Raw genomic sequence first — 144,179 nt, forward strand, 5'->3', positions numbered from 1 at the left:
GGAAGAATAAAGGGTTTAATCAAGAAAAGGAGGAAGATGAAGGGTTTCATCATCTCCCAGACATATAAGAAGAACTGAGATCACCTCCCTTGATCCTGGTGAGGGGACTTCTGCTCTGGCATCGCAAGGGTCAGACAGGGAATATTCTGACCAGGAACAAGAATAGAAGGCACCTGCCTTCAGCCAGGAGGAGGAAAGGGATGACCGGGTATACTGGACTGTGTGGATTCGATGGCCTGGCACATTGGACCTAAAGGAGTGTAAGGCTTTGGTAGACACTGGTGCACAGTGTACACTGGTGCCATCAGGGTATAGGGACACAGAACCCATCTTGGATCCCTGGAGTGACAAGGGGATGCCAAGAGTTGTCTGTATTGGAGGCTGAGGTGAGCTTGACAGGGGACAAGTGGGAAAAGCATCCCATTGTGACCGGCCCAGAGGCCCCTTGTATATTTGGCATAGACTGCCTCAGGAGAGAGTACTTCAAGGACCCAAAGGGGTACCGATGGGCGTTTGGTGTAGCCACCGTGAACACAGAGAAGATCAAACATCCATCTACCCTGCCTGGCCTCTCGGAAGATCCCTTTGTTGTGGGATTGCAGCGAATCGAAGAACAGCAGGTGCCAATTGCTACCAGGACGGTGCACTGGCGGCAATATCGCACAAACCAAGACTCCCTGGCTCCCATCTATGAGCTGATTCACCAACTGGAGAGCCAAGGAGTGATCAGCAAGACTCACTCACCTTTTAATAGCCCCATATGGCCAGTGAAAAAGGCTGATGGAGGGTGGGGGTTAACAGTGGACTATTGTGACCTGAACGAAGTGACGCCACCACTGAGTGCTGCTGTACCAGACATGTTAGAGCCCCTATATGGACTGGAGTCAAAGGCAGCTCTGTGGAGAGGGACCTGGGAGTCCTGGTGGACGACAGGTTAACCATGAGCCAGCAGTGTGCCCTGGCTGCCAAGAAGGCCAATGGCATCCTGGGGTGCATTAGGAGGAGTGTGGCCAGTAGGTCAAGGGAGGTTCTCCTTCCCCTCTACACTGCCCTGGTGAGGCCTCATCTGGAGTACTGTGTCCAGTTCTGGGCTGCCCAGTTCAAGAAAGATGAGGAACTACTGGAGAGAGTCCAGTGGAGGGCTATGAGGATGACGAGGGGACTGGAGCATCTCTCCTACGAGGGGAGGCTGAGGGAGCTGGGCTTGTTTAGCCTGAAGAAGAGAAGGCTGCGAGGGGACCTTATAAATGCCTATAAATATCTGAAGGGTGGGTGTCAGGAGGATGGGGCCAAGCTCTTTTCAGTGGTGCCCAGCAACAGGACAAGGGGCAATGGGCACAAACTGAAGCACAGGAAGTTCCGTCTGAACATGAGGAAGAACTTCCCTCTGAGGGTGACGGAGCCCTGGAACAGGCTGCCCAGGGACGTTGTGGATTCTCCTTCTCTGGAGATATTCAAGACCCTCCTGGACAAGGTCCCCTGCGGCCTGCTGTAGGTGACCCTGTTTCGGCAGGAGGGTTGGACTAGATGACCCACAGAGGTCCCTTCCAACCCCTACCATTCTGTGATTCTGTGATTCTGTGATTCTGTGAAGTGGTGTGCTACAACTGACATTGCCAATGAGGGTTTTTTCAATTACTTTGGCAGCAGAGCTCAGGTCACAGTTTGCTTTCATGTGGTGGAGAGGTGTCCAATACACCTGGAACTGATTGCCACCAGGGGTGGAAGCACAGCCCTACCATCTGGCATGGACTAATCCAAACTGCACTGGAAAAGGCTGAAGCCGCTGAACATCTATCAGGACAAACATCTACAGGATGAAGTCATCTGAACATCATCATTGGTGCCCAAGTTATCTTTTCCTCCATTTCACCAGTTGGAGGGAGGGGATCAGCTAGAAACAGGCGCATTATGGGTATCAACTCCTGGCTTTGTGGCTGGTGCTGCCGTGAGTGTTTTGGTTTTTATGACAATGGGACTTTCTTCAGTGATTGTAACCTGTTAGAGAAGGATGGGGCCCACCTGTCTACAAAAGGCAAGGGGATCTTTGGCAACAGGCTAGCCAACCTGCTGTGGAGGGCTTTAAACTGAAGGACTCAGGGGGTGGGGGGCAAAGTCACAATGCTCAAGCTATCCCATCTGGCTGGGGATTAAGAGTGGCCAATCAGAGCAGGGAAAAATATTCCTCATCTGCATCCCAAACTGAGAAGCAGAAGTCCAGTGACCTTAAGGATGGGCATGGACATGGCAGATCCTCTTGCACCCCTCCAGGGAAACCAGCATGCTCGAGTTCCTCCCTGAAATGTCTGTACACCAATGCACACAGCATGGGCAACAAGCAGGAAGAATTAGAGATCTGTGTGTGGTCACAGGGCCACGATCTCATTGCAATTACAGAGACATGGTGGGACAGCTCGCATGACTGGCATGCTGTCATGGATGGCTACACACTGTTTAGGAAAGACAGGCCAACAAGGAGAGGTGGTGGAGTTGCTCTGTATGTGAGGGAGCAACTGGAATGCATTGAGCTTTGCCTGAAGAACGGACGGAGAGCTTATGGGTAAGAATTAAGAGACAGGCTCATAGGGGTGATGTTATTGTGGGTGTGTACTACAGGCCACCTGACCAGGAGGACAAAGTTGATGAGGCCTTCTACAGGCAGCTGAAAGTAGCCTCACAGTCACAGGCCCTGGTTCTCATGGGGGACTTCAACCACCCTGACATCAGCTGGGAAGACCACACAGCCAGGCACATGCAATCCAGGAGGTTCCTACAGAGCATCGATGATAACTTTCTGACGCAGGTGGTAGAGGAGCCAATGAGGAGAGGCATGCTACTGGACCTTGTAATGACAAACAAAGAGGGACTGGCTGAGGATGTGAAGGCTGGGGGCAGCCTCGGCTACAGTGACCATGAAATGGTGGAGTTCAGGATCCTGCGTGGAGGAAGTAGGGTGATAAGTAGGATCAAAACCTTGGCCTTCAGGAGAGCTAACTTTGGCCTCTTCAAGGAGCTACTTGGAGGAATCCCGTGGGCCAGGACTCTCGAAGGCAGGGTGGTCCAAGAGAGCTGGTCGCTGTTTAAGCATCACTTCCTCCATGCTCAGGATCAGTGCATCCCCCTGAGCAAGAAATCTAGCAAAGGAGGCAGGAGACATGGATGGATGAGGAAGGAGCTAGTAGCGGAACTCGGATGGAAGAGAAAGGTCCACAGAATGTGGAAAGAAGGACAGGCCACTAACCTGATGAGGTTCAACAAGAGCAAGTGCAGGGTCCTGCACCTGGGGAGGAACAACCCCATGCACCAGTACAGGCTTGGGGTGGACCTGCTGGAGAGCAGCTCTGCAGAGAGGGACCTGGGTGTCCTGGTGGACGACAGGTTAACCATGAGCCAGCAGTGTGCCCTGGCTGCCAAGAAAGCCAATGGGATCCTGGGGTGCATCAAGAAGAGTGTTGCCAGCAGGACGAGGGAGGTTCTCCTTCCCCTCTACTCTGCCCTGCTGAGGCCTCATCTGGAGTACTGTGTCCAGTTCTGGGCTCCCCAGTTCAAGAAAGATGAAGAGCTACTGGAGAGAGTCCAGCGGAGGGCTACCAAGATGATGAGGGGGCTGGAACATCTCTCCTACGAGGAGAGGCTGAGGGAACTGGGCTTGTTTAGCCTGAAAAGAGAAGGCTGAGAGAGGACCTTATAAATGCCTATAAATATCTGAAGGGTGGGTGTCAGGAGGATGGGGCCAGACTCTTTTCAGTAGTGCCTAGTGACAGGACAAGGGGCAACGGGCACAAACTGAGGCACAGGAAGTTCCAGCTGAACATGAGGAAGAACTTCTTTTCTTTGAGGGTAATGGAGCACTGGAACAGGCTGCCCAGAGGGGTTGTGGATTCTCCTTCTCTGGAAATATTCAGGACCCGCCTGGACAAGGTCCTGTGCAGCCTCCTCTAAGTGACCCTGCTTTGGCTGGGGGGTTGGACTACAGATGATCCCCAGAGGTCCCTCCCAACCCATATGATTCTGTGATTCTGTGATCTGCAATACATCAATGGTATCATTATGTGGGGCAACAAAGCAGAGGAAGTGTTTGAGAAGGGGAAAAAGAGTGATTTGGATCCTTCTGAATGCTGGTTTCACCATAAAAAGAAGCAAGGTCAAAAGACCTGCACAGGAAATCCAGATCTTGGGAGTAAATTGGAAGGATGGGCATTGTCATGCCCCTCTGGATATGATGAATAAGACAACAGCCATGTCCCCACCAGCTAACAAGAAGGAAACCCAAGCTTTCCTAGGTGTTGTGGGATTCTGGAGAATTAATATTCCTTGTTATAGTCAGCTTCTGAGTCCTCTCTATTGAGTGACCTAAGAGAAGAACTATTTTGAGTGAGGTCTTGAGCAAGAGCAAGCCTTTGAGCAGTTCAAACATGAAATAGCTTGTGCTGTAGCCCCTGGGCCAGTCTGGGCAGGATCAGCTGTGCAAAATGTACTCTACACTGTCTACACTGCAGCCAGGGAGCATGGTCTCACCTGGAGCCTCTGGCAGAAAACATCAGGAGAAACCTGAGGTTGACCATTAGGATTTTGGAGCCGGGGGTATCGAGGATCAGAAGCCCATTACATCCTGACTGAAAAAGAGATACTAGCAGAATATGAGGGAGTTCGAGCCGCTTCAGAAGTTGTTGGTACAGAAGCACAGCAACTCTTGGCACTGCTATTGTCCATGCTACACTGGATGTTCAAAGGAAACACCCTCTCTACACATCATGGAACTGACTCTATATAGAGTAAGTGGGTAGCACTGATAATGCAGTGGGCTCAAATGGGGAATCCCAACCACCCAGGAATCCTGGAAGAGATCATGGACTGGCCAGAAGGCAGAGATTTTGGAGCATTGTCTGAGGAGGTGGCTTGTGCCCAAGAGGCACCATCATATGATGAGTTATCAGAAGATGAAAGGCATTATGCTTTGTTGACTGATGGATCCTGTCGTGTGGTAGGAAACCATCGGAAGTGGAAAGCTGCTGTGTGGAGTCCTACATGCTAAGTTGTAGAAACTGTCAAAAGAGAAGGCAAGTTGAGTCAGTTTGCAGAAGTGAAAACCATCCAGCTGTCCCTAGAGATTACTGAAGGAGAAAAGTGGCCAGTACTCTGTCTCTATGCTGACTCCTGGATGGCAGCTAATGCCCTATGGGGGTGGCTACAGCAGTGGAAGAAGACCAATTGGCAGTGCAGGGGTAAACCCATTTGGGATGCTGCATTGTGGCAGGACATCACTGCCCAGGTAGAAAACATGGCTCTAAAGGTACGTCATGTCGAGGCTCACATGCTCATGCACCACATTGCAGAAGAACATCAAAATAACAAGCAGGTAGACCAGGCTGCCAGAACTGAAGTGGCTCAAATGGACCTGGACTGGGAATGTAAGGGTTAGTTCAGTGGGACCATGAAACATTGGGACATCTAGGGAGAGATGCAACGTACTTATGGGCTCGTGGTTGAGGGGTGGATGTGACCATTGACACCATCACGTAAGTCACCCATGAATGTGAAACGTGTCACAATCATGTGAGCCACACAAGCATTCCTTAGAATAGAGGGCAGTAGTGAGGATATCAATATGGACAATATAGTATACTGGACCACTGCCACAAACCTGCCAAGCCTTGCGCTACATGCTTACCATGGTGGAAGCGATTACTGGGCAGCTGGAAATATACCCTGCATCCCATGCCACTGCCTGGAACACCATCCTGAGTCTTGAAAGGCTAGTTCTTTGGTGACACAGCACCCCAGAAAGAACTGAGTCAGACAATGGGTCTCATTTCTGAAATAATCTCATAGATTCCCGAGTCTAAAAACATGGCATTGATTAGGTGTATTACATTCCCTGTTACTTGTAAGCATCTGTGTACTGGGTCTGGCTGGGATGGAGTTAATTTTCTTCATAGCAGTCCGTATGGTGCTGTGCTTTGGATTTGTGGCTAAATCAGTGTTGATAACACACCAGTGTTTTAGCTATTGCTGAAGAGTGCTTGCACAGTGTCAGGGCCTTCTCTGTTTCTTGCTCTGAGGGGTGGGCAAGAGGTTGGGAGGGGACACAGCTGGGGCAGCTGACTCAAACTGACCAAAGGGATACCCCATGCCATATGATATCTTGCTAAGCAATAAAACGTTTGGGTAGTCTTTCCAAAGTAGCTGGGCATCAGTCTGCTGGTGGGAGATGGCAAGGCCACTGCATAAATTGCTTTTTTGAAGCTGTCTTCAGCTTCAACTGACCCATGCGTTTTTCTTGCTTTGCTTGCACGCACATTTTTTGCTTTCTCAAACTGTCATTATCTCGATCCATGTGTCTTCTCACCTTCTTTCTATTTTCTCCCTGTCTCATGGGAGAGGGGAGCGAGTAAACTGTGTGGGTGTTTGGCTATTGGCTGAGTAAACCCACCACAATTTCCTACTGAATGTCATTGTAGGTCCCTTCCAACTGAAATACTCTATAAGATTACAAAGCTCTGCTCTGGCTCTCAGTGATCTTTGCTTCATGTTATCTCACTTAGGGTTGAAAAGTCTACTGGACAGCAGCACAGCCCAAATATTTGCACGCTCCATAACATTGCAGTTCTTAAACAGTAGGTCCAGTATATGATTTAAGTAGTTTTTAAAAGACAGCTTGACATTGAAATCATTGCAGATGCCTATAACATTTTCATTATAAATAACTCGGCACATAGGTTACACCTATATCTGATAATAATGATTTAAGATTGCCTTTATGTACATTAAAGGGATGAATAAATATTCTCAATAGGAAATCAGATGTAGATATGCCTCAGGTGAAAAATAATTTCAGGTGCATCTACTTCTGTGGCAATCACATCCCCTTCCACCCCCCAACTATTTTAAGCTCCTCATTCAATACATATGAAATCCTTCAGTAATGACCTTCCACGTTTTGAATCTTTGAAAGCTTTCTACAAGTAGACATGCATGTTCACTGACAAACGAAATAAGAGTTTCTTCTCTGTCAGCAGAGATTCAACTAACCCTCGTAAATTTGTAGATTAGTGTTTAGCTGCTTCTACTTGCTTTACTTTTTTATTGTTGATCTATTTAGATAACCCGATAATCTTGATGTGACTGTTTCACCAAAAAAAAAAAAAAAAGGAGCCTTGCAAATGGAAACACTTTCTACTTCTGGGTTTAAATTCTGGGTTTAAATTCCATGGTAAAATGTCTAATTTCACAATTACAAAACATGAGACAAATAATGGAGTGACTTATGTTCAGAAAAAGTATTAGGATGTTGCTCCTATGTGGCCCAATGGGAGCAGAAATGTAGAGTGAAATCTTTGGTTCTGAAGATCTAGTGCCCACCCCTGCACATTTTGGAGGATTTTGCTTTGGATAAGCTCTACTCTGGTTCAAAAAGACCAAACACTCATCAGCCATTGGAATGAATTATATCCTCTTCTTCCAATTTAGTTTCATCTGAAAGGAGCCATTTTATGCAGTCCAAGATGTTAACCAAAGCATGGTGAGTGGGGACAATAAGGAGATTCACTTCACTTCAAAAGTGAAAATCTCTTTCAGTACTGGGAAAAGATCACCTGCCTGGTAGTGCTGAAAATTTTCATACAAGTCCTTAAAATCAATATGCAATGTTATAGCTCTCTGGGTAAAAATACCAGCAATAACGAAAATCAACCCCATAGCCTCATATCATTCACAAGTGAACTGATTAGTCAAATTACAAGAAGTAAAAAAAGAAGAAAATGCTCAACATAGCACAAAAGCAGATGACCCAGATCTAGCTCTGCTGTTGCAGAGAGTACACTGTGTAATCTTAGGCAAATCACTTTCCCCTTACTGCACCTGGTTTCTATTCTAATTTTTATGTTTGTGGTAATCTTTCATTTTATCTTTGGACAAGGCTAACATGCTAATAGCCAGGCCCAAATGGTCCTTCATCTCTGAAGAGGCTTTGTTTCAGTTTTAATGCTTCCATATAAACCTGGTTAATTGGAAAAAAATGCTCAACACACTACAAGATGAGAAAAATTGGAGCAACATATTAGCTCCAACCACATAATGCCAGGGTGGACATTTGTCTTCCCTAATTATGCTGTGTATTAAAATTTAGTACTTAGATTTTAATATTTTTATGGTTAAATGAGAAAGATACGCTGTAGAAAAACACCAGCAGAAAACAAGAGCCCACATATCCTTTTAAATTTAATTTGTCATACAGAAGTTATCTATGTACAATCAGTGTGCATTGTAATAATTCTATTAATAGAAATCCATTCAAATCTAAACTATTAACTGGCTGTGTAGCACACAACATTACTGCCCATTTTAAGAGGGAAAACAAATACATTTCCAATAAATTTTGGCTGATTTGGATTCAGAAGTGTCCAGATATTGAACACTCCTTCTTTAATACTAATGGACTGGAAAAAACTTTGCAGATCACAGTTTAGCTGAATATTTCCCAACATTTCATTACAACAAATCACAATATTGACAGTTTAATAGAAAAACAAAAACAAAACATGTATCTGAAGCATTCAATAAAAAGGGGGCACTAAATGGAATAAAAATGTTCCCTTTCTCCATTTTTGCATTCTGAACAGTGATTTCATAAAGATATTTTATTTAAAAAGTGTTAGTATACTGACTTTGTTTCATACTTGTGACAAGAAGGCCTGATTGGTGGGGAAAGGAACAAGCAAAAAAAATAGAAAGCTCATTTAATTATTTGCAATAATTTTCAGCCATTTATTTTATTTTGTAAAAAGGCATTATTACAACTGATCACAAACAGGAGAAATCCTGGCTATTTTACAGTTATAGGTACAGAATTTAAATATTCAAGCTTGTGATGAAAAGCGGCAAGGTGGTTGCAGTGTACAGTGTAAACTAATAGCTTTGGAAACTGAACAATAGTCCTTGAGACTTCTTTATTAAGAAAACAAAACAAACTCCTCATTCCTTCCTGAAACATGATCACAGGTCGGTGTTTAAAAATTCATTTGCAAACATAATTTAAACTGTGTTCAGCCTAAAAACAGTTTTATGAGATCCAGTCTGAATGGGGCAGTGTTGAGGTCCCTGTAAAAATAAACATTTTCCATTTCTTAAGGGGGAGGGCATGGGGGAAGTGCCACAACATTTGCAGCACAGTGCAGCATAAACTTTAAATACAAAAATATTTTTCTGTTGTTGGGATAATAGACCTTGCATCCTGGAAAGAAGTAACAATACTGCTACTGACAGAATATCCAGTCCATATCTTTCAAGTCACATAAGGCAATTACTGTGTTAGCTTACTGTATATGGCTAAAAGGTGGTCCAGAAAATGTCAGTCTTTGTTATGTTTTCCGGTTACTCCATGTATGTTCAGGTGTACTTTTGTGATCTGATGAGTGTTCAAATGGAGATCTGTGTCCTAAAGGAGATCTTGAACCATAAGGAGACTTCTGATCTAATGGTGACCTTGGACCACTACAGGAAGCTCTATGGTCCATTTGCCAGTCTGAATGGTACTTATAATCTCTGGAAGATTTATGATGGCTGTACTCTGAAGTGGAACGATGATCTGAATGTATCCTGTGGTCTGAATAGGAACGGTGATCTGAATGAGGCCGACTGTCTTTTAAACTTCCTTCCAGGTTTGACCTGTGATCTCTGCTCCTGTGGTCATCCAACTTCCTGTGTTTACTATCACTATAGTATCTGCAAAGATTTACTTATATTAGTATTAGTGAACACAGTAAGAACCACAATTATGTCAATTCAACAGAACTCGATTAGAGAAATTTCTTTGCAATTCTGCATTACTCAGAAAAGACAGTTTGGTGCTTACTACAAGCATACTGCAAAACCAGGAAGGGAATTCTTAACAGATTTCGTAACTGCTGAAGCAATTTACCTGCTGTCTTGTTTATAGTGATCCCACTCTCTGTGGTCTTTTCCATTGCTGAAGGCTGAATAGGACCTTTTCCTAGAGTCACTTTTCTTATAAGCATCTCCCTGATGCCTGTCCTTATGATGATCATGGTATTGTGACAAATGTCTATCAGAAGAATAACTGTCCCTGCTACTGTCATCATGGTTTGTATTCTCTTTCAGTCTTTCAACATCTGTTTAATAAAGCAGAGGTTATAAGGAAGTCACTTACAAAGTACATTTTTTTCTTCACCAATTCAAACAGCATCTCTACCTGTCAGATTTAAAGCAATGTGAAAGTGGCATTATAATTTGAGAGAAACAAGATCTAAATAATTGAAAGACAAATGCACTAATGTGAATGAACTGAGAGAAACCTCAGAAGTAAATAGAAGGCAAGCAAGCTAGAAATTTAGTTTCTCAGTCCTACATATCTACAGTTTTTCATCTTATAGACTGAATAGAGAGGATCAGTGTGGTCCAGATGAGCAGTAAGTAGGGACCAGATACCTTTAGTAGAGCAATTTTAAACTGAATGGTAGAAAGTTCCTCTCTAAGGAGACTCAGCCCTAGCATGAACATCAGTTTTAGAGGTACACCTTGTTAATGAAAGGTTTTTAGTGGTATTCCTAAAATACATTATACTCATTTTAAACCCATGATATCATACTCAAGGTTTTATACAACATGATATAAAAACTTCACTGGATAAAGAACTGGCTGAATGGCCGAGCACAGAGTGGTGGTGAATGGAGTTAAATCCAGCTGACAGACAGTCACAAGTGGTGTTCCCCAGGGCTCAGTTCTGGGGCCGGTCTTGTTTAATCATTTTATCAATGATCTGGATGAGAGGATTAAGTGCTCCCTCAGTAAGTGTGCAGATGACACCAAGTTGGGCGAGAGTGTCGATCTGCTCAAGGGTAGGAAGGCTCTGCAGAGGGATCTGGACAGACTGGATCGATGGGCTGAGGCCAACTGTATGAGGTTCAACAAGGCCAAGTGCCGGGTCCTGCACTTGGGTCGCAACAACCCCATGCAACGCTATAGGCTTGGGGAGGAGTGGCTGGAAAGCTGCCCGGCGGAAAACGATCTTGGGGTGTTGGTCGACAGCCGGCTGAACATGAGCCAGCAGTGTGCCCAGGTGGCCAAGGCCAACAGCATCCTGGCTTGTGTCAGGAATAGTATGGCCAGCAGGAGTAGGGAGGTGATCATGCTCCTGTACTCGGCACTGGTGAGGCCGCACCTGGAGTACTGTGTTCAGTTCTGGGCCCCTCTCTGCAAGAAAGACAATGAGGTGCTGGAGCGTGTCCAGAGAAGGGCAACAAGGCTGGTGAGGGGTCTAGAGCACAAGTCTTTATGAGGAGCAGCTGAGGGAGCTGGGGCTGTTTAGTCTGGAGAAGAGGAGGCTGAGGGGGGACCTTATTGCTCTCTACAACTACCTGAAAGGAGGTTGTAGTGAGGCAGGTGTTGGTCTCTTCTCCCAGGTAACTAGCGACAGGACGAGAGGCAACGGCTGCAAGTTGCATCAGGGGAGGTTTAGATTGGATATTAGGAAAAATTTCTTTACTGAAAGAGTGGTCAGGCATTGGACCAGGCTGCCCAGGGAGGTGGTGGAGTCCCCATCCGTGGAGGTGTTCAAAAAATATGTAGATGTGGCACTTCAGGATATGGTTTAGTAGGCATGGTGGTGTTGGAGTGATGGTTGGACTCGATGATCTTAGAGGTCTTTTCCAACCTATGATGATTCTATGATTCTATTCTATGATTCTGTGATTACAAGAAGGCAAGTGTGCATAGAAAAACAGTATTACTGTCAATAATAAATGACACCCCATATAACTGATTGCTGACTATGACTTCAGGGAATATCTTTCTTATGATATGATGACATTACAACTGCTACAAACAGGTATAGAGCCTCCAAGAAGTTTACAAGTGTTGAGTTGGCCTCTCTCCCTCCTCAAAATTAAATACAACAAAATGTTTGTTTGTTTTAAAATTTATTTATTTATTTAAAACAATGGCCAAATAACTTGTTACTAAAATCAGTAAGTTCCAAGTTCAGTCTGTGCTCATTTGAATTTCATCAGCAAACTAGTGAAGTTACACTAAGTCAGCCTATCCCTATGATATCCAGCAGTATGGGAGTTCTAGGAGACAGTTTTAAGCTTATTTCATTTTACATAACGTCATTTAAGATATCCAGCACAATAATATGCTCAAGATTTCTTACCTGGATTTCTAATTACATGTGTATTCACGTTGCTGCTAATATTCTGGTCACTGTGTTGCTAAAAGAGACAAGTACAAAAATTGTCATTGATAAATCCCAAAGTTGCACCTGAATTCTTCAGAAAATATCCTAAGAAAACAGACTAGTTTACTATGAACAGTAAAATATACTTCAAATGTATTGAGTGTACTCAACTGATACTTAATAAAACAGTTATAAAACTTAGAATATATATTTGTATATTTAGAGAGTCTGAAAGTATTACCTGAGATTCTTGGCGTTTTTTGATTGCATGTTTATACAGCTTGTGCAGCTTTCTGGCATCAAATTCAGTAAACTTAGAGACAAAAATCCACAAGTTTCTGAGGAAAAAGAAAGAGAGATTATAATTCTTTCATATATTAGTTTTTATTGTATCATACAACAGAACATGGACTTAAACGAAATTATTTCAACGGTACTTCAGTAAACTGAAATCGTCGTAGTCTGTTACACCGAATATTACCTAGCTGCACAGCAAACATTACTTAGCTGCATTTCAAACATTTGAGAAATTAATTCCTTTAATAATTTGTAATTTTGTAACATTTATCATGACTGCAGAATGCAAAGTGCATGAAAAGTAGTATTGATGACAATTCTGTTAATAGAATGATTTCTGCAATTGCATAAAAATGTAGCTTTCAATTTGTTGTGCAAGTCTTCTGAAAGATTGTTTGAAATATGTCAGAAAACTGGAGTATTTACTACTCAGTAAAGATTCTTCCAAACTTGAAATCTCTTGCAGTGTAAGAAATTTGACCTACATGCCTCATTTCCTACAGATATCAGGGACAGGATTTTTCCACAGAATTCTAAAGCCTGGTCAAAGCTTTTGAAACTAAATGAGAAATTTGAAAAGAGGATGGAAGTAGCATGGCAAAAACATTGATCCTAATCTATGCTATGAAAGATGAAAGGAAAACAAATCAACTCTTTTGGTGTAAAGAAGCCAAAACCCTAAAGACAACATTTGCTTCTGTGATCACAGACACCAGATCTGAAGTCTAGAATTCTTTTAGCAAAGTTTACAGGTGGAGTGCTTAAAAGACTATAGAATACTACTGTTCTAATTAGTGTTTAGTTCAAAACCATCTCAAGTGTGTAGGCTCAAGAAGCATCTATCTGCTCTTTCACTGTGATGATTTAAACATTATAGTTTTGGCGTAGAGGTTTGCAAAAGTACATGCAACCAGCCAATGGTGTGCTCAATGACATCTATATAAGAAATACAGAATGAATACCTTTACTAAATTCTGTCTTATTAAAGACAGATGAAATACATATTTTAATAATCTATGTATGGTACTGTAGCATTACTATGAATTAATATTATAGTAGCTCTACTATGAATTTCCACTTAAAGAAATATAACATTTACCAAGGTATCTTTAAGACATGGATATTGTTTTTGTATTTCAGTTCACCCTAATATTTTGAAGTAAAGCAAGTACAAACAGCAGAAATATTCTATGTTAACAACAGTCTGCAAGGAAATTAAACACTTGACTGAGTGTCGCATATGGAAGTGCAGAATAGATTTGCAACCATAAAGGATTAAAGTGCACATTACGATAAAACTAAAATTGTATTAAGAACTTAACAACAAAATGTAACAAGTTTATAAGCCAACATTTTTCTTATTTTTTCCGGTTATCACCTCACAGATGTATAAGAGCACTTAAAACTCTTCTTTCATTTTGAAATACATCTCTGAGTATGTTATGATAAATGTTTTTTATAAATTCATAGCTGATATCTGATTTCATTTTAGAGTATCTTTTTAAAAAGAATAAAGGATTCTGCAACTCAAAAATCATTCAAATTTCAACACACAAATTTGTAATGACCTATTTTTAGCATGAATAAAAAAGACCCCCAAAACAAAGTTCAAAGTTGAAAAAGCCAGATTCTTTAATGATAAGAACTCTTTTCCACTAAACATTAAATATACTCTAAATACAGTTGTTTTGTTTGCTTTTAGATTTAAGAAGTAAGATGACTTCACCTACTGGACAAAATGCATTGCTATGCAAGTACAAAAAAGTGAATCCATTAAAACTTGGAGCCATTTATAATCATCTTTTTATAAGTCCTTATTCAATACAGCAGAAAAATACAAGAAAGGGAGAATAAGAAACAAGAGAAATAATTAAAAACTATTCTGCTTAACAGAAGCTGTTATGGATTTTCCTTTTTCAAGAAAAATCATGCAGAATAACTTACTTTCTCCACTGTTTGATTTGTTCAGGATTTGTATACTCCTTTAGACATTCAGTAATGTGGTCCCCAATTTTGATTAGGCACTGTCTAGTATGCTCCAGCTGTTCCCTTTCAGAAAGGCCTTTCTCTGGTCTATCCAGTTGTTTCAATGCTGCTTTGACAGGCCTCATTCTTTCTTTGCACTATAAAATTTAAAAAAGGAATACATTAATTCAAAGGAAAATAAAAAGATAACAAAAATTGTAAAACGTGACCCACCCTTACTATGCTATTTATATAGACAAAGACAGTACTGTTGTAAGCCAAATGAAAAACAAGTCTTTGCTCACAGCTTTTAGTTTTACTACAAGGTTTCATTTGGAAAAAGTAGTATTTTAAATCCAGCTGAAAATTTACTCCTATATGAAAGCATTAAATTGTATGTAACAAATATTAAAGATTTAATAAAGCACCAATTTAATATAAAAGTTTTTCTGAGGGAAAGGAATTATTATAACTAGGTTTTACAATCATGGGTTTAACTTTCAGCACAAGTATATAGGACAAGACTTATTTTACTTTTTAGGACCTTGAAAGCTATACAAACTCAGTGTGAAGATTAAGTATGAGAATGTTTGATATATTTTAAGTAGATACTTTCTGCAACAATTAAACTTGGCATTCAACAGAGGATCAGCATTCCTTCTCTGAGCAGTTTTTAGCCTGAGTTCTATGCAGACACTGACAGAAACTGAGATATCTAGGATAAAGCTAGTTTAGGTGTGCCTAAATTAGTGATGACAACACAAATGTACCCACAGATATATTTCATATATGCATTCTTGAATTTTCACATTAATTCAAACGTGTTAATAGTAAATGCAGATAAACCAGTTAGCATGTTTTAAATTATTGACACTTGCTTGGAAAAACCATTCAATCACAATGGCAAGGTAGACAGATGAAATGCATATTTTTACCTGTCACAAGGCAGACAAGAAGTCAAATGAGTTAGCCTCAACAACCCACAGCAGTAATTTCCATTTGAAAAGGTAAACATGCTAATTAGATTGCATCTGACCATGGCATAATGATGAATATACCTTCCAGAACAGAGTGCCTGGCCAAAAATATGTTCTATGCGCAAACCCAACCTAGAATTGCTCCCACTAAGGAAGAGAAGCAAGTCTGTATATCCAGAATCAAAAATATGAGGGGTTTTGGAGAACATCACCATCACTGTGTCAACATTGAGGGACAACTCAAAAATCAGTGAAGCTGTTCCATTATCAGTTTATGCCATTAAGTAATTAAGCAGCTACATTATATACTTCACTAACCACAGCTTAAAGCAACCTTTAAAAAGACAGCACCAGTGTAGACCCAGTAAACCTGTCAGTAACATACAACTGCTGAGACCTGAATGATAGAACTCCCACAGTAGAAAAGTAGCTGCTCAAAGTAACTCCTTAGAATCTTTCCAAAGGCCCCAATCAACCTATAAAGCTTTACATGGATTGAGTTTACCTAACTTTTTATCTTCCAATATTGATTCTGTTGTGGTTAAAAGTAGTGATATAACTGAAATTCTTTTGGTATCAGAGATATTACTCTGGCAAGATATTTCTAAGGACTTCAGGATTTGTTCCTTCCTCTGGTCTAACACAGGAAGTCTGTAATACTTCAAGAGCAACTTTGAAACTTAATTCCTCTTGTTAGCTTACAAAGAACAAAGGAGTATTTAATAAGACCAAGCCAGAGACTACAGCAGCTGCATCAAAATTCATTTGTTTCTGTCCTTTATGAAGCAGTATCCACGAATTATTCTTGAGGATGGATCTTCACAGTCTGTATTTTAAAACTATTCAGCGCACAGACAACTAGACAAATACTCTTCACTATACTGCATAAATGCAATAAAATAAAACTGCTGGCCTGAAAATAAAACTGACTTCAGTATGGTGTTGATAACCCTTCACTGATCTAAGATTTTACTGGCAATAGATATCTGTGTTATAATGCCTAACAGTAGAATTAAGAACATCAGAAATCGTGTTCATTTAGAATATCAAGTGTAAACACTAAGTTATCAACAAGGGGCTTACCACACTGAATGTCTTCTGATCCAGTTCTTCAGATTCTTCAGATATAGGAACTGGCTCACTAGTTGCAGTAATATGAACTGGAATATCCAACAATGAACCTTTTTTATTTTTTTCTTTATTTTCAGATTTGATTTCATTTACCTAAGAACAAAATATGAAAATGTATCTGATAAGCAAACCTTATTTTGGAGCTGGAATTATACTGTAATTAGGCAATTACTGTAATTACTGCATTCTCTTCAATAATAACAAAAAAACCCCACAAACCTCTGACATTCAGTGACAATACCTTTTATTTTCTCTCTCCAAGGGATGGAGGAGAATGGACAAGTTTCTTGCACCACTTGCACTGTCAGTCCCACTAAGCTATGCATCTTTAAAGAGGTAATTTCCCATTAAAGAGGTAATTTCCCATTTCGTTTGCCTGTCCTTATAGTTACAAGTGGTAAAAATAAAACTTCAAATGATGCAAAAGATTTCAATGAAATGACAACTCAAAATTGTTCACAAAAATCTGGTGGCCTTTTCTAGTGTTATATAAGAAAAATAAACCTAGTTACCTTTTCTTCCTTTACTTCTTTGTCTTTCTGTGTGGATTCTTTTACTCTGTTTTCTCTCTTTTCTTTAATATTTTTTAATTCTTTCTTATCCTCTTTTTCTTTTTTCTCCCTTTTCAAATCCCTCTTATTTTCTTTTGTCTCTCTTTGTTCTTCAGCTTCCTTTATACCAATATCTGGCTCAGGCTTTTCTTCATTTTCTTCTTCTGCTTTTAATTTTTTATGTGCATCTTTCTCTGAAACAATGTCATCCTAAAATACACAAGCATATATGTCACATCAAATTGAGTTCCTAACTACACAAGTTTTGTAACAATCAGATTACAATGTACTTTATATCTGTGTGTGATTTCTTTAGACTTAGGTTTAACACCTATCAAATGGAGCTGGATGCAGTTGCGAAACAAAATGAGGACTATTCACTCATTTCCTTGATGTGACACAAAACAAGTACTGATTGGGCAAGGGTAATGAGGGAAGGTGAGAGATTAAGTCCATTTAACTTTCATATCCCCAAAGAAATCTGTCCCTGTAAAAGGTAGTTAAGCTGCAAAGAGGTAAAAATAATAAGGAAGTAGGCATCGCAAGACTGAGCTTATTTTTCAGGGCATGGTGATGATAAAAGACCTCTGTTCTGGTTAGCTTTGTTCTAGTAACTTTTTACTGACCACAAATTAAACACTCACAGTCACAGGAGAAGGGAACAGAGTTGCAATTTTCTCTTTTCCAGAGGTGTTCTAAAGAATCTGGTGTTCTTTCAGCTACCTTCAAAGTCACAAAATTAGGTGCAACATGGCCCCTAAACGTCATCTGTGTGTTTTGTCCTGAGTCCCCCCCCAGTGGTTTCTGCTGTGTGATAAATTTAAATAAATGATCCAACAAAAACAGAGGCCTAAAGGAATACATCAGAAGTAACAAAAACATAACAAAGTTGAGTAGTCTATTAGAATAATGAAAGCCCTGACATGCAAGTGAATGCTTCTGTGTATGTCTCAAAACATCATTTATTCATGCTGTTCTTTCTAATCAAGCTTGATTTTTTTTCCTGAGTGTGAACAAAAGTTGCTACCTGAAGAATCATTGTCAGTAGTAATAATGGATTAGTCAGAAACATTAGTTATATATTCAGATGTTACATTAAAATTGCATTTCTAGCAGATACAATGCTCAAGTCTTTAAAGAACAATGAAATTGCACAATATCACTTGTAATTGAGTGACAAAATTATTTTATGATATTATAATTTGGAAAACTAATCATAATGTCTGAGCTACAGGCTTATCATTCCACATGATTATACTGATGTAATATTAACTGCCACAGAAGGAGTATGCCATTCAAGTGCTTCAATTTTATTGTCAAACAGAAGATCAAATAGAAAGCGTTACTAATGGAAACAACTGAATAGCCATCTTTACCATATAAATGATGTTTACCTCATTATCCTCATCATCTTCATCAGATTTTTCTGAGGGTGGTGATGAGGAGACACTTTTTATTTCTTCTTTAATTTTTGCAGCCTTTGTTGCTCTATTCTTCTTAGTTCTTGTTTTCCTTCTCTTTGAATTGCCCTGAATGCAAATTAGTGCCTTTATTATGTCAACTGACAAGTGTATTTGCACCACAGTTGCAGAAAAAAGATTTGTTTTTTATGTTAAAGAAAGCATTCATTTTATTTATTGCCACTAATGACCACCACTTTTCTTAGGACTGGAGTCCGAGTCTAATGCAACAGTAGAGAATATATACAAATAAGAATATATACAAATAATATATACAAACAATATTAAACTTGCAATTCATTCCTTGAGTTAGTCTCACATAATATGATTAGCAATACAGAGAAAAATTACACAAAGCAAAGAGTGGAACTAAGAATAAAACAAGTATCTGCTGACATGCCTGTAAGCATATTATGTTATCTCACTACTGAATATCAAGCTTTACTTACTGCACTAGTAAGTCTTTGTGCTTCTTTTCTTGCAAGGTCTTTATTCAGCAATTTAATGAGGTAATCCGCACGGGTCTGTAACTGCTTGGCCTGTGGTTTCTTATCTGGATCATCAGGTAAAATCTGAGGAGAGCAATGGCAGTATCCACTATGAGTACACATTATAAAATTAGGAAGCTGCTAGTCTGGAGCACTGGGAACAGAAAAAGCTGAATTAAAAAAAAGGTAAAAAAAAATCCACTCCAACTATACCTGACCAATATACCAGCACGCTTCAAGGAATGGAGAATTTGTTAAACATTTTTTTTTTCCCCAAACACACAACTAAGGTAGTCTTGGAAATGGTCTCACAAAGTTTACAGTAAACTCAAGAAACTAGCCTCAGATTTTTGTTTCCACTCTCATAGTTTATCTAAAAAATTCAGAGCTCCTGTACGACTGTCATCCACAGATCTCCTAGTTGTTCCTTGTGCTTTTAAATGCATTAACTCATTACCACAGGATATTTCAGAAGCCAAAAATATAAATGAGTGGTTTCATAAAACAAACAAATCAATGGAAAGCAGGGGCATAGAATCAAAGAATTAGAATGCTTTGGGTTGGAAAGGACCTTTAGAGGTCAGCTAGCCCAACCCCCCTGCAGTGACCAGAGACATCTTCAACCAGACCAGGTTGCTCAGAGCCCCGTCCAACCTGGCCTTGAATGTTTCCAGGGATGGGGCCTCCACTACCTCTCTGGGCAACCTGTATGAATGTTTCACCACCCTCATCACAAAAAATTTCTTCCTTGTATCTAGTCTAAATCTACCCTCTCTTAGTTCAAAGCCATTGCTCCTTGCCCTATCACAACAGGTCCTTGTAAAAAGTCTCCAGCTTTCTTGTAGGCCCCTTCAGGTACTGGAAGGCTGCTATAAGGTCACCTCAGAGCCTTCTCTTCTGCAGGCTGAACAACTCAGCCTTTATTCATAGGAGAGGTGCTCCAGCCCTCTGATCATCTTTGTGTCCCTCCTCTGGACCCACTCCAACAGCTCCATGTCTTTCCTGTGCTGAGGGCTCCAGAGCTGGACGCAGTACTGCAGGTGGGGTCTCACCAGAGCAGAGGGGCAGAATCACCTCCCTCGACCTGCTGGCCACACTTCTCTTGATGCAGCCCTGGATACGGTTGGCCTTCTGGTCTGCGAGCGCATATTGGTGGCTCATGTCCAGCTTTTCATCCACCAGTCCCCCCAAGTCCTTCTTGGCAGGGCTGCTCTCAATCCCTTCATCCCCCAGCCTGTATTGATAGCGGGGGTTGCCCCAACCCATGTGCACGACCCTGCACTTGGCCTTGTTGAACCTCATGAGGTTCACACAGGCCCACTTCCTGAGCTTGTCCAGGTCCCTCAGAATGGCATCCCGTCCCTCAGGTGTGTCAACTGCACCACTCAGCTTGGTGTCCTCTGCAAACTTGCTGAGGGTGCACTCGATCTCACTATGTCATTGATGAAAATATTAAAAAGTACTGGTCCCAGTACGGACTGAGGGATGCCACTTGTCACGAGTTCCCATGTGGACATTGAGCCATTGACCACTACCCTCTGGTTGTGACCTTCCAACCAATTCCTCAACCATTGAACAGTCCACCCATCAAATCCATGTATCTTCAATTTAGAGAGAAGGATGTCGTGGGGGACGAGGGCTCTTCCCTTGTCCACTGATGTAGTCACTCCATCATAGAAGGCCACTAGGTTGGTCAGGCAGGACTTGCCCTTGGTGAAGCCATGCTGGCTGTCTCCAATCACCTCCCTGTCCTCCATGTGCCTTAGCATAGCTTCTAGGAGGATCTGTTCCATGATCTTCCCAGGCACAGAGGTGAGGCTGACAGGTTGGTAGTTCCCAGGGTCCTCCTTTCTACCCTTTTTAAAAATGGGCACAATGTTTCCCTTCTTCCAGTCACCAGGGACTTCACCTGACTGCCATGACCTTTCAAATATCATGGAGAGTGGCTTGGTAATGACATCAGCCAATTCCCTCAGGACTCTGGGATGCCTCTCGTCAGGTCCCATAGACTTATGTATGTTCAGGTTCCTCAGGTGGTCCCGAACCTGGTCTTCCCTTACAGTGGGAGAAGCTTTACCCCTCTGGTCCCCATCTTGCAGTCCATCAACTGGGGAGGGGCAAGGAGAGAGGTTGCCAGTGAAGACTGAGGCAAAAAAGTTGTGGAGTACCTCAGCCTTCTCCTCATCTGTTGATACGAGGTCGCCATTCCTGTTCATCGGGGGGGGTACGCTTTCTTTAACCTTCCTTTTCTGGCTGACATACCTGTAGAAGCCCTTCTTGTTATTTTTCATATCCCTTGCCAAGTTCAGCTCCAGCTGTGCCTTGGCCCTCCTAACCCCATCCCTACACAACCGGGCAGCATCCCTATACTTTCCCAGGATACCTGTCCCTGCTTCCACTGCCTGTGCAGTTCCCTCTTGCCCTTTAGTTTGACCAGCAGGTCTTGACTCAGCCATGCTGGTCTCTTCCCTTTCTTGCCTGATTTCTTACACCTGGGGATTGAGAGCTCTTGTGTGTGATACCATTAAACAGATTTGTATACAACACTGGCTCCTCAAATCCCAAAGCTACAGGTTGTTGGCAACGTCACTGAGTTTGCTTCAGTCTAGTCTTTCCCTAAATGTTCCTCACTACTTCTAAGCAGCCATTGCACTACTTCTAATCTGAAAAGTATAGTTATTCTCATGTTGTGAATGAAAGACAGTTTCAAGCAAAGAAATCAGGGATAGGAAAACCAAAACAAAACCCCAAAACAACCTTCCCTCCAAAAGGTCAAGAATGAAATTAACAGAACTAGAGCATTTAAACTAGGGAAGGAAAAGATGGAAGAGAAAGAATTCAAGTGACAGAGATCCAAACACATAGAAATACAAAAACATAACAGACTAAGAAGGTATACTTCAACTGAATACACAAAATCTTGAAATCTAATAATTTACCAGAAGGATACAAAGGAGAACAACTGACCTAACTTCTGTGCAATTTCAGTTATCATAAAAAAAGCTCTGTCAGTAACTGTTCTTATTAGCATTATTACCTAAACAAAAAAAGCACTTGATGAAATTTTTTAGATGACATACCTTCTGTGTCAAACTGAGATCAGGATCCATTTTTATCATTTCCCAGCTGCCATAGCCATATTCATAGATACCTATTAACAGATTGGAATCGTCTTCCTTACCCCAATCTATATCAAAATGAGCTGCCTTGGTGTGGCATGGGATGACATATCTAGTAGAAATAAATTAGAAACATAAATAAGCGATCTTCTCAAATTTAGCAAGGGAGAGGGAACATGCCACACATCACTAAGATCCTGGTATATTTAGGTAAGTAATCCAGGTATCTATCAGGTTTTCTTATAATTTCTATAAAATATTTATTGAAATCAGTACCAAAACATGTTTTAAAGCAGATCAAGATTAAGATATAAAGAACAACAGACATCTATCTGTGGCCACGGATTGAATCAGAACTGGCTAACCATGAAGATAAGCTTAAAATATTACTCAGATGTAACTGGTAACTGAATAAGCAGATAGTCTAGGGACTATGATACACAAGGTAGCAAGCTAAAAAGTTCAGAGGGCTACACAACTACCAACAATTACCATCTGCTCCACTTTGACAAATATTGCTTTCTCTCAGGCAGAGGTGACACAAAGCAGCTCCTCAACAAGCCTAATTTCTAGTCTGGAATAATTAAGACTAACTGAACCCAGTCCCCAATGAATACAGTTCAGAAGCCAAAGAAAATACTGGCTTCTAAGGAGAGAGAAGAAAGAATAAAGAAAGGATGTGAAGCAGATTTCTGCTGCCAGTTCTTAGAGGGAATGGAGCAACACTGGTGTCCCAGTGTGTTTAGAGTCTGGATTGCTTAAATATATGCCTAAATGCCTTGAATACCTTTCTACATTATGGCTTTCTTTAGTAAAAGAAAAAAATACCTTTTCCTTTCTTCTGGATCTGAAGGAATGGATTTGTGCAATGGTGCTAACTCTTCTTCGTGAGAGATGACTAGCTTTGCATTCACCTGCACTCCTGATATTCGGAATGTTGGGCCTTTAACTTTCCCAAGTCTACCTCCTTAAAATAAAGGACCAAATTATTAAAATACTTAGCCTTTGTGCGTATCTTATAGACAAATATAAAGAAAAATGAAAGCTTGATGCTATAGCAGCAGACATTCAATTATAACAAATTACTTTTTCTTAACTAAACGCTTTAATTAAACTCCAGAATCTCAGTGTCTTCCAGATAATAATAGCAGATTAATTTTAAATTTCACAGTAAAGCAAAAACATGCTGCATTCTACTGCGACAACTCACTCAGGGAAAGGAGGGGAAAAACCAAACCCAAGAGGTCTTCTTAGGATAATCATTTTTTCTAAATCACCTAGCATGCTAACATTTTGTTAACATTTTCCACCAACGCAATTGTTTTGTTAGAATCGGAGCGCAAGAATTATTCACATATCTTGACACTTTTTATTCCTCTCCTCCATCCCCAAACACACTTTACCTGCTCTTTCTTGTCCAAAGGAATTGTCCTTTAAAGCCTTAATGCATCCATTATGTACAAGTTCTCCCAGATGTCTAAGGTCCGTCTCAGATTTATCAACTAGCTCAGCATCTCTAGCTATAGCATCTAACCTGTAAGAAAACAAATGTTTTTACAGCTCTAAAACTCTAGTATTATGAATGATTCCTTCAGGTTTTGAAACTAGAGAAGTGATCATGTAAGTTATCGTTCACCCACACTTGCTATGGTGTGCACAGTTTTGATCCATGCAGTTAAAGGCAGCTATAGAAAAGAATACAGAAACTATAAAAAAGGATGTTTCACATAGAAGACAATACAACAGGACTATAAAGGACCCTAACTATACAGTTTTGAGTTACATTACTACGCATTCTTTTATATAGAAAAGGAACTATTATATATAATAAAATCATATAGACTATAAATACTACTACAAAAAATGAAGGTGGGAAATTATTCTCAAAATACAGAGTAATATAGAAAGCTTAAAATAAGAACTGACAATGAGAAAAATGCAAAACTGGCAGTTAGTCTGTTGAAAATCTATGTCTTTATCCACTCTATCAAACAAGAAAACTGAACGATTGTCACTAATGCAGATTAAACATGACAGTAGGTAAAGTATAAAGAAAAACAAGCAGTCTTGCAAAATTTAAAGATTTGTTGAACTGACTGTCTATATACATATCATATATGAAGAAAGGGAAAAAAATTCATTTAAGTTCATGTTATGGTCAAAGAAAAAGATTTGGCACACTATTTTCTCTTCAACCTAAGTTTTCTTGGTGCATTGTTCTAATTTTAATGAAAACAAGGTTCCAAGTTGCTATACAAATATAATCAAATAAGTTTACCTTTCAAGCGGGCCACCAAATTTCTTGTAACTCTTGATAAACCTAGTAACAGAAAATAATTTTGCAGTTAAAAAATGTATGCTTAACTACAGTGGTTTCAAAAATGTATTTATAAAGTCTTAGTACAAGTCTATGTGGACAATGCAAAGAAAATAAGAACTAGAAAGACTAGGACAGCTTAGTATATCAAGATAACCCACACTTAAAGCCAGAGATCTATTTGGTTTAATAACTGATGTAAATAAAACAACAGAAGATACAATTTATTTCAAAAATTACTAATTAGTTTCATAAGCCAAAGGATTCAGCAATGTGATGTGTCTAATCATAAAAATCAAAGGTGGATTTATAGTAAATAGAGAATTCAGACATTATGTTAGGCCTCTCATAATAAAAGAGGAGCTAGCTGAAATTTTAAGGTGATTTTAAGACTTAGGGAAAGGTAACATGAAAGATAAAGGAATGCAAGCTCAAGAATACCCCTGACAAAAGCAGCAAACCATTATATGTTAGATGAAATGAAAAGGAAACAAGGCTCTTTAAGGTTATTCATATAATCAAAAATATTTTATAAGTTTTACAGTATTTTAGAGAAACATGAATACTTAAATTACAGAAGCAAAATAGCATTTCACAAAACAATCAAAGTAAAGCAAAACAATTTCTCCTCCTTCTACCAAAGAAGTATTTTTAGCACCAAATATTGATGGGACCAGCTGTACAGGTTCACTTATGTACTGGTTTTCACTGAGATAAAGTTAATTTTCTTCAGAGCACCATACCTGCTTAGATTTGTGCTGGAAACAGCGTTGATAACACAGGGATGTTTTAGCTACTGCTGAGAAGTGCTTACACAGTGTCAAGGTCTTTTCTGCTCCTCACACTGCCCTGCCAGGGAGCTGGCTGGGGATACACAAGAAGTTGGGAGGGGACACAGCTGGGACAGCTGACCCCAACTGACCAAAGGGATATTCCATACCATATGACATCATGCTCAGCAATAAAAAGCTGGGGGAAGAAGGAGGGAGAGGGGATGTTTGGTGTTATGGCATCTGTCTTACCAAGTAACTGTTATGCATGATGAAGTCCTGCTTTCCGGGAAATGTATAAACACCTGCCTGCTGATGGGAAGTAGTGAATGAATTCCTTGTTTTGCTTTGCTTGTGCATCCAGCTTTTGCTTTGCTAGTTGAACTGTCTTTATCTCAACCCACAAATTTTCTCATTTTTACTCTTCTGACTCTCTCCCCAGTTCATCTGGGGAAGACTGAGTGAGCAGCTGTGTGGTGCTTAGCTGCCTACTGAGGTTAAACCACAATAACTTATCAAAATAGATTTTGTATTTTTTTGTTTGTTTGTTTCAAAAAGCACCATACGACGTTAATTCAATTGCAATGGCAAGAAATTTAAAATAAAACAAACCTCACTGAATCTTCTGTAGTTATTTCCACAAAAATGTGCATATTGTTTCTTCAACTACAGTTTTTAGGTTAAATGATGGGAAGTAGAATTTTTTTTTGTGGGGTTAAAACAAAAAGCTCACCCATTTTAGAAAGTGGGTTTTGAAATCTCTGTCTTCAGGGGATGCAGGAAGAATAATACATATCAAAAGACTGTAAAACAATTGAGAACATTTTTCAAACCCAGTGTTATCCCTCACCAAAATAGGTTCAAATTCTGGACATAACAGTTCCTTATGTCAGCACCAACTACACAGAGTAAAGCCTCAAATGCCTAGAATAAATGTTTTCAACTAAATTCAGGAAAAATAGACTGTTTTCCATATTTTCAAACTCTAAAATGATGAAATAATGTTTTGTCCCTTTAAACATGCATGTCCCCCCACATCTTACCGCCTAATCTCTGTATCGCTAAATCCTTTAATATTTTCTCGAGGAATAGTTCGTGGTCGACCACGCTTTTTTGGGCGTTTTCTTTCTGAGATGGAGTCACTATCAGATCCAGAATATCTTCTGCTCCTATTGCGTTTCCTTTCACCTCCATTAAAGCTGATCTGGAATTTCAGATTAAATAGTTCAAAGCTACGTGACTAAAACATTTTATTAATGTGTTATCTAGCCTGTCAGAAACTGGGGGGGAGGGGGTGTGCCACGCATGAAAACCACCCAACTCAAAACTACAAGCCAAAACAACAGCAATGAAAAAACAAACATCATCATCATCAAAGTTAGTCGGTCAAAACCCAGAGATACCTGTTTTGCACAGTTTCTCATCCTTGGGAGCATATATATTTCTTCAAGCTCTTTTTGTCTTTCCTCCTCTTCTATTCGACGCCGCTGGACTTCCGGAATGATTTCTTCCCAGTTTCTTAAATTTTGTTCTGGTTCCAACCCAATGTCACCTTCATCCATATTGGAAAAGTTAGCCACCTTATGTATTGGAACATAAGTATTTTAACCAAATCAATACATGATTTTATTTAAACAAACAGACAGTAATTAATATTTCAGGAAAACCTAGTTCAGAATGGCATATTTTATTTATCAATATATACACAAAATGTACACATATAAAATGCTTCATGAAGCACTGTCTCTAATGAAAGTATTTTCATATAGGAAATGCACACACTTCATGTAACATGGCTGAATATAAAGATGAGAATCTTTTTCTTTTACAAGTTGAGTAATATCGAAACACTATGAAATGCCTCCCCAACAGCTGTGATTGTTTAATTTCCTTCAAAGCAGAAAGCAAGTCTAACAATGCCTGAGTTAATATGAAACTATAATAATGTAGAACTAACTAAACGTTAATAAACTGTAGAATTCACAATATGTTGCAAATAAATGATTAGCGGGAAAGCGATTTAGTACTCTACTGACCTCAAAAGAGTCCTGCCCTGTTTTAAACAAAAAACAAGTAAAAACACACCACACACACCAAACCTAAAAACGAATAAGATCCACAAAAAAGCCCCAAAATCACCACAAGCAATTTGGACCCACTTAATATTTTAAATGTTATCCAGTTAAGCATATCTGGCATTAATGTTTACATGGGGGCTGAAAGGAATTTCTAAAAGTCATCAACTAAGAAATCCAAAATTCATTTTCTATTTTCAGAAGTACCACAGGTGCTTAACAGCATAAAACATTACATGAAAAACAGACCTCCCCAGTGTTTTAATAATTAAATCAAAGACTAATATATTTGTAAATCTCTTTCTTATTAGCAAAATACATTATGTATTTTTAAATATTTGCACTGGCAGTAATTACCCTGTATAGGTGAAAAGACATTCTATGCCAAACAGTTGACTTAATGTTGCACCTGTTTCATAAGAATGAAGAAAAGATGAAACGGTGCACAAAAGAAGAAGAAAAAGTAGCATTTATAAAGGAAAGTATAATTAAGGGAAGAGGGAGGAAACAGAGCAATACCTTGAACTGTGAAAGCAACTCATCTCCTACAGTTACTGGGCCTGGCTCATTTTCTCGAGTTTCAGCCCTCTTCAGGATTTCATCTATATCCATTTCCTGAAACAGAAGTTTCTCTTTACAACAAAACAATTCATATGTATTTTAAGTTTCTCTGTCCATCGAGTGTAGATGCACTGTTCCATTTACCTGAGGCTCCTCTTCTTCCCCTTCAGGTTCTTTGAAAAGTTCCTCAGCACCGAACTTCAAAATTGCTGATAACTCTTCCTTATTAAAAGGTGTTGAGCTGAAATACAGAAAGTTTCAGATAAACACTTCATAAATAAAAAAGAAATTCTTCCCTGTGAGGGTGGTGAGGCCCTGGCCCAGGCTGCCCAGAGAAGCTGTGGCTGCCCCCTCCCTGGCAGGGCTCAAGGCCAGGTTGGACAGGGCTCTGAGCACCCTGGGCTGGTGGAAGGGGTCCCTGCCCATGGCAGGGGGGTTGGAACCAGATGATCTCTGAGGTCCCTTCCAACCCAAACCATTCTATGATAATTCTATGACTTACCTTAGTGAATTTTTTCAAATTACTGTAACCATGAGTCAACCAAATTTCCTTTTACCTTAAATAAAAGCTATATTAAATATGTAAAAAAAAAAATGTACAAAGACAATATACTTTGCAGTCTTTACTTACATAACTCCTTATCACATATTTTTTTCCTTTTATTAACCAAGTGAAATGACTTGTATTTTTACTCAAATAGTCAGGTATACTTAAGCATAAGTTAATATGAAAGAATAAACAAATATACCTGGAAGGAGTAGAGCCTGTATGTAGTACAGTTTTCCCTGTAGTGTCCATTCTCTGAATTACTAAGTGATCTAACACCATCTTTTTCTTGGCTCTTTCAAGAATATCTTCTTCTACTGATCCTTTTGTGACTAGCCGATAAATATTAACCTACGCATATTATAAAAAAGGCTTTATTTACATGCTCACAAATGACACATGGAAACAATATTCAGATGAAGTTAATAGAAAACCCATAAGCGACAACAGGGAGAAATGTTAGTCGCGACTACAAATCTTTAAATCTTATTGAACTATTATTTCATATATGAAACTAGTCAATCATGTTATCATAGTCTCTACATAAATTATTTAAAAAAATAAAAGAAAGAAATTCTTAGACCTCTCCTCTTTAGACTTCTGTGATTAGGCACAAGTATGGCCACAAGGAAAAGTGTTATATGTGATTACTATTTGAAGTCTTCTGCAAGAAAGAAACTCAAAGAGAACTACAAAGTATTTAAATAAAACGGATGCGCCTGAAATATAGCAGTTATTTTCTACAATGACATGATGCCAATGAAAGTGGGACAAGTCCACAACTCTTCTCCCTACTCATCCATATACTACAGCTGCCATGCAATCTCTCCGTATAGGGAGATTTAAATTTTTTTAAGGCAAATTAGCATTATTAACATTTTTAGACATTCTTGGCAAGTAGTAGTTATTCTCAAAATACATGAGGACTGTGATGGCCCACACAGACAGCTTATGGCTACCATATGAAATTCCCCCTCAGGTTTGGAGCTTAAAAGACAAGTGTGGGTACCTGTTTCTTCTGTCCAATCCTATGAGCTCTAGCCTGAGCTTGCAGATCATTCTGTGGATTCCAGTCAGAATCAAATATAACTACAGTGTCAGCAGATGCCAAGTTTATACCTAATCCTCCAGCTCTGGTAGACAGCAAAAAGCAGAAGTCCTGAAATTATAAAATAATAAATAGCTTCATATATATTAGCTACAGTATTCTTCAAGGAACCAATATCACACTTCTTTATAGGCTCTGTGGAGCAGACTATGAACTCATACACTTCTTTAAGTATATCATAAACATATGTTAGACTTGTAATGCAAAAAGGTGCTTGTCATAGCTAGAGCCAGTAGATCACTATTAGACTAGACTAGACTATTTCAGTTGGAAGGGACCTGCAACGATCATCCAGTCCAACTACCTGACCTCTTCAGGGTTGACCAAATGCTAAAGCATGTTTTTAAGGGCATTGTCCAAAGGCCTCTTAAACACTGACAGGCTTGGGACATCGACCACCTCTCTAGGAAGCCTGTTCCAGTGTCTGACCACCCTCTCGGTAAAGAAATGCTTCCTGACGTCCAGGCTGAACCTTCCCTGGAGCAGCTTTGAACCATTCCCATGCGTCCTGTCCCTAGATCCGAGGGAGAAGAGCTCAGCACCTCCCTCTCCACTTCCCCTCTGCAGGAAGCTGTAGAGAGCAATGAGGTCGCCCCTCAGCCTCCTTTTCTCCAAACTAGACAAACCCAGAGTCCTCAGCCACTCCTCATAGGACATGCCTTCCACCCCTTCCACCAGCTTTGTTGCCCTCCTCTGGACGCATTCAAGGACCTTCACATCCCTTTTAAATTGTCAGGGTCAGAACTGCACACAGGATTCAAGGTGAGGCCGCACCAACGCTAAATACAGCGGGATAATTCCCTCTCTTGACCGGCAGGTTATGCTGTGTCTGATGAACCCCAGAATGCGGTTTGCCCTCTTGGCTGCCAGGGCACACTGCTGGCTCATGTTGAGCCTGCTGTCAACCAGAATCCTCAGATGCCTTTTTACGGGGCTGCTCTCCAGCCACTCCTCTCCCAATTTATACTTGTTCCTGGCGTTACTCCTTCCCAGGTGCAGAATCTGGCCTTTGGACTTGTCAAATTTAATGTCACTGATGATTGTTCAATGCTCTGATCTATCCAGATCCCTCTACATGGCCTCTTGTCCCTCGAGAGAGTCAACAGCACCTCCCAGTTTGGCATCATCAGCAAACTTGCTAATGGTTCATTCAACTCCTGCACTCAGATCATTGATAAAAATATTGAAGAGACCTGTCCCTAGAATTGAACCCTGAGGAACTCCGCTGGTGACTGGTCACCAGCCAGATGTAGCCCCATTCACTACAACCCTTTGAGTTCTGCCCTTCAGTCAGTTCTCCACCCAGCACACTGTGTACCTGCACAACTCACAGTTGGACAACTTCTCTAGAAGGATGCTGTGAGGGACAGTATCAAAAGCCTTACTAAAATCCAGAAAAACTACATCCACCACCTTCCCTCCATCCACTAGGCAGATGACCTTATCATGGAAGGGTATCAAATTAGTTAGACAGGACTTTCCCTTTGTGAACCCATGTTGACTGTGCCTGAGGATTGCATTGTTTTTTAAATGCCTTTCAGTAGTACCCACTATGATCTTCTCCATAATTTTTCCAGGTACTGAGGTTAGACTAACAGGTCTGTAGTTCCCTGGGTCTTCCCTCTTGACCTTTTTGTAGATTGGAATAACATTGGCTAGCTTCCAGTCTGCAAGGACCTCCCCAGACTCCCAAGACCTTTGGTAGATGATTGAGAGGGGTCCTGCTACAAAATCCGCTAGCTCCTTCAGTACTCTGGGATGAATCCCATCAGGCCCTGTGGACTTGTGAACATTCAGCTGATACAGCTGGTCCCTTACAATTTCAGTGTCCACAAAAGGAAAGTCACTGTTCCCGCACTCATGGTCCTCCATCTCAGGGGACCGGGCAGCCCAAGGTCTGTCAATATTATTAAAGACTGACGCAAAAAACACAGTGAATGCCTCTGCTTTTTCTTCATCCCCATTAGTCAGGTGACCATCTTCAACAAGTATCAGTCCAATGTTTTCTTTAGACCTCCTGTTGCTAGTAGCATACTTAAAAAAGCCCTTCTTGTTGTCTGACACAACACTGGCCGGTTTCAACTGTAGTTGAGCTTTGGCCTTTCGTGTCTTCTCCCTGCATTTGCGAACCACAGCTCTGTAATCTTCCCGCAAAGCCTGACCTCGCTTCCAGACATCATGCGATTTCTTTTTCCTCTTGAGCTCCACGAGGAGTTCCCTGTTCAGCCAAGCTGGTCTTCTGCCCCAGTTGCTTGACTGATAACACAATGGGATTGCCTTTTCCTCTGCTTCTAGAAGGTGGTTCTTAAAAACTGACCAGCACTCATGGAATCCTAAGCCCTCAAAAGCAGACTCCCAGGGGACAGTGCTAAACAGCTCCCCGAAGAGCTTAAAGTTTGCTCCCCTGAAGCCCAGGGTAGCAACTCTGCTGACCTTTTTTCTTATTACACTGAAAATTTTAAACTCAACCATTTCATGATCGCTGTGGCCAAGACACCCACCTACCATCACATCTCCCATGAGTCCTTCTCTATTCACAAAGAGCAAGTCTAGGAGGGCATCTTTCCTAGTTGGCTCAGTCAGTACCTGTGACAAGAAGTTCTCTCCTACAAACTTCAGGAATTTCCAATACCTGCTCGTCACAGCAGTATGGCATTCCCAGTTGATGGCTGGGAAGTTGAAGTCTCCCATAAGGACAAGAGCTAACGATCCAGAGATTTCTCCTAATTGCCTACAGAATAACTCAACAGTGCTTACATCCTGGCTGGGTGATCAGTAGTAGATACCCACTACATCATCTCCTTTGTTTTCCATCCCCCTAATCCTCACCCAGAGGCTCTCAACCACACCATCGCTAACTGTAAGGGCCGTACAATCAAACCTCTCCCTTATGTATAGTGCGACACCTCCACCTTGCCTGCCCTGCCTATCCTTCTGGAACAGCCTGTAGCCCTCCACCCCAGCACTCCAGTGGTGAGTGGGACTCATTCCACCAAGTCTCACTAATACCAATGACATCATAGCTCTGGGAGCTGACCAATGCTTCCAGTTCATCCTGTTTATTTCTCATACTGTTTGCGTTCGTGTACAAGCATTTCAGATATGCTCCTGAGCCTTCCATGCTCCCAGGAGCAGCGTAAATGTTCCCACTAGCATTGCCACCCTCAGGTGACGCCCTTGTCTTACCTACTGCAGTCCTGTTGGTATCTCCTTCCCCCATCGATTCTAGTTTAAAAATCTCTCAATCATGTTGTGGGTTAACCTCGGTAGGCAGCTAAGCACCACGCAGCCACTCGATCATTTCTCCCCCACACCCCCAGCAGGATAGGGGAAAAGGAAAGGAAGACTAAAAGCAAGGAAAATTGAGGGTTGAGGTAAAAATTGTTTAATAAGCAAAGAAGAAGTGGAAGAAGAGAGAAAGAAAACAAAACAAAACAAGCAATGCAAAGGCAATCATTCACCACCTCCCATGGGTAGGACTGATGCCCAGTCAGTTCCCAAGTAAAAGATGGCTAACCTCCCTAAACCCCCTCCTCTCCCTTTTTGTTGCTGAGCATGACGTTATATGGCATGGAATATCTCTGGTTAGTCCAGGTCATCTGCCTGGTTATGTCCCCTCCCAACCTCTTGCGCACCCCCAAATCTATTCACTGGGAGGACAGAGTGAGAAACAGAGAAGGCCTTGACACTATGCAAACACTGTTCAGCAACAGCTAACACATTGGTGTGTTGTTAGTATTGTTTTTGTCACAAATCTAAAACACAGCACCATACGAGCTATTATGAAGACAACGAACTCCAGCTCCGCTAGACCCAGTATAAGTATAAAGCAAACTGATATAAACTTCTTTTGTGAACAGTTTTCTACTTCTCCGTGGTTTAAAGGAAGCAACATCCTAGAAGATGAGAAAAAGCCACTTGGGGAGAAAAAAACCAAGCAAAACACTGGCCAAAAATACAACCCCCTTGTTGTTAAAGCCTCATGTGTGCCCAAGTCCCTCTGTTTTTTTGTTAAGAAAACTTAAGTGTTCTGCCAGGGTCAATGCTCTTCAACATATTCATAAACAATATGAAAATGAGATGAGCAATGAGGTGACAAAGTTTGTAGATGATACGGAGTTATTCAGGGACAACTACAAAGGACCACAGAAGGATCTTAGGAGACAGGCAATAAAAAAAGCATATGAAATTAAAGATAAAGTGAAATAGGAAGTAAATTTGAGTTTTAAATACAGCAAAAGGTAAAGCAAACCATTACTGCTCAGGAATGAGTCCTTGGAGTTGTCGATATTTCCATGAATACCTTAGCTCAGTAATAGCAAAAAAACCTCAAACAAACAAAAAGAATGAAGTTTTATTGATTGTTAGGAAACAGAATAAAACAGGAAACAATTTTGTTGCTGCACATCTCCACATGGTATTCAAGAATGAAGGCAAACTATGGAGTTTGGATCCCCCTTCATCTTAAAAACTGTACAGTACAACTACAAGGATTCCAGAAAAAGGTAATGATGGCGATGCTAGAAATTTAAAACAGGACTAACTTCTGTATTTAACAAATATCTGAAGTTTATCTAATGAAATTAAGTCCTTCCTCCTCAACCACAGCAGAAACAAACTCAGCAGCAACTGACAAATGCTATGCTTCTATTACTGAAAAACCCTGGCAGTATAGGACAAGAGACCCAAGATTATTGAAGATATGGAATGGCTTCCATAGTAGGAAACCCAAATAAACTAGGAATCTTAAGTGGTACACAAATAATCAGTTTCAAACAATCAGTTCTTCAGTTTCTTTCAGGGCAAAGATAGAAGAGGCAAAAAATGAAGACAACAGAAGCCAGATTTAAAGCTATTAAAGATAGTTTTACTTCATGCAAGGATATACGCAACTCAGTTCTGCCCATTGCCTAAGAAGGTTTCCAATATCAAAAGCTTGTGTAGGAGTTCAGTGCTCCTGTAAAAATTGAAGGATTAAGTCCTACACAACAAAATAAATTAAATTCCTCAGTTTTTTTACAGTACTTAAAATTGCTTTGATAAAGAGCACTGGCAAAAGTCTAAAACTATAGCTATGTAGTTATATTAGTTAAACACCATTTTCATAAATTCTGCACTTCCTATTTAACCTTCTCTTAGTTTTCTGGGATTTTTTTGTGTTTGGCTGGTTTTGAGGGGGTTTTTTTTTGGTTGTGGGGTTTTTTTGGTTGTTTGTTTGTTGAGAGTTGTAAACCTTATAGTCTAGGCAATAGCAACAGAATTTCAACATAATACATCCCTCACTTTATCTTCAGTTTTTGTGTAATATTTGTTATATTTCGGGGGGGGGAATAAAGCTGAATAGATTAAAAAAACAACCACCCACTAATACCATACCTCTGATCCTTCTGCATTAAAATGATCCAGTGCTTGCTTCCTCAGTTCCCCTTTTATTGATCCATCAAGTCTCTAAAGAGATTGAATAATACAGTTAAAAAGGAACTCCTACTATATTCTAATCAGAGCAACTTGAATTCTCAATTGCCGAAACAATTGGGGGAGGGGGGGTAAGAGTAATGTAACACTTCATCTTTCTAATTCATCAGTTTAATTTCAAAGTACTATTTAGTATATAGTAATTGCCAGTCTTTTCCTGTACATAAAATTAAACTTTCATAAATCTTTCTGCAAAAAGGACACTTTTCTTAAGATAAAGTGGTAAAGATCAAGGCTTCTTGGCTACTACCAGCAAAATTCTTACCTGAAAGGGAAACTGACGATACTTCAAATACTCTGCTAGGATGTCTAGCATCCTCACCATCTGAGAGAAAATCAGCACTCTGTTGCCACGTTCTCGTAGACGAATCAGTAGCTTGTCAAGAAGGATTAGTTTCCCACTGCTACGTATTAAATGCTACAAGACAAGAAAACATGTATTGCAAAAAAGTTCACCTCAACACTAATATACACTGCAGATGGTTAGACATTCATTAACTGAACATGAAAGTTTAATAAGTATTTAGTCAGTCCTGATCTTGTAAAAACTCATTATAAAAGCATTAAGCATTCTAACTGAAATCAACAGGAGTACTGACTAGCATGTTTTGTAAATAAATGCATTTCTCAGCTTTGGCTCACAAAACAGCATCTTAACGTTTCATTAAAATGTTAAGTAAATATACTGTGCTATGAGTTAGAGCAATTATAGCGTAGACTCAAGTAATTTCTACCAAATAAACAACAACGACAAGACTACCTGACTACCTTAGTATTACTTGCTGCTTACTTTCTGTCTTTTGAACAGAAATAAACATTGCTACTTGATCCTCTAAGTATTTTTAAACATTGCCTAATTAGTCAAGTTTCTCAGGCAAGATAAAAGTAAGAGGAATCTTGTTTATAGAGGTCAACAGGCTTTAGAGCTAGGTTGCAATGTTAAGCCTTCTCAGCTCCAGTTGGAACAACTAGAACAGAAACTTAGGTGCATGCCAAATTTAATGTTGAAAACATTAGGTCTCTTTAGCTGAAGAGGCTCAGGATAGAATTTTGGGGAATAAAAAATTTGGAGTTCGGTGCTTTTATTCTTTATGCCAGAAATGAGAAAGATGCATCATTCATAATTAGAGCTAACAAAGCTTATTCAGATGAGCCAAGGAAATCGTTGTTACAAGTATGCAATTATCAACAATAATGGCTGAACAGTTATGATGAGTTTAATTATAAATTTAAGTAGTTAGAGAGTGCCAACTTGCAAATGAAACATCCTTTAGCTTTGATAAGCACTTATATTATAAAATATATTATATTATAAAATAGCTTGTGCAGTGGCAGCTTGTGATTTCAGTCTAGTAGTTTTGGGAAAGTATTTAAATTACGAATTTCAAAGCTTACAGAAAAAGAAACCCTGATCTTTAGAAACATTTATGTTGTTATAAATTGCATCAATTATAACAGTGCTTCTATTTGTTGCTGTGGTTCTCAACAGTTTTAGTACAAAGATTAGGTAACCTTTACAAAAAAACAAACTGTAAACCCACAGTGCAATCACAGACCATCTTTGGTAGTGATGCTATAATTGCTTTCATTTATAACAACAAAACCACCAGCCTAAGCTTTGGACGTTTATTACTTTTATTTCCTTTCACTTTGGTTGTTTGAAGGAATGCAAAGAACAGTATTTGATTACAAAAAAGCTTAAAGAGATTCTGCAGATTATTTTCTGCTATCCCATGGACTGTTGGTGTACCTCTGCCAGTCGCATGCATTTGCATTTATATTCAATTTACCTATTTAACTGCTTTATTTTAATCTGGGTTTAAAATAGTTCTTAAGTTCATTTAGTTTGAAAATACACAGACTATTTCAAACTATTTCCTTTTTATTTTGATCATAATTCAAGCCAGGGATGTTTTATTTAGTATTGATTTCTCTATTATTCAGTTCTAGTTAAGAAACAAACAACAAAATCAATTCACTTACCTGTGAAACCCAGGATGCACATTTAATAGAGAACTTGTTCTTTCTTAATATACTTTAAGAAGAACTAATAAATTGCCAGAACACTATAAAATTACTGCGTGCATATTAAAGATGCAAAAACACTTAAAAAATAATTTTAAAAAAAAGGTATTACCTGTAAGGCCTCCTGTTTATTGTAGAATTCATTATCATCTGGTGGTTTAATGAGGTAGCAGTGATTACAACACTTCTTGAGTTCCATCATGATGTTCAAAAAGCCTGAGGTACTGCCTTTTGAACCTTTACTCAGGGCTTTATAATTCCTGGTTAAAATCCACCTATGATATAGAATGTGCAATGGAAGTAATTTCTAACCATTTGTGGAAATATGCAGGATGCAAGCTCTCAAAATATCAGTTGAAATTGCATTACGAGAACTATTACACTTCAGTAATTTTCATATAGATATATCACTAAAATAGCAGGAATTAAAAAGTGTCATTACTTACTTGTAATATTGCTTCTGCAATGCACTCATTTCCATCCTCAAAATTTGTTCAACCTTAGCAGGTAAAGACTTTTCTACATCTTTTTTAACTCTTCTGAGTAGAAATGGTTCAAGTTCTTTGTGAAGACTTGCATAACCAAACTCTCTCCCTTTGCCATGCTCCTCTTCAAAATCTTCCCAGGAAGAAAACCTTCAACATAAGAAAGAATAAAAGGTAAAATAGTGGCATGACATGAACACAGAAACACAAAGACCATAAGTATACTACATGCGCACAAACACATATGGACTTCTTCCCCACTCCCCTCTGTTTTATTCAATAAGTTTCTGAATTTGCATCTCACAGGAACTTCCAAATATTTGGCCTGCAAATAGGAGAATGGAAATTTCCAAACAAACTACTGCATTTTAATTTCTCCAGTGAAACCCCAACATTTTACTTTTTGGCATGGAAACCCAGGTAGAAGGTTGAAGAAATTCCATTGCGTTTCTCAAGAGCGGCATGAAAAAATAGTTGTATAGCTGGAGGAAGTGCAAGAGAACAGACCACTTCATATACCTTTTGCAGCTTGTATGGACTAGCTGAAATGTGATTATCCTCTGGCACGTGCTAACAGACTAAGAGAATGGACTTTGTGATCATATGAAGAATAGGTGCCAGACAACAATCTTAGTGGCTTTGCTCGTAAGGTTCTGAAGAAGTCAATGCAATGCATAGCTCCAAAACTAATTGGAGCTACAGTGCTTTGTATTTACAAGATATCCAAAAGGAACATGTGCTCTTATTTATCCCATATATAAACAAAGGTCAGTATAGAATAACATCAATACAGTAAGCCTATTCCATGCAAATCATAAGGGCAAATTGGCTTCCTGACTGTACCACTGGATATCAGGCATTGTGGTACAATCATGTTTTCATTCATGGTACTAACACAGAAAAGACGACATCCTCAGCCCCATTCTATTTCCCTAGTGTAAATCCATGTGATTTTCCTTTTAGATTAAGATGAAGTGTCTTTTCAAGGTTCTGAGCAATACATCAGTCCATTTTTTTGTGGACTGCTAAAACAGAAAAAATGACAACTGCTACCAAAACAATTTATTAAGAGCAACATGAAAAATATGTGCATTTATTTCATATAAAATATTTAAACTATTTCACAATGCAACTCTATCTCTATTGATTCTCCAATTACTACAATATTCTGCTGTAAGTAACTTGCCGACAAAAAAAAAATCACGTTCCTTACTTTTCTGGCATGATGAAGTGCAGCAAAGACCAAAGCTCTTTGAGGGAGTTTTGCAGAGGGGTTCCAGTAATAAGAAGGCGATGATTAGACTTAAAGTCTATTAAAGTCTTGTACAGAAGGGAATCATCATTTTTTAAACGATGAGCTTCATCAACTCCTATAAATACCCAATTCAGACCACCAAGGAATGACTTAAAGAAATAGGGGGGGGGGGGGGGGGAGACATTATACAAGTTAATATATTATGCAATTTCTGACATTATATATGAGGTTATATATACACCATCACTCCTTTTATTTTAATAACAAATGGACACATATGTTTTCAGTATTAATTATGTTTTTTATGTTTGCTAGATTCGACAAAAGGCTATGGAGGCATCCCAAGTTTAAAAGGAAATTATAAACCAAGTTTATATTTGGGGGGGGACACACATGGGAGGAGGAAGGCAAAAAGCTGATCTATAACATTTCAATTGACAAAAAAAAAAAAAATCCACTATTGACTCTCTTCTTTCCAGCATGTACAAATGAAATAGAAAGCCAACAAGCAGAACTTCTTTAATTAAAATGTTTATATACTGTTAGGATTAACAATAACTCTATGTGCTACCATCATGAAGAGAGTAGTAATATACGTATACATAATACTGTGCACACAAATAGAAAGATAAAACATGGGATTTCAGAGTTGTGAATCACAGGTGTTTGGGGCTAGGGATTGGTTTGTGTTTTCAGTTCCTGGATGATGGTCTAAAAGGAAAGTAGAGATTTTGAGATGTGAAGAAATTACTACAGTAACGTGAAGCTCAATCAAACAGAAGAAAAAGAAATTTCACCCACTCGATATGATGGGGGGGGAAGGGAGGGGGCAGAAAGCCTCACCACACATACATAAAATCTAAAAGTGCTTAAAGAAAATTTCACTGCCATACTTCCAAGAGTAAAGCTGTCATACTCCCCATCCGTTTAACGGCCCAGAACCCAAATATGTGCCAACTCTAAAGGAGTTTTACATTCTGCAAATGATTTTATCTCCCTGAAGAAGTAAGTGTGATTACCTTATCCTTCAGTAAAATTTCATAAGTTGTTAGAAGTATATTAAATTTCAATCGCTTGGTCTGTGGATGCATCCATTCATGAGTTCTTATCTACAAGAAGAATTAAGTGAATTATAAGCTAGAGAAAAATGGTCTTATTGATCGGGATGACTTCAGGTACAACAGCAATATAGATGTTAAGTGACATACAAGAATCTGATCACGAAAAAGGAACATAACATGTGAAGGGTTTTTTTTAAAGTTATTAAACAGTGGTGGTGGTGGGGGTGTTGTTTTTTGTTTGGTTGGGTTTTTTGTGCATGTGTTTTTGGGGTTTTTGGGGGTTTGTTGTTGGGGGGGTTTTGTTATTTTGGGTTTTTTTTTAAACTTTAATGGATAAGGTTACTTACATTCCTCCTTTCAGAAAAGGAATTAAGATTATGTTGGGCTGTCTTAAATATTTATCTTATGCACCAAAATAATCACATGACAAATGACAATTTATTTTCAAATGCAAGGCTGCATTTTTAATCCTTTTTATTATTAAGCAGGAATTAAATCTTTCACATACATTTAGATCAGATCAAAATTTATGCTTTTAATTTGCATTTTAAGCACATACAATGTTTCAGGTAAGTATTTGCTCATTCCTAATCATAATATTAGAGATTAGCATAAGACAGGAACATGAAGCGAGTCTTGTTTACCATTAATCTTTTTCAATGATACAAAGAAATACTCACCATATTTCTGCTAGTTATATCTCCTAAGTAAACTACAGCATTCATCTGAGGAGCCCAAGTTTGAATCTCTCTTTGCCAAGATGTCAAGGTAGAAAGTGGCACGACTAGCAAGAAAGGCCCATACAGTTGATGTTCATGAAACAAGTAGTTCAGAAAAGAAATTGTTTGTATTGTTTTACCCAGACCCATTTCATCTGCAAGAATACAGCTATTCCCTCTAAAACAAAAAACAAACAAAAATTATAAATACTTTCAAATTAAAAACAGCAAGAGTAATTTAAGACTATACTTACTTGCACCATGAGTGAGCAAGCCAGTTCAGTCCATTTAATTGATAATCTCTTAACTCTAAACTCTCATGTCCTCCAATATAAGATGGTTGCTTCTTTAGCGCAACAAACCTCGGCCTCTGTTTTAGAATCTGTCAAAATCAAATTGAGCATCAGTCCTACTACTAAGTGAAGTTACTAAAATGTCTTCTTATAGAAACAAAGCAGCAGTAGGAATCTGTTTGGTCACCAAGTCTAGTCTTTATTCATCACAGACAACTAGGACATATAACAGTATCAACCCATTTGCAAGCTAAAATTAGTTTGACTGCTGATCTAAATTCCACAACAGAAGTGTCATGAACTCATTCGAAAAGGTTACTTTTAAAACAAATTAAAGTACTAAACAATTACATCTTTAAATGGCAATAAAATAACTAGGGAATAAATATTTTAAAAGGCTATTCTTAACAGTGATATTTGCTACATATATAAATATATGTATCATAATTACTGATCTGGACAACATTCAAAAAATATTTTAAAATATGCATCTTATTTTTGGATTCGTAAAATACATCAACTTTTTTTTATTATCGCAACCGTATAAATCCATTGAAATTACACACTCACCTTGCACTCCTTAAATGGAGTGGTCTTGGATTGATTTCTGCTAAAATACTCATCAATACACACTTGAAATTTTTTTGCAATGAGAGCACCATCTTCCCAGCTACATTCTGAGTAAGGCAGACCCTGCCATTTGCAATAGTAATCTGGATAACCAGCTGCTGATTTCTGATTTGAATGAGCTGCAGAAATGCATCAGAAATACCAGATCAATATTTTCCTTCCGTATTTTAAGAAAGCACTCATTTTAGGTGATAAGACAGCATGAACTAGTTTCACAGCAAAGACAGCATGACAATTTTTCATCATAGATTTTGTTTTGCCTTAAGTTGTTAGGGATATTAAAACCTAAATTTCTTAACTATAAATTCAACATGCAAGCAATAAACTTGTAATATTCTCAACACTCTTTTCCATCTGGAAGTTTGTCACGTACCAATTATCCTTTCCACTATTTGATACTGTTTATGTAGATCATCTGTAAGTTCCTGCTGGCAGTTATAATATTCGACATCTTCTGGAGAAGCATTTTTCAGCCTGAAATGGGAATTTATTTGCAGCACGTATTACATTGTGAAGTTCTAAAACTAAAGAAAAAAATCTGGCAATTTTAAAGCTCTGAATGTAAGCACTGTAGGAATGCTGCTTAGAGAGCTTCTTTGAAGAAGCTACAACTCTGAAATTCCTGCTATAAAAGTGTTGCATCTGGCCTAAATACCTCATCACTGATGACTGAGAAAGCTTATCAAGAGACATTACTATCAGCTACAGCTTGTACTAGTCATGCAGATCATTTACAATATCTGTTCTCGACACTGAGTAGTGTACTTCACATGGTATTTTCACAGAACAGCACTGATGGCTCACTACAAGAATCTATCTTAGGAGTAGGAGTGTCCTGGGTTCAGCTGGGATAGGGTTAATTTTCACAAGAAGCTGGAAGGGCTGACCCAAACCAGCCAATCAAATGGGATATTCTATACCATGTGACGTCATGCTTGGTATTTAGGTCGAGGAGCTGGCTGGAGCAGGGTGATTTGCTACTCAGGAGCAAGCTGAACATCGGGCAGTAAAAAAATAGCACTCTGTGTATTCTTTTTAATCAGTATTATTGTTGTTATTGTTCTCTTCTTTTGCTGTTCTGTTAAACTGTCTTTATCCCAACCCACGAGTTTTGCCTTTTCCTTCCAATACTCCTCCCCATCCCACCGGGGTGAAGGAGTGAGAGAGCAACCGCGTGGCTCTTTGTTGCCGGCTGGGGCTAAACCACGACAAGGAGTCACTAAAAATCATAGCACTATTCACAAATTATATTAAACATACTAATAAAATGGAATACCAAAACATAGTACTAAAATGTAAGGATTTTTTTTCACTTCTTGATTCTGAGGCTTTAACAGAAGTTTGACCCAAGAAAATTAAATGCTGTAATGTTTTGAGTGCTTTAGTCATTTCTGACATTTTTTTTAATCTCTGCAGCAATTCCTGAAGAACTCTGATCAAAATACAATCAATGACAAAATTAGTAAAAGGTAAGATTTAAAACAAAACCAGAAAACCCATCACCCATCTTGTTAAAACTTCATTTATAACAGACACATTAAAATCTAGGTGCAGAAGCTGCTTCCTTAAAGACCTGATTTTACAAGATGTGTGAGTATTCTCACTTGCCCAAGTAAAGTCAGCATGCTCAGAATCTTACAAGATCATAAAGTGTTACGGAAGCTTCAACTTTAAAGCTTTTGTCTTCCTGTTGCATAGGCACTTGAAACTATGCCTTCACAGAGGCAACAGAATTCACAGAAACACAATAAAATGTCCATATTGTTACAAAAAATATGCAATGTGGAAGTAGTTATGAAAATACTCACCAGCGTTTTGTTTCCTGATACTTTTTCTTATAGTTGTCCAGTTTTTTCATTCCTTTAACATTTTGTTGCTTCAGCGTTTCCTCAGTTTCCCAAGTATTATGGATATGTGACCAGCCTTTCCACTTAATAAGATACTGTACTTCTCCTAGCTCTTTTGACTTTTCAAACCCAGTATTTGGGTCACCATCTGCCTCAACTGCATAGATGGTAGTTGCAGCACCAGTGGCTGATAAAGAAACCACACCATAAGGCTTGATTAAGCATGCACTGCCATAAATTAACCAGTAAAAAACATACTGCAGAAAGCAATTTGTGATGCTCTTATATGAGCAAGTAACTTGACTAATTATATCTACAACTTTTATATCACTCCTCTTATTTGAAGAATTATGATGTAGCTATATTAACACACGCACAAGTATACCAAGATACAAAAAAGCAACCAAAAAATTCTGCATCTAAACAACAGTATCTCATCTCATGACAATTTTCTAAGCATTCCTAGTTTTTCTATTGATCCCCAGAGAATGCTCTACTAACACTGCTTGCTGTCATCTTTCCTATATCCTTCTCATTTCTGACAATATAAGAGATATTTGACATTGTGCTTAATCAGCCTTGAGACTTGAATAGCTTACTATTCAATTATTGCTACGGATGCTATAAATCCAATTCACAGAATCAAAGAATGGTTGAGGTTGGACAGGACCTCTGGAGGTCATCTGGTCCAACGCTCATGCTCAAACAAGGTCACCTAGAGCCAGTTGCTCAAGACCACGTCCCAGATGGCTCTTTAATATGTCCAAGGAGGAAAACTCCACCACCTCTCTGGATAACCTGTTCCAATGCTCAGTCACCCTCACGGTCAAAAAAAGTCTTTCCTTGTGTTCAGATGGAACCTCCTGTGTTTCACTTTGTGCCCACTGCCTCTTGTCCTGTCACTGGGCACCACAGAAAAGAGCCTGGCTCTGTCCTCTTTGCACCCTCCCTTCAGGTATTTATATACATTAATGAGATCCCCCCTGAGCCTTCTCTTCTCCGTCCCAGCTCTCTCAGATTTTCCTTGTAGGAGAGATGCTCCAGTCCCTTCATCTTAAGTGGCCCTTTGTTGAACTCTCTCCAGTAGTGCCATCAGTCTCTTATACTGGGGAACCCAGAACTAGACACAGCACTCCAGATACGGCTTCACCACTGCTGAGCAGAGGGGAATGATCACCTCCCTCAACCTTGCTGGCAATACTTTGCCTAATGCAGCCCAAGATACTGTTAGCCTTATTTGCAGTAAGGGCACATTGCTGGCTCCTGTTGAACTTGGTGTCCACCAGGACCCCCCAGGGCCTCTTCTGCAAAGCTGCTTTCCAGTTGGGCAACCCCCCAGCATGTACTGCATGGGGTTGTTCCTCCCCAGGTGCAGGACTTGGCACTTCCCATTGTTGAACTTCAGGAGGTTCCTGTCAGCCCATTTTCCCAGCCTGTCAAGGTCCCTCTGGATGGCAGTACAACCCTCTGGCGTACCAGCCACTCCTCCCAGTTCTATATCATCAGCAAACATGCTGAGGGTACACTCTGCCCCATCATCCAGGTCATTAATGAACACGTTTGTTATGGGTTTGTGTGGCAAGGTTTTGGTAGCGGGGGGGGGAATATAGGGGTGGCTTCTGTGAGAAGCTGCAAGAAGCTTCCCCCATGTCTGATAAAGCCAGTGCTAGCTGGCTCTAAGACGGACCCACCGCTGGCCAAGGCCAATCCAATCAGCGACAGTGGTAGCACCTCTGGGATAACGTATTTAAGAAAGGGAAGGAAAAAAAAAAACTGGGAGGAGAAATGGCAGGGTAGAGGGAGGAGTGAGATGAATGAGAGAACCAACTCTGCAGACACCAAGGTCAGTGAAGAAGGAGGGGGGGAGGAGGTACCCGAAATGTCGGAGCAGAGAGCCTTCCCTTGCAACTCGTGATGAAGACCATGGTGAGGCAGGTTGTCCCCCTGCAGCCCATGGAGGTCCACGGTGGAGCAGATATCCACCTGTAGCCTGTGGAAGGGACCCCACGCAGGAGCAGGTGGAGGCCTGAAGGAGGCTGTGACCCTGTGGGGAGCCCACGCTGGAGCAGGCTCCTGCCAGGACCTGCGGACCCATGGAGAGAGGAGCCCATGCCGGAGCAGGTTTGCTGGCAGGGCTTGTGACCCTGTGGGAAGGACCCACGCTGGGGCAGTTTGTGAAGAGTTGCACCCCATAGGAAGGACCCACGCTGGGGCAGTTCGTGAAGAGCTGCAGCCCGGGGGAAGGACTCACATTGGAGAAGTTTGTGGAGAACTGTCTCCCATGAGAGGAACCTTCATGCTGGAGCAGGGGAAGAGTGTGAGGAGTCTTCCCCTGAGGGACAAGGAGCGGCAGAGACAATGTGTGATGAACTGACCATAACCCCCATTCCCCATCCTCCTGCGCCGCTCGAGGGGAGGAGGTAGAGAAATGGGAGTGAAGTTGAGCCTGGGAAGGAGGGAGGGGTGGGGGGAAGGTGTTTTAAGATCTGGATTTATTTCTCACTCTCCTACTCTGATTTGATTGGTGATGAATTAACTCCCTTTTCTCCCCATATTCAGTCTGTTTTGTCCGTGACAGTAATTGGTGAGTGATCTCTCCCTGTCCTTGTCTCGACCCATGAGCCTTTCATCATATTTCCTCTCCCCTGTCCAGTTGAGGAGGGGGAGTGATAGAGTGGTTTTGGTGGGCACCTGGAATTTATCCAGGCCAAACCAAAACAACGTTGAACAAAACTGCACCCAGTATTGACCCCTGCGGTACACCACTAGTTACTGACCTTCAGCTAGACTTCGCACCACTGATCACCACCCTCTTGGCCCAGCCATTCAGTGAGTTTTTGATCCACCTCACTGTCTGCTCATCCAGCCTGTACATCAACAGCTTGTCCATGAGGGTCTTCTGGGAGACGGTGTCAAAGGATTTCTTTAAGTCTAGTTAGACTATATCCACTGCTCTCCCTTTGTCTACCAAGCCAGTCACTTCATCACAGAAGGTTACCAAGTTGATCAAGCACGACTTCCCTTTGGTGAAGCCATGCTGACTACTCCTGAGGATCTTCTTGTCTTTCATGTGCCTGGAAATGGTTTCCAGGATTAGCTGTTCCATCACGTTCATGGGGATTGAGATGAGGCTGACCAGCCTGTAGTTCCCTGGGTCCTACTTCTTGCAGATAGGAGCGACGTGCAAAGCGGTAACAACAGACAAGGAGAAGGCTGAGGTATTCAACTTTTTTGCCCCAGTGTTCTCTAGCAACCTCTCTTTCCACACCTCTCGAGTGGATGGACCACAACATGGAGACCAGGGGGGTAAAGCTCCTCCCACTGTAAGGGAAGACCAGATTCACCTGAGGAACCTGAACATACATAAGTCTATGGGACCTGACGAGAGGCATCCCAGAGTCCTGAGGGAATTGGCTGACGTAGTTGCCAAGCCACTCTCCATCATATTTGAAAGGTCATAGCAGTCAGGCAAAGTCCCTAGAGACTGGAAGAAGGGAAACATTGTGCCCATTTTTAAAAAGGGTAGAAAGGAGGACCCTGGGAACTACCAACCTGTCAGCCTCACCTCTGTACCTGGGAAGATCATGGAACAGATCCTCCTAGAAGCTATGCTAAGGCACATGGAGGACAGGGAGGAGATTCGAGACATCCAGCAGGGTAGATTTAGACTGGATATAAGGAAGAAACTTTTTACAGTGAGGGTGGTGAAACACTGGAACGGATTGCCCAGAGAGGTGGTAGATGCCCCATCCTTAGAAACATTCAAGGTCAGGCTGGACGGGGCTCTGAGCAACCTGATCTAGTTGAAGATGTCCCCGCTCATTGCAGAGGGGTTTGACTAGATAACCTTTAAAGGTCCCTTCCAATCCAAACCATTCTGTGATTCTATGACATTTGCTTTCCTCCAGTCCTCGGGCACTTATCCCAGTTGCCATGTTCAATCAAAGATTATTGAGAGTGGCCTTGCAATGACATCTGCCAGCTCCCTCAGCACTTGTGGGTCCATCCCATCAGGGCCCATGGACTTGTGTATGTCCAGTTTGCTTAAGTATTTCCTGACCTGATCCTCTTCCACCAAGGGTATGTCTTCCTTGCTCCAGACTTTCCCCCAGTCTCTGGGGCCAGGGATTCCTGAAGGTCAGTCTTGCTAGTAAAGACTGAGGTGAAGGCGGCATTCAGTACCTCAGCCTTTTCCATATCCTGTGTTACCAGGACCCTGCCCCATTCAGCAGCATGCCCATGTTTTCCCTAGTCTTCCTTTTGTCACCTCTGTACTTATACAGGCCCTTCTTGTTGCCTTTGACAACCCTCATCAGATTCAATTCCAAGTAGGCTTTGGCTTTCCTAACTGCGTCTCTGCACGCTTGGAGAGTCTCTGTATTCCTCCCAGGTTACTGGTCCCTGCTTCCACCTTCCATATACCTCCTTTTTGGAGGGCTAGAGTAAGAATACACTGGAATTTAGGAGAGCATGGGAAAAGAAAGCTGAAGGGAAAGAGAGTGCAAGCTCTGAGATAGGTCAGAAACTCTAGAGATCAGGTATAGCTAATGCAGAAAGGCAGTTCGGAAGTGTGAGTAGGCCCAAACTTTCTATAATCAGAACCCTAATTCGCAGGCTAAAAAAGAAAACCACATAAGCAGGACACTGCATCCCATCAGTTGCTGGAAATATGAAACCCCTACCATCACTCATAAAATTACTTTTAGAAGTGCATATGCAAGCTTTCGGTGGAATTTTGGTTTCTTTGATCATGGGGAGGTTTACACGGCACCGGGCCTGCTGGCAACACATGGAGTCCGGCTGTCTCAAAGGGGGAAAAGGATTCTCGCACATGAGCTGTCAGGGCTCATCGAGAGGGCTTTAAACCAGGTTTGAAAGAGGAAGAGGATTTAACCTGGCTCACTAAAGATGAGCCCAGGCGTGGCATGCCGGGGTTGGGGGTGAGATCGACAGCCCAGCTCAAGTGCATCTACAGCAGTGCGCGCAACATGGGCAATAAACAGGGGGAGCTGGAAGCCATTGTACAGCAGGACAGCTATTACTTAGTCACCATCACAGAAACATGGTGAGTTGACTCTCATGACTGGAGTGCTGCAATGGATGGCCATAAGCTCTTCAGAAGCTACAGGCAAAAAAAGAGAGGCGGTGGGTTGGCGCTGTATGTTAGGGACTGCTTTGATTGTATAGGGCTCGATGATTGTGATGACAAGGTCGAGTGCTTATGGGTAAAGATGAGGGGGAAAGCCAACAAGGCAGACATCCTGCTGGGAGTCTGTTATAGACCACCCAACCAGGATGAAGAGGTAGATGAAGTTTTCTACAAGCGGCTGGCAGACGTCTCACAATCGCTAGCCCTTGCTCTCGTGGGGGACTTCAGCTTCCCGGACATCTGCTGGAAATACAACACAGAAGAGAGGAAACGGTCTAGGAGGTCCCTGGAGTGTGTGGAAGATAACTTCCTGATGCAGCTGGTAAGTGAGCCTACCAGGGGAGGTGCCTCGCTTGACCTGCTGTTTAGTAACAGAGAAAGACTGGGGGGAGATGTGGTGGGCGGAGGCCGTCTTGGGCTAAGCGATCATGAAATCTGGACAGACTGGATCGATGGGCTGAGGCCAACTGTATGAGGTTCAACAAGGCCAAGTGCCGGGTCCTGCACTTGGGTCACAACAACCCCATCCAATGCTACAGGCTTGGGGAAGAGTGGCTGGAAAGCTGCCCGGCGGAAAAGGACCTTGGGGTGTTGGACGACAGCCGGCTGAACATGAGCCAGCAGTGTGCCCAGGTGGCCAAGAAGGCCAATGGCATCCTGGCTTGTATCAGGAATAGTGTGGCCAGCAGGAGTAGGGTGGTGATTGTGCCCCTGTACTCGGCACTGGTGAGGCCACACCTGGAATACTGTGATCAGTTTTGGGCCCCTCACTACAAGAAGGACATTGAGGGGCTGGAGAGTGTCCAGAGAAGGGCAACGAGGGTGGTGAGGGGTCTAGAGAACAAGTCTTATGAGGAGCAGCTGAGGGAGCTGGGGCTGTTTAGTCTGGAGAAGAGGGGGCTGAGGGGGGACCTTATTGCTCTCTACAACTACCTGAAAGGAGGTTGCAGTGAGGCAGGTGTTGGTCTCTTCTCCCAGGTAACTAGCGACAGGACGAGAGGCAAAGGCCCCAAGTTGCATCAGGGGAAGTTTAGATTGGATATTAGGAAAAATTTCTTTACTGAAAGAGTGGTCAGGCATTGGACCAGGCTGCCCAGGGAGGTGGTGGAGTCCCCATCCCTGGAGGTGTTTAAAAAACGTGTAGATGTGCCACTTCGGGATTTGGTTTAGTAGGCATGGTGGTGTTGGACGGACGGTTGGACTTGATGATCTTAGAGGTCTTTTCCAACCTTAATGATTGTATGATAAGCACACCATTGAAATTTTAGATTCTACCATCCATTGCATTGTATTGGGACTATTATATACAGGAATAACTGAAAGCACAATCTCAAAGTTTCAGCCTTCCCAAGATCGTCCTCCAGCATTCAGGCTACTGATTAGCCATCCTATCCAGTCCACTTTTTCTCCACCTCATTGTATACAGTTTATACCTATCAGGTATCAATAAACTGTACAAGTAGTGATGTAATAGTATGGTATGCATTTATGCAATATAAAGCTATATTCCACTTCATTTTTTCTTTTTGCATTAATTATTTACTTAAGTTTTTCTGTGTTTTACTTTATAAGGTTTTCAAAAGAAACATCCTTATGAGTATGAGAAACAAAATACGATTACTTTCTGGTATTTTTAAACTTATTCTTTACAAACATCCCCGGTTACCTAAAGCTGAGAACAATTTCTGTTTACATTTCACCACAATGCACTGCAGCATCTTAAGAACACTGACAGAAAAATACCTCCTTTTCGGCCAATTCGACTATCCATAAACTTCTCTATAGTTTCAAATTCATCTTCTTCAGTCTGTGGGACATCTTCTCCACAAACTTCCAACAAGTCATCAGAATCTGTCTTGGTTTCTTCACTTTCTTTGTAACTAACATTGACTGTTGCCTGGCGACGAGATGCTCTCTTGTCATAGTCATCATCATCTGATGAATCAAGCTGCCTCTTTTTCTGTCCTGCAATCTTTTTATTGCTTTTTGGTTCAATTCTTGAAGACAATAAGATACAACACAACAGTGAGGTTTCCACACGGACAACTACAAGCCTTCTGTATTTGTTTCTGAATACATTATTTCATGACTGCTCAGTTACACCACTTTCAGTTGGAGCAGACAAGGAAGAGGTATTCAACACAAACCACTGGTAGGATAACATCTTTTGTGTCTTAAAAAAAAGTCTTCAAGTTCTGTAATAAATATTAATGTTTTCATTTGCCTGTACAGTAGTACAATACTTGATTACGAATTAGAAATAGTACCAGAGTATCTAAAATGCAAGATTTCTTACCTGCTTGGAGGTTTCCGGCTTTTTACCTTGTTTTTTGGCTCATAGTCAGATTCACTATCTTCACAACTGCTTTTCTCTCTGTCTTCCTCTGATTCAGAATCAGAGCCAGTTCCTGATACTGACTCAGACATTTGCCAGTCTTCACTGTACGTATTGAGAGACAAAACAGTAACTCACATTAGTTTTTTGGGGTATTTTGTTTTGTTTTTTTAAATTGGGTATTCACCACAGGTTTGCTGCTTTAATTTCAACATTCTTCACAGAAATAAAAATGTTATAATAGTCATTTCAGCTGGAAGGACAGAAACTTATCATGAATGGATAACAGGTAAAAATACCCAATGGCTTCAAAGGGAGTTGAATTAAGTTTTCTGTTATCAAGAGGTAGATGTAAAAAACAAATCAAAAAAACACCTCAGCACAAGAACCAAAAATAATGCAGAATCAGATTTGAGAAACACACAGAAGGACTTGAACCATGGCAATCTGAGAGGCATTGGCTCCCAAAAGCCCCCACTGAGCTTCCATATCAGTGCTTCACACCCACGCAAGATACTATGAGTAAGCCACTTGTGACTCCCAGTGGCAGTATCTCTGTGCTCCTGCTTAGCTGAGATCTACTTTGCAACAGGAAAGATGTACCCACTGATCAATAGTATCTTACATCAGACTCTGTTTGTACAGAGAAATTTAATCTTAATAGCTTGGGGGGGTGGGCAGAGAAAAGTCTGGCATGCATTCTTGAAAGGTTGCTAAATCTTTATACTACCATCTATTATCAGGTTTAGGGGTCTTTGGCCAAGATGCTCAAACAGTACTAATGACCTTCAAAGATGGAATATTACTCAAAGACCTTTTCATCAAATTTCAGACCAGGAAGTCTAAGAATCCGTGCTTTGACACTTCTTTCACTTAAATATGCGTTGGTCCTAGAAGTTACGTTGTCATTGTGGTCAATACATCTGTGTGTCTTGGAAATACTATAGAATCATCTGTCTCCTTAAAAGAGTTTTTTTTCTGCAAGCAGTAAATTAAAACACACCCAAACATACACCCCCCCCAAATAAAAATACCCCCCCACCCCAAACCAACTCCCCCACCCTATGCAAATCTACAACCTGTATTTATTTGGAGATATAGAACACCATACTCTAGGGCTCAGATCCTGTACTAAGTTATATAGAGAGAAATCTGATCTGCATGTCAGATAACAACTGCAAACATATTTGTTCAAAATAGGTATAAATCAAAACTGAAGCACTGGATATATGAGGTTATTTGGTTACTAGTTTCTAAACCTAAATATCTTTTCTGTAACAGCGTATGATATTAGGTGCAATCACATTCTGAAGTAACAGAAGACTGAATAAAAATTCATCACTAGAGAAGTACTATTTTGCATAGCAAACTTTTTTGCTCCCCCTCCATTTCTTGAAGGTATTATATTAGCAACCCTGAATAGTGAGATGATTCAATTAACTGGATAAGAGGAATGAGAGAATGATTCAATTTCTATACAGTGTTCATAAAAAATCACCAAACCAAAAACCACAAAACCCAAAACAAAACACAAACAAAACCACACATGCATGCACAGAGGTCACTACCAATGAGAAGGTATAACCTTTCTCACAAACTTTTTGATCTGCAGCTTAAAACCAGCTCAATTTCAACTTAGCTTTATTGACTAGCCAAGACAGTTTATTACTGTCAAACCTGTAATAATTTGGGGGGTTTTTGCCTCTAAATTGTTTAAAAATTTGTCATGAACTACGGGATTCCAACTTTTATCTGAGACAACATGCTTAAGTAGCTTCCTATTTCTTCAATAATTTTCAGGGAGGACCTTCAGCTCAAATATATGCCACAAATAATACTACTTTAAAAATAAGAAATGCTGATGAATGTTTTTCAGTAACACTGTAGGTAATACAGTCTCTTTTACTCAGAAATGAATAGTGATATATATGTTCCTTTGAGAGTACTTATTTTAAAATATTCCAAAATGTTAATCAAAATTGAAAAGCACAAGATTATGTATTTCAAGTGCAGAGAAGTGAAGCCTGGGTAATTATAAGCATTATGTTGCCATGACAAAAATTTATATTATTTGTGAAAAACATCTTACTCTCTATGTTTATTCTTCTTGGTGTCAAAGGAAGAGTCATCTGCAGAATCTTCACTGCTCGATGAATCCTGCAGATGAAGTAAAGAATATATACGATTCATTACCACAAAAAGAATGAAGTATTTTTAGTATTAAAAAGATAATTCAGCTCCCACTTTCAAACTGAAATCATATTCTTCAGGTCTTATGCTCTTCATCCCCCTCAGTGTACCCCTGATCTTGAATAAGATCAGGATTGCTATTGATTTCATATTTCTCCATCTATGAATATACCATGTCAGCAGAACTCTAGAAAACACTGAAAAAAACCTGTCCTAAAATATAATCATTATGCCTAAATATAGTCATAGTTCAGGCTGCTGCAAGTTAATAAATCAAGATGAAGGTTCTATCAAAAGCCTAATAAAATCTCCTGCCCTTTGAGAGCTCTCTCACCTTTCATATCCTCTGACATTTAAACACTACTAAGAAAATTTTGAGACTAGCATGTATGTTTCTTCTCTCTCCACTCCTAAACAAAAAATAATAAATAAATCAACGAACCCTCTTAAAACTATTTTCCTAAAGCCAATCTCATAGAGATTAAATTTAGATCATTTTTATCCTGAAAAAGAGTCTTAAGGAAGAGAGTACTTAGCAACAGCTATAAATTAATATTTTACCTATATATGATTAACTCCTTTGTTTAGTTTTAACGATAAGTAGCTAAACCTGACTAAAAAAAGACACCCAGAGTAACGATTAAAGACTTGTGATCACAATGCTTACTTTTGTGGGTTTTTTTATAATGAAGGAAATATGAAAGTCTGCTTTTAAATAAATTATAATTCACATTCACTAGTGTCCTTAAAAGATATTCCTACTGCACAAAGTCAACTTTTGTTTAGCCTATGGTTTAGGTTTTAAAAATCTCCAAAATAGAAGTTTGGCTCTTAAAATACAAGAATTCTTTTATAACTGTTGCAAAAGTTGTAAAAATCTAGCTTTTTACTCCATATAGTGTTTTTGAAAACTGCAGCAGCTACCTTTATATAGTAACAATAGGGGGAAAGTCTTTTAGTATTTTTAACTGTCTTTATGGAACTCAGAAGGCAAAAAATACAATGAAAGTTAATACTACACGACTTGAAAATTTTGTCCATACATCACAGAATATCTAGCTAAAAATATCAATCTAAATTGCTATCATTTTGGCACAACAACTGAAAACACGCAAATATTTCCCCCCCTCCCCATGTTTCCTTATAAATGTCAGTTATTTGAACATTACTTTTATAGACTAAAATCAGACCTTTTAAACACACACACACACACTTAAAAGAACAGAACTTGGCTCTACATAATTTTATTCTAACATATGGGGTAATGAGACATGCATGTTTACAATTTATTTACTAACTTATGTTATTCACCTCTTCTGAACCACTGTCTGATGAGGCTGCCTTCTGCTGTTGTTGCTTCTTGAGCACTGCTGATCTCTGCACAGCAAGTATACTTGGACTGGACTTCCAAAACTGAATTGGAATTCAGATACAAGAGTCATTTAAACCTACTAAAACTTTAAAGTTTACAACATACATACTTTTCTTAAGATGAGCAGCATCACTATTAAGATGGATTTAAATTTTATTAATAATAAAAAATGCACTATAAAATACCGCATGCATTAATAATATTGGATAGCTTTTTAAAGTAGTGAGACTTCTGCAGAAAGGAATATTATGTGAGAATTGCCGGCACAATTTTTACAGTAAGTATAATAGTACAGAGGCCTGCACAGCTATTGTTAAGATAACTTTTTTTTTAAAGTAAAATTTTAAACTGATCTAGATAAGTCCTTTCAGGCCACTTAGCTGATATATTTTTGCTTCATATGGGAATACCAAAGTACATAGAATATCTCAAGTTGGAAGGGACCCATAAGGATCATCGAGTCCAACTCCCTGCTCCTCGCAGGACTACCTAAAACTAAACCATATGACCAAGAACATCATCCGGATGCCCCTTGAACTCTGACAGGCCGGGTGCCATGACCACTTCCCTGGGAAGCCTGTTCCAGTGACCAACCACCCTCTCAGTGAAGAACCTTTTCCTCATGTCCAAGCTGAACTTCCCCTGATGCAGTTTCATTCCATTGCCTCATGTCCTATCGCTGGTCACCAGAGAGAGGAGATCAGCACCTCCCCCTCCACTGTCCCTCCTGAGGAAGTTGTAGATTGCAATGGGGTCACCTCTCAGCCTCCTCCAAGCTGAACAAACCAAGTGACCTCAGCCGCTCCTCCTAAGTCCTGCCCTCGAGACTCTTCACCATCTTGGTCACCCTCCTCTGGACACGCTCCAATAGTTTGATGCCCTTCGTGTATTGAGGCACCCAAAACTGCACCCAGAGCTCGAGGTGGGGCTGCACCAGTGCAGTGCAGAGTGGGACAATCCCCTGCCCCGACCGGCTGGCGATGTTTGGCTTGGTGCACACCAGGACACAGTTGGCCCCTTTGACTGCCAGGGGACACTGGGGACTCCTGTTCAACTGTCCATCAACCCAAACCCCCAGAGCTCTTTCTGCGGGGCTGCTCACCAGCCTCTCGTTCCCTAATTTGTACGTATAACCAGGATTATCCCATCCCAGGTGCAGAATCTGGCACTTGCTCTGGTTAAATTTCATACAGTCGAGGATTGCTCAGCTTTCTGGTCTCTCCAGATCTCTCTGCAAGGCCTCTCGACCCTCGAGGGAGTCCACAACTCCTCCTAGTTTAGTATTGTCGGCAAACTTAATGTACATTCAGTTCCTGCATCCAGATAATTTATAAAAACATTAAAAAGCGCTTGCCCTAAAATTGAGCCCTTGGGAACCCCATTGGAGACTGGCTGCCAACCTGATGTAACCCCATTTACTAGAACTCTTTGATATATCATATATCATCCAAATTAAGGCCATATTACACAGAGAAACAGAGGAGAGTTCAGGTAACTTTCATCCATTGCATTTAAGAGATTTCTAAACACCACTTTATTTTTTTTCCTAAATTTGGCAGACTTTTTCCCCATATAGAACACAAGCCATATCTAAGCCTGAAATTGTCATACAATCATTTATTGATATGAAGAAACTAAGCATTAGAGAGACAACTTGAAATTTTAGAAATAACAACATTATGTGTGGCTTTGTCTTCAAAAATATGCAATAAGTTAATAGATGCTTCTGTGTGATAAAATTTAGGTAATTATCTAACCATAGGTATTTACAGAGATGAGAATTTAAGAGCCCAATGTTTGTTATGAGAGCTAAGCATGTGCATTCACTAACCCAATCAAGTTAAAATTCTAAGTAAAAATTATGAGGGTTTTGTTTCTTTAAATTAAAACTGCTCTTGTAACTACTCTGCACAGAGTGGGGTTTTTTACCCCACAAAGGGTTAATTTATGTTTTGTTTTACCTCAGATCCATCAACTTTTGCTGGTGGTTGAGCTTGAACTTGTATCTTCTCTCTAGATGTGTCAGACTCTGATTCTGATTGACTGCCTGACTCTGAACCAGATTCAGAGTCACTGCTACCTGATTGACTGCTACTTCCATCACTACTGCTTCCAGAGCTTGAACCAGATCCAGAAGTTGATGCTGACCCAGAATCATCATCTGATTGGCTGCAATTAGAAGTTAACAGGATATTACACAATGGCTAACTAAATGGGATTTAAAAAAGCCACATTAAAAAGACCTTAGCTTCACCTATAAATTAATTGTTAGGTTAGCCCAGACACATGGTTAACATACAAATGAATGCACTGGATTAAATAAATCAGGAATGAAAATTAAGAGTTTAATCAGACACTTTTCACTAAACCCTAATAGGAGAGAGAGAGGCAAGAAAGGAGAACATTAATCATTAATACAGAGGAGTCAAACAAGGGTATTTCTCACTCACCCAAACCCTTACTTGGCTCTATCAAACCCCACATATATTTGTGTATACGCAGACACACACAATTGTTTTAAGTCTTTTTAGATCAGTATGCCACAGAAACAAAGAATGCTTTGGGTTGGAAGGGACCTTTAGAGGTCAGCTAGCCCAACCCCCCTGCAGTGAGCAGAGACGTCTTCAACCGGACCAGGTTGCTCAGAGCCCCGTCCAACCTGGCCTTGAATGTTTCCAGGGATGGGGCATCTACCGCCTCTCTGGGCAACCCATTTCAGTGTTTCACCACCCTCACTGTAAAAAATTTCTTCCTTGTATCCAGTCTAAATCTACCCTCCCTTAGTTTAAAACCACTGCCCCTTGTCCTGTCACAACAGGCCCTACTAAAAAGTCTGGCCTCATCAGGTACTGAAAGGCCACAGTAAGGTCTCCCTGCAGCCTTCACTTCTCCAGGCTGAACAGCCCCCAACTCTCTCAGCTTGTCCTCCATCCCTCTGATCATTTTTGCCGCCCTCTTCTGGACCTGCTCCAACAGGTCCATGTCCTTCTTGTGCTGAGGGCTCCAGAGCTGGATGCAGGACTCCAGGTGGGGTCTCACCAGAGCCAAGCAGAGGGGCAGAATCACCTCCCTCGACCTGCTGGCCATGCTTCTCTTGATGCAGCCCAGGATACGGTTGGCCTTCTGGGCTGCAAGCGCACATTGCAGGCTCAGGTCCAGATTTTCACCCACAAGTAGCCCCAAGTCCTTCTCGACAGGGCTGCTCTCAATCCCTTCATCCCCCAGCCTGTATTGATAGCGGGGGTTACCCCGACCCAGCTGCAGGACCTTGCACTTGGCCTTGTTGAACTTAATGATGTTCACACAGGCCCACCTCTCCAGCTTGTCCAGGTCCTTCTGGAAGGCATCCTGTCCTTCTGGTGTGTCAGCTGCACCACTCAGCTTGGTGTCATCTGCAAACTTGCTGAGGGTGCACTCGATCTCGCTGTCTATCTCATTGATGAAGATATTAAACAGTACTGGTCCCAGTACGGACTGAGGGATGCCACTTGTCACCGACCCCCATCTGGACATCGAGCTGTTGACGACTACCCTCTGGCTGCGACCATCCAACCAATTCCTCATCCCCCAAACAGTCCATCCATCAAATCCATATCTCCCCAATTCGGAGAGAAGGATGTTGTGTGGGACTGTGTCAAAGGCCTTACAGAAGTCCAGATAGACGACTTCCGTAGCTCTTTTCCAGTGATCTAGTCACTCCATCAAATTGTGTGTCCTCAATTTTTTATTTGAGCATGCCTTTCTTCAAAGCAAATATAAACTCTGTTTTGTTTCCTTAGTTTTACTTTTTTCGTAAAAACAATACAGGGAAAAAAGCATCTTTAAAGAAGTACTTGCAAACTACGTTTCATGTTGTGATTTGGACCAACTATATACAAAATACTACCAAACACTTGATTAAATGAAGTGTTTATAAAAGTAACTGGAAAACCAGAAGTGTGTTGTCACACATAACATAAATCCATGCAGACCATCTTATACTGTTAAAATAACAGCAGTAAAATTCCCCGCACAAACTCTGAATTTTTCACTGATTATAGGAATTGTGCCAAGTCATATAATTAGTGACCCTAGCATATTCTTGAGCTACTGGATTATTCCACCTGTACATTCATTTCACACTGGATTTAACATAATCAAATAGAATAATATTTAAAGTTAAACATTTCTTTCATGACTATTCAAAAACATAAAAACATTTGGTTTTCTAAAATAATTTTAGAGAGGAACCAAGTTAAAACTTTAATCAAACTCCTCATTAGGTTAAATACTACCACACTTTAGAGACATCATGAGGGAAAACATTGGAATTACAACACCACACAAGCAAAATAATTTTAAATTATGCACACTTGGGTTGCAAGCATTTAAAAAAAAAACCACAAACCCCCAGTAAAGATAATACCAAAATCCAAAACAATAAAACCGCAAAAGCTGATACCAAAGTCTAAACCTATCACTGCCAGCACAATTCATCTGATTGTCAGCCAGCAAGGGGGTGTGTATATGTGGGGGTGGGGGAAGCAGCAGGTTGATCATCTTCTGCACTGTAACACAGTGAATTGACAACATTTAAAGCCACAAAACAGAACCACTACTCTCCCTGTTGCTAACAACAATTAAACTGTACTTTTTCCCTCAAAAAAAAAAAAAAAAGAATGAAGCTATTCACAAACCGATTCCTGTAGACAGCACCTCAACCGACCATCTGCATCTGCTGACTTTGAAAGAAAGAAACAAAACATGAAAAAGCTTCCTTACTTTGAAGTGAGAGATATGAAGAAATACCACTGCTGGGTTTGCTTACACTTGCTGAGGAGAAAACTGGGGAGCAACAAGGCTGCTTCCAAGCTTCCCATTCCTGTTATCAAGGGCCTACTTCAGGCATGCTATAACACTAACATATTAACCTGACTTGAAAAATAAAAGCAAGGCACCCACTGTAGAATATGACTGGAATTTAAACTATTTACCAGAAATTAGGGCAACATCCACCACGATTCACCAAAGATATTTTAAATACAACAGTTACAACTGTTACCTTACCTTTAGTGTTGGTGTAGTAGTATACATTGTACTGTTAGGTTTTTCCTACCGGATCTTCGAATCAATTTGGCACCCCAGATGGGACTCTCTCTGTTCGGCTGTGGGACCCAGTAAGAAAAGGACCCCCTTGGGCCCTGGGGAGCCTTTTCCCGAAGGGGCTCCTCGCCTTATCTGGATCACCGCGGGAACAGACAAGGACCATCCGTGAGTAAAGTTATTCTTTTACTACTCTTTACTACCAACGGGGTTCAAGTCCCCTAAGTCGTAATTTAATTACGCAGGGAGAATATACCGGGCTGCTAGCGCCTTAGAGGTATACAGGGGTTCAAGTCCCCACTGTAGGGGTTCAAGTCCCCACTGTAGGGTTTGAGTCCCCACTGTACGCGGTCTTGACTGATATATGGATCATTATTCTGGAAATTGACTATGATTCTGGCAAACGGTTCGGACTGCAGTAACTCCGAGTTAAAATTGTGTGACTGTGTGTGAGGCCTCTGTGTGAATGAGACATATAAACAAGTGCGAGTGTGGAGTTTTGACCTGCGGTTCTGTTCTCCCGTGAGGGAAGCAGCCGGTGAAAAACGAAGCGTAAGAAAATAGTGAATGTTTATTTAAACGTAATTATCCCATTGTTGTTATCGACGGACTACTACTAGTGATAATCATAATAGTATGTTGTATTTGTTATAAATGTCGTACAACGTTCCGGTGTAAAATTGCGGTTCAGTAACTATTTCTCGTAGCTTAAAGTATGGAATTTTGGTTAAGTAATTAGAGCTATCGACGTTAGAAGGATATGTTTAGGTTTGTTTGTTAGGGTTTGCTGTACATTGATTAGGGAACAAAGAGGTGGACCTGCTGCATAATGGGAACTTCACAGAGCAAAGAGATTCTGAAGAAGAGCCCCTTGGGCTGTATTTTGCAACATTGGAAGGAGATAGGGGGACCCCCGGGAGGTAGTGTGAATAAAAGGACGTTAGTTAAGTATTGTAATCAATGGTGGCCATTGTACAAGTTAGATGATGAGGCAAAGTGGCCTGAGAATGGGACCCTGGATTATAATACTTTGCTACAGCTAATGTTGTTCTTGAGAAGAGAAGGAAAATGGGATGAGGTCTCATATGCCGATATGCTTTTCACTTTGCGAAATCACCCCGAGTGGCAAAAAGAAAGTGGTATAAATCTAGCCCCGCAGGGTCCCCTTGTGTTGGCATTGGAAAAGGATAGAAAGAAAGAGCCAGGAAAACTTAAGCAGTGTTGTTCTGCGTGCAGCATAGGGCAAAGGTGTCTAAAAACAAAAGGGAATCGGAAGAAATTGGAGGAGCGTATGGAGGATTTTGTGTCACACACACCCCCCCCACCCCACCCCCCCGATGCTGGGTCGGCTGCGGGAACCCCCGCCCGCGCAGACGGGGACGAGTCCTCTGATGAGGGCGGAACGCCATCTAGCGGATCAAGTCCCATCACTGCTCGAACTCGTAGTAAGGTAGGACCCATCATCCAAGCCCCTTTAAGACAGGCGATGGGGCCGGGGGCCGACCCTGATAAGAATACCCTTCCAAATGGAAGATATAGACAAATGGAGAGAAACTGTAAAGGAATACAGGGAAGATCCTAGCGGGGTAGCCAGGAAATTTGAATGGATAGTTAAGAATTTGGATCCGGATTGGAAAGATGTGGATTTGATGTTAGAGGCAATGACAGAGACTGAGAAAGGAATTGTGTTAAAAACAGCAAGGGATCATGTGAGGGCACAAATTACTGCAGGTACTTTACAAGGGACCGAGGAACAACATGTTCCACTCAGAGACCCGGGGTGGGACCCTAATGATCAAACCCAGTATCGACTGTTACAGCAATACCGTATTTGGATTCAGTATGGGCTGGAACACGGGATCCTGAAAGCAGTAAACCGGTCAGCCTTATATGAAGTAAAACAAGGTCCGACAGAGACCCCGACAGAATTCTTGGACAGATTACAAACAGCAGTGCGGAAATATACTACCATAGATCCGGCATCAGATGCAGCTAGACAGCAGCTGGTATCTCTATTTATAGGACAGGCTGCTAATGATATTAGAAAGAAGCTGCAGAAACTTAAAGAACCAGATGTAAGGAATTTAGAGAAACTAGTGGAAGAGGCGTGGCGAGTGTATCGTAACAGGGATGAGAACAACAGGAAGAAAATGGGTCGGGTATTAGGTTCAGCTACTGTGGCTGCACTGTCCCAATAGAATGAAGAAATATTAAGGGGGCAAGGACAGAGGAATTACGATCAAAGGAGACTAAAAATCAATCAGTGCGCTCATTGTAAGGGATTCGGACATTGGCAAAGGGAATGTCCACAGAACAGAAAGGCACCCTGCCCCAGAATAGTTGCTGACCTACAGGATACTGAATGACGGGGACCTGAGGAACCACCCTAGCAGATCCACTGGTTAACATAAAGCTAGGGAAACAGAATGTGGAATTTTTGGTAGACACTGGTGCATCCTTTTCTGTTTTAAATCAACAACTGATGCCTTTGGATAAAGATTTTATAACCGTTGTGGGCGCTACAGGCCAATCGGAAAAGGCATATTTTCTAAAACCATTAAAGTACAAATTACGTAAGCACATTGGAATACACAGATTTTTGTACATGCCTGGGGCCCCTAAGTCCCTTCTAGGACGAGACCTATTGGAACAACTGAATGCCACAATAATTTTCAGAAAGGGACAAATAGAATTTAAAATTGAGGATACTAAATTAACCGAAATTCTGAGCCTGGCATTGATTCAAATTACAGAAAAAGGAGAAATACCTCAGGATATACCGGACCAAGTGTATCCAGGGGTATGGGCTTCGGGAACCCCAGGCAGAGCCAAAAATGCAGACTCAATAGAGATAAAATTGAAGCCTGGAGCTCGACCAGTTAAGGTCAAACAATACCCCCTTAAGCTAGAGGACCGAAGAGGAATCAAGAAAATAATTGATAGTTTTATAAACTTTGGATTGTTAATAGAACGTGAATCTGAATACAACACCCCCATTTTGCCAGTGAAGAAGTCGGATGGGAGAAGTTACAGGTTAGTACATTAATTGAGGGCAATTAATAAAATCGTGGAAGATCTCTACCCAGTAGTAGCTAATCCCTATACCTTGTTGAATAAACTGGAAGATAGCCAGGGATGGTTTACCCTACTGGATTTAAAAGATGCCTTTTTCTGTTTACCTCTGGCCTCAAACAGTCAGAACCTATTCGCTTTTGAATGGGAAAATCCAGATTCTGGACGAAAAACCCAGTTAACCTGGACAGCGTTACCACAAGGTTTCAAAAATAGCCCTACCATCTTTGGAAATCAGCTAGCTCGGGATCTCGAAAAATGGAATCCTCCGACACAAAAGGGGACTTTGTTACAATATGTCGATGATGATCTCATCGCTGCAGAAACAGAGGGGGATTGCAATAAATGGACAGTGAGTCTTCTCAATTTTCTGGGACTTACCCAGAAATGGTACCAGAAATTACCCTCTTGGTAATGCAGGTTGGCGGGGACGAGATACCAGAAAGAAGTCCCAAGGCCATCAAAAGGGACTTCAGGGCACTGGGGCGATTGGTTGAGGGATCAGGGGCGCAGGTGGTGTTTTCCTCCATCCCATCAGTGGCAGGGAACAGCACTGAAAGGGGCAGGAAAACTCACCTGGTTAACAGATGGCTCAGGGACTGGTGCCATCGGTCAAATTTTGGCTTCTTTGATCATGGGGAGGTGTACACAGCACCGGGCCTGCTGGCAACAAGTGGAACTCAGCTATCACAAAGGGGAAAAAGAATTCTTGGCCACGAGCCGGCGGGGCTCATTGAGAGGGCTTTAATCTAGGTTCGAAGGGGGAAGGGGATATTGCCCAGCTCACTAGGGATGAGCCTAGGCTTGGAGTGCCAAGGCCAGGGGTGAGATTGACAGCCCAGCTCAAGTGTGTTTACACCAATGCACGTAGCATGGGCAATAAACAGGAGGAGCTGGAAGCCATTATACAGCAGGACGGCTACGACTTGGTCGCCATCACAGAAACGTGGTGGGACAACTCGCATGACTGGCATGCTGTCATAGATGGCTACAGACTCTTTAGGAAAGACAGACCAACAAGGAGAGGTGGGGGAGTTGCTCTGTATGTGAGGGAGCAACTGGAATGCATTGAGCTTGGCCTGGGGGCAAATGAGGAACAAGTTGAAAGCTTGTGGGTTAGAATTAAGGGACAGGCTCATAAGGGTGACATTAAGGTGGGTGTGTACTACAGGCCACCTGACCAGGAGGAGGAGGTTGATGAGGCCTTCTACAGGCAGCTGCAAGCAGCCTCACAGTCACAGGCCCTGGTTCTGGTGGGGGACTTCAACCACCCTGACATCAGCTGGGAAGACCATACAGCTAGGCAGGCGCAATTCAGGAGGTTCCTACAGAGCATCGATGATAACTTTCTGATGCAAGTGGTGGAGGAACCAACAAGGAAAGGCGCTCTGCTGGACCTTGTGTTAACAAACAAGGAGGGACTGGTGGAGGATGTGAAGGTTGGAGATAGACTCGGCTGCAGTGACCATGAAATGGTTGAGTTCAGGATCCTGCGTGGAGGAAGCAGGGCGATAAGCAGGATCAAAACCCTGGACCTCAGGAGGGCTGACTTTGCCCTCTTCAAGGAGCTACTGGGAGGAATCCCGTGGGCCAGGGCTCTCGAAGGCAGGGGGGTCCATGAGTGCTGGTCGCTCTTTAAACAACACTTCTTCCATGCACAGGAGCAATGCATCCCCCTGAGAAAGAAATCTAGCAAAGGAGGCAGGAGACCTGCATGGTTAAACAAGGAGCTTCTAGCGGAGATCAGGCAGAAGAGAAAGGTCCATGGAATGTGGAAAGAGGGACAGGCCACTTGGGAAGAGTACAGAAACGTGGTGAGAGCATGCAGGGATGCAACGAGGAAGGCCAAGGCTCACCTGGAATTGAAGCTGGCAAGGGATGTCAAAAACAACAAGAAGGGCTTCTTCAACTACATCAGCAGCAAAAGAAAGGCTAGGGACAATGTGGGGCTGCTGCTGAATGAGGCGGGTGTCCTGGTGACGGAGGATGCGGAGAAGGCAGAGCTACTGAATGCCTTCTTTGCTTCAGTCTTCAGTGCTAAGACTGGCCCTCAGGAATCCCAGGCCCCGGAGGTAAGAGAAGAAGCCTACAAAGAGGACGACTTTCCCTTGGTCGAGGAGGACTGTGTGAGGGATCGCTTAAGTGATCTGGATGTCCACAAATCCATGGGCCCCGATGGAATGCACCCACGAGTGCTGAGGGAGCTGGCGGATGTCATTGCTGAGCCACTCTCCATCATCTTTGAGAGGTCCTGGAGGACAGGAGAGGTGCCCGAGGACTGGAGAAAGGCCAATGTCACTCCAATCTTCAAAAAGGGCAAGAAGGAGGACCCAGGGAACTACAGGCCGGTCAGCCTCACCTCCATCCCGGGAAAGGTGATGGAGCAGCTTATCCTGGAGGCCATCATCAAGCAAGTGGAAGAAAAGAAGGTTATCAGGAGTAGTCAGCATGGATTCACCAAGGGGAAATCATGCCTGACCAATCTGATAGCTTTCTACAATGACATGACTGGCTGGGTAGACGAAGGGAGAGCCGTGGATGTTGTCTACCTTGACTTCATCAAGGCTTTCGACACAGTCTCCCATGATATCCTCCTAGGGAAGCTGAGGAAGTGTGGGCTGGATGAGTGGTCGGTGAAGTGGATAGAGAACTGGCTGAATGGCAGAACTCAGAGGGTTGTCATCAGCGGCACTGAGTCTAGTTTGAGGCTGGTAACAAGTGGTGTTCCCCAGGGGTCAGTACTGGGCCCAGTCTTGTTCAACTTCTTCATCAACGACCTGGATGAAGAGTTAGAATGTACCCTCAGCAAGTTTGCTGACGACACCAAACTGGGAGGTGTGGTAGATACACCAGAAGGCTGTGCTGCCATTCAGCGTGACCTGGATAGGCTGGAAAGCTGGGCAGAGAGGAACCTGATGAGGTTCAACAAGGGAAGTGCAGGGTCCTGCACCTGGGGAGGAACAACCCCATGCACCAGTACAGGCTTGGGACGGACCTGGTGGAGAGCAGCTCTGCAGAGAGGGACCTGGGTGTCCTGGTGGACGACAAGTTAACCATGAGCCAGCAGTGTGCCCTGGCTGCCAAGAAAGCCAATGGGATCCTGGGGTGCATCAAGAAGAGTGTGGCCAGCAGGACGAGGGAGGTTCTCCTTCCCCTCTACTCTGCCCTGCTGAGGCCTCATCTGGAGTACTGTGTCCAGTTCTGGGCTCCCCAGTTCAAGAAAGATGAAGAGCTACTGGAGAGAGTCCAGTGGAGGGCTACGAGGATGGTGAGGGGACTGGAGCATCTCCACTACGAGGAGAGGTTGAGGGAACTGGGCTTGTTCAGCCTGAAGAAGAGAAGGCTGCGAGGGGACCTTATAAATGCCTACAAATATCTGAAGGGTGGGTGTCAGGAGGATGGGGCCAAGCTCTTTTCAGTGGTGCCCAGTGACAGGACAAGGGGCAACGGGCACAAACTGAGGCACAGGAAGTTCCGTCTGAACATGAGGAAGAACTTCTTCCCTCTGAGGGTGACGGAGCACTGGAACAGGCTGCCCAGGTAGGTTGTGGAGTCTCCTTCTCTGGAGATATTCAAGACCCGCCTGGACAAGGTCCTGTGCAGCCTGCTGTAGGTGACCCTGCTTCTGCAGGGGGGTTGGACTAGATGACCCACAGAGGTCCCTTCCAACCCCTACTATTCTGTGATTCTGTGATTCTGTGACTTAATGGTTATCGAGTTTCTCAACAGAAAGCTCAGATGATTCAACAACAAGTGACTTACCTCGGACTCAAAATCTCAAGAGGACAACGAGAACTGCGAAGAGAGAGGAAAGAAGCAATCTGCCAGACTCCAGAACAACAAACGGTAAAAGAATTAAGAACCTTTTAGGAATGACAGGATGGTGTAGACTATGGATATATAATTATGGACTAATGGTAAAACCCTTGTATGAACTGTTGAAAAATAATCATAGAAATCATAGAAATCATAGAAAGTTTTGGGTCGGAAGGGACCCCTAGAGGTCATCTAGTCCAACCCCCCCGCAGTGAGCAGGGACACCACTAACTAGATCAGGTTGCTCAGAGCCCTGTCCAACCTGGTCTTGAATGTTTCCAGGGATGGGGCCTCCACTACCTCTCTGGGCAACCCGTTCCAGTGTTTCACCACCCTCATTGTAAAGAATTTCTTCCTTATATCCAGCCTAAACCTACCCTGTTTTAGTCTAAAACCATTACCCCTCGTCCTGTCACTGCTCTCTCTACTAAAAAGATTGTCCCCATCTTTCTTATAGGCTCCCTTTAAGTACTGAAATGCTGCAATCAGGTCTCCCCACAGCCTTCTCCAGGCTGAACAAGACCAACTCTCTCAGCCTGTCCTCATAGGAGAGGTGCTCCAGCCCTTGGATCATTTTTGTAGCCCTGCTTTGGACCCGCTCCAACAGTTCCATGTCCTTCTTGTGCTGAGGGCTCCAGAGCTGAACGCAGTACTCCAGGTGAGGTCTCACCAGAGCAGAGCAGAGGGGCAGAATCACCTCTCTCGACCTGCTGGCCACGCTTCTCTTGATGCAGCCCAGGACACGGTTGGCCCTCTGGGCTGCCAGTGCACATTGCCGGCTCATGTCCAGCCTTTCGTCTATCAGTACCCCCAAGTCCCTCTCAGCAGGGCTGCTCTCAATCCTTTCATCCCCCAGCCTGTATTGATACCGGGGATTATCCCGACCCAGGTGTAGGACCTTGCACTTGGCCGTGTTGAACCTCATGAGGTTCACACAGGCCCACCTCTCCAGCTTGTCCAGGTCCCTCTGGATGGCATCCCGTCCTTCTGGTGTCTCAACCGTACCACTCAGCTTGGTGTCATCTGCAAACTTGCTGAGGGTACACTCGATGTCGCTGTCCATGTCATTGATAAATATATTGAACAGCACCGGTCCCAGTACGGACTCCTGAGGGACTCCACTCGTCACTGGTCTCCATCCGGACACAGAGCCGTTGACCACTACCCTTTGGCTGCGACCATCCAACCAATTCCTTATCCACTGAACGGTCCACCCATCAAATCCATGGCTCTCCAATTTAGAGAGAAGGATGTTGTGGGGGACCATGTCAAAGGCTTTACAAAAATCCAGATAGATGACATCCATAGGTTTTCCCTTGTCCACCCTTGTTGTTACACCATCATAGAAAGCCACTAGGTTGGTCAGGCAGGACTTGCCCTTGGTGAAGACATGCTGGGTGTCTCGAATCACCTCCCTGGCCTCCATGTGCCTTAGCATAGCTTCTAGGAAGATCTGTTCCATGATCTTCCCAGGCACAGAGGTGAGGCTGACAGGTCGGTAGTTCCCAGGGTTTTCCTTTCTACCCTTTTTGAAAAGGGGCACAATGTTTTCCTTTTTCCAGTCACTGGGAACTTCCCCTGACTGCCATGACTTTTCAAATATGATGGAGAGTGGCTTGGCAACTACATCAGCCAGTTCCCTCAGGACTCTGGGATGCATCTCATCAGGTCCCATGGACTTCTGTACGTTTAGGTTCCTCAGGAGGTCCCGAACCTGGTCTTCACTTACAGCTGGAGGGATTTTACCCTCCTGGTCTCCTTCATGCCATTCATCGACTCGGGAGGGGTGAGGAGAGAGGTTGCCAGTGAAGAATGAGGAAAAAAATTTGTTGAGTACCTCAGCTTTCTCCTCATCTGCTGTTGCCAGTTCGCCAGTCTCGCTCATGAGCGGGGTAACGCTTTCTTTGACCATCTTTTTCCGGCTGACATACCTGTAGAAGCCCTTCTTGTTATTTTTCATATCCCTTGCCAAGTTCAGCTCCAGCTGTGCCTTGGCCTTCCTGACCCCATCCCTACACAACCGGGCAGCTTCCCTATACTCTTCCCAGGAAGCCAGTCCCTGCTTCCACTGCCTGTGCAGTTCCCTCTTCTTCCTTAGTTTGACCAGCATCTCTTGCCTCAGCCACGCCGGTCTCTTCCCTTCTCTGCCCGACTTCTTACACTTGGGGATCGAGAGCTCTTGCGCTCTCTGGAATACATCCTTAAAGACCTGCCAGCTCTGTTCTGTTCCCCTGTCCCTGAGGACCGTTTCCCAGGGAGTTCTTCTGACTATCTCCTTGAAGAGCTGGAAATTTGCCCTCCTAAAATTTAGGGTCCTGACTATGCTCTTCGTTATTCCCATTTCCCTCAGTAGCGTTAGTTCCACCAGCGCATGGTCACTGCAGCCCAGGCTACCTCCGATCTTGACATCCCCAACGAGCTCACTCGCATTGGTGACCACCGGGTCTAGTATCGCATCCCCTCGGGTAGGGGTGCTTATTACCTGGCTTAAGAAGCTGTCTTCAATGCATTCTAGGAACCTGCTGGATTGCCTACAGCTTGCCGTGTTGCTTTTCCAGCAGATGTCAGGGTGGTTGAAGTCCCCCAGTAGGACGAGAGCCTGCGAGCGCGAAGCCTCCTGGAGTTGGAGGAAGAACGCTTCGTCTGTCAGCTCCTCTTGATCTGGCGGCCTGTAGTAGACACCAACCACAAGGTTCCCTTTGTTGCCTCTCTCCGATTCTTACCCATAAGCTTTCGACCTGCTCGTGGTTATTCTTCAGGGACAGCTCTTCACTCTGTAGTGTTTTCTTGATGTAAAGGGCAACGCCCCCGCCCCTCCTTCCTCGCCTGTCCCTTCTGAACAGCCTGTAGCCATCAAGAGCTACATTCCAGTCGTGGGATTCATCCCACCAAGTTTCCGTGATGGCAATCAGGTCGTAGCTTTCCAGCATCACGACTGCTTCCAACTCCTCCTGTTTGTTTCCCATGCTGTGTGCGTTTGTATAGAGGCATTTCATCTGAGCTGTCGGCCTTGTTACCTTCATAGCAGAGCACTCCTTTTTTCCCTTGAGGTGCTTCATGGGTATTTTCTTGTTGGCACCTGATACCTCAGGTGCCTCCAGCTCCCCTCGGCAAGACTTCCACATTGCTGCAGTGTCCCTCACCTGCTGCTGGGCAACGGGTTGAGGGCTCCTACTAGCCCCCCATCCCTCTAACCATTGTGTATCCTCCCCTAGCCTGTCGCTTCCCCCTTCCCCCTTCACCTCTAGTTTAAAGCCCTGTCAATGAGCCCCGCAAGCTTTTGGGCAAAGATCCTCTTCCCCCTTTGAGAAAGCTGGCTCCCATTTGATGCCAGCAAGCTTGGTGCTGTGTATGTCGTCCCATGGTCAAAGAACCCAAAGTTGTGGCGGTGACACCAGTCACGGAGCCATGTGTTGATAGACTGAGTCTGCCTATGTCGCTCAATGTCTCTGCCCACCACTGGAAGGAGTGATGAAAAGATAACCTGTGCTCCAGATTCCTTTACTAATCATCCTAGGGCTTTGAATTCTTTTTTAATTGCCTTCGGGCTACTTACTGCAACTTCGTCTGCACCCACATGGAAGAGCAGTAGAGGATAATAGTCTGAGGGTCGGACCAGTCTAGGAAGTTTCCTAGCAATGCCAGATACCTGATTTGGACCGGAGACGCAAAAAGGGCTTTTGAACAATTAAAAAGGGAACTTATGACAGCCCCGGCTCTTGGACTTCCAAATGTTCTAAAACCCTTTTGGCTATTTTCTCACGAGAGACAAGGCATTGCCCTGGGAGTGCTCGCTCAACAGCTGGGGCCGCACAAGAGAGCAGTGGCATATTTCTCCAAGCGATTGGATGAGGTAAGCAAAGGATGGCCTGGGTGTCTGCGAGCTGTTGCAGCAGTTGTCCTTAACATTCAAGAAGCTCATAAGTTCACTATGGGCCAGAAAATGACAGTCATAGTCTCACATACAGTTTCTGCAGTATTGGAACAAAAGGGGGGCCATTGGCTCTCACCATCCCGATTCCTAAAGTACCAGGCTATTTTGGTGGAACAAGATGATGTTAATATTGTGACAGCTAACATTGTAAATCCAGCATCTTTTCTTAGTAAAGATTCCGCCACTATGGAACCTCTAACGCATGACTGCTTGGAGACTATTGAAACAGTCTATTCCAGCAGACCTGATTTAAAGGAGGAACCGTTGGAAAGTGCAGAGGACTCCTGGTTCACCGATGGAAGCAGCTTCATAAAAGACGGAGCTCGTAAAGCAGGGTATGCAGTAACCACCGCACACCAGGTAATCGAGGCAGAACCTTTACCTGCAGGTACGTCTGCTCAAAAAGCAGAGATAATCGCTTTAACTAGAGCCTTAGAATTGGCGAAAGGAAAGAAAATAAATATTTGGACAGACTCCAAATACGCCTTCGGGGTCGTCCATGCTCATGGAGCATTGTGGAAAGAACGAGGACTGCTTACAGCTCAAGGTAAACAGATCAAGCATGCAAAAGAAATCTTACAGCTTTTGGAAGCTATAAATCTACCAGAACAAGTGGCAAGAATGCATTGCAGAGGGCATCAAAAAGGTAACACTGAACAGGAACTGGGAAATAAACTAGCAGATCAAGAGGCTAAAAGGGCAGCAGAAAGAAATTCTGTAAAAACCTTGGCACTGGTACCAGACGGTAAACTCGTACATACAGAAATGGAATTTAAATATTCAAAAGAAGATATGAAATTAGCAAAAGATTTGGGAGCAAGTGAACAAGGTAAGATGTATTTAACACCAGATAATCGTATAGTTATACCTTCAAATCTATTATGGGAAGTAGTCAGAAAAGAACACAACAAAACTCACTGGGGAGCAGATGCACTATATAAGGATCTGAACAAGAGAATAGTAGGCAGAAACCTGTACACTACTGTGAAACAAGCAACCCAAATGTGTGAAATTTGTCTGAGAAATAATCCAAATACAACATGCAAAGTACACTTTGGGAAAATTGGAAAGGGGAACATACCAGGACAACATTGGCAAATAGATTTTTCAGAACTTCCAAGAAAAGGGGGGTATCGATACTTATTGGTTATAACAAACACGTTTTCCGGATGGCCTGAAGCATTTCCCTGTAGAACAAATAAGGCTCGGGAAGTGGTACGAATTTTGTTAAATGAAATCATACCACGGTTTGGGGTGCCAGCAATCACATCCTCAGATAGAGGGTCACATTTTTGCGCACAAGTAGTACAACACATCAGTAAAATTTTGGGTATTGATTGGCAGCTACACACCCCCTACAGACCACAGGCAAGTGGCCAAGTAGAAAAAATGAATCATTTGATCAAACAACAACTGGCAAAAATCGGTCAGGAGGCAAATTTGTCTTGGGACAAAGCTCTACCCTTAGCTTTACTGAGAATCAGAGTAAAACCCAGGAGCAAAGAGGGCATTAGTCCATTTGAAATTTTGTTTGGAAGGCCTTATCAATTGTCATATCAAGGGGAGGATATGGTGCAAATTGGGGAGGGGTACTTACAAGAATATCTGATAGCTTTGGGAAAGCAGATAAATAATGTTCAAAAATTAGTTCTAGAAGCACGGGGTAGGGGCCTAGACCAACCAATACACTTGATCAAACCTGGAGATTGGGTTTTTGTTAAGACTCTTTCAGGTGATCCCCTTGGAGAGAAGTGGAACGGACCTTATCAAGTGCTGCTAACCACTTTTACTGCAATCAAAATCCGAGAACAACCAGCTTGGATTTATTATTCAAGGGTCAAGAAAGCCTCTGTTCCCTGGACTGTAGAACAACAGTCACCTCTCAAGATAAAAATAACAAGACGACCATGACGGATCTAACTCCGCGGGTAATGATGGTAGCCATGAGTCCAGCTATTTGATAAACTCACCTCATGGCTACCAAATTTATCCTGGTTAAAGAACCTGTTTTTCCTAGCTCTTGTGATAGTAGGTGTATGTGTTTTGGCTTGCATAATGATTCAATGCTGCAAGTGCTGTAATCGATTATGTTGGGAATGTAAGAATAGATTGATCTGATGATTGCTAAGACTTTTTGATCTAAAAGAAACAAAAGTCTTAAAGAAAAGGGGGGAATGATAGAGGGGATTGTAAGAAACGTGAAACTATAACAAAAAAGCCTTAATATTTTCTAGTTTTTAGTAGTCTTTAGTACTGTAACTTGTATTCCTGCATGCGTAGTGATCTAACAATATAACTGTTACACTAATCCCTGTTTTCTCATTAAGGAATGTAGTGGAAGGACATGGGCACAAGCTATCACTTAGTCGTTAGACAAAATAATTAAGTGAAACAAAAGTGGTCTTGGTTCTCAGCAAATAATTGGGATAATTGTGGGATAAAAGAGACTCCTAAATAATTCTACTCCAGACAGCTTGGCCTTGGGAGGGCAAATGCGCCAAGCTACAGAGATAAGGAGACACCCAGAGAGCAACAAGACCAGAGCCAAACAACCTGAAGGACATGATATACGTGATCCTAGAACTGAGTTTGCGCAGAAACAAATGTCAGTCAGGGAACAGCATGATGAAGAGGATGGGCCTTCATCTTGGGACCCCCGAAGACCACCCAAGGATGCTAACAGACATGCGTGAAAGATATTTACATATGCTAATTAGTTCCTAGAAAGATAATGAATATTTACATGTGTGATTGTATTTAACCTGAAGCAACAGGGTGTCTGGCGCGCACGCTTGGAGGAGAAATCCCCCGTGTGCCCGGCACCGCAATAAAGAATACCTGCTTAACAGTATACATTGTACTGTTAGGTTTTTCCTACCGGATCTTCGAATCAGTGGGAAGTTCAAAAACAAAAGGATTGTGAGATAGAAAGGAAAAGTCTAATAGATATTGCAAGTATTTGCTCAGGAGCTAGATGTAAAGAACTCGACTAATTCCAAATCATTTTCTTTATGAAGAGATCAACTAGCTATCATCTATGCTCTCCATTAAGTAATACCAACCCATCAACAGATGTGGATCATACAATATTCAGTGTTCAGACAAAATACATAGACTCCTTATCTTGGCAACATTGTCTCCTAACAATGGCTGCTTGGGAATGGATTCCCCACTGGGCTTAGCAGGATCAGCAAAATAAGACCTATCTCATCATCCCTGTTTCTCACAATAAATTGACACAATTTGGACATGAGGAAGGTAATATGACCAGACTGCGTATCAACTAATAACAACACCTGAAAAAGAGTAAAAGTTTCAAAGTCAGTATTCAACTGATTTTTATTAATAAAAGCAACATAATACAAATCTGTAGCTAGAAGCAAGAGGGATGGGGAGATGAAGAAAGGAAAATACAAGAAAGAAGAAAAAACCCCACCAAATTATAAGGTTCACCACAATTGTTTCAGGGCTACCCTAACGAAACCCTCTACAAGGAAGAATGCAGGATCACTACCGTAGACTAACAGCTAATTTGTACTTAGAATAAAGAAAAAACGGAAAGATAAAGTTTAAAGGCCCTACCCATCCACAAAGTCTTACTAAGCTGTCTTATCTCACAGTGCTAAACCAGCACAAGAAAATGGGAAAAGGCAAAGTGAGCATCAGCAATTTTTTTTGAAAACAAGGCCTTGCTAAAAACATTTATCAAATCTTGAGATGCTATGGCAGTGTTCATACATGCTGTAAAAAGTTTCAAATTCACTGGTAAGAAGTACCTATGGAAGTTCAAGCACGGAGGACTAGTGCATACTGGGTAGTTTATTTCAACTCTAGTCATCCAAATTAATGCAGATGTGTGAAACTACACTAGAGTTTCTGTCTGTACACCCTCTTATATGTCCCACATATTTGCAGAGATCTTGATGTAACTACAGCACACACAAAAACCAGACAAGACAAATAGCCGTGACTTCATTTTTACTGAAGCGTGGAGAACTTGCCTATTCACTGGCCACGGGATGACCAGCTGTGGAAGGCTCTGAGGACTACCAGCACACATTTAATTTATCATTTAATTTATCATGTGTTCTCACCAGAGGGGGGTCCATTTCTACCCTAGCCTTCAGTAGAACTTTGACTTGGCAGACACAGCCCCTATAAGGGCAGTATTATAACTCAAAACCCCAAAATTTGAATCCATAAAGAAGGTAGGAAGCAGGGCAATATATGAGTACATTCTGCATATTCTGCAATGAAGATACATTATAGATTGCTGAGACCGTACAAGCAGCACTGCATGACACAATACTTTTAAAACTCAAATAGCTGTAACAGTCTGTATATACAAGGACTTTCCTCTGAGAAATACAATGGATTTAAACCAACAGTAATGGTTATGAAGAACCCTAGGCAAAACACACACTATGTAGTAAATGTTACAGGATAAATGCTCAATATTCAGCATTAAAAAAAATCAACACCACCAAACCCACCCCCCCAACATCCCCAAAACCTAACTTTTCCAAACATCAGAGAGAAAACTGATATTTTTATTTCTACCACTGAGATCACTGTAGTCTAAGAGCCAGAAGAGAACAAGTTTAGGGCAAGGCAAATCATTAGCTGTCACATATTTCCAGGTGCAGACTATGTCCTTGTTTTTCCTGTACTTTGGCCAAAACTTAAAAAAATCATAATTTTTTTTTACAGTCCTTCTTTCACAAAGTGTAAAACTGATATGTCAGTATTTCAAACTATGACGTTCAACTGACTTTTTTTTAAATAAGAACTTAATACTTGCATCTTTCAAATTCAATTTTACACTAACATAGGTGTCATGAAAAGGCTTAAGAACAAGGAACTCAGTTTAGCCACTCCCTCTACCAAACTCACTGCTTCTGCTCTCTCATAGAAATCATTTTCTTCTTAAACCTAGGGGAAAAATACATATATTTATATACACACATATATATACACACACAAATATATAAAAAAATGGAAAACTGCAAACAGGATGTGCAAATAGGAATTGAGAGGGTGGTGCAGTTTGCACAGCAGTTCGCACAGAACAGCACAGGAGAAGGGCAATGCACTCTGCTCGAGGCCCACAACCCAGGAAAGTGCTCTAAGCCTCTGCCAGGATGGTGGGCACTCGCATCAGAGCTAAAACCAGAGTTCCTACAGAGAAAGCCCCTATGACGTCTGATGCTTCCTCCCAGACAGAACTGGTAAGGAAGGCAACTTCAGTACAGGTGGTAGGTTGCAGCAGTTTGGATTGGTCCATGCCAGATGGTAGGGCTGTGCTTCCACCCCTGGTGGCAATCAATTCCAGGTGTATTGGACACCTCTCCACCACATGAAAGCAAACTGTGGCCTGAGCTCTGCTGTCAAAGTAATTGAAAAAACCCTCAATGGCAATGTCAGTTGTAGCACACCACTTGGCTGCCTTTGACTCCAGTCCATATAGGGGCTCTAACATGTCTGGTACAGCAGCACTCAGTGGTGGTGTCACTTCGTTCAGGTCACAATAGTCCACTGTTAACCCCCACCCTCCATCAGCCTTTTGCACTGGCCATATGGGGCTATTAAAAGGTGAGTGAGTCTTGCTGATCACTCCTTGGCTCTCCAGTTGGTGAATCAGCTCATAGATGGGAGCCAGGGAGTCTTGGTTTGTGCGATATTGCCGCCAGTGCACCGTCCTGGTAGCAATTGGCACCTGCTGTTCTTCGATTCGCTGCAATCCCACAACAAAGGGATCTTCCGAGAGGCCAGGCAGGGTAGATGGATGTTTGATCTTCTCTGTGTTCACGGTGGCTACACCAAACGCCCATCGGTACCCCTTTGGGTCCTTGAAGTACTCTCTCCTGAGGCAGTCTATGCCAAATATACAAGGGGCCTCTGGGCCGGTCACAATGGGATGCTTTTCCCACTTGTCCCCTGTCAAGCTCACCTCAGCCTCCAATACAGACAACTCTTGGCATCCCCCTGTCACTCCAGGGATCCAAGATGGGTTCTGTGTCCCTATATCCTGATGGCACCAGTGTACACTGTGCACCAGTGTCTACCAAAGCCTTATACTCCTTTAGGTCCAATGTGCCAGGCCATCGAATCCACACAGTCCAGTATACCCGGTCATCCCTTTCCTCCTCCTGGCTGAAGGCAGGTGCCTTCTATTCTTGTTCCTGGTTAGAATATTCACTGTCTGACCCTTGCAGTGCCAGACCAGAAGTCCCCTCACCAGGATCAAGGGAGGTGATCTCAGTCCTTCTTCTGTGTCTGGGAGATCGCCGATTGCCTTCTTGAGTCTCTGCAGCAACTACACTGACAGACTTCTTGGTGGCCCCTTCTTAACAGCTGTCTTCCCCCTCAGTTCGCATACACAGGCTTCCAGCTTAAAGGTGGGTTCACCATCCCACCTCCTCATGTCCTCCCCCGGTCATGCAGGAAGAACCAGAATGCACCATGTGGCATGGGCCTGGGGCTCCCTTTTCCTCTGACCAGGGCAGGAGGGGACCGATTTCTTGGGGCATCCCTGACACCCAAGATGTCGGAACAGAGAGGAACAGAGATTTTCTTCAAAGTTTTGGAGCCAGGAAGACGCTCTCTCCATAGTTGGTCTACCCATATCCTGGAAATACATCACTGCCAAGCTGTCAGAATATGATGCTGGGGCATTTTGAATCACCTTCCTCCACATGGCCCATGTGCACAGGACATCCTCTGGGTCTTTGGAGACCTCATCACCGTCTAGAACACTGCAGATGACTTCTAGCACTGCTAATTCTCTCAGGTACTGGATGCTTTCCCTCAGTGGTACTCCACTTTCCTTGGTAATTCACAAGATCTTCCTTGAATGGGTATCTTGCCCTCACACTTGAGAGGAGCCATCTCCAGAGACTGCAAATTGCTGCCTCTTTTCCAAGTCCTCTCTCAGTTCACCAGTTTCTAGCAAGGGATTCCAGCTGTTTGGCTTCTTTACCTTCCAATTGCTGACTGTCGGCCCCATTATCCCAGCATGGGAGCAGCCAGGCAGCAATCCGCTCACCTGGCTGGCAGCTGTAATCTTTCCACATGTCTCGAAGTTCTGCTGAGGTCAGGGACTGGGTAGTTTCTGCCTCTTGTGTGATTTCTCTCACTCCTTCCTCCAGTTTCTTTGCTGAAGGACCGGCTTTCAGATCAGATCCTTCCTCTTCCTCCCCCCTTACTAATCAATGATATGGACCCTAGGGAATATTCCATTATTCTGGGGAATAAGCCAGGCCAAAACTGTGATAATTGTAACTTAATCCTCAAAATGACCCGTCCTTTCCCAGATGCATGGGGAATAAGCTAATTTGCAATGGGGAAAAAAATCCTTTCCAGATGCCCAAACTGACAACTAGCCTTGGAAAGAGCAGAGATGTAGCAATTAGTGAAAGGCAAGGGATAAAATGAGATCGCACTACAGCCTCCAGTCAGAAAAGCAAATCAGCATGTGCAGTAGGAGCTAATATTGTAGCTTTGGTATGGTTCGCAGGAAGCAGTTAAAAGGCTACGCAGTCCGGGCATGGCACAGCAGTTGGCACAGCAGTTCGCGCAGGCAGGGCTGAGGGGAGATCTCTAGGTCTCTGCCATAATGGTGGGCACTCACCTCAGAGCTAGAATCAGAGCTCCCACAGCGAGCGCCCTTGTGATGTCTGATGCCTCCACCCAGACGGATCTGGTAACAAAGGAGACTTCAGTGCAGGCTGCAGCTTGCAGCGAGTGTCCAGACCCTTCTTCTGGAGCACTGGTAAGTGCCTGCACAAGATGCAGGCAGGTTGAGGATCTGATACGTCAGGTGGCTGAGTTGCAGGAAACAGTTAAAAGGCTATGCGGTATCAGAGGAGCTGAGTTGGAGATAGATACATGGTTGCAGAACCATGTTCCTGTGGTGGCCACCACTGAGAATGAGGCAACTTGGACCCTGGTGACCCGCAAAAGAAGGACTCCGCTCCAGTCTCCACCCTCCAGCATCACTACCAAAAACAAATATGAAGCTTTAACAACCATAGACACCCAGGAGCAAGGCCTGCAAGAGAAAACTACACCAGCAGCACACAGCGGGTACCATAAAAAAAAATGACAGGTACTCGTGGTGGGTGACTCCCTGTTAAGGGGCACTGAGGCGCCCATCTGCCAGCCTGACAGGGAGGCACGTGAGGTGTGCTGCCATCTGGGAGCTAAGGTCTGAGATGTGACCGAGAGGGTGCCACAACTTGTCAATAGCACAGACTATCCGCTGTTACTTTTTCATGTAGGCACAAATGACACCGCAAGTCAGCACCTTGGCAGAATTAAGGAAGATTTCAAAGCCCTGGGGGTGGAAGCAAAAAAATTTGGTGCCCAAGTTATCTTTTCCTCCATTTTACCAGTTGGAGGAAGGGGATCAGCCAGAAACAGGCGCATTATGAGTATCAACTCCTGGCTTCGTGGCTGGTGCCAATGTGAGGGTTTTGGTTTTTATGACAATGGGACTTTCTTCAGTGATTGTAACCTGTTAGAGAAGGATGGGACCCACCTGTCTACAAAAGGCAAGGGGATCTTTGGCAACAGGCTAGCCAACCTGCTGTGGAGGGCTTTAAACTGAAGGACTCGGGGGGTGGGGGGCAAAGTCACAATGCTCAAGCCATCCCATCTGGCTGGGGATTAAGAGTGGCCAATCACAGCAGGGACAAATATTCCTCAGCTGTGTCCTAAGCTGAGAAGCTAAAGACCAACAACCTTAAGGGTGGGCATGGACATGGCAGATCCTCTTGCATCCCTCCAGGGAAACCAGCATGCTTGAGTTCCTCCCTGAAATGTCTGTACACCAATGCACACAGCATGGGGAATAAGAGAGATCTGTGTGCGCTCGCAGGGGCCACGATCTCATTGCAATTACAGAGACATGGTGGGACAGCTCGCATGACTGCAATGCTGTCATGGATGGCTACACACTGTTTAGGAAAGACAGGCCAACAAGGAGAGGTGGTGGAGTTGCTCTGTATGTGAGGGAGCAACTGGAATGCATTGAGCTTTGCCTGAAGAACAGATGGAGAGCTTATGGGTAAGAATTAAGAGACAGGCTCATAGGGGTGATGTTATTGTGGGTGTGTACTACAGGCCACCTGACCAGGAGGACAAAGTTGATGAGGCCTTCTACAGGCAGCTGAAAGTAGCCTCACAGTCACAGGCCCTGGTTCTCATGGGGGACTTCAACCACCCTGACATCAGCTGGGAAGACCACACAGCCAGGCACATGCAATCCAGGAGGTTCCTACAGAGCATCGATGATAACTTGCTGACGCAGGTGGTAGAGGAGCCAATGAGGAGAGGCATGCTACTGGACCTTGTAATGACAAACAAAGAGGGACTGGCTGAGGATGTGAAGGCTGGGGGCAGCCTCGGCTGCAGTGACCATGAAATGGTGGAGTTCAGGATCCTGCATGGAGGAAGCAGGGCGATAAGTAGGATCACAGCCTTGGCATTCAGGAGGGCTAACTTTGGCCTCTTCAAGGAGCTACTTGGAGGAATCCCGTGGGCCAGGACTCTCAAAGGCTGGGGGGTCCAAGAGAGCTGGTCGCTGTTTAAGCATCACTTCCTCCATGCTCAGGATCAGTGCATCCCCCTGAGCAAGAAATCTAGCAAAGGAGGCAGGAGACATGGATGGACGACCAAGGAGCTCGTAGCAGAACTCGGATGGAAGAAAAAGGTCTACAAAACGTGGAAAGAAGGACAGGCCACTATCCTGAGGAATACAGGAATACAGAGCACACAGGCATGAAACAAGGAAGGCTAAGGTCCACCTGGAATTAAATCTGGCAAGAGATGTCAAGGACAACAAGAACGGCTTCTTCAAGTACATCAGCAGCAAACGGAAGACTAGGGATAATGTGGGGCCACTGCTGAACGAGGTGGGGGCCCTGGTTACGTAGGATGCAGAGAAGGCAGAGATACTTCTTTCACACACAAATCCATGGGCCCCAATAGGATGCACCCACAAGTGCTGAGGGAGCTGGTGGATGTCATTGCTGAGCCACTCTCCATCATCTTTGAAAGGTCCTGGAGGACAGGAGAGGTGCCCGAGGACTGGAGAAAAGCCAGTGTCACTCCAATCTTCAAAAAGGGCAAGAAAGAGGACCCAGGGAACTACAGGCCGGTCAGCCTCACCTCCATCCCGGGAAAGGTGATGGAGCAACTCATTCTGGAGGTCATCATCAAGCAAGTGGAGGAAAAGAAGGTAATCAGGAGTAGTCAGCATGGATTCACCAAGGGGAAATCATGCTTGACCAATCTAATAGCCTTATACTATGGCGTGATTGGCTGGGTAGATGAGGGGAGAGCAGTGGATGTTGTCTACCTCAACTTCAGCAAGGCTTTTGACACTGTCTCCCATAACATCCTCCTAGGGAAAGTTAGTGTGGGCTGGATGAGTGGTCAGTGAGGTGGATGGAGAACTGGCTGAATGGCAGAGCTCAGAGGGTGGTCATCAGCGGTGCAGAATCTAGTTGGAGGCCTGTAGCTAGTGGTGTCCCCCAGGGGTCAGTACTTGGCCCAGTCTTGTTCAACTTCTTCATCAGTGACCTGGATGAAGGGACAGAGTGTACCCTCAGCAAGTTTGCTGATGACACAAAACTGGGAGGAGTGGTGGATACACCGGAAGGCTGTGCTGCCCTCCAGCGAGACCTGGACAGGCTGGAGAGTTGGGCGCAGAGGAACCTGATGAGGTTCAACAAGGGCAAATGCAGGGTCCTGCACCTGGGTAGGAACAACCCCATGCACCAGTATGGGCTCGGGGCTGACCTGCTGGAAAGCAGCTCTGTGGAGAGGGACCTGGGTGTGCTGGTGGATGACAAGTTAACCATGAGCCAGCAGTGTGCCGTTGCTGCCAAGAAGGCCAATGGGATCCTGGGAAGCATCAAGAGGAGTGTGGCCAGCAGGTCAAGGGAGGTTCTCCTCCCCCTCTACTCCACCCTAGTGAGGCCCCATCTGGAGTACTGTGTCCAGTTCTGGGCTCCCCAGTTCAAGAAAATGAGGAGCTTGGTGGACACCTGGTGGCCAGACAAGGTCAACCCACCACACCCCAAAATATGTTTATTGTTTTCATAAAAAAAAAAATTAACCCACAGTTTTGCTCCTTACATCCTATATATGAGAGCTATACCACACCTGTAACTTCTTTGATAAACTACATCAAATGAAAGACAGGAATATAGGAACGAGACAATAATAAAGTGTTTTGGTTTGGCCTGGATAAATGCCAAGTGCCCACCAAAACCACTCTATCACTCCCCCTCCTCAACTGGACAGGGGAGAAGAAATATGATGAAAGGCTCATGGGTCGAGACAAGGACAGGGAGAGATCACTCACCAATTACTGTCACAGACAAAACAGACTGAACTTGGGGAGAAAAGGGAGTTTAATTCATCACCAATCAAATCAGAGTAGGAGAGTGAGAAATAAATCCAGATCTTAAAACACCTTCCCCCCACCCCTCCCTCCTTCCCGGGCTCAACTTCAATCCCGTTTCTCTACCTCCTCCCCCCGAGCTGTGCAGGGGGATGGGAAATGGGGGTTATGGTCAGTTCATCACACACTGTCTCTGCTGTTCCTTGTCCCTCAGGGGGAAGACTCCTCACACTCTTCCCCTGCTCCAGCATGAAGGTTCGTCTCATGAGAGACAGTTCTCCACGAAGTTCTCCAATGTGAGTCCTTCCCATGGGCTGCAGCTCTTCACAAACTGCCCCAGCGTGGGTCCCTTCCACGAGGTGCAGTCCTTCAGGAACAGGCTGCTCCAGCATGGGTCCCCCACGGGGTCACAAGCCCTACCAGCAAAACTGCTCCGGTGTGGGCTCCTCTCTCCACGGGTCCGAGATGGAGATAGACAAGTGGTTGCAGAACCATGCTCCTGCAGTGGACACCACTGAGAATGAGGCAACTCGGACCCTGGTGACCCACAAAAGCAGGACTCCGCTCCAGCCTCCACCCTCCAGCATCACAACCAAAACCAGATACGAAGCTTTAACAGTCATAGACGACCCACGAGCAAGGTCTGCAAGGAGAAACTGTACCAGAGCACACAGCGGATACTGTAAAAAGAAACGACGAGTGCTCGTGGTGGGTGACTCCCTGTGGAACCTGGGCAGAATCAAGGAATACTTGGAAGCCCTGGGGGTGCAAGCAAAAAGCATTGGTGCCCAAGTTATGTTTTCCTCCATTTTACCAGTTAGAGGAAAGCGGGCAGACAGAAACAGGCGCATTATGAATATCAACTCCTGGCTTCGTGGTTGACGTCATCCTGAGGGTTTTAGTTTTTATGACAACGGGACATTCTTCAATGGCTATAACCTGTTAGGGAGGGATGGGATCCACCTGTCTAGAAGAGGCAAAGGAATCTTTGGCAGCAGGCTAGCCAACTTGGTGTGGAGGGCTTTAAACTGAAGGACTTGGGGGGGGCAGGGTCCAAAGTGGCAATGCTCACGCCATTGCCACCAACTGGGGAATAAGCCAGGCCAACCGGAGCACCGAAAAATGTTCCTTAGCTGCCTCCCAAGTTGAGAGCCAGAAGACCAACCACCTCAAGTGTATGTGTACCAATGCACACAGCCTGGGGAACAAACAGGAGGAACTGGAGTTCTGTGCCCAGTCAGAAAGTTATGATATCACAGGAATAACTGAAACATGGTGGGACAACTCATGTGGCTGGAGGATCGCGATGGATGGCTATAGGCTGTTTCGCAAAGACAGGCAGGGAAGAAGAGGAGAGGGAGTCACGCTCTCTGTTAAGGAGAACCTTGAACGTATAGAAGTCAACTACAGCGATTGTGGAAGCCCTACCAATTGCCTCTGGGTAGAGATCAGAGGGGTCATCTCCAAGGGGGAATCTTACAGTAGGCATCTGCTACCGACCTCCAAACCAAGACGATAAGGCCAACGAAGCAATATTTGGGTCACTTAAGCAAGCTTCGGGTCAACAGAACCTGGTTCTTATGGGTGACTTCAACTACCCAGACGTTTGTTGGAAGAACAATACAGCAGCTCACACGTCATCCGTCAAGTTCCTGGAACGCGGCGAGGACTGCTTCCTCACAGAAATGTTAGATTTGCCAACCAGGAATGAGGCACTGCTGGACTTGCTACTCACAAACCAAGAAAACCTACTTCGTAATATCTCGGTTAGTGATAGCCTTGGCTGCAGCGATGTAATCGATGGCCTTGCTGGACTTGTCGAATGCAAGACGAAAGACATGCTCGGACTCAGGCGTCAAGAGCCAAAGAGTTAACAAAGGGAGCAATTAACTGGTGCTTATCTCATCAGACAGAAGTAAGGGGGGATAGCCCATCACTGTAAATCAAGTGATCTGTGGGGCGTGGCAGAGGTCGAGTAGCCAGAGATTGCTTCGGATAAAGAATAGATGGCCCCCAGAAGCGCATACCAAGATGCCCGCTCCGAAGGCATGTCAAACTGCTGAGTCCCACTTCTGACGACACGACATTCCACGCCAAGAGCCAATCGATACACAATAATTGACTTAGTCCCACCTCACCAAAAGATTTTCCAAACGTATAAAAATTGGCACTTGAAAACTCTCTTTGGGAGGAGGAGCCAAGCGAGAACTTCACCTGACGGACAGGTCGACGGGCCTGAACCTCTCTTCCCCCCCCAAGAAGGGACGCCTTTTTGGTAAGAGTCGCGCCTCTGACTTTGTCAGACGTATCCCCAGGAACACATTGTTAACTAAAGTGCTAAACCATTACCTTTGAGCTCAACTTTTGTAGACAGTGCATTTATCAACGGCAATCCCGAATCTGTGATACCTGTCGCTTGAATAAATTACCTATTGTTTCAACTTTGCGAAACTGTTTCAGGGAAAGTCCTTGGAAGGGCTCTGACAGGCAAGTTGAATCTGAGAAGTGGCTACACACTTAACCCTTTAGACATAAACCATTGACCAAGTCTGGGACTAGGAGTAGATCCAGCCACACCTAGACTCTCCTCTGAGAGAAAGTTTAGAACGCAAGGGGGTCTGCTCTGAACCTCGTGACTCAACGGGAGGGCTCTCCTTTTGCCGCTTATCAGACTCCCTTACCCCTTTTAACGTGACAAGTGATTACAATATTGTGGAGTTTGGGATCCTGCTGAGCACGCTGAAGGTTAGTACTAAAGACAAAGGTTTTAGATTTTTAGAAGAGCAAACTTCAGCTCGCTCAGCGCTCAGTTGGGAGGGATTCCGTGGGAAGCTTCCATGAGGATAAAGGAGCTAGTGACTGCTGGGAGTTTTTCAGGAACGCTCTCCTGGAGTCACAAAAACAGTTCATTCCCTTTAAAGGTAAGGGAAGTAGGCGGAGCAAGAGACCCCCTTGGCTTGACTGACAGCTTCTGAGTCTGCTCAAAACCAAGAGAGAAGCGTACCAGAGATGGAAAAGGGGGTGAACACCTGTTGAGAACTACAAGGGAATTGCCAGGGCATGCAGAGATGCAGTTAGAAAAGCAAAAGCTCAGCTCGAATTGAAATTGACCAGAGATGCCAAAAACTACAAGAAAGGGTTCTTCAGGTGTGTAAACAACAAGCAGAAACAGAAGGAAAATATTGGCCCACTGTTAAACAGGAGAGGTGAATTCATCATCAACAACACTGAAAAAGCAGAGGTTCTCAACATTTTCTTCACCTCTGTCTTTACCAGCACTGTTGGGCCCAGGCCTTAGGAACAAAAATCCAGGTTGATGCAAACACAGACCCACCGTCAGTGAAAGAAGAGTTGGTATGTGAACTATTATACAGGAGCTTGATCCCTACAAATCGATGGGCCCTGTCATTACCCACCTGAGGGTGTTAAGAGAATTGGCTGATGTTGTTGCGAGGCTGCTCTCCATAATCTTTGAGAAGTCGTGGAGATCAGGGGATGTCCCAGAAGACCGGAAGAAGGCTAATGTCACCCCCATCTTCAAGAAGGGCTTAAAGGAGGATCCAGGAAATTGTAGGCCCATCAGTCTTACTTCAGTCCCTGGGAAAGTTATGGAGCGAATACTCCTGGGGGCTATCACAAGTCAAACGAAGCACATGATTGGAAAAGCCAGCATGGATTCACCAAGGGCAAATCGTGCTTGACAAACCTGATCGCCTTCTACCACAAAGTAACCTGCTCAGTTGATGTGGGGCGAGCGGTGGACATTGTCTACCTGGATTTCTCCAAGGCTTTTGATACGGTTTCCCACAGCCTCCTCCTAGAGAAACTGATGCGTTACGGTCTAGACAAGTGGTCTGTGCGATGGGTGGGGAACTGGCTGACAGGTCGCACCCAGAGGGTGGAGGTAAATAGCTTCTTTTTGAACTGGCAACCTGTCACAAGTGGGGTCCCCCAGGGACCGATAACGGACCCAACGCTGTTTAATATCTTCATAAGTGAACTGGATGATGGGATCAAGTGTACCCTGATGAAGTTTGCCGATGATACCAAACTGAGTGGGGAAGTGGACACTTTGGAAGGGAGAGCCACCCTGCAGGAAGACCTGGATAGGCTGGAAGAGTGGGCTAACAAGAACCTTATGAAGTTCAACAAAGACAAATGTGAGGTCTTGCACCTGGGAAAAGATAACCCAGGAGTGCAGCACAGGCTGGGATCTACCCGGCTGGGGAGCAGCTCTGTGGAAAGGGACCTGGGGGTCCTGGTGGACAACAAGCTCAATATGAGTGAACAGAGTGCTGCTGCTGCGGCAAAGAAAGCCAACAGGATGCTGGGTTGCATCACCAAGGGCATCATCAGCAGAGATAACGAAGTCATTATCCCACTCTTCTCGGCACTTGTCAGGCCACACCTGGAATACTGTGTTCAGTTTTGGTCCCCACTATGCAAAAAAAGATGTGGATGGGCTGGAGAGGGTCCAGAGAAGAGCCACAAAGATGGTCCAAGGACTGGGAAGCCTGCCATATGAGGACAGGCTGAGAGAACTGGGTTTGTTCAGCCTTGAGAAAAGAAGGCTTAGGGGGAGACCTTAGCACCACGTTCCAGTATTTAAAGGGTGGCTACAAAGAAGATGGAGAGTCCCTTTTTACATGGAGTCACATGGAAAAGGCAAGGTGTAATGGGTGCAAGTTACTCCTGGGGAGATTCCAATTGGACACAAGAGGAAATTTTTTTCACAATGAGAACAATCAGCCATTGGAATAATCTCCCCAGGGAAGTGGTGGACACATTTAAGATTCGTCTGGACAGGGTGCTGGGCCATCTTGTCTAGACCGTGCTTTTGCCAAGAAAGGTTGGACCATACTATCCTTGAGGTCCCGTCCAACCTGGTATTCTATGATTCTATGAACTCATTCCCTAACCAAGCTATTTGGAGATTGCAGCAGTTGAAAGAAAACATCTTTGTCTCAATACCACAAAAAAAATGTCTCTTGCCTAACAGGACTACTTATCTATTCAAACAGAACTTGAATGGAAATTTTCAGCCTAAGATTTATTTCTCAGTTATCTTTAAAAGGTAACTGCCTACATATTAGAGTATGTAGGTAATATAAGAAGCAGATCAGCATCAGCCAGACTACCAACTTGCACGATCAGCTTCTGAGATAAAGCAATGCCTTACTTGTTTTTGAAGTAATACTTGTAAGAAAGCATCAACAATAAAGACAAGAGACCTATTTAACTTTCCAAAAAAAAAAAAAAAAAAAAAAAAAAAAATCAGGAAAGTCTCCAAAATATGCCAAGGCTTGCTTGGAACAAAGGAAGAAGTGCTATCTAAAGAGGAGACTAAAACCCTACTTTTTCCCTCATGCCAATTTTTTTTTCCTAGAGTATTTTAGCTAATGTATTCATAAAAGAAAAACAGAACTCTCCTCCCCCATCCTCCCCACATTTTACTGCAAACACAAAACTACTGGCACACTAAGGGGTAAAAAACAGTAATGGAGAGCAGCCTTCCTTTCTCCCTAACATGGACACATTAAGCAACCCTTAGTTATTGAAAATTAACATAAATCTCTAATCCCTGCCATGGGATTACCTATGACCCTCTACCACATGAGCAGCAATTCAGATTAAACCCTAGTAATTCAGATGCTAACCCTAGGAGGAAGGATGGAATTATTTAAGAAAAGGTACATGGTTACACACATGCATCTCCTTGTAAATAGAGGGAGAACTAAGGAAGAAGCAACTTCAAAATTTCACTTTAAATGCTCCTACACTTACTCTCAATTTCAGCAATTTTCACACAATTTGAAAAATGGTACAAAGCAGCAGTATGAGCTATCACAGCTGAAGCCAAGCACCTTGAAAAAACAGTCTTGGTCCTCAAACAATATATTTGCCTGCTGGTGAGTGACGCTCCACGAGAATAACTTATTTTGACAATGCTATTAATGCCCTCTCCAACCTTCCCCCAACACAGCACCCACTTAGTGGTGTCAGTGCAGTCTGTAGAAGGAACAGATTCAGCTTTTTAAAAACATCCTACCAACTTACAGACCCCACAAAGCAGTGTGACAAGTGAGCATGATTGAACAGGGCAATATTTCTTAAAACACTGCTGTCCTGAAACCAAAGTATAAAACAGGAGCTCTGAGCAACCTGGTCTAGTGGAAGATGTCCCTGCTTATGGCAGGGGGGTTGGAACCAGATGATCTTTAAGGTCCCTTCCAACCCTTACCATTCTATGATTCTAATAGAGAATTTAGGAAAGCTAACTAACTAAATTTCAAATGAGAAGGGGATTTTTGTGTGCACACATTCCACATTGCATTATGACAGACTGCAGTTGCTTCTCCAAGTGCTTAAAATGCTATGCAGTCCAATAACTTTCTCCCTTTCACAGAATCACAGAATGGTAGGGGTTGGAAGGGACCTCTGTGGGTCATCTACTCCAACCCTCCTGCCGAAGCAGGGTCACCTACAGCAGGCCGCAGGGGACCTTGTCCAGGCGGGTCTTGAATATCTCCAGAGAAGGAGACTCCACCACCTCCCTGGGCAGCCTGTTCCAGGGCTCCGTCACCCTCAGAGGGAAGAAGTTCTTCCTCAAGTTCAGACAGAACTGCCTATGCTTCAGTTTGTGCCCGTTGCCCCTTGTCCTGTCACTGGGCACTACTGAAAAGAGTCTGGTCCCATCCTCCTGACACCCACCCTTCAGATATTTGTAAGCATTTATTAGGTCCCCTCTCAGCCTTCTCTTCTTCAGGCTAAACAAGCCCAGCTCCCTCAGCCTTTCCTCGTAGGAGAGATGCTCCAGTCCCCTCATCATCCTCGTAGCCCTCTGCTGGACTCTCTCCAGTAGCTCTTCATCCTTCTTGAACTGGGCAGCCCAGAACTGGACACAGTACTCCAGATGAGGCCTCACCAGGGCAGTGTAGAGGGGAAGGAGATCCTCCCTCGACCTACTTTCTTCAAGGAGCATTGCTGACATAACTGAAAAAAAGAAACCCACCACCAAAAATAAAACCCCCAAAAAGAAAACCCCTGTGGAACTCATTACACTGCAACATCTACCAGCATCACTGTAAGTTTAGAGAATTTGTTTGCCACAGTTTTAAATGTCTAATTGTTTGAGTTTTTGAAGCTTGTAGGAAAAGGCATACAAGATATATTTTTCATACACATTCTAGCAGCTCAGATGACATTTTCTTGATCCACTAAGGAGATACAGTTTAAGACAACATGTATATTTTCTAGAAAGAATCATTGCAAGCTATCATTACTAACCAAGCTACAAGTGACAGCATTTCAGACTATGCCAAAATTTGACTTTTAAAATAGTTGTTCCGTTAGGGGAAAGAGAAAACACGCACCCCCACCAAAACACAACACACTTTCATGATAGCAAGACTGTTTCCTTTCATCCTTTTATTAAAAGAAGCAGAACCTAAGTTCTATAATAAAGGCATTTAAAATGTAAATTCACAGAAATAATAGCTGTGAGGTAGGATATTTTAACATCCTTGTCACGTTTTCTTTTCCTCCTTTGCCCATGGGCTTCTTTGATTTTCCCTGCATTATCTATGGCGTAGTATACAAGCAATTCCTCCTCTAGCTAAAGAGCTTTAAATATTATCTGATGCTGTCCAGCTAAGGTCCATAATTTGTCTAACTTTTCTCACAATGAGTAATGATTATTAACAAAAATAGCACCACCGACCTCTACAAGATTAACCACTTGAACTGGAACTACTAATTGCCGAGGTTCTGGTATTGTATCTCTAGTGTTAGAATTCAAGGAACATTAAAACTCAAATACTTCTTCAACCAAAGACTCAGAATGCTGTCATAATTACCTGCTACCTAATGCTGTTACATAAATATCATCTCAGGAACAGCAACTCTGATCCTCTGCTCTCCAGAGTTCCTCTTACATAAGAGGATAGGCAAAGTGCTTTATTTCTTGCCCCCTTCTCTTCCTGTACAGTCCAGGGTCAATGACTTTTCTTTAGATGCTTTTATTCATCCTGTTGTGGACACCTGAAGTAGCCTAAAAGAGAGGGTTTGGGTACAACGCAACCAGCCTTTTTTCCCCCCTCTTTCAAAAAAAGCCTGCTTTGATACTGGAAGGTAGGAGGCGGTCTTCAGGCACCTAAGCCTAAATTAGAACCTTCCTGTCCTTCCCTCACCCTTTCTGAATACACTTAAGAGACTGGTAGAAAAAAACATATATACCTTACATATAATGAGAAAAGGAGACAGCATACAAAACTTAGTTTTCAGTTAACTATTCACCTGCGTTTGTCAATTTATCCTATCCCACCTGGTCACATTATGTCCTCCCTTTACTCTGCTCTTGCATTGCTGTCCTCTTCCAACCAACTCTATCCTGTGGTGTAATATTCTTTTTTTTTTTTTCTCCCCCTCCCTTTTTCACTGATGAATGTATTTCCAAGAAGAGACCAAACATCAACAGAAATTATAAACACTATCAAGACTAGAATTGGAAGAACTCTAGATCCAAAACAATAGGGCAAGGCAAACTGAGCTACAGAATAAAGATGCTGTTAATATGGTGTACACGGAAAAGGAATATTCAGTATTTGCTGTGGAAGAGCATTTGTGCTCTTTTATATACTTAATTATGTTACTCAAAACAGAATTCCTGCTTTTGTAAGTCCCTCTTTCAAAAACGTGTCATATAAGCCTTCCTCCCCCTGTTTCAAGCAAATTTTTATATTGTTTATATATTATATATATAAAACCCAGTAAAATTAAACCAGCATGATTTGATAAAAGGCATTCTTGAATAAGAAACCATACATTACATACACTGTACTTTGTTCCAATGGGGAAAAAAAACCTAAACCAAACCAAAATATCTTTGAAAGGTCCTGGAGAACAGGAGAAGTGCCTGAGGACTGGAGGAAAGCCAATGATGTCACTCCAGTCTTCAAAAAGGGCAAGAAGGAGGACCCAGGGAACTACAGGCCGGTCAGCCTCACTTCCGTCCCTGGAAAGAATCATAGAATAGAATCATAGAATAGAATCATAGAATGCTTTGGGTTGGAAGGGACCTTTAGAGGTCAGCTAGCCCAACCCCCCTGCAGTGACCAGAGACATCTTCAACCAGACCAGGTTGCTCAGAGCCCCGTCCAACCTGGCCTTAAATGTTTCCAGGGAGGGGGCTTCCACTACCTCTCTGGGCAATCCGTTTCAGTGTTTCACCACCCTCATGGTAAAAAATTTCTTCCTTATTTCTAGTCTAAATCTACCCTCCCTTAGTTTAAAGCCATTGCTCCTTGTCCTATCGCAACAAGCCCTGCTGAAAATATTTTCCCCAAAGGTGAAGGAACAGCCCATTCTGGATGTTATCTCTAAGCTGAAGTAACGTCTCTCTTCTCTACAGAGAAGTAAGGTCTGCTCAAGTGCTCCATGTCTTGTTCTACAGGAAACATAGGAAGAGCAAAGAGATGGGAAAACAGATTGCTATTCAGTTGGCACCAATGTTTCACTTCTGCATTCCCTGTTCCACCTGGAGCTTGTTTTGCAGTTCAGCTATAACTGCCCTTCCTTGCTCATTAAGCTTTCTTAATGCTAGCTATCTAATATGTATTTACTCTTATTCAAGTCTGCAACAGAATGCTTTCAAGAACACTACAAAAAATGCTTTTCTTAAATTTAAGAGTCAGTTTCTCAGAGCATTGCTATAAAGTTTTTGTGCTTATACTTGTGATCCAGATAATGTGTATCTGTGATAATTTACCCAGAACTACTGAAAACATTTCGTAGCAGTGATTTCAAGTAAATAAAAAAAACTGGAGAGTAAATTCCACTGTAATTATTACACAGATTAGATTATAATGTTTATGTCAGTCTGCAATCTTCACCACACTTGGCACTAGCACAGATTTATAGCTTCAGAGGTTGCTAGCATGGCCAAGGAAAGTCCAAACAGTGCAACATCTTATTAAACTGTGAAAATACAAGAGATTCACTCCTACTTGTGGCCAAACAGAACTTCAGGCTCAGCACCTGCAGCAATGGAAAGATTTCTGGTCATCTACCAGCCAGATGAAAAGACTCAACAACGAAAAGGAACACAAGAGCATGGCAAATTGGCCATTTCTTTCCCACATGCTTCAGAAATGCTTCTTCACAGCCAGTCACAGGGAAGACACCTACAATTCCTTACCACAGTGCTAGCCAGTGCATACAATCTAAGGTTTCCAGTTAGCCCCTTCTCCAGCCCTCCTATTGTTGAGGATACTACAGTCTTTCCACAACTTCTGCAATTGGTTGTTGCAATTGCAACGGTAAGAGTTTCCTTAAAACAATATAAAGCAGTATCCATGAGGCTGTGTATTTCTGTAAAGCCAGCCCTGATCCACTGCTTCTCTTTACTTTCCAAAGTAGTGATGGTGGCTCCCCTAGATCTGGCTATATTTGATTGTGATCAGGACTGTCACCCCACAGCAACAACCATGGAAGCTTACAGACATCAAAGAGGGAAAAATGGCCTTGCTACATTTGTTAAGTGTCATATTTTGAAGTGACATACTTTTCAAAGATTCATTATCATTATTACCAACTGTATCACCAATGCTGCTGTCTAGATTTGTCACTGTATCTGCCTTCATCTCTCCTTTTCTACCTACTTTTGAAAGTCTGACTTCCTCTGCAGTTTCTTCCCAGCAGCAATTCTCAACTACTTTCTCAACTTGTTTTGCTTCTCTTCGTAGCATTCTGAATGGAACAGGATCACTAAAAGCGTAGTAATGAAAACCAGTAACAAAATAGCTACTGTTGATGGCAAATTATATTTCCATTCTGTAGAATTCATATTTCCAGACCATTTGAAGTCTAAATGCAGCTTCACTTCCCTGGTTACAGTTAGATATGTGTCTGCAGTCACAGCTAGCTTAAGGAATTTTCCTCCTAGTGAAAAATCATTGAAAGTTCTGGAAAACTTGAAAGGGGGGGAGGGGACGGACACACACACACACCCCCCCCCCCCCCGCACAATACTAACAAACAAAAACAAACCACAACAACAGGGGCAAGTCATACTATGGTACCCCATAAGCATCAAACACCTTTCACAATAATTATTTTAATAATGAAAATAGGCTGGACAGAAAAAGGTCTCAATTCTTTAATATTGGAAGCCTTCACCCTTCATTTACATTCTTCCTGATAGCAAATGGCAAGCACACAAAAGCTTTTTTAAAGCTTTAAAATGTGCTCAGCAGCACATTTAAGATGCAGAACAAAGTCTCACTTCACAGGCAACTATCATGTTTTAAGTAATTTGCATCTTCCTGATATTTACTCATAATAAAGTTGTCCGGATGCTTTTTTGATATTTAGTTGGCTTAGTCTTATGAGAATTGCTACAACTTTTGAATAACTTTGATATACTGGTATTTACAAGTGGTCATAGTTTGATATGCAGTATTATTCCTATATTATCTTTAGCTAGGTGGCTTGTTTCAAGTAGTAAAAAAACCTTCATAAATACAAAGTCATCAGAGTTGTCCTCAACAAGTTAATGTTTATTGGAGGTCTTATTTATAACTCTCTAAGACTAGCTTTGTTCACACTGTTTTATTTCGTTCATTTTCCTCTACTCAACTGAAAAGGCTTGGTTTGGGTTGGGTTGTTTTCTTGTTTGGTTTGGTTTGTGGTTTTTTTGGTTTGTATTTTTTTAATATAAGTAATCAGGAATATTTTGCCACTTACTAGAAGAAACCCAAAATTTGTTTGCTAACTAGACAAGTACGATTTTTACTGGAAGCAGAAATCTAACAACAACAAAGCTTACAAATTATTCATGAGATTCAAAGTTTACTGACTTTCTAGAATATTTCTAGGTATAACATGGAAGTTTGACACAAAATAAAATACACAAAATTTGTTAAAAGTTTCTTTAGTTTTACTGCTCATATGTATCCTAGAGATTTGCACCTAATATCACCTAAACACTTCTCCCCCTTCTTCCCACCCCATTACTCCCTAGAAGCAGGGAAGTTCTAACCAGGCTTTTCCAACCAAGTGAACCCTCTACACATCCTAAAACACCAACAATCGACATTAGAAGGGTGGATTATTTGTTTGGTGGGGTTTTTTTGTTGTTTTTTTTTTTTTTTAATTAAGTAAACAGCTGGGAAAACTGTACATTCACTTTGGAAAACAAACATGAAGTTAACGCTGTTCCAACTTTAGAGATAGCCTAGTTCAGGGTTTATATAGCACATATTATGCATGCATGCCCTGCACTTCATAGACACGAGTTTTACTTCAACATTTCAATCTAATCTGTTGCAGCTTTTGACACTTCAAACAACTTTTGAGGAAAATGAGTAACAGATGCTAATAGAGCTTAAATAGTATTAAAACTGTATTATATAAGGTATATACCCATGATTGTTACAGTTATTAAATGAAGCTAACTGATTCTAACAAGCAGATTAAGCATTTGCAAAAAAGCATGGCCGGTCCTCCTAAATAATGGTCTACTTGCTCACCAGGAAGCTTTGGCACAGTTAAAATGTAAACCATTTCTAATAAACAAAATACAGGAGAATACATAGCCGAGGACTAAAAGTGCTTACCTTGACTCTCCACTATTGTTTCTTACAATGTCTTCATCACTGTTCCTATTCATCGTAAATATTAAGAAATTTAAAAGATAAATAGAAGTCCACTCAGGTTAGAAGGCGGATGTCAAGAATCTATTTCTTGGTACTCTGTTTTCCAAGTGACGTGTTTACTCAACTGTTCTCTGCAGGTATTGAAGATTTTTCCCAAATTACCTAAAGTAGTAAAGGAAAATGTTGACATAATTTGAAATATTTGGTGGTTACAACTAAAAGATACTGAAAATAACCTGTCCTGTCACAACAACACTGAAAGGGAGTATCCATCACACTTGACATCATCTTTTTAACTGAAAAATAGCTTTTGGTATGCCATAGTAGTGTCTTAAGAACAATTAGATCTAACTTTTAAAGGAAAACAACCTCCCCAAACACATAAATATAAATTATGCATATTAATGCTCTACAGTCTGATTAGCAAAATTATTTCATGCACAAACCAAACATATCAGAAGCATTTCTAGACACAGACATAATGTTTACATCCAGTTGGGGGTACAGGCTGGAAAATGAAGACTGTCCCATTTTAAAAAAATTGGCTCAACTACATCAAGTTAACAAGATCCCACAGATGGAGCGATTGTTATTTCATATATATAAACATCTTCAACCAGATCTCTACTGTGTCAGACGCACCTAGAAAAAAGTTTAGGCTCACTTTAAATGGAGTGCAAGTATGAACTCACTGATAATCAGCTAAAGAGCAGCGCCTCTCACAGATTTAGTGGTGCGAAAGCGATTAGGGCTTGCCTGCAGATTGCCTGCCTTGAGATGCTCTCCTCTAATACAGCCCGACTGACAGCTCACGATGGAGACGGGGGTCGCCTCGTTCCGGGATGGAAAAAGCCCTGCGCTCAGGCACCATCTCAGACACCAGGGCCACTCCAGCCAGCAAACAAAGGCTATGATGGAAGAAAAATAATAGGAAAGAGCCCTGTAACCCCAGAGAGGACACGAAGTGAGGCTGGAGCCCCCGCGGCGGCAAACCAGTGATGCCGAGAAAAGCCGGAGTTGAAGACTCAATAGTTGGAAGGCTATCAAGCAGGTATTCTTTATTACTGCTTTTCTATCCCCGCCCAAAGCAGCAAGTCAAGCTTGTCTAAGTAGCATTATTTAGGAGCCTCTTTATCTTAGAGCTTTCCTGTCCTCTCAAAACAGCAAGGATCTACTTTAGTTTAATTACAATCACTCTAGTAAGTGGAAATTTTACATTTACGGGTATCAATGGGCAGCTTGGTGGTTCCTCGCGGATCGGCCGCTGCTGCCCAATGAGGCCAAGCTCCGCGCTGTCTGCCCTCCCGTGCCCAGGGTGCGAACACCCTGCCGCCTCCGGGACCAGCACTCCCTGGGCCCCAGGAAACATCTTTAGTGGCCACGAAAGTCTCTCGTTGTCGCTCACTCCCTGCTCCGCAACGATCCTCCCCGACCACCGCACCCTCGAGGCCTCCCACGACCGACCGCTCCCAAAGCGCTCCCGGGGAGAGCCCAGGCCAGGGCTGCCTCCTTACCTCCCGCGGGTTCACCTCCCGCCCTCGGAAACGGCCCTCTGCTGGTGGCGCGACCCGCACAGGCACCGCTTCTAGCCAAGGCTCCCTGGCAGTATTGCCAAGGCGGCCGCTGTCCTCCATACTTCTCCCAGCGCCCCCCCCACCCCCACCCCCCGCGGCCAGAGAAGAGCGAAGGCCGCACTCCTGCCTCCCAGCTCCGTCACAGGCTCTCCCCGCAGGAGCCAGCGAAAGAGGCTCAACCCCGGCTGCCTGCCTCAGCTCTCACAGCTCGCTCCCTCCCTCCCTCTTCGGAAAACAGCGAGCGGGCCCAGGAGCCCAGCCCCGTGCTGGGCATCCAACCCCTTCTTCTGAATGCCAGTCACCTCCCCATCCATCTTCGAAAGCGACAGCCACCGCGCAACTCCCGACCAGGGAAAGGGAAAGGAGCCATGGCGGGCCTCTGCCTACCTGCGTGCGTTCACCCGGCCCGGCCTCCCTAGGGCTGCCCTGGTCCGAGACGGTGCTCCACCCCCACGAAGAGGTCTGTGCTGCAACCTAGGGTCGGAGGCTGCTCCTGCGGCCGCCTCAGGGCCTGGGCCACCGGCTCCTTACAGCCCCACGCGGCGGGCTCGCCTGCGGCCCCCACCGGCTTGAACAATAGGGCCCCAAACCGGGCAGAGAAAAGCCTGAGGAGTAGGTGCCGTGTTGTTCCGCCGCCGCTTCTTAAGTCCTCCCGACCACCGCCATCACGCTGCCACTGCGCTCAACCTCCTCCTCCTCCCCCCTTAGTCGGATGGAAATCCTGGGTGTGATGTCAGTCCTGCGCCCTGGGACAGAGCGAGGAGGAGGAGCAACAGCCGGGAGGGTACAGCGCCGCCGGGCCATGGCGGTAGGAAGGGCCGCTTGGAGGGGGTGACGGAGCCAAAGCGGCCTCCTTGCCGTGCCGGATACTTCCGAGGCTGGGGGCAGCAGGCGCCCACCCGCCCGCCGCAGCAGCGAAGGGGCGCTGGGGCCGGTGCCGCTCTTGGTGCCCGCTGCAGCTCCTGTGTGAGGAGGCAAGGCGTGGCCAGACCTGAGGTGCGCCCGTGACCCCCACAGCGTGCCAGGGAACCTGGCCTAGGCCACACGTTACTGTTTAGTGTGGTGTGGGTTTTTTTTGTTTCAGATTTTTCCTGTCTAAAATCAGAGCCCCTAAGAAACACATATGCATTTCTTAGTCTTCCTATGTGGCTACAAGTGGCATTAGGGCATATTTAGGAAGGCTTGGCATGCAGCTGCACAGAGGACACTTGCCTCCATGAGGAAGGCATCCCTCAGCTGGAGGCAGAGCACTCCTTTCTTCCTCTTGATATCTAACTCGAGTTGTTTCAAAGTGATTAATGAGAAAGCTATTTGTTTAAGGTGGCTCATGTTCAGAAAAAAAATAATCATGTAAATCGTCCTACTGCTAGAGTCTACGTGTTCCCAGAGTGGCAAAAGAAAGTAGTTGGCTGCTGAGTGAAAGACTGCGCTCTGAGCAACACAATTACACAGCCAAATGTGTTGGAAAGAGGAAGTGTTTTACCTGCTTTCTCCTCTTTGAATTTTCACATATGCAATTACACTCCATCATGCTAGGGAGGATTGTGGGGTCATTACTGATCAGGATGTGGTACCAGACTTGGAATTTTCTTCAGCACCCTGCAAGAGTAAAAGAGGTTGAGATTAACATGAAAACACAGTTTGCTCATAGGAAGGAAAGGCTTGAAAGAAGGGAGTCATTGCATGAGTATACCAGAGCAAGGTGGCTACAGTAGCTGTCAAATCAGTTCATGCTTGAAAAGTTGTGTTGGCCAGGAGCCAGCATCTGAGCCACAGTCAGTCAGCTAGAGATGTTGGCCTAGGGTTTATCTCGTGGCTGCCCCCCCCCCGCCCAGGGTGAGCAAAGCTGAGCAGCCAAGGCACCTGCCACCACCTCAGCAGGGCTGCAGGGGTTTCCTGTTGCTGCCCCTTCAGCCCACCAAATGCTGGGATCAACTGTTACACAAAGCAACTCCATCTCCATTTTGGAACCAGACCGAAGCAGCAGATGCTAGGTGAGGCACTTCCACTAGTCCATCTCTCAAGCACCATAGGAAAATACCTCAAAATCTCAGGAGTTTGACAGAGAGAATAAACGTTTTTTCCCCCTTAGAATTAAAAAAAAAATGCATAAGGTGTTCAGATAAGAAAACAGCTTCAAAGCCTACAAAAAGTCTGTATTAGACTATGTTCCTTCCTGAAGCGCTTAAGTTTGCCTAAGTTAGTGTTATGGGTTTGTGTGGCAAGGTTTTGGTAGCAGGGGGGCTATAGGGGTGGCTTCTGTGAGAAGCTTCCCCCATATTTGATAAAGCCAGTGCCAGCTGGCCTTAAGACGGACCTGCCGCTGGCCAAGGCCAAGCCAATCAGCGACAGTGGTAGTGTCTCTGGGATAACGTATTTAAGAAGGGGAAGAAAAAAACTCGGCAGTGAAATGGCAGGGTAGAGAGAGGAGTGAGATGAGTGAGAGAAACAACTCTGCAGACACCAAGGTCAGTGAAGAAGGAGGGGGGAGGAGGTGCTTGAAATGTCGGAGCAGAGAGTCTTCCCTTGCAGCTCGTGATGAAGACCATGGTGAGGCAGGTTGTCCCCCTGCAGCCCATGGAGGTCCACGGTGGGGCAGATATCCACCTGCAGCCCGTGGAAGGGACCCCACGCAGGAGCAGGTGGATGCCTGAAGGAAGCTGTGACCCCGTGGGGAGCCCACGCTGGAGCAGGCTCCTGCCAGGACCTTAATAAAGAAGTTCTTTAATCTTTCTATTTCACAGAATCGCAGAATTGTAGGGGTTGGAAGGGACCTCTGGGGATCATCTAGTCCAACCCCCCTGCCGAAGCAGGGTCATCCAGAGCAGGCTGCACAGGACCTCGTCCAGGCAGGGTTTGAATATCTGCAGAGAAGGAGAACCCACAACTCCTGAACGTTGTCACAGCATGCAGGGAAGCAACGAGGAAGGCTAAGGTCCATCTGGAATTAAATCTGGCAAGGGATGTCAAAGACAAGAAGAAGGGCTTCTTCAAGTACATCAGCAGCAAACGGAAGACTAGGGATAATGTGGGGCCGCTGCTCAATGAGGTGGGTGCCCTGATGATGGAGGATACAGAAAAGGTAGATTTGCCTCAGTCTTCACTGCTAAGGCTTCCCTTCAGGCATCCCAGTCCCTGGAGGTAAGAGAGGAAACCTGCAGAAAGGATGACCTTCCCTTGGTCGAAGAGGATCGCGTTAGAGATCATTTAAGCAAACTGGACGCCCACAAATCCATGGGCCCCAATGGGATGCACCCACGAGTGCTGAGGGAGCTGGCAGATGTCATTGCTGAGCCACTCTCCATCATCTTCGGAAGGTCCTGGAGGACAGGAGAGGTGCCTGAGGACTGGAGAAAAGCCAATGTCACTCCAGCCTTCCAAAAGGGCAAGAAGGAGGACCCAGGGATTTACAGGCCGGTCAGCCTCACCTCCATCCCGGGAAAGGTGATGGAACATCTCATTCTGGAGGTCATCATCAAGCAAGTGGAGGAAAAGAAGGCTATCAGGAGTAGTCAACATGGATTCACCAAGGGGAAATAGCCTTCTACGATGGCATGACTGGCTGGGTAGATGAGGGGAGAGCAGTGAATGTTGTCTACCTCAACTTCAGCAAGGCTTTTGACACTGTCTCCCATAACATCCTCCTAGGGAAGCTCAGGAAGTGTGGGCTGGATGAGTGGTCGGTGAGGTGGATTGAGAACTGGCTGAATGGCAGAACTCAGAGGGTTGTCACCAGCGGCACTGAGTCTAGTTGGAGGCCGGTAACTGGTGTCCCCCAGGAGTCAGTACTTGGCCCAGTCTTGTTCAACTTCTTCATCAGTGACCTGGATGAAGGGACAGAGTGTACCCTCAGCAAGTTTGCTGATGACACAAAACTGGGAGGAGTGGTGGATACACCGGAAGACTGTGCTGCCCTCCAGTGAGACCTGGACAGGCTGGAGAGTTGGGCAGAGAGGAACCTGATGAGGTTCAACAAAGGCAAATGCAGGGTCCTGCACCTGGGGAGGAACAACCCCATGCACCAGTATGGGCTTGGGGCTGACCTGCTGGAGAGCAGCTCTGTGGAGAGGGACCTGGGTGTGCTGGTGGATGACAAGTTAACCATGAGCCAGCAGTATGCCCTTGCTGCCAAGAAGGCCAATGGGATCCTGGGATGCATCAAGAGGAGTGTGGCCAGCAGGACGAGGGAGGTTCTCCTTCCCCTCTACACTGCCCTAGTGAGGCCTCATCTGGAGTACTCTGTCCAGTTCTGGGCTCCCCAGTTCAAGAAAATGAGGAGCTACTGGAGAGAGTCCAGCGGAGGGCTGTGAGGATGATGATGGGACTGGAGCATCTCTCCTATGAGGAAAGGCTGAGGGAGCTGGGCTTGTTTAGCCTGAAGAAGAGAAGGCTGAGAGTGGACCTTATAAATGCTTACAAATATCTGAAGGGTGGGTGTCAGGAGGATGGGGCCAGACTCTTTTCAGTGGTGCCCAGCGACAGGACAAGGGGCAACAGGCACAAACTGAAGCAGAGGAAGTTCCATCTGAAGATGAGGAAGAACTTCCCTCTGAGGGTGACGGAGCACTGGGACAGGCTGCCCAGGGAGGTTGTGGAGTCTCCTTCTTTGGAGATATTCAAGACCCGCCTGGACGAGGTCCTGTGCAACCTGCTGTAGGAGACCCTGCTTCGGCAGGGGGGGTTGGACTAGATGACCCACAGAGGTCCCTTCCAACCCCTAACTTTCTGTGATTCTGTGATTCCAGTTGCTCCCTCACGTGAAGAGCAACTCCACCACCTCGCCTTGCAGGCCTGTCTTTCCTAAAAAGTGCGTAGCCGTCTATTAAAGCATTCCAGTCATGCGGGCTGTCCCACCATGTCTCTGTAATTGCAATGAGATGCGACCGCACACAAATCTCTAGTTCCTCCTGCTTATTCGCCGTGCTGCGTGCATTGGTGTAGAGGCATTTCAGAGGTAATGGAGCATGCAGATTTCCCTGTAGGGGTGCAAGAGGATATTCCACAGCCAAACCCACCCTTAAGGTGGTTGGCCTTCTGGTTCTCAACTTGGGAGGCAGCTAAGGAATATTTGTCACTGCTCTGGTTGGCCTGGCTTATTCCTCAGTTGGATGTGATGGCTTGAGCATTGTGACTTTGCACCCCCACCCCCTGACTCCTTCAGTTTAAAGCCAAGTTGGCCAGCCTGCTGCCATAGATCCCCTTGCCTTTTCTAGACAGATGGGTCCCATCCCTCCCTAACAGGTTATAGCCATTGAAGAAAGTCCCATTGTCATAAAACCCAAAACCCTCACATCGGCACCAGCCACGAAGCCAGGAGTTGATACTCATAATGCGTCTGTTTCTGACTGTCCCCTTTCCTCCAACTAGTAAAATGGAGGAAAAGACAACTTGGTATTTATATATAATAATATATAGATATTTAAATATCTATCTATTTATATAGAAATGATATGTATAGGATTAGTGTGGTTTAAACAAAACAATAAAAACTGTAAAATTTAATTAAATCAAGAACTTTTAATGTGCAGCTTGGGCTGTGGTAGTGCCTAATCACTCTCCTAAGTGACGGGAACTGGTTAATTATTAAAGTGGCAGAGCAAAGGGAATCACTCCTTAGGTGGTTTGGGCTCGAGCCTTGGGAGTATTTGAATGAGGGGGGGGGGATTGGATACAAAGGGGAGAAGAGAGATTTTATTTGAAAGGGGCATACGTGACTCCCGCAGGGTGGAAGGTAGCCTTAGATTGGGAACAACCTCCAGAAATCCTTATAAATCCTGGGGTTGGTGGGCAGGCAGGAATAATTCCCTGCTTTGCATGTGGGCTAGCTCCTAGATTATATAGGAATTGGCACCAAGCTTAGGTCCTGTTGAAGTGTAAATCTTGTGATAAAAAGTGGTACTGTGTATCTAGGAGGCGAGGAGCGCAGTGTCCTAAGTGCCTTCCCTGGACCCCACGGTTTTATAGTTGGGAAAGAACTCACCAAGAAATTGAGGTAGTGAAGCTGGTGTGTGGAAGGGAAAATTTGATTCTGGAAATTTGGGACGTGTGGGAGAAAGATTGGGAAGAAACTATAGCGAATTGTAAGAAGCGATTCGCGTGGAAACTTATTAAAAGAATAGCAAAAGGCAAGTTAAAGGGGCAATAAGTCGCACAATGGGTAACAATCAGGGAGGAGTTTTGAAAAAGAGTCCTTTAGGCTGTGTGCTCGCTCACTGGAAAGACGTTGTTGGGACCGGAGGCATAGAAAGTAAAAGGACCCTTATCAAATATTGCAATCAATGGTGGCCTTTATATAAATTGGAAGATGGGGCCAAGTGGCCATTAAACGGGTCAATAGATTATAACACTCTCTTGCAATTAATGCTGTTTTTGAGGAGAGAAAGAAAATGGGATGAGGTCTCATATGCAAATATGATTTTCACCCTCTGAAACCATCCGGATTGACAAAGGGACTGTGGAATGATACCACCACAGGACCCCATGGTACTTGCACTCGAGCAAGAAAATAAAGAACTCAGGGGAAAACTGGAACGGTGTTGTTCGGCATGTAGCATTGGGCAAAGATGTACTAAAGCTGACAAAATTCACCAGGCACCAGAACAAGATCTAACTGACTTGTTTAAGCCTCCCCCTCACCCACAGGAACAGGATGTGAACTCAGATGAAATTCCCACTCCTTCAGATAGCCCTATATCTTCCCGGACTAGGAAGAAATCCACTACAATGGTCTTACAAGCACCTCTCCGAGAGGCAGTAGGACTTGATGGTGGAACTATGCTAATCAAAATACCTTTTTCCACCGCTGATTTAGATGCTTGGAAAAAGGTAGCCCGGGAATATCGGGTTGACCCAGTGGGTGTTGCTAAACACTTTAAATTCATAATGAAACAACATAATCCAGATTGGAATGATTTACAATTACTATTAGAATGCGTAACCGATACAGAGAAACAGTTAATTCTAAAAACTGCAGGTGATTTGGCTGAAGATCACTATAAGACTGTGGAAGGTGATGTTAAGGATTACTTCCCCCTCCGAGACCCAAAGTGGGATGTTAACAGGTCTGCTCATATGGAGAGATTGCAGGCATACCAAAAGTGGATTTTTAAAGGAATGGAAAGGGCTGTTCCCAGAGCTATAAATTGGTCAGCTTTATATGCAGTTAAACAAGGTCCTTCCGAGTCCCCATCCGAATTCCTGGATCGATTGAAGGATGTAATGTGCCATAACACACTGCTGGACCCTGGGTCAGAGGTAGGGATACAACAACTAGTCTCCCTATTTTTGGGTCAGCCTACGGGAGACATTAGGCGCAAACTCCAGAAGTTGCGCCCTACAGAAGGTAGGAACTTGGAAGTCCTGCTGGATGAAGCATGGAGAGTGTTTAGCAATAGAGAAGAGGGATACAGGCAAAGACAGAGAATAGTGACAGTTGTTAGGGAAGAGGAAGGAAGAAGGCCTAGACGGGAATGGTCCCGGTTGGGTAAAGACCAATGTGCGCTGTGTAAAAGATTTGGCCATTGGAAAAGGGAATGTCCAAAAAATAAGGAAAAGGGACGAGGCCGCCAGATAGGAAAAATAGCCCATGTAAAGGAAGATTGACGGGGACCTGGGGAATCCACCCTAGCGGATCCACTGGTTATAATGAAGCTAGGGAAGGAACAACGAGAGGTAGAATTTTTAGTTGACACGGGGGCAACATACTCAGTTTTGAATCAAGCTTTGATGCCCCTGGGGAGTGACTATATTGTGGTAAAAGGGGCAACTGGCCAAAGTGAAAAGGCATACTTTTGTAAACCTTTGAAGTATAAATTAGGAAAACAATGGGGCATCCACAAATTCTTGTATATGCCCAATTCCCCAAAGGCACTTCTGAGAAGGGATTTGTTGGAACAATTGGGTGCAAAAATTACATTTGAAAGAGGAGAAATTACTCTGGAGGTAAAGGATTGGCAATATATTCAGGTACTGAGTCTATTTCTAACCAGTCCTCCCACAGAAGGAAAAGTTCCCGAGGAGATCCTAAACCAAGTATACCCTGGGGTATGGGCCACTGATGCCCCTGGAAGAGCAAAGAATGCTCCACCCATTGAAGTTAGACTCAAAGAAGGCTGGCAACTGGTAAGAGTTAAGCAATATCCCCTAAAACAGGAAGATAAGGAAGGAATCCGGCCAGAGATGGAAAGATTTTTACAATTAGGATTATTGAAAGAGTGCGAGTCGGATTTTAACACCCCTATACTACCTGTCCGTAAATCTGACGGGTCGTATCAGGTGGTCCAGGATCTGCGAGCCATAAACAAAATAACAGAGGACCTCTACCCAGTAGTAGCAAACCCATATACTTTGTTGACCGTATTGGCTCCCGAATTAACCTGGTTTACTGTTTTAGATTTGAAAGATGCCTTCTTTTGCCTCCCTCTCCATGAAGCCAGTCAGAAATTATTCGCATTTGAATGGGAGAACCCCAAAAGTGGTCGAAAGACTCAGCTCACTTGGACGGTGCTGCCACAAGGATTTAAGAACAGTCCTACCATCTTTGGCAATCAACTTGCAAAAGACTTGGAGTCCTGGGAAATCCCGTCTGAAGAAGGGAAATTACTACAGTATGTGGATGACATCTTGATTGCCAACAAAACAGAAGACGGCTGTATCACTTGGACGGTGAGTCTACTAAATTTCTTGGGGCTCCAAGGGTGCTGGGTATCTAAGAAGAAGACCCAGATAATGCAGCGCGAGGTGATTTACTTGGGCTATGAGATTAGTGCTGGACAAAGAACTTTGGGACAGGCCCGTAAGGAGGCAATATGCCAAACTCCGAGACCTCACACAGTGAAAGAGTTACGGACTTTCTTGAGAATGACCGGGTGGTGTCGGCTGTGGATTTATAATTATGGACTACTTGTTAAACCACTATATGCACTAACAGCTACTGGACAAAATCACCTTACATGGAACAAGGAGACCATGCAAGCCTTTGAACTACTGAAAAAGGCTCTGATGTTGGCCCCTGCCTTAGGGCTCCCAGATGTGAGTAAGCCATTTTTCCTTTTCTCTCACGAAAAGCAGGGGATTGCTCTGGGGATACTAGCACAAGATCTGGGTCCATATCGACGAGCAGTTGCCTATTTCTCCAAACAACTGGATGCAACTGCGAAGGGTTGGCCTGGATGCCTGCAAGCGGTTGCAGCTGTAATATTAAATATACAGGAAGCCCGAAAATTTACCTTGGGCCAGAAAATGACTGTCTTGGTGTCCCACACGGTATCCGCAGTATTGGAAGCAAAAGGAGGACATTGGCTTTCTCCACAAAGATTCCTGAGATATCAGGCTATACTGGTAGAGCAGGATGCTGTGGAGATTATAGTAACTAACATTGTCAATCCAGCTTCCTTTCTCAGCGGAAACACAGGAGAACCAGTGCATCATGACTGCTTGGAGACCATTGAAGCAACCTATGCAAGTCGCCCGGATTTCAGAGACAGCCCTATGGAAAACGGAGAAAACTGGTTCACGGATGGAAGCAGTTATGTTCTGAGTGGTAAGAGACACGCGGGGTACGCTATTACCACCAGTCAAGAAATCATAGAGTCAAGACCTTTGCCCATAAATACCTCTGCGCAGAAAGCAGAGATAATTGCTTTAACCCGTGCCTTGGAATTGGCCCAAGGCAAAGTTGTGAATATATACACAGACTCGAAGTATGCCTTCGGAGTTGTGCATGCGCATGGAGCGATCTGAAAGGAAAGAGGATTATTGAACTCTCAAGGGAAAAACATCAAACATGCATAAGAAATTTTGAAACTACTGGAGGCAGTTCAACTCCCCGAGAAAGTGGCAATCATGCATATTAAGGTGCACCAGAAAGTGAACTCAGAATTGGAAAAAGGAAACGAGCTGGCGGACAGAGAGGCAAAACAGGTGGCTAAAATGGAGGTAAGAACTGAAGGGGCTTTAATCCCTGATGGACGAATCTCCCTAGAAGGTAAGCCAGAATATACTAAGGAAGATCAGAAACTTATTACAGATCTAGAAGGGTCATATAATGAGGAGGGGTGGGCTCAAACCCCACAGGGAAAACTAATCATTCCCTCCTGTCTGATATGGCATCTGGTAAGGGAAGAACATAGGAAAAGGCATTGGGGGACAGAGGCTCTATATAAGCATCTAATTAGAGAGATTGTGGCCAGAAACCTATACACCACGGTGAGACAGGTGACTCAGCAGTGTGATCTTTGCCTCCAGACTAATCCAAAGAATAACCCTAAACCAGAAATGGGTCAGTCTGGAAAAGGTAATGGGCCTGGACAACAATGGCAAATTGATTTCACGGAACTCCCAAGAAAAGGAGGGTACCGATATCTATTGGTATTAACCGATACCTTTTCAGGTTGGCCGGAGGCATTCCCAACCAGGACGGCTAAAGCTCGGGAAGTAACTAAAGTATTAATACAAGAGATAATACCACGTTTTGGGGTTCCAGCAACTATGTCTTCTGATAGGGGCCACATTTTGTTTCAAAAATAGTACAACAAATTAGCCGTCACCTGGCAACTCCACACCCCATACCGCCCTCAGTCGAACGGCCAAGTGGAGAAAATGAACCATTTAATCAAGCAACAAATTGTGAAATTAGGACAAGAAGCAAATTTGGCATGGCCTCAGTCCCTCCCTCTAGCCCTCTTGCGTATACGGACAAGGACAAGGGCTAGAGAGGGACTGAGCCCCTTTGAGATCCTGTATGGACGACCCTACGGGATACAGAAGGGGATATCCACGCAAATTGGGGATGAAATTATGAGTTCTTATTTGGTGGCATTGAGCAAACAATTAAACAAAATCAGGAAACATGTGGTTGGAACCCGGGGGAGGGGTCTAGATGGACCTGTACATAATATACACCCTGGAGATTATGTATATATAAAGTCTCTTGCAGAAAAATCTTTAGAGCCACAGTGGGAAGGACCATAACAAGTACTGCTCACCTCCTTCACGGCCATCAGGATCAAGGAACAGAATGCCTGGATTCATCACACCAGAGTCAAAAGGGCACCTAAACAGCCATGGGCATCGCGAGAAATTGGACCCTTGAAGCTCAAAGTATCAAGGCATTGATAAAAATTGTATTTTTAGGATGGACGTTACCTAGAGGGGAAGCCTGGAGCCAAAACACCTATTTACAAATAACTGAAAATATGTCAAGAATATTGAACTTATCTGATTGTTGGATATGCAATACTCTCCCTCGGGGTGGGCTAGAACTCCCTTTAATAGGAATACCGACTAGAAATTGGACCATTTACACTAACGGAATGAACATGAATGGATCATGTGTGTATGGAAAGGGGAATACAAGAGAAAGACCAAGTTTTGACCTAGACCTCCCCCTCTCGGAAAAGGTAATGATTTTGTGTCGTTGTTTAGGATTTGAAGACAAAATATGGATAGATATGAAAGATTGTCCTACTGCCAAAGATTTAGGGACTTTTGATGCGGAAAGATTAAAACAGATAGGATTAAACTTGACTTCAAGTTTATACCTCATTCAAACACCAAGAAAGGAAAAAGGTAGGGAAGATGGTAGAGAACAGAACAAGGGTCCAAGATGTAACATGGGACCTGGATATTGGTGGCTTTGTGGTGACGGAAGGGCTAGAAAGAGCTTACCTTTAAGCTGGAAAGGACATTGTACGAGAGGGTACCTTACACCTGGAGCAAGCATTCATGAAGGTACCTCCCCTCTTACGGGACTTTTAAGAACCCCCTGGATTCGTTTTAAGAGAGCGGAGAATCCATTGGTAATTCGAGGTACTGGCTTTCATAGCTTTGTACGATGGTTAATCCCCTCTTTGGGAGTAAGCGAGTTAGAAAAAGCTATAGTTAACATATCGGCTACTGTTGAAACTCTGGAAAATTTAACATTAGATGCCATACGAGGAATACAATTAGAAGTAGAATCTTTAAGCAAGGTGGTAAAGCAAAATCGAATGGGATTAGATATGCTTTTAGCTAAGGAAGGAGGATTGTGCATGGTTATTAATTAAACCTGTTGCACCTATGTAAACCAGAATAAAAGAATAGAAACAGATTTGAATAAAATTTGGGAAAAGACCAAGGTGTTACATCAAGTTGCCCAAGATGATACATCCTGGGGTTTCTTGGAAGTATGGGAAAAACTCACCTCTTGGTTACCTAATCTAGGATGGCTGAGGCAATTATTTGTTACAATGGTTTTGATCATAATGCTAGGTATCGTTTTGTGTATTTTGATTAGGTGTAGCCTTTGGTGTTGCAGGAGTACAGGAGATTCTTATAGTGAATGGAAAAAGAATCAATTACGACAAAAGCTGGAGTCCAATAAGTATTTTAAGAAGATGCTGAATAATGATGTATTATAATAGAAGTCAGAATAGTAAAAGAATTTACTAACCTTTTTGAAAAGGGGGGACTTAAGGAAGGGGTTAAAAGGGATTTTAGTAGAGGTAGCATTATCTAATAGTTGCAGTCTATTGAAAGAGAATTGATAGTGCCTATCTATTGTCTAAATTAACTGAAGCAGAGAGTCTTGCATCTCCATACAAAGGGGTTAGTTCCTGATAGGGGCTGGGAGTCGCCTAGAACCGGTCAAGACCGACCCTGCTGTATGGATGGGAGCCAGGGGAGAACTGAGTTTGCGCAGAAACAGAGGTCAATCAGCGGACACCGTGATGAAGAGGATGGGCCTTCATCTTGGGACCCCCAACGACCACCACTAGGAGGCACTGTGCAAGCGCAGCTGGGAGGAGACTATGGAAATTATTTCTCGGAACTAATTTTGATATGCAATGAGGATAGATGCATATGTATAGGAGTATTGGGAAATCTAATGTATATGTAATATTTGATTGTATAAATTAAAGAGACACGTCGCTGCTCGGCGCGCACGACTTCAGTGGGACTACCCCCCGTGTCGCCCGGCGCCGAATAAACGGCAGCGAATAAACATATCTACTTTACAATCTTACAGATTGTGGAGTCTGCTTTCCACACGTCACCATGTGCCGTCATGCTGGGTTCCAGTGGGGGGGAGCTGGGGGGGCGGGAACTCACTCGCTGCTCGGGAGCACGGGCGCCGGTCCTGTCCGGGAGAACGGCTCTGTGGGTCGTGCGGTTCGTGTTGTGTTTTCTCCTTATCTGTATCGTAGTTGTTCCTGTTCCCTTTGTTTGCTGTTCTATTAAACTGCCCTTATCCCGACCCACCAGTTTTCTGCCTGTTTCTTTCCATTCTCCTCGGCACCCCGGCGGGGGGAGGGGCGGCCGCGTGGCGCTGTTGCCGGCTGCAGCCAAAACCAGAACAACCAGAAACAAGCCTGATCAGTCACACTAATTGATGGGCTATCATGAAACTGCAGGCAAACCAGGACTTTGCAGCTGATAAGAATGCAAATGTGAGCATCCAGCATATTGTAGGGGAGTCTGTTGGTGGAACTATGCCAGCTGATTAGGGAATGTGCAGGGTAAGGGGGAGCAAGGAGGAACAAAGAGGGGGGTAGACAGAAAAGGGTATAAAGAAAAGGGTATTGTGTGTAAAATAGGGGCAGTCAGTCCATCTGTCTGACTGAACCCTGCACCTTATCACCACAGTCTGTCCTGTCTTCTTATTAAATCTTTTCTTAACTCTCTCTCTGTGTAATCTCACTCTATCCTGTGTGCACGGCTGCTGCAAGGACTGAATGTCAGCTACTCGTGAGACCAGAGCGAGTGGATTTGGTGCCAGCTACTGGAGTCAAAGTGGGGGTGTAAGCGTTCCTTGCCTGTGGTGTCAGTAACTGGAGCAAGTGGGGTCTCAGTGCCAGCTACTGGAGCAGGCAGGTGAGGGTCTCAGTCACCAGCCGCTGGGGCGGGAATGGTGCGTGTCCCAAAAACCAGCTACTGGCAAGTACTGGTGTGAGTGAGGCAAGCGTGGGGTTCAGCACCAGTGACTGGAGCAGGACTGTGGGTCAGAACCTTTTGTGCTTTGTGCTGCTGGGGGGGCAGACCAAGTGTCTGTATCATCTCCAGACCTGGTGTGCATGGGGTTGTTCATGTATAATTCGCTAGCAAACCTCAAGATGGACTAGCTAGCGAGTAGGAGGCCCTTGGTCCAGGCAGGGGATATCAGGCAGGCAAGGGTCCATGCTGGTATGCCCAGGGGGACTTGTGACTGTGGAGTACCTGTGGGACAAGTGTGTGAGTATATGCATATTTGCTCACAAGTATCAAGCTGGACTAGCTGGCAAGTAGGGGACTTGTGAAGTGGATAAGAGGACTCAAGATCCAGGCAGTGGTACCAGCAGTGGGCCGTGCCAGTACTCAGGGGGATCTGCAAATGTGTGTGTGTGCTTGTAAAACCAGCATTGTGCATGTGCTTTCACTAGTGAACTCTCTACCAGCCAAAGAGGAGGAAGGGGACTTGACTACCTATAATTATATTTTATGTGAATCCTGTATGTAGGTGCTGTTGAAGGCAAGTGTGCAGGAGCTGGGAGGGAGCATGGCCAGGCAGCTAACCCAAGCTGGCCAATGGAAATATTCCATAGCATAGATGTCATGCTCAGTATATAAATGGGGGGGTGGCCAGGGGGCAGGAACTCTCTTTTCCGTGAGTTCGATCTTTTCTGTGACTGAACTTTTCCATGAGTTCATCGAGTTCTGCAAAATTCACAGATTCTGTGAAATCTGCAATAGCTGCTTGGGGAATGGTTGCACAATCAGTTGTCAGGTGGTGAGAAAAATTGTATTGTGTATAGCTTGTTTTGCATATTCATTACCATTATTATTGTTGTTGTTATTATTATTTCCTTTGTTGTCTTACTAAACTATCTTTATCTCAATCCATGAGTTTTACTTTTTGTCCGTTCTCCTCCCCATCCCACTGCGGGGGGGGGGGGGGGGGGGGCAGGGAGGAGCGGGTGAGTGGAGTGAGTGGCTGTCTGGTCCTAGTTGCTGGCAGCCGGCTTAAACCCCGACACGCCCTGACCCTGAGGGCCTGTGTCTCAGCTATCCCGGCTGTAGAGAGCATCTCGGCTATCAAGAGTCAGCCTTTCTCTGCTCAAGGGAAAAGGTACTGTGGGCACATGATGCATGCCACCCTGTGGTTCTATCTGCATGACCACAGGGATGACATGCACCTACCTCAAACCTAGAAGCTCGTCTACCTGTATTGTGAGAAAAAAACAGTCTCCAAAAAGAGTCCATTCAGGAAGATTACTGCTCTGGGTGTTGTTGAGCAATTCCCCAAACACAGCAGAAGGGTTGATCCTCCTTCTGATCCTAATGAATGGTTTTCTGGTTTGCAGTTACAGAAGTCAAGTAATGAATGCTATGACCCGGAATACAGGGTCCCTGCCTCTGGCCAGGTGGAGGAAAGAGACAAACAGTTTTACCGGACTGCGTGGATTCAATGGCCTGGCACATCAGACCCACAGGATTAAAAGGCTCTGGTGGACACTGGTGCACACAGTGTACTTTAATGCCATCAGGGTACAAGAGGATGGAACCCATCTGGATTTCTGGAGTGACAGGGAATCCCAAAAGTTGTCTGTTTTGAAGGCTGAGGTGGCAGAAGCATCCAGTAGTGACTGGCCCAGAGGCTCTGTGCATCCTTGGCATAGACTACCTCAGGAGAGGGTACTTCAAGGACCCAGAATGGTAGCGGTGGGCTTTTGGTCTAGCTGCCATGGATACAAAGAAGGCTGAACATCTGTCTATCTTGCCCAGCCTCTTGGAGGATCCTCTTCACTCTTGTGAAGTTGCTGTGTGTCGAAGAACAGCAGGTGTTGATTGCTACCACAACAGAGCACTGGCAATAATATCGCACCAACTGAGACTCCCTGGTTCCCATCCATGAGCTGATTTGTCTACTACTTGTGGGGTTCCTGTTTATCAAAGAACACTAACAATAGACTATCATGACCTGAACAAAGTCACGCTGCCATTGAATGCTGCCATACCGGACATTCTAGAACTCAAACATGAACTGGAGTCAAAGGCTGTCAAGTGGTATGCTACAAGGGATGTTGCCAATGCATTCTTCTCGATCCCTTTGGCAGCAGAGTGCAGGCCACAGTTTGCTTTCACTTGGATGGGTGGCCAATGCACCTGGAATCGACCGCCCCAGGGGTGGAAGTGCAGACCTACTGTTTTCATATATTGATCCAGAGTGCACTGTAACAGGGCTGTTATGGGTTTGCGTGGCAAGGTTTTGGTAGCAGGGGGGCTATAGGGGCGGCTTCTGTGAGAAGCTGTGAGAAGCTTCCCCCATATTTGATAAAGCCAGTGCCACCTGGCCCTAAGACAGACCTGCTGCTGCCCAAGGCCAAGCCAATCAGCGACAGTGGTAGCGCCTCTGGGATAACATATTTAAGAAAGGGAAGAAAAAACTCGGCAGTGAAATGGCAGGGTAGAGAGAGGAGTGAGATGAGTGAGAGAAACAACTCTGCAGACACCAAGGTCAGTGAAGAAGGAGGGGGGGGAGGAGGTGCTTGAAATGTTGAAGCAGAGAGTCTTCCCTTGCAGCTCGTGATGAAGACCATGGTGAGGCAGGTTGTCCCCCTGCAGCCCATGGAGGTCCACGGTGGGGCAGATATCCACCTGCAGCCCGTGGAAGGGACCCCACGCAGGAGCAGGTGGATGCCTGAAGGAAGCTGTGACCCCATGGGGAGCCCACGCTGGAGCAGGCTCCTGCCAGGACCTGTGGACCTGTGGAGAGAGGAGCCCACGCCGGAGCAGTTTTGCTGGCAGGGCTTGTGACCCCGTGGGAAGGACCCACGCTGGGGCAGCCTGTTCCTGAAGGACTGCACCCCGTGGGAAGGACCCACGCTGGGGCAGTTCGTGAAGAGCTGCAACCCGGGGGAAGGACTCACATTGGAGAAGTTTGTGGATGACTGTCTCCCATGAGAGGAACCTTCATGCTGGAGCAGGGAAAGAGTGTGAGGAGTCTTCCCCTGAGGGACAAGGAGCGGCAGAGACAATGTGTGATGAACTGACCATAAACCTCATTCCCCATCCCCCTGCGCCGCTTGGGGGGAGGAGGTAGAGAAACGGGAGTGAAGTTGAGCCTGGGAAGAAGGGAGGAGTGGGGGGAAGGTGTTTTAAGATCTGGATTTATTTCTCACTCTCCTACTCTGATTTGATTGGTGATGAATTAAACTCCCTTTTCTCCCCAAGTTCAGTCTGTTTTGTCCGTGACAGTAATTGGTGAGTGATCTCTCCCTGTCCTTGTCTCGACCCATGAGCCTGTCATCATATTTCCTCTCCCCTGTCCAGTTGAGGAGGGGGAGTGATAGAGTGGTTTTGGTGGGCACCTGGCATTTATCCAGGCCAAACCAAAACAAGGGCAAAGCCCCAGAACATCTGCAGTATATTGATGACATTACTGTGTGGCACAACACAGTAGAGGAAGTGTTTGAGAACTGGAAAAAAATAATCCAGGTTCTTCTGAAAGTTGGTTTTGCCATAAAATGAAGCAAGGTTAAAGAACTGAGTTTGTGCAGAAACAGAGGTAAGCCAGTGAACGCCATGACTGCCGAGTTTCAGCATCCGTGAAAGGACGGCAACGACTCTCACACGCATTGGTACGATGCACAGTCGGATTCTTTATTCTCCCGCTTGTGCGGTTATATACATTTACCATATCTGTACACACGATTACGCTTATATCGGATAGGCTACAGACATAAATCACACGCTGTTCACACGCCCCACATTCCCTTATGATTGGTAACTATGCACTAACGCCAATAGCAACAGACTGCCTCCACGTCCTTGAACACATCTTGTTTTTGCTAACCCACACCATGTGCACTATCAGAACTTTCTCAATGGCTATTCTTAGCTGTCCTTTCCAGCAGCCTGTTCAATTATGCTGTTTTGCTTAAGCGGCCTAGTCGTGCTAATTCTCAAGCTACATTGACCCCAACATCTCCCCCTTTTTCTTTTCAAAAAAGCTAAGCTATCTTATCATTACCTTAAAACCATTTGCTCAATTTGTGTTAGTTGCATCACAAAAATTTTCTTCACAGTTACCTCTAGTGCCTCTTGTGTTATGCGTATTATACACGGGACCAACATAATCACTGCCATAATCATTACAACAATAAGCAATAACATTTTGATTAGTGACATTAACCAGCCAGAAATTCCCCATCTGTTTCCTTCTGCATCAAATACTTCCACAGCCCCAATAAATCAGAATGCATATACAATAGTCTAAAGTCAGAACCCGGAAAACTCACCAAACCAGAAGATGCAAAGGCAGTTACTTAGTCCAGACAAATCCATTAGATCACAAAAACCAAATCAATCCATCAGAACACAGAAATACAAACACTATGACAACAAACACATAAAATCACACATTTATGGTCATGACCACACACACACACACACAGAGGCACACCAAGTTTTCAACATAAATCCAAATATTACAAAGACTTATGAACAGACAGCAGGCAGGCAACAAAAAGTAATACTGGAAGAATGCCTTTGTCTTATCAATAGTCCCTGCTCAGAACCTTTTGGTCCAGTGATCAGAGGTTCTCCCTGAGAATCCCTCGGTGCCGGCTGGAGGTCCTGCGATCCCTGGGACCGTTGATGTTCAAGAGCAGGGTCCTACCTGGGTACCCAAACTCTACTTCCAGAAAGGAGCAAAATAATTCACTCTCTAAAACTTAACCCCGGAGCCCTAGAAAGCAGGCACTCATATTGACACTCGTCAGATAGTACAGACAACAGCTGTACATCGTTAGGATGTAGCATCTTTGTTAACTGGGCCCACTGTCTTTTTATCACCTCCCCTTCTTCTTCCGTGTTCATTCAAGATGGGTTTGATCCATTTTGCCGGCACCCACTCCGTCTGTCCATTATCTGTAGAAACTCAAGCATATCCCCTCCTCCAAGTGAGTAGTCATACTGGACCTTCCCAAACCCCTTTATCCGGGCGGAATACCGTTACTAACACCACATCATTGTCATAGACATTTTTGTTTGTTCCCCTGTGCCGAACAGCTGGGGGGTCACTATGACCTCCTCTGACATTCAACCAATTCAGGACAAAAAGGGTTTTGTGTAGACAGTCTATCGGGGATTGCTCTCCCCCCTTTTTTAAAATATTTAAATGATCTTTTAGTAAGCGATGGGAACGCTCAACAATAGCTTGACCGGTGGAGTTGTATGGGATGCCCCGTACATGCTTAACACCCCACCGCTGAAGGAAACGGGCCACCACCTGAGACCTGTAGGCTGGGCCATTATCAGTTTTAATTTGTTCAGGTACTCCCAACACAGCAAAGGCTTGCACCCAATGTCGTTGGGTTGCTTTGGCATTGGTAGAAGTAGCTGCTGTTGCCCAGATGGCAGCCGAACATGTATCGACAGAGACATGGATGTGCTTCAAACGCCCAAACTGGGGGAACTCGGTCACATCGGTTTGCCAAAGTTGTCTGGGCTGTAGACCTCGAGGATTTACACCACCATCCTGTATAGGAGTGAGTCTCGCACAGTCAGGGCAGGCTGCAACAATAGCACGCGCATCTGCTTTAGATAATGAACACTGTCGTTGCAGCGCCGCCGCAGACTGATGGAAAAAATCATGCGCTGCTCGTGCAGCATCAAAGCTTGTGGACAGTTGTACGGGAGTGGCTGTCACTAGTTGGTCCGCACGGTGGTTACCTTCTGCTAGGCCCCCAGGAATGGAAGTATGACTTCTAATATGAGCTACAAATAGTGGTTCTTGCCGCTGTTGAAGCATGTGCCATAACTGAGTTATGGCACTGAACAGCAATGGGTTTTGTATCTTACCGATAAATGCAAAATGTAACCTTTGTACGATACCAACGACATACAGTGAGTCAATCACAATATTAAGAGGTTGTTGAGGCCACCGTTTCAATACTTCCACTACTGCTAAAAGTTCTAAAATTTGAGCAGATCCTTCCGCCACAAGGCTGTGCGTGTACCGGTAGCCATGTAGTTGCCACAGAAACCCAGCACGCTTCGATTTGCTGCTCGCATCCGTAAACACTGTCAATGCGTCTAGCGGGCAATCAGTCACAATATTCCGTGGCAACAACCGTAAACATGTCTTAAACAACGGGTGATGCGGGTAGTGATTATCTATTACAAACGGTTGGTTCAATACAGCCGCCGCAAATTCATCATTGGTTTGACAAAACTGTGCGACCAATTGGGATGTGAGTGGCATTATTACTTGGTGTGGTACAGCTCCAGCAATAATTTTTGCTCATTGGCATCCTTTATGGATTATAGCCGCAATAGCCTCAATCCTTGTGGTCACAGTTCGTTTGAAATGGCTAGGACCAAAAATCCATTCCAGGATGCATAATGGGTCTGATTGTTGCTCCCGCCATTGAGCCAATATCCCAATGATCTCTTCCCGAGAGTCATAGATATATAACTGGATCGGGGAGCCTTCAAGTATCTGGGAGATAGAACCGTGTGAAATCTTCTGCGCAATAATTTGAAGTGCTGCCTCTGCTGGTTGTGTTAATTGGCGTGGTTCGTGAGGATCCTTTCCGTCCTGCAATAGTTCATACAGGGGCTGTAAATCCGTATTGGTTATTCCACAAACGTTCCAAATCCATTGAAGGTCTCCCACCAACTTTTGGACATCATTAAGGGTTTTGACGTTGTCAGCACGTATAGTCAACTTTTGCAGCCTAATCACGGTTTCCGTTAAAGTCATGCCCAAATATTTCCATGGGGGTTGTCGTTGAATCTTTTCAGGAGCCACCACTAAACCCCAATCTTCCAACATCCCCTTTAATTCAAGAACAATGTCATCTTGGATTGGACATCGTGAGGCCAATAATAAGTCATCCATGTAATGATACAAAATTAGTTCCTGATGAGATCGTCGGAAAGGTTGCAGCGCCAAATCCACATACCATTGGCACATTGTTGGTGAGTTTTTCATACCTTGTGGTAGCACTACCCATTGGTACCGCTTCGTGGGTGATGCTCTGTTAATGGCGGGTACTGTAAATGCAAACTTTTCACAATCATCCGGATGTAACAGGATGGTAAAAAAAAAATCCTTCAAATCTAGAATCAGGATATCCCGTTGTTCAGGTATCATAGCTGGCGACAGTAGTCCGGGTTGTAGCAGCCCCATATCCTGCATTACTGCATTAAGTGCTCTTAGGTCTTGTAAGAGTCTCCATTTTCCAGACTTTTTCTGAATGGTAAACACAGGAGTATTCCAAGGACTAGTGGACGGGACCAAGTGCCCCAACTTCACTTGTTCATCCACCAGTTCTTGGAGATGGGCGAGCTTTTCAGTAGACAGCGGCCATTGGTCCACCCAGATCGGCTTTTTTGTCAACCACGTGAGCTTCAGTGTAGGCCTGGATGCGCTCGCTTCAATGCCCGCTGTCAAAAAGGCGTCTGAATGACACAACCCCATTGTGACAGTACGTCTCTGCCTAATAGCCAAATAGTGGTATTCAAGACATAAGGGCGTGCTTGTGCCAGCAACCTACCATCTTGGTCTACAAAGGTAATGAACTCAGTACTCATTTGTGTCGCTGTTGCCCCACCGATTCCTGTCACCATGCCCGACACTACCGTCAATGGCCATGACTCTGGCCATTGGGCCCTCGGGATTATAGTAACATCCGCTCCGGAGTCTAACAACATTTTCTGGTCTTTTAGTACAATGCCGTTCGGTCCTTTAATAGTGATCTTTCTTATGGGCTGTTCTGTGGAAAGAGGTTGTACGAATGCCACCAAGGGGGGTCCACTTGAGCCAAAGGCATCACTTCCCCTATAGTTAGGGTCAGTTAGGGGGACCTGAGCAATAAAAGGAATCAGTTGGGCAACCTTGCTGCCTCGTTTGATGGTTAATGGTGGCGTGAATACCTTTAACATAATCCCTATTGGGCCTGTGAAATCTGCATCAATTACCCCTGGTAGGACAAAAATTCCCTGTCTAGATGCAGAGGATCGCCCCACCAACAATGCACTCAGCTCATGACCTAAAGGTCCTGTGGCTACCGAGGGGACGACATGCACCTTATCATCTTCTATGGTGATGTCTTGTCCCACGGCCAGATCGACTCCTGCGGAGCCGCTTGTGGCGGCTCGGAGCTCGTCGAGACAGCCATAGCTGTAGGGAACTTTCTTGTCCTCGCGCCCCCCATCCTGGCGCTGCTCTGCCCATTTCCCGACAGGGGGATACCATCCTTTTTAAACTGCGACCTGCATTGAGCTGCTTTATGCTTGAACTTGTCACATCTATGGCATGTCCCTACAAATTCGTCAGCCACCACCTTTTGCTTCTTGATCTGAGGACAGTTTCTTTTGTAACGGTCTTCCTCTCCGCAAATAAGACAACCAGTTTTTGCTTTAGCACCTCGATCCCCTTTCCCCGTTTGCATGGCAGGTCGTAAAGCAGCGGCCATAGCAACCGCATGTATTCTGGCCTTCTCTCTTTCCTCCGCTAAGCGAGTTAATCGGGAACAAGCCTCCACGTACTGACTAAGGGTAGACCCACTAGGTAGGGACGCAATTATCTGTTGACATTGAGTGCTGGCATTTTGAAAAGCTAAATCCTTTCCTACTGCACCTTTTGCTTCACTTGGCAGATTTGGTGCCGCATCTAATGCTTCCTTTAATCGGTCTATAAAGTGCGTGTACGGCTCATCAGGACCCTGATGAATCTGCGTATAAGGTAATACAGGCTTCCCAATCTGTGGTAACTCAGTTAAAGCGGCCAGGGCTAAGCTCTGTGACTGTTGCAATATTCGAGGGTGTAGCGCTGCTTGAGCTGCCCCGTCGTGGAAAGCGCCGGTACCCATGAGCTGGTCTAGTGTAACTACACGTAAAGGATCATCGGCACCTAGGTGAAGGTTTTGCATCATTGCAACCTCACATTTATCCTGCCACTTATCCTTCCACAACATAAAGGCAGTGGGGGGCAACACCAATTCTAACAAGGCTCGGGCATCAGCTGGCAGTAATATCTGATTTTTGAAAAAGGTGGTAACCAGCGTCATAACTTGCTTGTTATCCAAACCATAGTTCATTATGGTTTTTTGTAACTGACTCACTGTTTTCCAGTCAAAAGGAGCCCATATCCGTTGATTCCCCTGCGTAAACACCGGGAATGCTGTTAAACTGTTTGGTAGCATTTGTCCTTCAATTACAGCATTTTCTATTACCCCCCTCCATCGTTGTCCCATATTAAAATTAGGGTCGCGTATCGGGGGCGTCCTGTCTCCACTCCGACCTCCAGCAGCCACACCACCCCCCTCTGTACCGCCAGGTCCCTGCAGACCACACCCACCGCCCGCGCAATCAGGCTGTTGAACACCGGATGCCCCCCCTCCTTGCTCTCTCCACTTCACGCCCCTCTTCCACGCCTCACATTCATCATCCCCCACCCCCTTACCGTATTTACTGCGTAAATAGTGATCAGCGTCAGCTAAGCTCATTTCCCTGTCTTCCAGCATGAGCCTAACCCAGCACCATTGCGAATGCCCTGGCGGTGAGCTTTTGTTAATGCTTCCATTATTTAATCCCCCCTGAAATCACCTCCCCCATCCCGTCCGACTCCCCACATATCCGCTGCTCGACCGCTCGCAAACCGTCCGTTATGGCTTGGTGAGCCTTTCGACATGCCTGTTTAATCGAGGCGTTACGGGATCCTTTATCTAGTCGTTGCATCTCGTCCAACAGCTTTGTCATTTGATCCTGTTGCTTTCTCAATGCGTCCGTAAGTTCACTTTTATGAATCTTTGGGTATAATAGCGATGTTGCTCCTTCGGGCGAATCAGTATCCATTTCTTGAAAATCAGAGTCCGGGAGCGGCACATTCTCCGGCAGTGGTGGGGCTGTAGGTGGCGCTGGTGCCCAGTCTCCCAATTCAATACTCGGTCCTTCCCAAAACTCAGTTTCACTAGGATGAACGGGATACGCGGAAGGCACCGTACATGGATCTTGATACTCTCCCACGGGTTGACTGCATAAACAGCTCTCGCGGCGGCTGCAGCCACAGTAGCATCATCCTTCGTATCAACAATCATATTTTTAACAGTTTGGAAAACAGGGGCTAATTGTCGTGCCTCTTTGTTTCCGACCTGCACAGAGTCCCACAGGTCTATCCCAACTCTGTGCCATGCATCCGGATCGAACAGCTGATCCATTGTTATCAGCTTTTGGCGGTGGCACCATAATAACAGTCCCGATATGTCTCCTTTAGTTAACTTAGCGTCGGCTCGATCCGCCAATTCCAACAGGCTTTTCAGCGCTGTGTTTTCTGACAATGATACAGTGGAACCCATGCTGCCGATGTTCACACCCCCCCCGGCATGCCGCAGATCCGCTCCTGCCTTTCTCGGGCAGCCTGGCTTACCTCGCCAGCTGGCAGTCCCCTGCCCTTTTTTTTGGCTGCAATAAATCTTCAGGGTTACCACAATACCGAGTTTCAGCATCCATGAAAGGACGGGAACGACTCTCACACGCATTGGTACGATGCACAGTCGGATTCTTTATTCTCCCGCTTGTGCGGTTATATACATTTTCCATATCTGTACACGCGATTACGCTTATATCGGATAGGCTACAGACATAAATCACACGCTGTTCACACGCCCCACATTCCCTTATAATTGGTAACTATGCACTAACGCCAATAGCAACAGACTGCCTCCACGTCCTTGAACACATCTTGTTTTTGCTAACCCACACCATGTGCGCTATCAGAACTTTCTCAATGGCTATTTTTAACTGTCTTTTCCAGCGGCCTGTTCAGTTATGCTGTTTTGCTTAAGTGGCCTAGTTGTGCTAACTCTCAAGCTACATCGACCCCAACACATGATGAAGAGGATGGGCCTTCATCTTGGGACCCCCAAAGATCACCAAAGATGCTAACAGACTTGCGTGAAATATATTTGCATATGCTAATTAGTTCTTGGAAAAGTAAAGATTATGCTAAGTAGTTCCTAGAAATATAATGAATATTTACATGGGTGATTGTATTTAACCTGAAGTGACAGGGTGTCTGGCGCACGCGTTTGGAGGAGAGATCCCCCGTGTGCCCAGCACTGCAATAAAGAATACCCGCTTAACAGTATACATTGTACTGTTAGGTTTTTTCCTACCGGATCTTCGAATCAGTTTAACAATGGATCCTGTCGCGTTGTGGGAAGCCATTGGAGGTAGAAACCTGCTGTACTGAGTCTCACGTGACAAATTGCAGAAATCATCAAAAGAAAAGGCATATCAAGTCAATTTGCAGAAGAGAAAGCTTTTGGGGAATTTTTATTGTACCCTGTCGTGGTTTAACCCCAGCCAGCAACTAAGCACCATGCAGCCACTTGTTAACTTCTCCCCCCACCTGGTTGGATGCGGAGAATTGAAAAAAGAAGTAAAACTCGTGGGTTGAGATAAAGACCGTTTAATAGGACAGCAAAGGAAGAGAAAATAATAACGATAATGATAGTGATAATGATAATAGAGTATACAAAACAAGTGATGCACAGTGCAGTTGCTCACCACCCACTGACCGATGCTCAGCCCATCCCTGAGCAGTGATCCCAGCCCCCTGGCCAACTCCCCCCAGCTTATATACTGAGCATGATGTCATATGGTATGAAATATCAGTTTGGCCAGTCTGGGTCAGCTGTCCTGGCTACTTTCCATCCCGGCTTCTTGTGTACCTCCTTACTGGCAGAGCATGGGATGCTGAAAAGTCCTTGACTTAATATAAGTACTACTTAGCAACAACCAAAACAGCAATGTGTTATCGACATTATTCTCATACTAAATCCAAAACATAGCACTATACCAGCTACTAGTGTCACCGAAAATCTGGGAATAAAACCTCGTAACACCAACGTAGTGTTAAAAGGCAGGCATTCTTTATTGCAGCACTGGATGCACGGGGGATAGCTCCACCAAACGTGCATACCTCATACCTTTTCCGTGAGATTTATATAGATCAAAAATATACATATTTTTTATATCCATACATATTCATTATTATTCTCTCTGGTGATTGGTGAAATTTTGCTCGCTTTGCATGTAAATTATTGCGCAGACTTAGTCATCCTCTTCCATTGTTCTCTTTTGAGTAGGTGATATTACTTGGGTAGGTGGTCAGTGGGTCGGTGGTCGCGATCTCCCCCTACCGGAATTACCTTTTACCCACTTGGCTCTTAATCTTGGCAGTCCTAGCTAGTTTTCTCAGTTTGCTACACAAAACCATGCTTCATCATTGTCTTTTGATAAAAACACATTGTCTATTGTTTTGTTTGCATTAATGGTTACCTAGAGACTAGAATACAGATTAAAGGATACACTGATTGGTACCAACCCTCCCCTCCTTTTCTTGTAGCTCTAACACACTTATTTCGTATACTCTGTGTTCCCAGACCTAATGTCCAGTTGGATAGGGCTGTACAAGGAATATAGCAGCATTGTTCATTGCCATGGTTAGCTGATTCTATCACCCTGGTTACACTAGGAAGAAAATTAACCCTATCCCAGCCAAAACCAGGACATATCCCTTGAGGCAAATTAAACACATCTTTGTACTTGAATTAAAAAAAAAAAAAAAAAGAGCAATTCATTGGGCAGAATCCTACCTCCATAAGCGGTTCTACAAGGAGTCTGAAAAGATGCATCATGAGCTGATTCCTTATATACATCTGCACCAACACCAATCCTGTGAGCATCAGCATGGGGTGCCTTAGCCCAGCCTTGGGTCCATCCCCCAGCACCACTTCTGCTGCCCAAAGGTGGCCCTTGAGTGATCCCATTCCAGAATTGCTACAAGACAATGCTGGGGCTGTTTCTTATCATCAAGAGACATTCAGTCCCTTAACATGGAGTCCTGTCTCCAGCATTCCTGCTTCCAGCCAGTTTAACCCATTCTGCAGTTAGTCCTTCTTGCCTTCATGCCAAGTCATTCCTTGGTCATTGAATTACCACTGCTGAGCAGTTACAATTTGAATTTCCCTTTCAAAGCCATCCAGGTGGCTTTAGATACTGCCAAACAAGAAAAGAGGACGATACTCTATCCTGTCTCATGGATGGTGGCAAATGCCCTGTGGTGTGGCTACAGAAATGGAAACAGACCAACTGGCAGAGCAGACATAAACCCATCTCGGCTGCTGATCTGTGGCAAGACATCGCTGCCTGGGTGTATTGATGCCGACCAGGAGACTGCTGAACGTTTAGGAACTAGTGATCCACGTAACAGTTAACCTGAGCAGGCACAGGACTGTTCTACGGTGCACAAATCCCTCGGCCGCAGGATTAACTCAACCAGCTCATTGTAACAGAGGAGCCTGCAGGAGGCTCCCACTTCACAGAATCACAGAATCACAGAATAGTAGGGGTTGGAAGGGACCTCTGTGGGTCATCTAGTCCAACCCTCCTGCCGAAGCAGGGTCACCTACAGCAAGCTGCACAGGACCTTGTCCAGGCGGGTCTTGAATATCTCCAGAGAAGGAGACTCCACAACCTCCCTGGGCAGCCTGTTCCAGTGCTCCGTCACCCTCAGAGGGAAGAAGTTCTTCCTCATGTTCAGACGGAACTTCCTGTGCCTCAGTTTGTGCCCATTGCCCCTTGTCCTGTCACTGGGCACCACTGAAAAGAGCTTGGCCCCATCCTCCTGACACCCACCCTTCAGATATTTGTACTGGCGATTACGCCGTCTGCTTGGCCTTGCCTTTCTATAAAAGTGCAGCAAGAAGTTCTCATGTGAACATCCTTTAGGAATAGAGTTGTTTTCTTGTAAAGAATATATATTAGTTCGAATGACCAAAACGGAGAGATTCTCTCCACGGACGGGATCTGCTCTGCGCAGCATACCACTGAAAAACCCTTCCGGGCTCTGTCCGATGCCGCATGAATGCGGGCTGCCCAGCACTGAAGGGATGTAAAATTTACTCACTATCTATATTCCTCTTCTTATTCTATGTTATTAAAGCAGTTATTAGTCCATTTATTGTCGGGTCTGCGTCCAGTTCTGGGCTCCCCAGTTCAAGAAAGATGAGGAGCTACTGGAGAGAGTCCAGCAGAGGGCTACAAGGATGATGAGGGGACTGGAGCATCTCCCCTACGAGGAAAGGCTGAGGGAGCTGGGCTTGTTCAGCCTGAAGAAAAGAAGGCTGAGAGGGGACCTTCTAAATGCCTATAAATATCTGAAGAGTGGGTGTCAGGAGGATGGGGCCAGACTCTTTTCAGTGGTGCCCAGCGAGTAGACAAGGGGCAATGGGCACAAATTGAAGCATAGAAAGTTCCGTCTGAACATGAGGAAGAACTTCTTCCCTCTGAGGATGACGGAGCACTGGAACAGGCTGCCCAGGGAGGTTGTGGAGTCTCCTTCTCTGGAGATATTCAAGACCCGCCTGGACAGTGTCCTGTGCAGCCTGCTGTAGGTGACCCTGCTTCGGCAGGGGGGTTGGAGTAGATGACCCACAGAGGTCCCTTCCAACCCCTAACATTCTGTGATTCTGTGATTCTGCGATTCTGTGATTCTGTGGAACATTTGAGAGATATGCAAACAAGTATTCTTAAAACCATCGGAGTGATTAATCCCATCACTAATTTTTTTAACCACTCTAAATTACGGAGCCAAGAGGTCACTTTATCCCATAAATCTCAAAACCCCAAGGAAGTATCATCCACAGATACTTCATGGAATACTCTTGTTTTCTCTTAGAGCGTATTCATATCTGCTTCTATCTGTCTGTCTGTATTGATATACGCACAGCAACTGGTATAAATGATCATACACACTCCTCCTTCTTTGGCAGTCAATAAATCTAATGCCATTCTATTCTGTAGCACAACTTTACGAAGGGATAATACTTCTGTCTGTAAATTTTCCATAGTATTTATTGCTAGATTTTCCATCTTCTCTAAAACCATGGAAATGTTTATTATGGCCTTCTCTAGTTCGCTCACTCCTAGCCACAGTAAGAACCATCTGACAAAGCTATGAAATTTTGTTCCCCTACTTACGAGTGGGTTGTCTTCCCGTTTAGCTCATCTCCATGATGTTCTTAATATGCCTCTAGGTATTTGGGACTGGTTATATATTCGGTCCTGGCTGACTAGGTGACCTATGGTACACATTCCCTTCCAACCCGCAGGGAGTTGCTTTCTGCTAATGCCATCGCTGTGTAGCGACCAATATCCGTCAGGTAATTTACAGGGCCCGTCAGTGGCTGTGAGATTAGCTCCATACAATGTTCCACGCTTTACCCAGCCAATTGATACATTTCTAAAATAATTCTAGTTCGAGGGGCTATAGGTTTCTAATTGGGTTCTGTTACAAAAATCATTATATATCACACCTGTCCCTTTCAAATCCCAAGTTCCTACTTCTACTGTAGTTTTGTTGAAACTATTATTGCTAATCAATATAACCAATATCTGGGTGTTGTTATCTAATATCTGCAGGTCAAATCTTGGTCCAGTCATGTAGCTTAAGTTGTCGTGATTGCAGTATCCTCCGTCGTGTCTTCTCCAAAACTCAGGCCAAGTACTATTGTCACAATTCCAACGAGTAGATCCTACCCCATATAAAGGGAGTCTCATGTCACCTTTTGGTAAGGCAGTACAAATCCAACAAACTTTAGCTCTCGTGGCATTCACTGTCATCTGAATTGCATTGTAACATAAGTTCTCACTCTAAGTGTTCATTAATAAGCCTAGGTTTAACAAGGTTACTGCCGCAATCAGTAGTTTCAAACTGCCAGCCTTTTCGACCATCCATCCTGGTTTAGAAGCCTTCTTCACTCGAGAATAATGGATCCAGGCTGGTTGTTCTCAAATCTTGATTGCAGTGAAAGTGGTCAGCAATACCTGGTAAGGTCCATTCCACTTCTTTCTCAGTGGATCACCTGAAATATTCTTAACATAAACCCCATCTCCAGGGCTAAATGGATGGATCGGGTGATCTAACCCTTTAGCCCTGGTACCCAAAACATTTTTATTATTCTTTCCTAATTGTTTTCCTAAGGATATAACATAATTCTGTAGATACTGATTTCCCAACTGGTTCAAATCTTCCCCCTGATATTTAGCCTGATATGGTCTCCCATATTGTATCTCAAAAGGGCTCAAATTTTCTTTGGTCCTAGGTTTTACATGTATCCAAAGTAGTGCAATAGGCAATGCTTGGTACCAATATAGATTCGCTTCTCGGCATATTTTTTGCTGTCTGTTGTTTTATCATGTGGTTCATCTTTTCTACTTGCCCACTGGCTTGTGGTCTGTAGGGCGTATGTAACTGCCAATAACGATTCCTAATAGTTTGCTGACCTGTTGCACTACTTCTGCACAAAAATGTGTCCCCCTATCTGAGGAGATAATTGTTGGTACCCCAAACCGAGGAATTATTTCATTTAATAATACCTTAGTGACTTCCCTTGCTTTGTTTGTTCTACAAGGGAATGCTTCTGGCCAACCTGAAAAGGTATCCATAAGTACTAATAAGTACCTGTGCCCTCCTTTTCTTGGAAGTTCAGAGAAATCAATTTGCCCATGTTCTCCCGGTACACTTCCCTTCCCAATACTTCCTAATTGTACCCGGTTACCTGTGTTGGGGTTACTTTTTAAACATGTTTCACACTGTTGGGTTATTTGTCAGACTGTAGTATATAAAATTTTCCCTATCAATTTCTGATCTAAAAATTTATACAGAGAGCCTGCTCCCCGATGTGTCCTATTGTGTTCTTCTTTAACCACCCCCCATATCTGTTTAGCAGGGATTATAATTCTGCCATCACTTGTGTAGGCCCATCCCTGGGATGGAACTTGTCCTCCTAATCCCTCTATTAATTTTTCATCAGCTTTAGAATACTCAATATTTTTTCTTGGTCAATTAAGTTTCTACTTCTATTATATGGAATTAAGGCCAAAATCTCTTGCATTCTCTCTGCTGCCTGTTTAGCTTCATAGTCAGCCTGCCTGTTACCTCTTTCCTGGTCAGTGTTACCCTTCAGGTCTCCTCGGCAGTGCATGATGGCAACTTTTGTTGACAGTCGGACGGCTTCTAACAGGCAAAGGATTTTCTCGGCATATTTAACCTGCTTCCCTTGTGCAGTTAGTAGTCTTCGCTCCTTCCAAATTGCCCCATGAGCGTGGACAACTCCAAAAGCATATTTGGAATCTGTCCATATATTTATCCTTTTTCCTTTTGTTAACTCCAGAGCCCTAGTTAGGGCAATAATTTCAGCCTTTTGAGCTGATGTTCCAGCAGGTAGCGATTGAGACTCAACTACTTCATCTGTTGTTCTCACTGCGTACCCGGCCTTTCGAATACCTTGTCGGACAAAGCTACTTCCATCTGTGAACCAGGAGTCCTGTGCATCTTCCAGGGGTTCCTCTTTCAAATCTGGTCTGCTGGAGTACACAGTCTCTATGGTTTCTAAGCAATCATGTACCAATGGTTCAGAGATTGACCCGCTGAGAAAAGAAGCTGGGTTCGTAATATTAGTTACTGCGATATTAATACCATCTGATTCAATCAGAATGGTCCGGTATTGTAGAAATCGGGATGGGGAAAGCCAATGGTTCCCTTTTTGTTCCAGTACAGCTGATACTGTGTGTGAGACCAGTACTGTGATCTTTTGGCCCAAGGTAAATTTTTGGGCTTCCTGAATACTCAAGACCACCGCCGCCACAGCTCGCAGACATCCTGGCCATCCTTTGCCTACTTCATCCAGCTGTTTAGAAAAATAGGCCACAGCTCTTTTTTAGGGTCCCAGCCATTGAGCTAGGACCCCCAGAGCTATGCCTTGTCTCTCATAAGAAAACAGCCAAAAGGGTTTAGTAACATCAGGCAGGCCCAGAGCTGGGGCCTTCATTATTTTTTTCTTAAGTGTATGAAATGCATTTTGAGCTTCTTTGGACCAGATCAATCGGGTGGGGTTATTTTTCAAAAGTTCATACAAGGGTCTCACTAGTATTCCGTAATTATAAATCCATAACTGGCACCAACCTGTCATTCCCAGAAAGGTCCTGAGGTCTTTTACCGTCTGAGGGAGGGGAGTCCTGCAGATGGCTTCTTTCCATTCTGTTCCTAGTTCTCTTTGTCCTCCAGACAGCTCGTATTCAAGGTAGGTTACCTGTTGCCGCACCATCTGAGCTTTCTGTTGAGAGACTCGATACCAGTTTAGTCTCAAAAAGTTTAACAAACTGATAGTCCACTGTATACAGTCAGGTTTTGTTTCAGTTTTTATTAATAAATCATCTACATACTGTAAAAGGGTTCCATCTCTGGAGGGCAGATTCCATACTTCAAGTTCTCGTGCTAGTTGATTTCCAAAGATCATTGGGCTATTCTTAAAACCTTGGTGTAACACTGTCTAGGTAAGCTGGGGTTTTCTACCCGTGGTAGGATTTTCCCACTCAAATGTGAATAAATTCAGACTTTCTTTGGCTAAAGGCAGACAGAAGAATGCATCTTTTAAATACAGTACTGTAAACTATACTTGATTATCTCATGATTTAGTAAGTAAAGTATAGGAATTAGCTACCACAGGGTGTATGTCCTTAATAATCTTATTCACTTCTCTTAAATTCTGTACTACCCTATACATTCCTTCTGTTTTTTTCACCAGTAATATAGGAGTATTGTATTCTGACTCACACTCCACTAGTAGTCCATACTGTAAAAATTTATTAATTGGTCCTTCTATTCCTTTTCGATCCTCTAATTTCAAGGGATATTGCTTTTGTCGTATTGGTTTCGCCCCTTCCTTAAGTTCTACTGTTACGGGTATTACATGCTTTGCTCAGCCTGGGATTCCCGTAGCCCATACTCCTGGATATACCTGATGAGTAATTTCTTCCTTTTCTGGTGTAGATGTGACAGAATTTCCAGAGTCCATTAGAGCTAAACTTAAAATTTCAATTAATTGATTTTCTTTCACCTGTAATTCCTTGATTCCTAGTTTAAAAGTTATTTCTGCTTCCAATCGTTCCAAAAGGTCTCTACCTAACAGTGGTTTTGGGGATTTGGTAAGTATAAAAATTGATGTATACCAACCTGTTTTTCTAATTTAAAATTTAGAGGTCTTAGAAAGAAAGCCTTCTCCTCTTGGCCAGTAGCTCCCACTACAGTCACTGAGTTGTTACTTACAGGTATCAATTCTTGATTTAAGACAGAGGCACCCGTGTCTATTAAAAACTACTTATTCTGTCTTCCTAGCCTCATTTTTAACACTGGATCCGCTAGGGTAGATTCCCCAGGTCCCTGTCAGTTAACCTCTGCTTCAGCTATCAAGGTTTGTGGGGTTCTACTAAGTTTTGGGCATTCATTCTTCCAATGTCCCTCCTCTTGACAATACACACACTGATTCCTTCCCACTACATTTCCCAGTCACCCTCTGTTTTCCAAGGGTCTTCCCCTTCCTCGTCCTCTAAATCCTCTTCTATCTATAATTCCTCTCTGTTCTAAAGCTGCCACTGTTGCTGTTGCCATTACTTTGGTTAATTTTCCTCTATCCACATCCTCCTGATTCCTAAAAACTCTCCATGCCTCCTCAAGCACTTTCTCTAAGTTTCTTATTTCTGGTTCTTTTAATTTCTGTACCTTCTTTCTTATGTCTGTAGATGATTGTCCCAAAAAAAGAGACAAGCTGTTGCTGTCCTACATCCGAGGAGGGATCTAGGGTAGTGTATTTTCTCATAGCATTTCTCAACTGATCCAAAAATTCTGTAGGGGTCTCCCTCTGCCCTTGTTTGAAAGCATATAATGCTGACCAGTTTATAGCTTTTGGAATCGCATTCTCTAGCCCCAATTTTATCCAATCTCGATATCTTACTAACATTCACAGAATAACAGAATCACAGAATCACAGAATGTGGGGGCTTGGAAGGGACCTCTGTGGGTCATCTAGTCCAATGCCCCTGCCGAAGCAGGGTCACCTACAGCAGGCTGCACAGGACCACGTCCAGGCAGGTCTTAAATATCTCCAGAGAAGGAGACTCCACAACCTCCCTGGGCAACTGTTATAGTTTGGCTGCTGAGCAAGGAGCTTCTAGCGGAGCTCAGGTGGAAGAGAAAGGTCCATGGAATGTGGAAAGACAGACAGGCCACTTGGGAGGAGTACAGGAATCTTGTCAGAGCATGGAGGGATGCAACGAGGAGGGCTAAGGTCCATCTGGAATTGAATCTGGCAGGGGATGACAAAGACCTTGTGGCTGCACAAGGTCCAGCAGAGCGCCTCTCCTTGTTGGTTCCTCCACCACTTGCATCAGAAAGTTATCATCGATGCTCTGCAGGAACCTCCTGGATTGTGTGTGCCTGGCTGTGTGGTCTTCCCAGCTGATGTCAGGGTGGTTGAAGTCCCCCATGAGAACCAGGGCCTGTGACTGTGAGGCTACTTTCAGCTGCTTGTAGAAGGCCTCATCAGCTTCCTCCTCCTGGTCAGGTGGCCTGTAGTACACACCCACAATAACATTACCCATATGAGCCTGTCCCTTAATTCTAACCCACAAGCTCTCAACTCGTTCTTCATCTGCCCCTAGGCAAAGCTCAATACATTCCAGTTGCTCCCTCACATATAGAGCAACTCCACCACCTCTCCTTGTTGGCCTGTCTTTCCTAAAGAGTGTGTAGCCATCCATGACAGCATTGCAGTCATGCGAGCTGTCCCACCATGTCTCTGTAATTGCAATGAGATCGTGGCCCTGCAACCACACACAGATCTCTAATTCTTCCTGCTTATTGCTCATGCTACATGCATTGGTGTACAGACTTTTCAGGGAGGAACTCGAGCATGCTGGTTTCCCTGGAGGGGTGCAAGAGGATCTGCCATGTCCATGACATGCTCACCCTTAAGGTTGTTGGTCTTTAGCTTCTCAGCTTAGGACACAGCTGAGGAATATTTGTCCCTGCTGTGATTAGACACTCTTAATCCCCAACCAGATGGGATGGCTTGAGCATTGTGACTTTGCCCCCCACCCCCTGAGTCCTTCAGTTTAAAGCCCTCCACAGCAGGTTGGCTATCCTGTTGCCAAAGATCCCCTTGCCTTTTCTAGACAGTTGGGTCCCATCCCGCAGTGATCCCATTGAGGTGAGGAGTCCCTCTGGGAAATCCCGGGGGTACCCTAGGGGGTCCTGTTCTCAGCGGGTCCTGCAGTCGAGCAGAGTGGGACCCACCTGGGTCACCAGAAACGATGCTGTGAAAAGCTGGAGTTAAAGACTTAATAGTCAGAACACTATTAAGCAGGTATTCTTTATTGCAGCGCTGGACACACAGGGGATTTCTCCTTTTTTGTGTGTGTGTGTCTGTTCAGGTTAAATGCATAGCTTATATACAAGTTTTACATACATATTCATCAGAGTTCTGAGAAAAGATTTATGGCCTGAAGGAGGCTGTGACACCATGGAGAGCCTGCGCTGGAGCAGGCTCCTGCCAGGACCTGTGGAGAGAGGAGCCCATGCTGGAGTAGGTTTTCTGGCAGGGCTTGTGACCCCATGGGGGTCCCAGCTGGTGCAATCTGTTCCTCTGGGACTGCACCCTGTGGAAAGGACCCACGCTGGAGAAGTTCATGGAGGACTGTCTCCTGTGAGAGACACCCCATGCTGGAGCAGGTGAAGAGAGTGAATAAGAGCAGCAGAGACAATGTGTGATGAACTGACCGCAACCCCTGCTCCCCATCCCCCTGCACTGCTCAGGGGGAGTAGGTAGAGAAATTGGGAGTGAAGCTGAGCCCAGGAAGAAGGGAGGGGTGGGGGCAAGGTGTTTTAAGATTTGGTTTTATTTCTTGTTACCGTACTCTGATTTGATTTGCAATAAATTAAATTAATTTCCCTGAGTTGGTCTGTTTTGCCCGTGATGGTAATTGTTGAGTGATATCCCTGTCCTTATCTTGACCTACAAGCCTTTTGTCGTATTTTTCTCTCCCCTGTCTAGCTCAGGAGAACGGCTTGATGGGCACCTGGCATCCAGCCAAGGTCAACCCACCAGACCTTATTGAATTTCATGAGGTTTGCATGGGCCCACTCATCAGCCCTGTCAAGGTCCCTCTGTCATTCGCAGACTTGCTGAGAGTGCACTCAATCCCACTGTCTATGTCGTTGATGAAGATATTAAACAGTACCGATCCCAGTATGGGCCCTTGAGGGATGCCACTTGTTCCTGATCTCAATTTGGACATAGAGACATTGACTGCAACTCTTTGGATGCAGTCATTCAGCCAATACCTTATCCATCGAACAGTCCATCCATCAAATCCGTATCTCTCCAATTCAGCGACAAACATGTTGTTTGGGACTGTGTCAAAGGCCTTGCAGAAGTCCAGGTAGATGATATCTGTAGCTCTTCCCTTGTTCACTGATGCAGTCACTCCGTTTTAGAAAACCACTATATTAGTAAGGCATGATTTGCCCTTTCTGAAACCATGTTGGCTATCTCTAACCACTTCCCTGGCTGGTGACAAGTGGTGTCCCCCAGAGGTCAGTACTGGGCCCAGTCTTGTTTAACTTCTTCATCAACGACCTGGATGAAGAGTTAGAATGTACCCTCAGCAAGTTTGCTGACGACACCAAACTGGGAGGTGTGGTAGATACACCAGAAGGCTGTGCTGCCATTCAGCGTGACCTGGATAGGCTGGAAAGCTGGGCAGAGAGGAACCTGATGAGGTTCAACAAGAGCAAGTGCAGGGTCCTGCACCTGGGGAGGAACAACCTCATGCACCAGTACAGGCTTGGGGTGGACCTGCTGGAGAGCAGCTCTGCGGAGAGGGACCTGGGTGTCCTGGTGGACGACAGGTTAACCATGAGCCAGCAATGTGCCCTGGCTGCAAAGAAAGCCAATGGGATCCTGGGGTGCATCAAGAAGAGTGTGGCCAGCAGGACGAGGGAGGTTCTCCTTCCCCTCTACTCTGCCCTGGTGAGGCCCCATCTGGAGTACTGTGTCCAGTTCTGGGCTCCCCAGTTCAAGAAAGATGAAGAGCTACTGGAGAGAGTCCAGTGGAGGGCTACGAGGATGGTGAGGGGACTGGAGCATCTCCCCTACGAGGAGAGGTTGAGGGAACTGGGCTTGTTCAGCCTGAAGAAGAGAAGGCTGCGAGGGGACCTTATAAATGCCTACAAATATCTGAAGGGTGGGTGTCAGGAGGATGGGGCCAAGCTCTTTTCAGTGGTGCCCAGTGACAGGACAAGGGGCAATGGGCACAAACTGAGGCACAGGAAGTTCCGTCTGAACATGAGGAAGAACTTCTTCTCTCTGAGGGTGACGGAGCACTGGAACAGGCTGCCCAGGGAGGTTGTGGAGTCTCCTTCTCTGGAGATATTCAAGACCCGCCTGGACAAGGTCCTGTGCAGCCTGCTGTAGGTGACCCTGCTTCTGCAGGGGGGTTGGACTAGATGACGCACAGAGGTCCCTTCCAACCCCTACTATTCTGTGATTCAGTGATTCTGTGATTCCCTGTCTCCCATATGGTTCGACATGTCTTCCAGGGTCCTCCTTTTTACCCATTTTAAAAATTAGTGTGATGTTTCCCTTTTTTCAGTCACTGTGGACTTCACTTGACTACCATGACTTTTCAAATATCATGGAGAGTGGCATAGCGACTGCATCTGCCAGTTCCCTCAGGACCCTGGGATGCATGTCATTGGGTCCCACGGACTTGTGTATGTTCATATTCCTCAGGTCATCTCAAACCTGATCTTTTCCTACGATGGGAGGGACTTCATTCCCCCAGTCCTGGTCTTGAGTTTCAGGGGCTTGAGAGATGTGGGAAGAGAGATTGCCATTGAAAACTGAGGCAAAAACATTGTTGATTGCCTCAGCCTTCTCCATGTTGGTTGTCACCAGATCCCCTGTCCATTTATTAGGGAGAGTACAATTTCTTTTGTCTTCCTTTTCTAACTAATGTATCTGTAGAAGCCCTTCTTTATTCTTTGCATCCCTCACCAAATTCAGCTCCAACTCTGCCTTAGCTTTCCTGATCCCATCCCTATACTTCTGGACCACATCCCTATATTCTTCACAGGATGTGTGTCCCTGGTTCCACTGCCTGTGCACTTCCCTCCTATGTTTTAGTTTGTCCAGGAGGTCCTTATTCAGCCATGCTGATCTCCTGCCTTCCTTGCTTGATTTCTTGCACATGTGAATTGAGAGCTCTTGTGCTCTAAGAAAAATGTCCTTAAAGAGCTGCCAGCTCTGTTCAGCTCCTTTGTGCCTGAGGACAGTTTCCCAGGGGGTCCCATCTACTAATTCCTTAAACATCTGAAAGTTCACTTTCCTAAGGTTTGGGGTCTTGACTATACTTTTTGCTTGGCCTGTATCCCTTGAGATCATGAATTCCACCAGGGCATGATCACTGCAGACTGGGCTGCCACCAGTCTTGACCTGTCCAATAAGTTCCTCTGCATTGGTGAGCAACAGGTCCAGTAACGCATCTTGGGCTTTCTGGCACCTGGATTAGGAAGTTATCCTCAATGCACTCCAAGAGTCTCCTAGACTGCTTGCAGCTTGCTGTGCCACTTTTCGAGCAGGGTGGCCTAAGTCCTCTAGCAGGGACCTGCAAGTGTGATGCTTCCTGTAGCTGAAGTAAGAACGCTTCATCAACATCCTTGCCTTGATCAGACGGCCTGTAGTAAACATCAATCACAAGGTTTCCTTTGTTGGGAAGGTTATGGAGAGACCAGGGAGTCTGAGGGTTGGCCTGCTGTATTGATGGGAGCCAGGAGAGAGCTGAGTTTGCGCAGAAACAAAGGTCAGTCAGATTATATCCTCCTGACTGCTGCCTATCAGGTTGACATGGTGCCTGGCAAGGAGGCAGATGTACAGATAGACAGCAGGGGGAGGCAGAGCTTGTCTTGTTTATGGCTGTTCTTTCCACCATTATCTCAAAAGCAAGGACAGAGCCGCAGTCTTTTGAAATTTAACCCCACATACGATGAAATTCCTAACCCAACACGAGAAATGCGGGAGGTAAATCCGCCAAAACCTGACGATCCTTTAAATGCAGAGAAATGGAAAGTGGGGTGCAAAATCCGGCATCCCGAAAGTGTACGACAGGGTCCTGACGTGTGGAAAGCAGACTCCACAATCTGCAAGATTGTAAAGTAGGTATGTTTATTCGGCACCAGGCAGCACGGGGGGTAGTCCCACCAAAGTCGTGCGTGCCGAGCAGCAACGTGTTTCTTCAATTTATACAATCAAATATTACATATACATTAGATTTCCCAATACACCTATACATATGCATCTATCCTCATTGCATATCAAAATCAGTTCCGAGAAATAATTTCCATATACTCCTCCCAGTTGCACTTGCGCAGTGCCTCCTAGTGGTGGTCGTCTGGGGTCCCAAGGTGAAGGCCCATCACGGTGTCCGCTCCAGGGTTGTTGGCTTATGCCAGGGTTCTCAGTTCAGATTTGTTCTTTCAGAATACTACTGAGAGAGTTTATTCAACTTTTAACTGGAGGGAAAGATCCGGTGTTGATTGTCTGTCCCACAGAATAAGTTTATTCTTTCTTATTTTCCCTGAAAATTTCGTTCTGATCTCATGTGTAGCATGCACAAATTTAAAAGGAAAAATCAGCTTGAGAAGTGAGGTGTCAGGGTTTCTTGTGTCTTCTGTCTGGAGATAATAACTTACAAGCTTCAGACCTGGCACCGCAAGGCACCTTCCTAACACAAGGTTTTCAGTGCAAAACTACAGATTTCAACTTCCATGTGAAATGGAGAGAAGATATAGCACACAGCAAGGAGGTATGCAGAGGCATTCTGCCTGTTGCATTTTCTCAGGTACTGATCTGCTTTTTAAAAAATGTTCCACAATAAAACCTTCACTGACATAGTGTTAGGGTCCTAAGAGTATTTAACCAGGAGAAGCAGACTGACCAGTAAATTGTCTGCATCCTAAAACATTAACTTTGTGTACTGGTTTTGACTGGGATAGAGTTAATTTTCTTCTTAGTAGCTTGTATGGTGCTGTGTTTTGGATTTCTGATGAAAACGCTGTTGATAACACACCAATCTTTTAGCTATTGCTGAAAAGTGCTTACACAGCATCAAGGCCTTCTCTGTTTCTCACACTGCCCTGCCAGCGAGTAGACTGGGGGTGCACAAGAAGTTGGGAGGGGACACAACCCCCTTCAGGCTTTAGCACTGATTTCAACTGTCCTCTGTATTTATAGTAGATACTACATCAATGAGTCATTTTTCCACTATGACTTAGAGCTGGAAGAACAACAGCTGAAGTTTCCTATCCAGATGACAGAGTACCTGCCCTTTCTGTTACTGCTGTTAGGAACCAAGTCTAAGGGTTTTAGGAGGGATTTCTTCTCTCATCCAGGATGACTTCTTATGAAATGGATGTAACTTTAAAAATGATGCGTTGACTTTCCATTCACATAACCTTTTGGTTCAAATTCACAGTGGGTACAAACAAAATAGTACTGACAGATGGAGGGGGAGAAGGTTTTACCTAACCAGATGCCCTCACCAACTGGAAATAAGCCACATTCTTTCCTCTGTCATTGCCTGCAATAAAGCTTCTGGAGCCTGATATACTCTCTAGCCTCAGAGACACTTTCAAGGCAATTGCACAGCTAAAATGAAGGGTTTAACTAAAGATATTGAAATTATACCAGCGAGGAACACTAGTTAGTCTGCAGAATGTTATTTAAGGTAGAAGGGGAGGAAGAAAGAACATAAGAAAAGAATGATTGGTGCTTGTTCTTGAGTTCCTGTGGTGAACGAACCCACACCAAAAAAAAGCTCCTGTTCCAAAGCACTGGTAAAGGCAGACCCAAGAGGAGAGGGGATGAGAGATGCAGAGGAGTGAAGTGAGTCACCTAAAGTCATACAGCAGACCAGCAGAGTTAGGAATCTGGTAGCTTGATAGAGGTAAGGCTCCTGCAGCTCCATCACCCCGGGTCCATCCAGTAGTGAGGCTGAGCATTTATTCCCAATAGACACACATGCATATATGCACACAATACCTGTACACATGTACACAGCCAGATGCACAAATCAACACAGACAGAAAACATAGCACTCACACAAACAGCACCAATGGCTTCATCCTGTTCCCCTCTCTGGCTGATTAGGATGAAGGTCCATTAGTGAAATACACACATATATACAGTATGGAACCCTCCAGTAGCTGGGCTCAGACAGTCTATCCAATAGCTGGCCCCTATATCCCAGTCTGCCCTGGCACCTGGACATGCGAATGCCCGAGGCCCACAGCCCGCTTCAGTTGCTGTTGGTACTCGGATCCCCTCACTCAGATATACACACACAGAGGATCCTTCCAGTAGCGCACACACACACAGGTCTAGCTGGTAGCTGGTCTAGACCTATAGTCTCTCCAGTAGCCAACCATCAGACCTCCTAGTCTCTCCAGTATCTGGTTTGGACCCCCTGATCCCTCCAGTAGCAAACTCTCAGACCCAGACTCCAGTCCAAACTAATGGCCTCTCTGATACTTGGTTCCCTCACTTCTTATCCTACTCACTGGCTAGTCTGGGTTCTGATGTTCTCTAGGAATTACACACACCTACATATGCACCCATGCACAATATGCATGCACTTTGGTCTCTTCAGTTGCTGGCACCCTAGACCCTATGTCCCATAGCCCCCAATCCGGTTGCTGGCACTCAGACCTCATACACACACACAAGCACACAGAATAGAGTCCCTCACCTAGGAAAAAGAGTTAGAAATTGAGTTCAATGAGAAGACCGGACAGACTGTGGGGATCAGGTGCAGGGTGTGGCCAGAGAAGTATACTGATGTGCTGGTTTTGGCTGGGATAGAGTTAATTTTCTTCATGGTAGCTAGTATGGGGCTAAGTTTTGGATTTGTGATGAAAACAGTTTTGATAATATGGAGATGTTTTTGTTATTGTTGAGCAGTGCTTATGTAGTTGGTTGAACTCAGCATTATACAAGTATGCATAGAAGGTCAGTCTGACCTAATTATTTAGCTAGAATATGCACTCTAGGGTTAACAGAAGGCCAAGATGTTGACAAGTGTTAAGGGAGAAGCTGCTGCCCGAGCATTCACAGACCATTCAGAGTCGCACACATACCACTCAAGACTTTAACTGCTAGGACCGCAGTCCCTTTGCAGTGGGCAACTCCAGCGAGCCAACGGGTGCCCCTTTTCAACTCCTCACACACACATGCACACACACACACACACTCACTCTCAGGCGCTTCCTCATCCCTCGGGCTCGTCCCTAGGTTTCCCAAAGCAGAGTCTCCAACATGACGTACACCAAACGACTTTATTAAGTGGTACAGCAGTGTAAAACAGCTCGAACTGGGTGCCGCTGAAGAGGTACCCCAAATAAAGAAATCCCTGGGCAATTATACCCTTACAAACTAAGTTCCCGCCCCACACGAGTTCTCCACCTGGTGTCCAAGTGGCAGCTGATCCAGTGGTGTTATTTGGGTCTGGGGGCTTTTGTCCCTCACTGGGGCCCTTCATTGTCTCTGGGCAGGCTGAAGATTCTTCCCTTATCTTCAAAGAGGCCCTGTTCCTGTCAATGGATGACTTAACTTCCTTATCTTCTAGCTGCAACTGAGTCCTTGGGGCCCTCCTTCACTGAGCTTGGCAAGGGTTCAATGAAAGTTCACGGTATTCAGGTGGCAGATTCACGATGTGCAGCCTAAGGCTTCAGTGAAGTTAGCCACTAATGCCAAGCAAGTTAGTTATACGAACATATACATATATGAATAGTATACCAGAACACAAAACAGAAACTCTTCTTACATTTTGACTAGTTTTTTCTATAAAAACAAGAGTGTCTAATACAGGAATGTCTAATCAGGAACTACTGTCCTTGGGAACGAAGCATATCTTGGAAAAACATGTAAGCTAACTAAGATACTTTTGAACAGTTTCAAACCAACAGCAGAAGAATGATAAAGAGTGCCCTTAAATGAACTATCCTCATTATAATACTAAAAATCACACCCCCTGAGCTGGAGACCCCGGCCCAAGCAGAAACCCTGATTTACTGAGCATGCGTAGTAAATTTTAGGAGTACTGTAACTTTAAACCGAAGTGAGAAGAGAACTAACCAATCATAGTTAGGAGGGCATGGCTAATAGGCGGAACTAACATTTTAAACTGTATAAATATGTGATGTGATTGTAACCAGGTGCGCTAGCTTTGTGGCATTATTACCTAGCACCCATCTCTGCGCAGATATGAAATAAACTGATATCTCAGCTCTGTGTGCGTATTGGATGTTGCACACCGGGTAACGAACTCCATTTGTGAGACAACGGTTACACAGAGTCAAGGCCTTTTCTGCTTCTCACCCCACTCCACCAGTGAGTAGATTGGGGATGCACAAGAAGTTGGGAGGGGACAGAGACAGGACAGCTGACCCCAACTGACCAAAGGGATATTCCATACCGTATGATGTCATGCTCAGCATATACTACTTGGGGAAAAAGAAGGAATGGGGGGACGTTATGGCGTTTGGAGTTATGGTGTTTGTCTTCCCAAGTAACCGTTACGCGTGATGAAGCCCTGCTTTCCTGGAGATGGCCGAACACCTGCCTGCTGATGGGAAGTAGTGAATGAATTCCTTAGTTTGCTTTGCGTGCACGCGTGGCTTTTGCTTTCCCTGTTAAACTGTCTTTATCTCAACCCGCGAGTTTTCTCACTTTTACCCTTCTGATTCTCTCCCCCATCCCATCAAGTGAGGAGTGAGCGACCAGCTATGTGTTGCTTAGTTGCCAGCTGGGGTTAAAACACAACAACTGACCTGCAGCCTATTTAAGTCTGACCTTAAGCATTGGCCTTTACAAAAACTTTGGGGGTTTTTGTGAGCCTCAGGCAAACCTGAATCAGCATTTCTGGGAGACACTAAACCTCCTCCACCTCAACAATACCAGTTTTATAGTGGTGGTTCAGCATTCTTGCAAAGATTTGGATGGTTGAATAGTCTGTGGCTATTTCCTCTACCTTTCGTATATTTGTCCAAACCTCCAAACATATTCTGCTTTGCTCACTATTGAGCAATGACTTAAAAAGGCCACCTTGATTTGAAAAGAGCCCTTAGACCAGTTACCCTGCTGCCTGATGTTTGGAGATTTGACTAGAATTCTTTTTCAATTGCACTCACACAGTGGGACCTACTTATGCTTGCTTTTGATGTGTGACTGAAATCTACAGAATCAAGAAAATGCAGAATGAATGAAACCTCAGTCCACATTCCTTCCTATTTTCTCAGGTCCATGTGAATTGCAGCATGTATAAGATTGTTTTGCAGCAGGAGGTGCTGGACTGTTATGATCCCAGTAAGAAAGACACTCTGACTCTGTAAGTATAATTTAAAATGCTATTTCTTAGAGCTAATGCTCTAAGATAATAGCATAGCTAATCTAAGATGATGGGAGCCCTGAGTGGTGTGGCATCAAACAAGCCTCCAATCCATGTGCAGCACGTTGGACAGACCCTGTCTATAGAAGAGATTCTCCGCTTTCAGTTATTCAAGATATTACAGGATTTTCTTACAAGGAAACAACGCTACTCATCATTTTTATTGCTGAACAACACGTTGGATGGTATGGAATATCCCTTTGGTTATTTGGGGTCAGCTGTCCCAGCTGTGTCCCCTCCCAACCTCTTGTGCACCCCCAGACTACTCGCTGGTGAGGCAGTGTGGAAAGCAGGAAAGGCCTTGATGCTGTGGAAGCACTGCTCAGCAATAGCTAAAACATCCCTGTGTTATCAACACTATTTTCATCACAAATTCAAAACTTAGCCCCGTACAAGCTACTATGAAGAAATTTAACTCTATCCTGACCAAAACCAGTACACAAGGAAATACTGATACCCTCCTTTAGTTCATGGAATTTTATCTGTATAATCATAATGTCCCAATTTGGATACAAGGATGCTGTGCAAGACGGTGCTGAAAGCCTTGCTTAAGTCAAGGTTGACAACATCCACTGTTCTCTCCTCATCCATGGATCTAGTCATTTCATTAAAGTGGCAATCAGGTTGGTCAAGCATGATTTTTTCCCTTGGTGATTGGGAATAGCCAGCATGGATTTACCTTTGCCTTTGTGCGCCCAGAAATGGCTTCAAAGAGAACTCACTTCATGACTTTTCCAGGGATCACCAAAGTGAGGCTGACTCTCATCTAGTTCTCTAGATAGTCCTTCTTGCCCTTTTTGAAGATGGGTAAAACATTTCTCCAGTCATCGGGTACCTTCCCTGATCTCTGTGACCTTTCAGTGATGATAGTGTGGCCTTGTAATGACATCAGCAACCTCTTGTGGCACCCTTGGATGCATCCCATCTGGTTCCATGGACTAGTATAGGTTGAGATTTCTCAATAGATCCCTGACTCAATCCTCCTCTGCTACTGGCAGTTCGTCTCCTCCTTGAACCCTGTCTCTAGGCACAAAAAGGCCTGGAAGACCTTGTTGGTGAAAACCAAGGCAAAGAAGGCACTGAATACCTCAATCTTATTTGCAGACACTGTCACTAAATTGTCCACCCCATGCAGCAGTCAGCTCACATTTTTCCTGTTGCGGCGGGATCTAGGACTCGACCAATATGATCCATAACAGTCAACTTTATTAGCAGAGAATCTGGATTATATAGACAGCACTCGGTACAGCACTCGGTTATGATTGGTCACTATTCATAGAGCATCTATTGATAGAACACCTGTTTACCCACAGCCGGCCTTGGAGCATTTGTTTATCCACAGCCGGCCTCTCAATGGCCTTGAGGCCTGTGCTGCTACAGACCGATCAAGTCCATATTCAGAGTGTCTGGGTTGCTCACAATATGTCCCTGTTTCTCCAGAAATCCCACAAATCCCCCTTTTTGTTTTTGAGTAACCCAGATACCGCTAAACGTCTTCTTAACCACATTTATAGCACAACTTAACAAACATCCAAAAATGCCTAGCATGATCAGAATCGTAACCAACATCGCTATTCCCTGTTTGACCAGATCCGACACCCACTGATGCCCAGGTGACTGAGCCAGTCTGTCAATCTTGACTCTAACTTTATAGCATTCAAATTTTTGTGTAGCTCACTCAATTGCTGATGTATCAATTTTGAGTGGTCACTCAAATTCATACAGCACATCCCTTCAAAATCTTCACACCCATGTCCTCGTGCTAAAAGTAAAAATCAATTGCTACACGATTTTGTAAAGTCGCGTGTCTAACCAAATCAACATCTAAGGACAAACAAATTAAGGCCTGAGAAGTAGCATTAGTCTTCTCGGTTAACCAACATCCCAATTTCTTCGGGGTAGCTAGAGCCTGGAAGGCTGCAATCCTGGGAGCTAAAAATGATGCAAAGATTATTTCACTGCTATTCCAAAATCTGATGTTGCCTTTGTGATCTGAGGTAAAAGCATGAATTGTTCTTTTCCCTCAGTATTGTATATTTCGGTGGCCAATTATCATGATCTGATTTGGTTTTAAAAGTGTTTATCTCCCTAGACTACAAGGACCTTCCTTTATATGGGATGAGATGGACGGCTAAGCACGGTCCCTACAAATGATAAATACTCCATAGGGTAAAGCAAGTGGTTGATTAGTCGATTTAGATATGTTGCTTGTGGCATAGTTGCACCAAGCGCTTGCATTGCGCTATATAATGTTCGATGTGTTAACGCTCCATGCATGTGTTTGATTTCTCCCTGTATAGTTAAAAAACAAACAAAAGTCCATTTGTATGGAGTCAAGTAACTCCGTCTCCTGAGACTCTAACTGGGCCAAAGGCAGTTGAACAGTCCATAGGTCCTACATATCAGTGACTGTGCCGTTGTTCGGGGGGACCACACTGGTCAGTGCCGATGGTATGGGCCATGCATCCAAAGGGACACCAACAAGGCATGTGGAAAAGGGGGTTCCCTGGAGATGCTATGGACAGGCAAATCAAATCTGGTCTTGTCAGGTCTGCTAGCGTGACCCACACAGTCATTTTGGTTGTGGTGGCACCCATATTGCTTTTATACACCCAATCAAACTTAAGAGGATCGTTATAATTTCCATCTTATATACCGATCTATGTTACAGCAAAGACAGCGGATTGAATAGGTCTTACTTATGGTATCGATTCTTTTACAGCGAATACACAATGGTGTTAAGGTACAATTCAGATAAATGTGTTGATTACCATTAAAATAAATCAAACACCTTTTGCGAAATATACAATGTGCGATAATATATCCACAACAGCGCTTATAGACTAAACATATAGACACCTGCAGCCTAATGAGGCTTGATACACTATTCCTTACAGTCTCAAATGAATCACTTCCCATCAAACAGTGTGTTATTACTCAAAAATGTCTTCTGATGGTTCAGCAGGCACTTCAGGGTCTTTTGTTGTTGCCTGTTGCTTGTCCAGCACCGGCTTAAAGCACTTTGCTGGGAACCATTTAGGTCCTACATCTGTGGAAACACAAGCATACCCGCGCCCCCACATTAATAGTTCCCATGGCCCTGTCCAATACATTCTGTAATGACAGAAAATGAGTTAGGAGGCGATTCTCGAGACATCGGAAGTGTTAGGTGGTTCCAGCTGAACACGGCTTTGTGCGGATGATCATGTACCTGGATGTTAGTTCCTGGGAACTTTCTATCCTGATCAGGCAGCTATTTGCACGAGGGTCTCTGTTCTACTTCTGTCCAATCTGTAGCCATATCACACGCCAGGTCAACCGATGAGGTTGTTGCTGCTGCTGCTGATGATGAGGTTGCGCTGCCCATGCTCTGGCTGGCAGTACGCAACTGCTGGTTTTAAACTGCTGATCATGTGCTCGGCTCCTTCAGCACATCCACAAGTCCTGTTTACTTCAGCACTTTTCTCTTCTGTTTGTTACAGCAAACTGCTTTTATCCCGTTCCTCTACATCTCCCCCGTTTTTATTTAATGAATTTAAAATAAGCGTTAAATTGACACGCGTAAGCATCACTCTTGGCATTGTGGTCTAGTAACAGCCTTGTTACAGTGTAATACTAAAAACAAACAGAAGAACACAAATGCTAATAAAAAGACATAGAGATGTGAAGTGCATACTGTAACCTGTCAGGTGTAAAGAAGGGTTAAATTAGCCTGAGAATGATACATATTGATGGCAAATTTGTTACCTAATGTATGGGGATAGATTGATTTAGTTGCATCCAGTTTTCTTTCTGTGTGCATGGTGGGACCCAAGCACCGCCTGACCACAACATATCATTATTGCCAGTTGGAGGGGATGCATCCCACCGTGT

The 144,179-nt window shown here is 43.9% G+C and overlaps 1 protein-coding gene across 2 annotated transcripts; it reads right to left on the reverse strand.

Annotated features, from left to right (window-relative positions):
- Positions 1–8,207: 8,207 nt before the first annotated feature.
- On the reverse strand, positions 8,208–96,634 carry LOC142365607 (chromodomain-helicase-DNA-binding protein 1-like). Of its 2 annotated transcripts, XM_075446536.1 has the most exons (38): positions 96,324–96,634; positions 95,055–95,270; positions 94,324–94,524; positions 56,357–56,564; positions 54,335–54,436; positions 52,923–52,990; positions 50,795–50,938; positions 50,242–50,495; positions 43,311–43,536; positions 41,876–41,976; positions 41,443–41,621; positions 40,834–40,961; positions 40,541–40,757; positions 39,819–39,908; positions 38,758–38,948; positions 37,506–37,694; positions 37,172–37,334; positions 35,300–35,452; positions 34,936–35,007; positions 29,461–29,610; positions 28,654–28,802; positions 28,049–28,145; positions 27,863–27,958; positions 26,672–26,848; positions 26,312–26,472; positions 24,460–24,501; positions 23,585–23,715; positions 23,010–23,148; positions 22,143–22,293; positions 19,024–19,146; positions 18,509–18,643; positions 17,076–17,324; positions 16,516–16,656; positions 14,435–14,613; positions 12,435–12,531; positions 12,170–12,227; positions 9,920–10,130; positions 8,208–9,723 (listed from the first exon to the last, which is right to left on the reverse strand). In XM_075446536.1, the coding sequence occupies exons 3-38, from the start codon at positions 94,374–94,376 to the stop codon at positions 9,360–9,362; spliced, it is 5,388 nt and encodes a 1,795-aa protein (XP_075302651.1). In that variant the 5' UTR covers positions 94,377–94,524; positions 95,055–95,270; positions 96,324–96,634; the 3' UTR covers positions 8,208–9,359. The 2 variants fall into 2 exon arrangements, with proteins under 2 accessions (XP_075302651.1, XP_075302652.1); XM_075446537.1 differs by lacking the exon at positions 95,055–95,270.
- Between the last annotated feature and the right edge of the window lie 47,545 nt (positions 96,635–144,179).

This window comes from Opisthocomus hoazin, chromosome W, assembly GCF_030867145.1.
Source record: "Opisthocomus hoazin isolate bOpiHoa1 chromosome W, bOpiHoa1.hap1, whole genome shotgun sequence".
NCBI lineage: Eukaryota > Metazoa > Chordata > Aves > Opisthocomiformes > Opisthocomidae > Opisthocomus > Opisthocomus hoazin.

What these genes read in the sequence shown, in the direction of transcription:
- LOC142365607 (XM_075446537.1), bottom strand. Translation starts at nt 94,376, where the DNA reads ATGAATAGGAACAGTGATGAAGACATTGTAAGAAACAATAGTGGAGAG. An exon ending in TCGAATTGGCCGAAAAGGAG is followed by an intron (nt 43,537 to 50,241) that starts GTATTTTTCTGT and finishes TTTCTTTATCAG; the next exon opens with CCACTGGTGCTGCAACTACC. An exon ending in CAAATCAAACAGTGGAGAAA is followed by an intron (nt 12,532 to 14,434) that starts GTAAGTTATTCT and finishes CTTTTTCCTCAG; the next exon opens with AAACTTGTGGATTTTTGTCT.